Source organism: Mercenaria mercenaria, chromosome 3, assembly GCF_021730395.1.
Source record: "Mercenaria mercenaria strain notata chromosome 3, MADL_Memer_1, whole genome shotgun sequence".
In the NCBI taxonomy this organism is placed as follows: domain Eukaryota; kingdom Metazoa; phylum Mollusca; class Bivalvia; order Venerida; family Veneridae; genus Mercenaria; species Mercenaria mercenaria.
In genome coordinates this window covers 20,061,380-20,185,962 of record NC_069363.1, presented here as the reverse complement: position 1 = coordinate 20,185,962, position 124,583 = coordinate 20,061,380, and the positions used below count along the sequence as shown (strand labels likewise).

At 35.7% G+C, this 124,583-nt stretch overlaps 3 protein-coding genes across 6 annotated transcripts in view; 1 reads left to right on the top strand and 2 right to left on the bottom strand.

The window, feature by feature from the left end:
- Positions 1-23,571: 23,571 nt before the first annotated feature.
- LOC123525316 (transcription factor BTF3 homolog 4-like) lies at positions 23,572-40,453 on the bottom strand. Its single transcript, XM_053539617.1, has 7 exons — positions 40,339-40,453; positions 34,089-34,150; positions 31,387-31,500; positions 30,410-30,518; positions 29,831-29,885; positions 25,726-25,799; positions 23,572-23,621 (listed from the first exon to the last, which is right to left on the bottom strand). The coding sequence occupies exons 1-7, from the start codon at positions 40,436-40,438 to the stop codon at positions 23,572-23,574; spliced, it is 564 nt and encodes a 187-aa protein (XP_053395592.1). The 5' UTR covers positions 40,439-40,453.
- A 16,743-nt stretch (positions 40,454-57,196) lies between these two features.
- LOC123525319 (nuclear autoantigenic sperm protein-like) lies at positions 57,197-115,246 on the top strand. 3 transcript variants are annotated; one of them, XM_045304268.2, is made up of 15 exons: positions 57,197-57,320; positions 79,645-79,755; positions 80,511-80,629; positions 92,189-92,254; positions 92,864-93,286; positions 94,435-94,583; positions 95,111-95,184; positions 95,846-95,919; positions 100,098-100,188; positions 102,340-102,463; positions 102,760-102,930; positions 109,354-109,461; positions 110,061-110,153; positions 110,947-111,104; positions 114,874-115,246. In XM_045304268.2, exons 1-15 carry the CDS (start codon positions 57,280-57,282, stop codon positions 114,941-114,943), a joined length of 1,872 nt encoding a protein of 623 aa, XP_045160203.2. In that variant the 5' UTR covers positions 57,197-57,279; the 3' UTR covers positions 114,944-115,246. The 3 variants fall into 3 exon arrangements, with proteins under 3 accessions (XP_045160203.2, XP_045160206.2, XP_045160204.2); XM_045304271.2 differs by lacking the exon at positions 92,864-93,286; XM_045304269.2 differs by lacking the exon at positions 110,947-111,104.
- A 6,268-nt stretch (positions 115,247-121,514) lies between these two features.
- LOC123525320 (ATP-binding cassette sub-family D member 3-like) overlaps positions 121,515-124,583 on the bottom strand; it is a 59,740-nt gene continuing 56,671 nt past the window's right edge. For both annotated transcript variants that reach the window (XM_045304272.2, XM_045304273.2), the window contains exons 22-24: positions 124,172-124,216; positions 123,525-123,686; positions 121,515-122,556 (exon numbers count right to left, since the gene is read on the bottom strand). In XM_045304272.2, the coding sequence (XP_045160207.2) occupies positions 122,479-122,556; positions 123,525-123,686; positions 124,172-124,216 (285 nt within the window). In that variant the 3' untranslated portion in view covers positions 121,515-122,478. The remainder of the gene's footprint in view (positions 122,557-123,524; positions 123,687-124,171; positions 124,217-124,583) is intronic.

Sequence of the window (124,583 nt, the reverse complement as noted above, 5' to 3'; positions counted from 1 at the left end):
TTCCTTTGATTTGACCCGGTGACCTAGTTTTTGCCCCCACATGACCCAGATTCGAACTTGACCTAAAGATCATCAAGATTAACATTCTGATTAAGTTTCATGAAGATACAGTCATAAATCTGGCCTCTAGAGTCTTAACAAGCTTTTCCTTTGATTTGACCTAGTGACCTAGGTTTTTAACACACCTGACCCAGATTTAAACTTGACCTATAGATCATCAAGATTAACATTCTGACCAAGTTTCATTAAGATACGGTCATAAATGTGGCCTCTAAAGTGTTAACTAACTATTCCTTTTATTTGACCCCCGTGACCTAGTTTTTGACCCGACATGACCCAGATTCGAACTTGACCTAAAGACCATCAAGTTTAACATTCTGACTAAGTTTCATGAAGATATAGTCAAAAATGTGGCCTCTAGAGTGTTAACAAGCTTTTCCTTTGATATGACCTAGTGACCTAGTTTTGACTCCATCTGACCCAGATTTAAACTTGACCTAAAGATTATCAAGATTAACATTCTGACCAAGTTTCATTAAGATATGGTCATAAACGTGGCCTCTACAGTGTTAATTAGCTTTTCCTTTGATTTGACCCGGTGACCTAGTTTTTGACCGACATGACCCAGATTCAAAATTGCCCTAAAGATCATCAAGTTTAACATTCTGACTAAGTTTCATGAAGATATAGTCATAAATGTGGCCTCTAGAGTGTTAACAAGCTTTTCCTTTGATATGACCTAGTGACCTAGTTTTTGACCCCACCTAACCCAGATTTGAACTTGAGCTATAGATCATCAAGATTTGACCAAGTTTCATTAAGGTATGGTCATAAATGTGGCCTCTAGTGTAAACTAGCTTTTCATTTGATTTGGCTTGGTGACCTAGTTTTTTATCCTACATGACCCAGATTCAAACTGGACCTTAAGATCATCAATATTAACAATCTGACCAAGTTTCATGAAGATACAGTCATAAATGCGGCTTCAACAGTGTTAACAAGCTTTTCCTTTGATTTGACCTGGTGACCTAGTTTATGATCCCAGATAACCAAATATCGAACTCGTCCAAGATTTCATTAAGGGTAACATTCTGACCAAGTTTCATTAAGATTGGGCCAAAAATGTGATCTCTAGAGTGTTAACAAGCTTTTTCTTTGATTTGACCTGGTGACCTAGTTTTTGACCCAGATGACCCAATATCGAACTCGTCCAAGATTTTATTGAGGGTAACATCCTGACCAAGTTTCATTAAGATTGGGCCAAAATTGTGACCTCTAGAGTGTTAACAAGCTTTTCCTTTGATTTGACCTGATGACCTAGTTTTTGACCCCAGATGACTTAATATCGAACTCGTCCAAGATTTTATTGAGGGTAACATTCTGACCAAGTTTCATTAAGATTGGGCCAAAAATGTGACCTCTAGAGTGTTAACAAGCTTTTCCTTTGATTTGACCTGATGACCTAGTTTTTGACCCCAGATGACCCAATATCGAACTCGTCCAAGATTTTATTGAGGGTAACATTCTGACCAAGTTTCATTAAGATTGGGTCAAAAATGTGACCTCTAGAGTGTTAACAGTCAAATTGTTGACGACGGACGGACGGACGACGCCGGACGCCGGACACAGGGTGATCACTAAAGCTCACCTTTGAGCACTTCGTGCTCAGGTGAGCTAAAAAGCCGTAAATGGTTACAGGGTAATTCTAAGTTTTCATTACGTACAGATTTTCAGAAATGTTCATCACATTTTTGCTACTGTTTAAATTTTAAGGCTTTTCAAAAACATCTGTATGATCAGAATAAAAAGCCGCTTTGATATGTTTCATTAAACATCAAATGGTAATTCCAAGTTTTCATCATATACAGATTTTCTGATACATTCAAAAAAAATTTATTATTGCTTAAAATTTATGCAGCTCACCAAAGCATCTGTATGATCAGAATAAAAAGCCGCTATGATATGTTTCATTAAACATCAAATGGTAATTCCAAGTTTTCATCATATACAGATTTTCAGATATATTTAAAAACAAGAGGGCCATGAAGGCCCTGTATCGCTCACCTGACCTATTGACCTAAAGATCATCAAGATCAACATTCTGACCAAGTTTCATTAAGATATGGTCACAAATGTAGCCTCTAAAGTGTTAACAAGCTTTTCCTTTGATTTGACCCGGTGACCTAGTTTTTGCCCCTCACATGACCCAGATTTAAACTTGACCTAAAGAGCATCAAGATTAACATTCTGATTAAGTTTCATGAAGATACAGTCATAAATGTGGCCTCTAGAGTGTTAACAAGCTTTTCCTTTGATTTGATCTAGTGACCTAGTTTTTTAACACACCTGACCCAGATTTAAACTTGACCTATAGATCATCTAGATTAACATTCTGACCAAGTTTCATTAAGATATGATCATAAATGTGGCCTCTAAAGTGTTAACTAGCTATTCCTTTGATTTGACCCCCGTGACCTAGTTTTTGACCCGACATGACCCAGATTCGAACCTGACCTAAAGATCATCAAGTTTAACATTCTGACTAAGTTTCATGAAGATATAGTCATAAATGTGGCCTCTAGAGTGTTAACAAGCTTTTCCTTTGATATCACCTAGTGACCTAGTTTTTGACCCCAGCTGACCCAGATTTAAACCTGACCTAAAGATCATCAAGATTAACATTCTGACCAAGTTTCATTAAGATATGGTCATAAATGTGGCCTCTACACAGTGTTAATTAGCTTTTCCTTTGATTTGACCTGGTGACCTAGTTTTTGACCCGATATGACCCAGATTCAAAATTATCCTAAAGATCATCAAGTTTAACATTCTGACTAAGTTTCATGAAGATACAGTCATAAATGTGGCCTCTAGAGTGTTAACAAGCTTTTCCTTTGATATGACCTAGTGACCTAGTTTTTGACCCCACCTAACCCAGATTTGAACTTCATCTATAGATCATCAAGATTAACATTTTGACCAAGTTTCATTAAGATACGGTCATAAATGTGGCCTCTACAGTGTAAACTAGCTTTTCCTTTGATTTGGCTTGGTGACCTAGTTTTTTATCCTACATGACCCAGATTCAAACTGGACCTTAAGATCATCAATATTAACAATCTGACCAAGATTCATGAAGATACAGACATAAATGCGGCTTCTACAGTGTTAACAAGCTTTTTCTTTGATTTGACCTGGTGACCTAGTTTTTGACCCCAGATGACCCAATATCGAACTCGTCCAAGATTTTATTAAGGGTAACATCCTGACCAAGTTTCATTAAGATTGGGCCAAAATTGTGACCTCTAGAGTGTTAACAAGGTTTTCCTTTGATTTGACCTGGTGACCTGGTTTTTGACCCCAGATGACCCAATATCGAACTCGTCCAAGATTTTATTAAGGGTAACATCCTGACCAAGTTTCATTAAGATTGGGCCAAAATTGTGACCTCTAGAGTGTTAACAAGGTTTTCCTTTGATCTGACCTGGTGACCTGGTTTTTGACCCCAGATGACCCAATATCGAACTCGTCCAAGATTTTATTGAGGGTAACATTCTGACCAAGTTTCATAAAGATTGGGCCAAAATTGTGACCTCTAGAGTGTTAACAAGCTTTTCCTTTGATTTGACCTGGTGACCTGGTTTTTGACCCCAGGTGACCCAATATCGAACTCGTCCAAGATTTTATTGAGGGTAACATTCTGACCAAGTTTCATTAAGATTGGGCCAAAAATGTGACCTCTAGAGTGTTAACAGTCAAATTGTTGACGACGGACGGACGGACGGACGACGACGGACACAGGGCGATCACTAAAGCTCACCTTTGAGCACTTCGTGCTCAGGTGAGCTAAAAATTATCATTGCTTAAAATTTATGCAGTTCACAAAAGCATAGATCTGTATGATAAGAATAACAAGAGATCACAGAGTGATCTTGGCGCCCACCAATGTGCCATTTTTGAGTGTTCCAAATTTCAAGACTTATTGACTAGCTCAAGGTCAAATTTCATTTCCGTACACAACACAAATCTATGCATGTGGTCCAAATTTGAAGCCTGTACCTTCAAAAATGTGAAAGTAGGTCACTAGGTCAATGTCAAGGTCAAAGTTTGTTTCGGTATACAAAACTATGCATGTGGTCCTAAATTTGAAGCCTGTAGCTACAGAAATGTGAAAGTAGGTCACTAGGTCAATCTTAAGGTCAAAGTTCATTTCGGTACATAAAACTATGCAAGTGGTCCAAATTTGAAGGCTGTAGTGTGAGAAATGTTAAAGTAGGTCACTAGGTCAAAATCCAGGTCAAATTTTACTTCGGAATACAAAACTATGCATGTGGTCAAAATTTGAAGCCTGTACCTTCAAAAACGTGAAAGTAGGTCACTAGGTCAATGTAAAGGTCAAAGTTTGTTTCAGTACACAAAACTATGCATGTGGTCCAAATTTAAAGGCTGTAGCTTGAGAAATGTAAAAGTAGGTCACTAGGTCAAAATCAAGGTCAAATTTTATTTCGGAATACAAAACTGTACATGTGGTCCAAATTTGAAGCCTGTACCTTAAAAATGTGAAAGTAGGTCACTAGGTCGATGTAAAGGTCAAAGGTCATTTCAGTACACAAAACTATGCAAGTGGTCAAAATTTGAAGGCTGTAGCTTGAGAAATGTAAAAGTAGGTCACTAGGTCAAAATCAAGGTCAAATTTTATTTCAGAATACAAAACTATGCAAGTGGTCCAAATTTGAAGCCTGTACCTTCAAAAATGTGAAAGTAGGTCACTAGGTCAATGTCAAGCTCAAAGTTTTTTTCGGTACACAAAACTATGCATGTAGTCCAAATTTGAAGGCTGTAGCTTGAGAAATGTGAAAGTAGGTCACTAGGTCAAAATCAATGTCAAATTTCATTTTGAAACACGAAACTATGCATATGGTCCAAATTTGATGCCTGTACCTTCAAAAATGTGAAAGTAGGTCACTAGGTCAAAATAATGGTCAAAGTTTTTCCAGTGCACAAAATTATGCATGTGGTCCAAATTTGAAGGCTGTAGCTACAGAAATGTGAAAGTAGGTCACTAGGTCAAAATCAAGGTCAACTCATGTCAAGGTTCATCTTGCCACTCAAAACCATACATGTGGTCCAAGTTTGAATGTTGTAGTTACTGACAAGAACATTTTAAAAGCTTTTCCCTATATAAGTCTATATGAACCATGTGACCCCCGGGGCGGGGCCAAATTTAACCCTAGGAGGATAATTTGAACAAACTTGGTAGAGAACCACTAGATGATGCTACATTACAAGTATCAAAGCCCTAGGCTTTGTGGTTTGGACAAGAAGATTTTCAAAGTTTTTCCCTATATAAGTCTATGTAAACCATATGACCCCCAGGGCGGGGCCATATTTGAGCCTAGGGGTATAATTTGAACAATCTTAGTCGAAGACCACTAGATGATGTCACATACAAAATATCAAAGCCCTAGGCCCTGTGGTTTTGGACAAGAGGTTATTCAAAGTTTTTCCCTATATAAGTCTATATAAACCATGTGACCCCCAGGGCGGGGCCATACTTGACCCCAGAGAAATAATTTGAATCATCTTGGTAGAGGACCACTAGATGATGCTTCATACCAAATATCAAAGCCCTAGGCTCTGTGGTTTTGGACAAGAAGGTTTTCAAAGTTTTTCCCTATATAAATTATAAAAAAAAACAAAGGGCCATAACTCACTCATAAATTGTTGAACCAGTCTGATTTTCAGGGGGACACAACTAGGGTACCAATACATCATTCTGACAAAGTTTGGTCAAAATCCCCCCAGTAGTTTCTGAGGAGATGCGATAACGAGAAATTGTTAACGGACGGACGGACGGACGGAATGACGGACGGACGGACCACGGACGCAGAGTGATTTTAATAGCCCACCATCTGATGATGGTGGGCTAAAAAGCCGCTTTGATATGTTTCATTAAACATCAAATGGTAATTCACCAGTTTTCATCATATACGGATGTTTATTTCAGTTAACTTATCAAAAGTCATGTAGATGCAAAACATGTTTAACCCTTATCAGGCTGGACAAGATTGATTCTGCCTTTGCAACCACTGTAGATCATGATCAGCTTGCACATCCATGCAGTCTGACCATGATCTGCACTGTTTGCCATTCAGTCAGCATCTTTTTGGTAAGCGCCCCTTTGAACAGTTAATGGTACTGTCCAAATTAAAAGATTGGCAAGTTCATTATAGAAATTTAGCATGGTAAGGGTTAAAATGCTTCTTTAAAATGTCAGAAATGTATTCAATGACAAGTAACATATTATTATGGTAATAGTAGTATAAATGACACTGCCAGGTTTGACCTAATATTCTATACATATGATGTAGCAGGCACTCTGGTAAGTTTCATAATACATCAAACGGTAATGTCAAATTTTCATCATTATCAGATCTATGTTTATTTCAGACGACATACCTTTACTATGTGAAAACAAAACATGTGTAGAAACAACTTTAATATGTTTATATCAAAGCTAATTAATGGATTATCAAAGACAAAGAAAAAGAATTGTCTACATATCTGTATGATCAGAATAAAAAGCCGCTTTGATCTGTTTCATTAAAGATCAAATGGTAATTCCAAATTTTCATCATATACAGATATGAAGATATAAATTTATTTTTTCCAACAATCTTTCAGAGAAAGGAAAAGACAGATAGAACAGAAATATCTAGCAACAGTTTGACAGCCTTCAGTGATATTTTTTAGTTTTCTTTATAAAAAAGAATAGTCTTCAATATATAAAATAACATTCTGGGAAACATTCATACTGATCTTGTAAGACTTCTGGACATTTTCAGAAGCATTTTGATCAAATCATATAAAAGAATGGAAGTTGTGACCCTTTTATTTAGTTGTCTAAGCTCTACCAGATGGTAATTACATTATATTTATAAACACCTGTATGATCAGAATAAAAAGCCGCTTTGATATGTTTCATAATTTATCAAATGGTAATTCCAAGTTTTCATCATATACAGATTTTCAGATACAAAAAATTGTTTATTATGTTCAAACTTTTATCAAGTGGTTTCCAAAAACATCTGTATGATCAGAATAAAAAGCCGCTTTGATATGTTTCATTAAATATCAAATGGTAATTCCAAGTTTTCAGCAACACTCGACTATTCAACAGCCTTGTCAACTGAATGAATACAAAAGTCAAACAAGAGCACCGCCTTGCGGGTGCTGACGCTCATCTGATTTTTTTTGTGTAATAGAAATATTGTCCTACCCATGATTTTCTAAGTCCAAAAAGGGCCATCATTCTTGCAAAAAGCAGGATACAGTTATGTTTCTTGATGTACAGGGTCAACTTATGATGGTGAAAAACTGCTGCAAGTTTTAAAGCAATAGCTTTGATAGTTTATGAGAAAAGTTGACTTAAACATAATACTCAACCAAGAAAATGATTTTCTAAGTCCAAAAGGGGCAATAATTATTGCAAAAAGCAGGATGGAGTTATGTTGCTTGCTGTACAGGGTCAGCTCATGATGGTGAACAAGTGTTGCAAGTTTCAAAGCAATAGCTTTGATAGTTTAAGAGAAAAAGTTGACCTAAACATAAAACTTAACCAAGAAATCTGATATTTTCTAAGTCCAAAAGGGGCCATAAATCTTGCAAAAAGCAGGACGGAGTTATGTTTCTTACTGTACAGGGTCAACTTATGATGGTGAACAAGTATTGCAAGTTTCAAAGCAATAGCTTTGATAGTTTAGGATAAAAGCTGACCTAAACATAAAACTTAACCAAGAAAACTGATTTTCTAAGTCCAAAAGGGGCAATAAATCTTGCAAAAAGCAAGATGGAATTATGTTTCTTGATGTACAGGGTCTGCTTATGATGGTGAACAAGTATTCCAAGTTTCAAAGCAATAGCTTTGATAGTTTAGGAGAAAAGTTGACCTAAACATAAAACGTAACCAAGAAATCTGATATTTTCTAAGTACAAAAGGGGCCATAAATCTTGCAAAAAGCAAAATGGAGTTATGTTTCTTGCTATACAGGGTCAGCTTATGATGGTGAACAAGTATTCCAAGTTTCAAAGCAATAGCTTTGATAGTTTAGGAGAAAAGCTGACCTAAACATAAAACTTAACCAGGCAACGCCGACGCCGACAACCGCTCAAGTGATGACAATAACTCATCATTTTTTTTCAAAAAATCAGATGAGCTAAAAAGGGGCATAATTTTGTAACAAGAGCAACGCCTTGCGGGTGCTGACGCTCATCTGATTTTTTTTGTATAATAGAAATATTGTCCTACCCATGATTTTCTAAGTCTAAAAAGGGCCATCACTCTTGCAAAAAGCAGGATAGAGTTATGTTTCTTGATGTACAGTGTCCACTTATGATGGTGAAAAACTGTTGCAAGTTTTAAAGCAATAGCTTTGATAGTTTATGAGAAAAGTTGTTTTAAACATAATATTCAACCAAGAAAATGATTTTTCTAAGTCCAAAAGGGGCAATAATTATTGCAAAAAGCAGGATGGAGTTATGTTGCTTGCTGTACAGGGTCAGCTTATGATGGTGAACAAGAGTTGCAAGTTTTAAAGCAATAGCTTTGATAGTTTAAGAGAAAAAGTTGACCTAAACATAAAACTTAACCAAGAAATTTGATATTTTCTAAGTCCAAAAGGGGCCATAAATCTTGCAAAAAGCAGGATGGAGTTATGTTTCTTGCTGTACAGGGTCAGCTTATGATGGTGAACAAGTGTTGCAAGTTTTAAAGGAATAGCTTTGATAGTTTAGGATAAAAGCTGACCTAAACATAAAACTTAACCAAGAAAACTGATTTTCTAAGTCCAAAAGGGGCAATAATTCTTGCAAAAAGCAAGATGGAGTTATGTTTCTTGATGTACAGGGTCTGCTTATGATGGTGAACAAGTATTCCAAGTTTCAAAGCAAAAGCTTTGATAGTTTAGGAGAAAAGTTGACCTAAACATAAAACTTAACCAAGAAATCTGATATTTTCTAAGTACAAAAGGGGCCATAAATCTTGCAAAAAGCAAGATGGAGTTATGTTTCTTGCTATACAGGGTCAGCTTATGATGGTGAACAAGTATTCCAAGTTTCAAAGCAATAGCTTTGATAGTTTAGGAGAAAAGCTGACCTAAACATAAAACTTAACCAGGCAACGCCGACGCCGACGCCCGCTCAAGTGATGACAATAACTCATCATTTTTTTTCAAAAAATCAGATGAGCTAAAAATGGGAACAGGTTATGGAACCTTCACAGTGCTTATCAGCTCATGACAGTGAACAAGTGTGTGAAGTTTCAATCCATTCCAATTAGTGGATACTGAGATACCAGCTTACATACAAAACCTTAACCAAAAACTGCTAAGTCAGAAAAAGGGGCATAATTTTATAAAAAGCAAAATAGAGTTATGGAACCAGTGCAATGTAGTTCAGTTTATCGCAGTGAATAAGTGTGTGAAGTTTCAATCTATTCCCACAAGTGGTTACTGAGATACCAGCTTACATACAAAACCTTAACCAAGAATTTCTAAGTTGAAAAAGGGGCATAATTTTGTAAAAAAGCAATACAGAGTTATGGAACCTGTGCAATGTAGGTCAGTTTATCACAGTGAATAAGTGTGTGAAGTTTCAATCCATTCCCACAAGTGGTTACTGAGATACCAGCTTACATACAAAACCTTAACCAAATCGGGACGCGGATGCATGGGCGAGCCCAACAGCTCTACTATTCTTTGAATAGTCAAGCTAAACAAGAGGACCATGATGGTCCTGAATCGCTCACCTATCCCCACATGACCAAGTGTTGAACTGAGTATGACGTCGTTATTTCTATTATTTGAAATAGTGACCTAGTTTTTGAGCACATGTGACCTAGATATCATCAAGATAAAAAATTCTGACCAATTTTCATGAAGATCCATTGAAACATATGGCCTCTAGAGAGGTCACAAGCTTTTTCTATTATTTGACCTAATGACCTAGTTTTTGAAGGCACGTGACCCACTTTTAAACTTGACCTAGATATCATCAAGGTGAACATTCTCACCAATTTTCATGAAGATCTCGTGAAAAATATGGCCTCTAGAGAGGTCACAAGGTTTTTGTATTTTTCGACCTACTGACCTAGTTTTTGACCGCACATGACCCAGTTATAAATCTGACCTAGATATCATCAAGCTGAACATTCTCACCAGTTTTCATGAAGATCCATTGAGAAATATGGCCTCTAGAGAGGTCACAAGGTTTTTCTATTTTTAGACCTACTGACCTAGTTTTTGACCCCACGTGACCCAGTTTCGAACCTGACCTAGATATCATCAAGGTGAACATTCTGACCAATTTTCCTGAAGATCCATTGAAAAATATGGCCTCTAGAGAGGTCACAAGGTTTTTCTATTTTTAGACCTACTGACCTAGTTTTTGATCCAACATGACCCAGTTTCGAACTTGACCTAGATATCATCAAGGTGAACATTCTGACCAAAATTCATGAAGATCTCATATGGCCTCTAGAGAGGTCACAAGGTTTTTCTATTTTTAGATCTACTGACCTAGTTTTTACCCCCACGTGACCCAGTTTCGAACTTGATCTAGATATCATCAAGGTAAACATTCTGACCAATTTTCATGAAGATCCATTGAGAAATATGGCCTCTAGAGAGGTCACAAGGTTTTTCTATTTTAAGACCTACTGACCTAGTTTTTGACCGCACGTGACCCAGTTTCGAACTTGACCTAGATATCATCAAGGTGAACATTCTGACCAATTTTCATGAAGATCCATTGAGAAATATGGCCTCTAGAGAGTTCACAAGGTTCTTCTATTTTTAGACCTACTGACCTAGTTTTTGATCCAACATGACCCAGTTTCGAACTTGACCTAGATATCATCAAGGTGAACATTCTGACCAAAATTCATGAAGATCTCATGAAAAATATGGCCTCTAGAGAGGTCACAAGGTTTTTCTATTTTTAGATCTACTGACCTAGTTTTTACCCCCATGTGACCCAGTTTCGAACTTGACCTAGATATCATCAAGGTGAACATTCTGACCAATTTTCATGAAGATCCATTGAGAAATATGGCCTCTAGAGAGGTCAAAAGGTTTTTCTATTTATAGACCTAATGACCTAGTTTTTGACCCCACGTGACCCAGTTTCGAACTTGACCTAGATATCATCAAGGTGAACATTCTGACCAATATTCATGAAGATCTCATGAAAAATATGGCCTCTAGAGAGGTCACAAGGTTTTTCTATTTTTAGACCTACTGACCTAGTTTTTGACCCCACGTGACCCAGTTTCGAACTTGACCTAGATATCATCAAGGTGAACATTCTGACCAATTTTCATGAAGATCTTGTGAAATATATGGCCTCTAGAGAGGTCACAAGGTTTTTCTATTTTTAGACCTACTGACCTAGTTTTTGATGGCACGTGACCCAGTTTCGAACTTGACCTAGATATCATCAAGGTGAACATTCTGACCAACTTTCATAAAGATCCCATGAAAAATGTGACCTCTAGAGTGGTCACAAGCAAAAGTTTACGGACGGACGGACGGACGACGGACGCCGCGCGATCACAAAAGCTCACCTTGTCACTTTGTGACAGGTGAGCTAAAAAGGGGGAATAATTAATGAAAAATTGGTGCCAGAGTTATGCACCTTGTGTCATATGGTGTGGGTGATGATGTTGAACAACTATTTCAAGTTTGAATCAAATCCATTCAGTAATAACAGAGACAGAGTGAAAGTGCATCAAACTTACCTAAAATTCTAAGAAAAAAGGGGGAATAATTCATGAAAAATTGGTCCCAGAGTTATGCACCTTGTGTCATATGATAAGGGTAATGATGTTAAACAATTGTTTAAGTTTGAATCAGATCTATTCAGTAATAACAGAGACAGAGTGAAAGTGCATAAAACTTTAACCTGAAATTCTAAGTAAAAAGGGGAATAATTCATGAAAAATTGTGCCAGAGTTATGCATCTTGTGTCATATGATGTGGGTGATGATACTGCACAACTATTTTAAGTTTGAATCAAATCCATTCAGTAATAACAGAGGTAGAGTGAAAGTGCACCAAAACTTTAACCTGAAATTCTAAGTAAAAAGGGGGCATAATTCATGAAAAAATGGTGCCAGAGTTATGCACCTTGTGTCATATGATGTGGGTGATGATGTTGAACAACTATTTTAAGTTTGAATCAAATCCATTCAGTAATAACAGAGATAGAGTGAAAGTGCATCAAAACTTTAACCTGAAAATCTAAGTGAAAAGGGGGGATAATTCTTGAAATATTGGTGCCAGAGTTATGGCCCTTATGTCAGATGATGTGGATGATGATGAGGAATAAGTATTTCAAGTTTGAATCAAATCCATCAAGTAATTACAGAGATAAGTTGAAAAAAGAGAAAGTGCACCAAAACTTTAACCAAGGTGGGGACGCGGAAAGACGCCGACGCCGACGCCGGGGCGAGTAGGATAGCTCTCCTTATACTTCGTATAGTCGAGCTAAAAATAGGGTAGGTAGGTAGGCATTTTTTTTTTTTTTTTTTTTTTTAAACCTAACACCACCCTAGTTTCAAACAGGGAGATTATAAACCTTATAAACATGCATCCTATTGTTATGTTTGATTTACACCTGAATGTACAATGACTTTGATGATGTTTAGCAATATAAAATGCCATTTGATTGTGTATTTAAATATTATGAAATAAATATATGCTTTATGTTTGTGTTTTGTTGTTGTTGTTTTTTCATTTCCAGAGTAGCCCATCTGATTAGCTCAATAGGTAGAGCAGTCGATCTACGGATCAAGTGGTCATAGGATCGTTGTGTCCTATATCATTCATTCTCCGCCGCTAATTCATGTGGAGAAGTTGGCAATTACTTGCGGAGAACATGGTTTATATTTGATTAAACATGAGACTTGAATGAAATCTTGCTGTGGATTCTCTCTTTAAATAATAATTTTAATATTGAATATTATTCAACAACCAACATTTATATTTCAAACTAAAACCAAGTAAAAGTACACTGGCCAGGAATATGATTGCATCTTTGATCTGCATTGAGATTAATACCATCACCCCTACCCCAGTCTAAAATTCTGGATTAACTGGAAATGCTAGACAATGGAGTTTGACTGGTATGCCCAAATTGTGAATTAATAAAGCTGCAAGTGGTTGTTCAACGTCTTACTACTATAAATCCGGGTTTTCCTAGGAAATTTATTTTGAGGACATCATGTCCCCCCAATTTATTTTTCTGGAAAAAAGAGACTATTTTGGGGGACATGTTAGGATTTGCTTGAATACTCTGATACTCTTTGGGCTTCTAATAGTTTAAATTGATTGAAATTAACTTTTAATTAATTTGAAAAATTGTTTTTTTTGGGAAAACTCATGCCCCCCTTTGCTAAGAAAATGGGGACATGGACCTCGAAAAGTGGTAATGTACCACCTTTTTTGGGGCTAGGGAAAACCCTGTAAATCCCATCTAAAACCTGACTTTTCAAGACTCTGCAGGCCTCACCCTTAACTTTTTTCAGCAGGTCCACCAACTGCTGAAATCTAGGAGAGCTGCTCAGACTTTAGTGGACCTCCAATTCTATCACATAAATTGTGATGTTGTAGACGTCATAACTTCATATGACTCAAAGAAAAAGGACTTATTTCTAAAATAATTAAAAATGGAAGACTGTAGCAATCTGTTATCCCGAAAAATAATTGTTTTGAAAAGTGTCCCAAAATATGGACATAATAATCATCATCCACCCGATGTCGACCCGTGTTAAAAGTGAAAAAAAACCATTAATAATTATCGGTAATTATTCTGATGATAATCTAAGTAATTAGCCTTGTTTTCATCATTAATTAACACCCCCTCTAAGAGCTAAAAGAAGTGTGTCGGTTATTATTGCATCTGAAGTGGAGATCAAAGCGGTATTGTTGCCCGAGATTGTCATGGCATTACGTCACGTTTTCACGCCATGTGACACATCACTGTCTGATCGTACTTTCTCGATTCCTTAAATTGTTGAGAAGAAATCAATAAAAAAGTTTTTTCTTTATCTTTTTTTAAAAGCGAATGTGCAACATCCCGAATAAACTGACATGTAAATGTGTCGTGAACGATGATAGTGGATAGCCTACCTCTGTGACCTATTTGCCCTCAAGGAATTTACATTATTGTTTGTTTTTTTTTTGTTTTGGGTTTAATGCTGTTTTTCAACAGTATTTCAGTCATGTAACGGCGGGCAGTTAACCTAACCGTGTTCCTGGATTCTGTACCAGTACAAACCTGTTCTCCGCAAGTAACTGCCAACTTCCCCACATGAATCAGAGGTGGAGGACTAATGATTTCAGACACAATGTCGTTTATCAAATAGTCACGAAGAACATACGCCCCGCCCGAGGATAAACTCGCGACCCCACGATCTGTAGACCGACGCTCTACCTACTGAGCTAAGCGGGTGGGCCATTATTGTTTGAAAAGAATATCTAACAAAGTGTTGTGTCAAAAAATACATGTACTATGAATAATTTAAAACTTATTAAAATCCGCAACAACATCATACTGCTTTATTTTAAAACCACATTTCTATTCACGTTCACGAGGTCACGTAACCTATTCTGCCGTGCTAACAGAAATCTGTTTGCCAAAAATCGTTTTACTCCATGTATTTAAATTGCTGCCGCTTTTTCATTATTTAAGATTTTTTAATTGTGTTTTTTGTACATTCTGGTCAAGAGTCTGAATTTTATTACCATAGTATGTACCGTTTATTTACTTTAAGAAAGAAGTAAATAATCAAGATCGCGCTGTTTGAAATTTTACAAAGCATTATATGAAAATCTGATCGTTTTTAAAGAATTTTGCCTACATTCCTGTTGATATCTTATTAAAATTGTTATAGAACTCAAACTGTATTAGTTCTCAAGCGGTGTTGAAAATTTGAAGCGATTACATTGAAAAATGAATGCACCACGCGCGTTTATTGTGTCAAAAGTAACTGCGATGTAAATAAGATATTACGATAGGGCACACATGTTTGTGGAATGGAAAATTACCAGCATGATGTTTTGATATTTTTACGATTCGCGGGTAAATTCCAGTCAATCCAGGTAATTTTGCCCGATGTATTAATTTCTGGTAAAGTTACCACGTAAAAACCACTCGCCGATCAGTGGAGTAGTCCATTCGTGTAAAGAGCTATAAAAATAATAGTATACTTATTTGCAAAAATATGCGGCCCGATTATACCGCTAAAAAAGTTTAGGGTCGGCGGTAAAAAAAATAGGGTAGGTCGAGCCACCGGAAACAAACAATTATTTTTGTTACGCCTAATGAACTTGTCCATCTTTCAATTTGGACTGCACCATTAACTGTTTCAGTGTGCGACATTAACGGTAGCCCGATCGCCAATGGCTACGAAAATTCGGCTCGGGCGACAGAAAATCGGCAGACCGTAGCCCGTTGGGCTATGAAAAATTCTGAGGAATAAATTTACCAAAAAGATCTATGCAAACGTGGGAGCAAAATAGTTGCTTTGAAGCTTCAAACTTCGCTCAAATCCAATTTCAAAGCGAATTCAAGTCGCCCGAATTTTTTTTTGGATGCGCACCCGCTAATCTTTTGACAATCTGCACCACGTCATAATGTGCGTTGAATACACATACACACTCGCCGATAGCATAATTTAAGCTCCGCCTACTTCAGGTACTTGTGAGATTTTCGCGAGAAGTGTGAAAGCAAATCAAATTATCGGTTTCACCAGAGGCAATTGTAATAGGCCAATCAGCACCGCAGTTACGTCTTTGACACTTAGCATTTAATTGTCAACACGTGCGAGTCGTTTTCTAAAGAATTGTCAATTACATATGCGATTAATTGGAATTATAGACACAATTATTTGGTATCCATGGTAAAAGAACTACATGTAAAGTATTAACTTCGTAAAACTAACTTTGATGGATGAATTGATTTGAATACCGGTATGTATTTCTAGGTTTGACACAGTTTACTTTCAGTTTTATTCGCATGAGAAACTGTTCACAGAAGTGGTGACTCGGTATAAATGTGTATGGTAAAATGATGTAACTAAGAAAATGAGTGGTCATTGAATCAATTCACAGCGTCGAGGTAGAAATATAACAAGAGGACCATGATGGTCCTGAATCGCTCACCTATCCCCACATGACCCAGTGTTGAACTGAGTATGACGTCGTTATTTCTATTATTTGACAAAGTGACCTAGTTTTCAGCACATGTGACCTAGATATCATCAAGATAAAAAATTCTGACCAATTTTCATGAAGATCCATTGAAAAATATGGCCTCTAGAGAGGTCACAAGGTTTTTCTATTATTTGACCTAATGACCTAGTTTTTGAAGGCACGTGACCCACTTTTAAACTTGACCTAGATATCATCAAGGTGAACATTCTCACCAATTTTCATGAAGATCTCGTGAAAAATATGGCCTCTAGAAAGGTCACAAGGTTTTTCTATTTTTCTACCTACTGACCTAGTTTTTGACGGCACATGACCCAGTTACGAACCTGACCTAGATATCATCAAGCTGAACAGTCTCACCAATTTTCATGAGATCTCATGAAAAATATGGCCTCTAGAGAGGTCACAAGTTTTTCTATTTTTAGACCTACTGACCTAGTTTTGACCCCACGTGACCCAGTTTCGAACCTGACCTAGATATCATCAAGATGAACCTTCTGACCAATATTCATAAAGATCTCATGAAAAATATGGCCTCTAGAGAGGTCACAAGGTTTTTCTATTTTTAGATCTACTGACCTAGTTTTTAACCCCACGTGACCCAGTTTCGAAATTGATCTAGATATCATCAAGGTAAACATTCTGACCAATTTTCATGAAGATCCATTGAAAAATATGGCCTTTAGAGAGGTCACAAGGTTTTTCTATTTTAAGACCTACTGACCTAGTTTTTGACGGCACATGACCCAGTTTCAAACTTGACCTACATATCATCAAGGTGAACATTCTGACCAATTTTCATGAAGATCCATTGAGAAATATGGCCTCTAGAGAGGTCACAAGGTTTTTCTATTTTTAGACCTACTGACCTAGTTTTTTGATCCCACATGACCCAGTATCGAACTTGACCTAGATATCATCAAGGTGAACATTCTGACCAATATTCATGAAGATCTCATGAAAAATATGGCCTCTAGAGAGGTCACAAGGTTTTTCTATTTTTAGATCTACTGACCTAGTTTTTACCCCCACGTGACCCATTTCGAACTTGACCTAGATATCATCAAGCTGAACATTCTGACCATTTTCATGAAGATCCATTGAGAAATATGGCCTCTAGAGAGGTCACAAGGTTTCCTCTATTTTAGTCCTAATGACCTACTTTTTGACCCACGTGACCCAGTCTCGAACTTGACCATGATATTATCAAGGTGAACATTCTGACCAATATTCATGAAGATCTCATGAAAAATATGGCCTCTAGAGAGGTCACAAGGTTTTTCTATTTTTAGACCTACTGACCTAGTTTTTGACGGCACGTGACCCAGTTTCGAACTTGACCTAGATATCATCAAGGTGAACATTCTGACCAATATTCATGAAGATCTCATGAAAAATATGGCCTCTAGAGAGGTCACAATGTTTTTCTATTTTTAGACCTACTGACCTTGTTTTTGACCCCACGTGACCCAGTTTCGAACTTGACCTAGATATCATCAAGGTGAACATCCTGACCAATTTTCATGAAGATCTTGTGAAATATATGGCCTCTAGAGAGGTCACAAGGTTTTTCTATTTTTAGACCTACTGACCTAGTTTTTGACGGCACGTGACCCAGTTTCGAACTTGACCTAGATATCATCAAGGTGAACATTCTGACCAATTTTCATAAAGATCCCATGAAAAATGTGACCTCTAGAGTGGTCACAAGCAAAAGTTTACGGACGGACGGACGGACGCACGCACGGACGGACGACGGACGCCGCGCGATCACAAAAGCTCACCTTGTCACTTTGTGACAGGTGAGCTAAAAAACGCTACAGATTCATTGTCATTAAAAAAAAAACAAGAGGACCATGATGGTCCTGAATCGCTCACCTGTCCCCACATGACCCTTTTTAAACCCGGGTATGTTTCCCCGTTTTTTTCATTTTTTTGAAATTGTGACCTATTTTTGACTCAGTACCCAGTGTTGAACGATCTAATACATAAAAAAAATCTAATTTTTTCATGAAGATCCACTGAAAAAAGGCTTCAGAGGGGTCACAAGATTTTTATTATTTGACCTACGACCTAGTTTTTTGAAGGCACGTGACCCTTTCGAAAAAGCCTAAATCCCAAGGTGAACTTTCACCAAATTTTTCAAAAGATCCTTTCAAAAGTATGGCCTCTAGAGAGGTCACAAGGTTTTTTATTTTTGACCTACGACCATTTTGCCCGCAGTTGACCCATTTCAACCTACCTAGAATCACAAGTAAAATTTCCCCAAATTTTCATATAGTTCCCAGAAAAAATAGGGCCTTAGAGGGTCACAAGGCTTTTAGTTATTTGACCTACTGCCCTAGTTATTAAAAACCGTGACCAATTTTCGAAAAAGCCCTAAATCATAAAGGGGAACATTCTCCCTTATTTTCATGAAGACCTTGAAAAGTATGGCCTTAGAGGGGTACGGGTTTTTCTATTTTTTAGACCTACTGCCCAGTTTTTGCCCGCATTGAACAATTTTCGAACTTGACCAAATCCAAGAAAAAATTCGCCCAAATTTTTTCATACAGATCCCAAAAAAAAAAGGCCTTAAAGGTCACAAGGTTTTTTTGTTATTTGACCTACGCCCTGTTTTGAAGGCACGTGACCCATTTTTCGAACTACCCAGAATCATCAAGGTGAACTTTTCTGCCAATTTAATAAAGACCTTTCACAAGTATGGCCTCTAAAATCAAAAGGTTTTTCTTTTTTTGCCCACTGCCTATTTTTGACCGCAGTTGACCCTTTCGAATTTGACCTAGATATCACAAGAGAACCCCCTGACCAATTTTTCATCAGACCCCAAAAAATATGGCCTCTAAGAGGCACAAGGTTTTTTTTTTTTTGCCACTGACCTTCTTTTTGATCGCATTTACCCAGTTTCGAACTTACCTGAAACCCAAAAAGATAAAACATTCTGACCCTTTCATACAGACCCCATGAAAAATAGGGCCTTAAGAGGTCAAAAAGTTTTTTTATTTTACCTATGACCATTTTTTGAGGGGCACGTGCCCCAAAATTTCGAATTGCCCTAGATACATAAAGAGAACTTTTGAAAAACTTTCATGAAACCCATAAAAATTTGGCCCTGAGAGGCAAAAGGGTTTTTTTTTATTATTTGACCATGCTACTTTTTGTCCGCAGTTGACCAGTTTCGAACTTACAGAACATCAAGATAACTTTTTGCCCAAACTTTCTACAAACCCAAAAAAAAGGGCCTCTAAGAGTCAAAAGGGTTTTTTTTTTATTATTTGCCCACTGCCCTAGTTTTTGATCGCGTTGACCCAGTTTCGAACTTGACCTAGATATCATAAAGATAAACATTTACCAACTTTCATACAGACCCATGAAAAATAGGGCCCAAGAGGTCCAAGGTTTTTTTTTTTTTTTGCCCCTTGACCTAGTTTTTGACGCATTTACCCAGTTTCGAATTGACCTGATTCATCAGATAAAATTTTGAAAACTTTCAAAAAGACCCCCTAAAAAGGGGACCTCTAGAGTGGTCCAACAAAATTTTACGCCGCCGGACGCACGCACGGACCACGCACCGCCAGACGAGCTGCTGATAACAAAAAGTTTTTCCTTTTTGTCACTTTGTACATTACTAAAAAGGGATTGGGCGGTTTTTGTCTACCCATCTTCACATTTTTTTTTTCCGTTTTGGAAAACATAGTTAAGGTCTAAATTTAATACACAATCCTACTCGTAGTTTCTATTGTAACCTTTTTCTTTCCTTTAATATTTCATGATCAGTTGAAAAAGCCCCCAGTTTGGTTTAATAAAAAAGACTCTGAAAAAAACACCTCTCTTAAGACAATAATTAAAAAATAAAAAAAAAAAAAAATAAATTTCGATTCATATAAGAAACACTACTAAAGTTTGCCACGAACCTCAAACACGGGCCTTTCCCCCTTTCCGACCTCAAAATTTTTCAATTTTTTCCCGGAAAGATTCAAAAGTGCCACTAAAAATTTGTGCTTTAAAGTTTTCTTCAATCAAAATTAAAACTTTAATAAAAAGGGGCATACCCTAAAAAAATTTAAATTTAAGTAGTGAATGTTCATAAGCATCTGTAAAATCAAAAAAAAACCGCTTTGATTATTTCTTAATAATCAAAGGGAATTCCAATTTTCTTATTACAAAAATGAAATTTTTTTTGAATAAGAATCATAACCCTCACAAACAAAAGGGCCCACTTGCTTTATTATTAAAAAAAATAAAAAATTTTATTATTATTTTTTTAACTTTTTTTTTTTACTTTTTTGCAAAATAAGGACAAGTTTTAAAAACCCGAAAATGTAATTCTAAATTTTTGACGATAAAATGTCTTCACTGAAAATTCACTTGTCACAATAATGATCTATATGATCAGAATTAAGTTTTTGATCGGTTAAAAAAATAATTAAAGAGTAATTCCAAATTGTTATCATACAATAAACCCAGTAATATTTGTCAATATCAAAACAAAGAGAAGCACCTGTATTATCAGAATAAAAAGCCACTTTGATATTTTTCAAAGATTAAAATTTTCATCAATGTACAGTTGTACCTTTTTTCCAAAATCTTTTTGATCAGAATAAAAAGCCGCTTTGATATTTTCATTAAACATAAAATTAATTCCAAGTTTTTAAACAAATAAATTTTTCAAATTCAGACAAGCCACGTGAAAACAGTTTATTTTAATATTTAAGTCGGTTTTAATGTCAAACTGCCCAAAATTTATAGGTCATATGGCAATTTGCAGTTTTTCCCGGGGGAAAAAGCCCCTGGGGCCCTTTTAAAGGGCATTATTTTTCACGACGGGTGGGCACCTGGGATGAACCCGACCTGTAACCAACTGGATGCACCTCACAAGAAAAATTCTGCCCTGCCTGAGTTGGAACAAGAACAGGGATTAAAGGCCCAAAACCTTAACCACTTGGCTACGGGGGCCCGTGTGTAAAAAACACTACAAAATACAAAACTGAAAATCCAAGTTTTTTTCTTCAATAAAATGGTAATTCAAATGCTCTATAAACAATTTCAAATTTCAAAAACCTGCCTTTTTCCGGTGAAAACAACATATTTTAAAAACTTAATCATCAAAGGGAATTGAAAATTTCAGGATTTTTCTGAACATCGTAGATAAATAAAAACCGCTATATTTTTTCTTTAAAACATAAAATGGTAACCAATTTTTCATCAAAAAACGATGTTAAATTCGAAACCCATACTTGTGAAAACATTTAAATTTAATAAAAGTAATTTTTTAATGAAACGATATAAAAAGGGTAATAGGCAAATTTGAGTTTTTCCCGGTGGAGGAAGATCCCAGTCCTTTCAAGGCTTTTTTCATCACAGATGGGGGGGGCCCCTGGATAACAACCGACCTTAAGCCAACGGGATGGCACCCTCAAAAAGAAAAATTCACCCTTGCCTGAGGTTGGAACAGGACAATGATTTAAAGGGCAGAAACTTTAACCACTTGGCTAGGGGGCCCGGGTGAAAACACTATCAAATAAAAAACAAAAAATTTCATTTTTTCTTAACATCAAAGGTATTAAAGCTCACAAAAACAAGGTTCAAATTCAGAAACTGCCATTTCCGAGTGAAAACAACACTATGTTAAAACCACAAATGTAATTGAAAATTTAAAGGATTTTTCTGAACATCGTATGATCAGAATAAAACCGCTTTGATATTTTTCATTAAAACAAAGGGTAATTCCAATTTTCATCATATACAATTTAAAATTTAAACAGCCCGTGAAAACATTTATTTAATATTAAGAAAGGGTTTAAGTCAAACTGCCTTTTTAAAGTCTAGGGCGAATTTGCGCTTTTCCGGGTGGGGGAAACCCTGGGGCCTTTGGGGCTTTATTTCATCAAGCTGGGGGGCCCGGGGATAACCACTGACCTGTAAGCCAACTGGGGGCTCCTCAAAAGAAAAAATTCTATGCCCTGCCTGGGGTTGGAACAAGAAAAGTGATTTAAAGGCAGCAACCTTAACATTTGGCACTGGGGCCCGTGGGAAAACACTATCAAAATAAATAACTAAAAACTTCCAAGTTTTTTTTTAAAATAAATGGTTTTTCTAAAGCTCACAAAACAATTTCAAATTCAACAACCGCCATTTCCAGTGAAAACAAAAAAAAATGTTAACTTAATCACAAAGGGTAATTAAAAATTCAAGATTTTTCTGAACATTTTGATCAAAAAAAAACCCCGCAGAATTTTTCTTTAAAACATAAAAAGGTAGCCAAGTTTTCATCATATATCCCGTAGAACCCATGTATAATGCGCATTTTTTTGCCCCCCGGGGACCACCCCGAATGTGGGTGCCATAATTTTTTCGGTATAGACAATTTTCCTACTTCAAAAAAAGTTTGTTCCGAGTTCGCAATTTTGGAAAAGGGAAACTACTCCCCCGCTTTACTGTTCCGCTAAAACTAAATTGCCGTTACTTCGAAAAGATCGAATTGTTTTTTTTTTTTGAAACAAAATTAATTTCATAAAATTTTAAAAAAAGAAAATTTTGACAAAAAAAAATTTATAAACAAAAAATTAGATACTTATTAAAGTGGGAAAATTACTTTAACCGAGAAAAACGGGAACAACATAGACACATCACTTTAATTCCCGGAAATTTACGGCTTTATGACATAAACAAAAAAGACTACCCACCTTTTTTATCAGTTTAATTAAAGCTCATGATTTTAAAGATCCCTTTTCCGAAATATGAATCGCCTATTTATTTTTTTCAAAATAGTAAATTTAAAAAAAGGTAAACAAAAAAATATAACAAAATTTACTGGTTTTTTTTTTCGAGAAAACAAAAATCGTAATACCGGAGCTGATGCTGCCTCCCCGGGGAGATAAAATTTATTACCGGGGTCGATGAAAATTTTTTTCTACTTTCGTTTTCCATCCAACAAAAAATTTGGGCCAAATTTTTTTTTATTTTTTTTTTTTTTTTTCCCCCAGGATTTTGGATTAAATCGGGGGTGCGCTTTATAACGGGTTGGCTTTTTAAGGGTATCTACGGTAAGATTTAAAAATTCAGACAACCACACTGTGTAAAAACAGTTTTTAATTTAAGTAGGTTTAATGTCAAACTATAAAATTATGGAAATTTATGCAAATTTTGCATTTTTTCCGGTGGGGAAGACCCAGGTCCCTTTAAAGGGCATTATTTCATCACAGCGGGGGCCCCTGGATAAACCCACTGACCTGTAAGCCACCGGTGGCATCCCACAAAAAAAAATTCTAGCCCTCCCTGGGGGGGAACAAGACAAGTAAATTTAAAGGGCAAAACCCTTAAAACCATTTGGTACTGGGCCCGTGGGAAAACCTATCAAATAAAATAATGAAAATTTTTCAATTTTTTTTTTAAACAAAAAGGGTAATTCAATGCCCATCTAAACAGATTCAAATTCGACAACCTCCCATTTCCGAGTGAAAACAACCAAAGTTAAATTTAAAATCATCAAAGGGTAATTAAAAATTTTCAGAATTTTTGCACTGTATGACCCGAATAAAAAGCCGCTATGAAGTTTCTTAACATAAAAGGAAATTTTCCAATTTTCTCTTTATATACGATGTCAAATTCAACAAGCCACTACTGTGTGAAAACGTTTAAAATTTAATTTTAAGAAGGTTTAATTCAAACTGACCAATTTAGGTAATATGCGAACTGCACTTTTCCGGGTGGAGGAAGACCCTATGCCTTTCCAGGCTTATTTCATCACAGACGGGTGGCCCGGGGATGAACCATGCCCTTAAACCCCCCTGGATGGCATCCCACAAAAAAATTTCAATCCCTGCCGGGGTTTTGGGAACCCGGAAATGATTTGAAAGCAGCAACTTAAACCAATTGGTATGGGGCCCGGTGTAAAAACCCAAAAAAAATCAAAAACTGAAAATCTTCAAGTTTTTTCTCACATCAAATGGTAATTCTAAATGCTCATCATAAACAGATGTTCAAATTCAGACAACCTGCCATTTCCGAGTGAAAACAACACTACTGTTAAACTTAATCATCAAATGGTAATTGAAAATTTCAGAGATTTTTCTGAACATCTGTATGATCAGAATAAAAAGCCGCTAGTATGTTTCATTAAACATCAATGGAATTCCAAAATTTTCAATAATACAGATGTTCAAATTCAGCAAGCCACTACTGTGTGAAAACATTTTAAATTTTAATTTTAAAGTAATTAATGCCCAAACTGACAAAATTATAGGCAAGGGAAAAATTTTGCAGCTTTTTCCTGGTGGGGAAAGACCCCAGGGCCTTTTCCAGGATTTTTTCAAAAAGCGGGGGGGGGCAACGGGTAAAACCACTGACCGTAACCCTGCGGGGTGGCTCCTCACAAAAAATTCATGCCTCTTGCGGTTGGAACAGGGAGAAAAGTCATTTGAAAGCACAACCTTAATCACTTGGCCAGGGGGCCCGTTTGAAACACAACGTAATCAAAACTGAAAATTTTAAGTTTTTTTTCTTAACACAAAGGGAAATTTCCCAAAATTTTCATTAAACAGATTTCAATTCAGACAACCGCCTTTTTCCGAGTGAAAACAACCACTGTTAAACTTAACACAAAGGTAACTGAAAATTTCAAGATTTTTCTGAACAATTGTATATCAAAAAAAAAACCGCTATGATATTTTCATTAAACATCAAATGGTAATTCCAAATTTTCATCAAAACAGAGTTAAAATTTTAGATAACCTGCCGCTCTGATAAACAAACTACGTTAACTTAAAACTAAAATGGTAACTGAAGTTTTTCAGAGATTTTTCGAACACCACATCAGAAAAAAAACCCGCTTGAATTTTTCAAAAAAACATAAAATGGTAATTCCAATTTCATCAATACAATTCAATTTAAACCGAAGCTCAAGTTAAAGTTAAATATTCTTACAATGTTTGCAAAAACAAACAAAATTTAAAAAAGGGTGTTTTTTAATACGGGTGCCAATTAATAAAATTTTTTCTCTGTAGCAATTTTTGGGGGAAAGTTGTTAAAATATGGCTTTTGCATCATAAAGTTCACTAAATTTTTTATGTGGGGGCAATGAACACGTCTTTGATAGACAAGAAACAATGCAGAGAGGCTTGCCCCACCATGGGAAAGCAAAGTACATCAATTAAAAATAAATATCATTTTTTTTTTATTCGGTTTATGGCCACCCACAGTAAGGTTTTAGGCGCCAAACAGGGCAAAATTTTGGGTTTCAATCTCCTTTACATCAAAAAAAAACTGAGATAGAACCAAAATTCAACCCGCGGATCACAGATTTTCGGCAAAACCAATGTTAAAACCCCATTAGTCGCCCTTTTACGTCAGCAAAGGGGGAAGGGAGGGTTCCAATTCTTTCATAAAGATCGCCAAAAAAAATGGGGCAATAAATATCAATATATAATAAAGAAAATAAACAATATCTTACCAGGAACACCATCATCATCATCATCTATATCTTCTGTGTTTGGTTTACTGGAATCTCCACCCCCTGCAAACACATTAATACTAATTTTACAGACAAGAGTCTTTAACAATTTTTTGTTAACAAGTACAAAATTTTATCAATTTCTGCCCATGAAAAACCAAAATATGTATCGTGACAAGCAGGGTCCAGACCCCTCGCTCCGCACATCTGGTCAGGGTCCATGCTGTTCACTAATGGGGTTTTTCTTACGCAATAGCGGGTTTATACGACCTTCCCAAAAAAAAAAACAATATTTTCAAGGGGTTTCAAGTATTTTCCCCCCATTTTCAGGACTAAAATGGGGGCAAAGTCACTGTTTTCTGAGACATGAAAAACCAATTTAAATCCAATTTGGACAAAATTAAACAATGTAACACAAGTTACCTTCAACGCTCGCGGATAAATTACACATTGTAAAATTACTTAAAAAAGCATAAAACCCGTAAAGTACAGTACCGACCGGACCGTACTTGGGCCCCCCCGGGCAGGCCCTAAGGCGGGAAGGTTGTTTTTTTTTTGCGTTTTTTTTTGTTTTTTTTGGTCCGTTAAAGTTTGTCCTTTTTACTTCGCACCCCCACGAATTTGCCATCTTTTGTACTTTTTTTCCCTTTAAATTTAAGTTTTTGAAGTAGTTTCTGACTGTTACAAAATTTTAAGTAGTTTTTAAGGGTAGGACAAATCAAAGGGTTTTATGGCCTGTGGAACCATGAATAGGCTTTGAAAGGAAAGCTGGTCGTGACCAGAGTGCTGATGCCAGGCTGGTCTGGATCCAGGGTCGCAAATGACATGTTGGACAATTTTTTTTTGTTTACCCGAATGCATTCGAAAAGTCAAAAAACTGGCAAAAAAAATAATATGCCCAAAAACAACTACCAGCTTTTTTCCTATGTCTACATGCCTGCGCATTCCCCTAACTTTTTTCTGGTTTTTGATCTTTTGTATTTTTTTATCAACACTTTGTTGGGTAAAAACTTTTAACTTCATATTTAATGTTATAAATATACAATGTTAATTTCCGCGTAATTTCACTAGCCAAAACATTGCTTTTCACAACTTTTTTACAATCTTTCCCTTTTGGGAAATATTAAAGTGAAAATCATAGTTAAAACTTTAATTGTGCCATAAGACACTAATTCTCTAAAAACAAATTTTTTTTAAAAATGGCCATAATTCTGAAAAATACCCACAGAAAAAGTCTATTATTAAAGGCATCTTCACATGAAGTCCTCAATGGAAGCTTCAAGCTTCGGCCCCGGCCTTTTAAAAAATTTAAAGCCCCTTTTTTTTATGAAAAAATTAACAGACAAACTTGGTGTGCACGTTTTTTGGTCGCTTTGCATTTCAAAAAAACATAAAAAAGGGATTTAAACTATTTTTAAACTTTTGTTCAGGACCACTAAACCACTTTTTTTTTCAAATTTTCATTACATTTTTATCATGGCTTTGAATAATCAAAATTAATTTTAGCATCTTCTTTTTTTTCATAAAAAAATATTTTTTAAACAAATAGGGAAATTTTTGTTTTTTTTATTTGCATTAAAACAATTTTTTTTAGAGCAAATCGAAAACTTTCGATAAATGTCATTATACATTCTCATACATTAACATACCGTTGATATCTGTAAAATCGCAGATTTAGACCCCCCGGGGCCAACCCTGATGTGAATGCAATTTAACGGGTAAGACTATTTTCCAATTCAAAAAAAGTCATTTGCATTTTTTGCCCTTTTGGTAAAGGGGGAAAAATACTCTCAGCGCTACTGTCTATACAAATCTAATTTCCGATCATACTAAAAAACGAGTGTTTTTTTTTAAACAATTTTAATTTCCTAAAATTTAATATTATTTTTAGAAAAAAAATAAAAACACCCTACTGTGTTTCAATTAAAGATCGGTTTACTCCAACCGATTAAAAAATGTAACACAAAAATCACAAAGGGGTCATGTAATTGCCGAAAATTACGGGCCCAAAAATAAACCGCAACTGGTTTAATTAAAAGTATCACTTCCTTTTTTGAGATAATTTTGCTCTGGGGAAATATATTCTTTTTACCGACAGGCCTTTTTGTCGATAAAAAAATAATTCCCCTGTTTTTGGGCATTTTTTGCGATTTTTTGTAGCATTTTTTTTTACTTAATCGCCCTTTTTTATCGCAAAAATTTTGTTTTTAAATTGACTTTTTAATAAAAAAATTGCCATTTGGCGTAAGTCGATTGGCAGCACACACTGACAAAACCCCTTTCAAACAGTGTTTTCAGAGTTGTTTCACCAACTTCAAGGTTTTTTCTCCAATTTTATAAGCAAAAATTTCAAAGGGCCATAACTGGGTACAAATAACATCACTGGGTACAATTAATAACACAAAAAAAACCTTTTTTTAAGGTCCCCTTTTCACATCCAGCTTTTTCATTTTCAGATTTGTGAAAGTTCGAAGCAAATAGGGTAATAGTGTTGAGGAGTTGGACACACAAAGGTTTTTATCATATTCTTTATAGCAAAACAGAAACGGCGGTAACTTTTGGGAAAAATAGTTCAGAAAAAATTCCCTTTTTTTAAAGCTCTGACATCAAGGGTTTTTCATTGGGGGAAAATCTGAAACAAAACAACTCATAGTGTGGGAGGGGTTGAACACACAAGTTTTTTTTCTATATTCTATAAGCAAAACTATTAAAGGGGCCATATACGGTAAAAAGTCACAGAAAAAATTAAGGTCAACTGCCATCAAAATTGTTAACATAAAATTTTAAGCAAATCCACCATAGTGTGGGGGGTGTTTGACCCCACAAATTTCAGGGTACGGGCGTCGGACAGCAGGGGAAATAAACCCCCCCCATAAATTTTGGGGGGCTACTAATAAATTTTTCATAAATAGCAATCAATTTTTATAGACTAAACACTTCTGGAGATATGTTTGAAACACCTTTTTTAACTAAAAAAATAAATAATGGGAAAAGGATTTCTTTTTTGCCATCCCAAACGAAAGTGGAAAAATCAAAAGGTCAAAATTTTAAACGTGCCAGGTAAACATACAAAATTGCATACTAGAAAGCGTATTTTTAACCATCAAGTTTTACTTATTAAAGAGCTGTCTCCAAGGATACCATGCCCCCCCATGGGACCTGAATTAATATTATGGCCGATTTGGTTTAGGCCTTTACCTACAACGGGTCTTGCGCCGACACGAGGGCTTTCGGCCAACATTCATGGAAGTTTTTTTAAAATCCATGCATGAAAAGACAAAGAATGGACCGCACCGGGCACGCCCATCAATGCACTATCAGAAATATACCTTTAACTCTAAGTGTGACCCTTTACCTTTGAGCTACAGCCCGGGGCTTGCACGCCACGCCTTTCTGTGCCACCATTCATCCTTGGGGTGACAAAGATATGGGCCGGGCCCCAAACTATCATAAAAAAGACCTTTAACGTCTAATGGACCTTACCTTTGAGCTACGGACCTGGGGTTTTCGCGGACACTTCGTCTTACGTGGGACACATTCATGCAATTATTTGAAAATCCATCCATCGATGACAAAGATAGGCCGGGCACAAAATTGGGACGACGACAGACCCACATTCAAAAATAATCCCCCTTGGGGGCATAAAAATCTGTATTTTGCATAGAGGCAATGCTACTTGTTTTTTAATTGGCAAACAATCATTTAGTGATACAAGGGATTTTTTTAGATATTTTGCAATTAACGCAGATTTTCCCTTTAAAAATTTTGACTACCCCACAGGTAAAATATTAAAGGCCTAGTCCCCAGTATTAAGAAAAATCGCACAGAGAAATTTTTTTTTTTTTTAACAAGAACTCACATCCCCAATTCCTAAAGCCAAAATTTCCTAGCTGTGCAACAAGACAAGAAATTGTGACACTTGGGTAATTTCATTTTATTTTTGTATCTAAAAACTAAACGCATTACAAAATTCAAATGTTTCTTTCATGTACCGCGATAAAGTGAAAAATTTGTAAAAAGGATAATTATGCCAAAGATCACAATTTCTTTTATCACATTTTCCACTTACGCAAAAGTCCCCCCCCGCTACAGTGGAAGCAATTTCTTAAACATTTTTCTTTCGGCACCAAATTGGTTTAAGATTCCGGGGGAAAACTCTGATATTTTTTTTAAAAGCAAACAAAAAAAATTTAAAGAAAAATGTGTACTTTGAAATACGCCACTCGGCTGGTTGAATTATTAACATCCAATTTAAATTTTTAAAAGGGACTTGTCACTTTAAGCTGTCACCTTATGCCACAAACAAAATTTTTTTAAGTTGACACATCACAAAGTAGCAAAACACCAGAACTCCACCAAACATGAAAACAGGTAAAATTTAGCTTTTAAAAAAAAAAGAAAAAGAAAAAAGAACTGTGCTGTAATATTTAGGTATTTCCCCGTACACTGTGCCGGGGATTGAACTCTAAGTTCCCCCTTCCATAAATTTTTTTTTCCACCTCACATTAATATTCCTGTAAAAAGATAATTTTTAAAGACTGTCTTGATAAGTTCAACTAACTCATGTCGAGTCACAAAGCGAAAATTTGAATCACATAAAATGTGAATTTCTAAGATAAGTCAGTCATTCTTAAAACACCCCTATTCATATTCAGCCATTTAAAATAGTACTGAATGTTCCAACACTTACGTTTCATTTCTGCATGTCCACTGACAGCAAAAGTGTTAGCAGCTAGAGATGCTTGAACTTTTGGATTGTTAAAGTGTATCACCTGACCATCATCTTTTATCATGTTTACCTGCAGAAGATGAAATTAGAGTTAAATCAATGCATAAATATGTCCTCAACCATCAAATACAATTTCCCCCCAAATTAAATTTTAGTTTTTTTGGCGGCAGATCCCCTTACAGGGGGAAAGTGTTTTAAAAACAAAAAAAAAAGATGGAAAAAAGTTCCCTAATAAAAAAATTTTTTTTCCATACACTAAACAAGAGTCCCGGGACTATCAAAATAGCCCTCTAAATATCATTTAAAGGATTTAAAAAGGGAAAATGTTTATGTTGTATGCCTTTTCAACCCAAGGAATCAAGGTATTTTGGAGGGTTCCCCTGGGATAAATTTACAACGGGTCAAAATGTTTTAAGGAAAAAAGCTAACTTCACAGATTTTAAAATAAATTTAAGGGCCCTTTTCAAAAAGTTCTGGGGGGATTTGGTTGGTCATCGACCCTTGGGGGAGATATTTCGCCCAAAAAACGACCTTCAAGACAGGCTTAAAAGAATGAAAAAAGATTTTAAAAACTTAAGTTTGTGCTTTTAATACAAGTTTACATAATTATGTACTAACATAAGAGTTTTTTGGGAAAAATATAACCAAAAAAAATTTGGAGGGGGTTTTTTTTCAAGAATGGTGGAAAAAAATGTTTTGGAGGGAGGGAAAAGGAAAAACACGATGTACAATCTTGCTGACAGTTTTATAAACACATTTTTATTGGAAATATAAAATTTTTATTTCCGTTTTTAAAGCGCAGTTTTGGGAAAACCCTATTCAAAAACATCTTCCAGCCCCTTTCAACAATTTCCCTATTGATTGCTTTAAACTTGAAAACACCAAAAAAACCAATATAATTCCCAAATTTAAAAATATAATACTAGTTATTTACACACCTCTTCTATTCCTGGTATATTATTTACAGAAAGCTTCTTGAGTGAACTTTGTAACTTCTTATCATCAGTGGTTGCAGTTCTATGGACGACCTTTTTCTTTCTCCTTGCAGTACCCTGAAAAATTGAAATTCCTGATTTAAGCTCTGTCCACTACCATATGACAAAAGGTCAGATATATGACTTTTGTGAACACAAACTGGTCTAAGATGTAGGAAGTGGTGCATTTATAAATTCACAGAGTATAGAAAGAGATGAAATTATATCTGCCCCCAAAACTGCAGGCTGAATTTAATTATTTCACACATGGTTACCTATGGTATGCATAGTAAAGATCATTTAAGGATTTGTGAGTTCCAGTCGTTACTGTTCACTTTTTTATTTTACTGAAAAAATGGCAAAAAATCTAAGACAAAAGTAATGACTGAAACACAAAAGTTACCATTATATCATAGGCATGTCATAAATGAAACTAGAGCTATCACTAAAGGTGATGAATGTACCCCCCCCCACCCCCCGCATGCACTGACACAGTACATTGCAATTTGACGCACCCACATGATTGCATAATTATGTGGACTGTATGTATATAGACTGTATGTATACAGTATAGTAACAAAAAACAAAGTCCCATAACTATGCAGAATATTTATCTAAAAGAACGTCCTAACATGCCCCATGCACAACTACTGTTGTTACTGATCACTTGTGTGAAGTTTCATTAAATTGTGTCAAGGGGATGAGCAGAGATGGTGCGCACAAGACTGTGTCTACGGACAGACAAACAACCTGAAACCAGTATATCCCCTTAAACTTTGTTGTCAGGGGGTACAATAATTACAACCTGTGACTTTGAGGACAATAACAGAAATATTGCTTGTTACATAAAATACTAAAGGTAAAAATCTATAAATATATCACTCTTAGACCTGATTAACAATAGCTACACATTCTGAGAGAAAAATTCAAACACCAAATCATAGAAAGAAACATTTTTTTAAAGAAAAATTGAACAGCTTATAAAATATGTGTATTACTCTACAAAACAATATCAGTTTACTGATATACACATTGAATTCTGGAAAAGGACTACATACAGGGGGGCACACTTTTTGAAAGTTGATACCTTCAAGACTAATAATTTTCAAAGAGCTGTTACATGTGCTGAAATTTCACATTACTAGGTGGAATGTACTTTTCAGCAATTGTTTATTCTTTACAAATGGCATTCAATTTTAAAGGGGGGGGGGGCAACTTTTTGAAAATATTTCAAGTAATTCAGTCATACAGGAGAGTAATGAAAAACATGTAATGGACTGGTAGAGTGCTGGTAAAGAAGTTTGTTCCTTATCAAATATTTCTCTGTGTTTAGATGATATACAGTTATACTCCTAAACCTTAACCCTTTCCCACACGGATACGTTTATCACCGTATCTATCGATTACCGAACAGAAACGTATTGACCCGAGTCTATCGGTTCCCCAATAGAAACGTATTATACCGATTAACGGCCATTTGAACAGAATCGTTTTATCCCGTGTCTCATAATCAATCGCTTTATTTTCGTTCTTTTCCTAAAGAAACAAATTCCGGATGTTTACTAACTCAAAATATGGGATTTCGTCATCATTATTTACGTACAAGATCATGTGGTAACTATTTAAATTTATCGAGTACTTTGCAAAGAAAGACACCGGGGTTTTTTCCTACATGTGCACGACGCTACGTCATGGAAAATTACTGAGAAAACTGCTTGCAACTGGCCGGTTCGCGGGCTTTCCTCATTCTAAAAATAACAACCATTTAACATCAAAGTATTTTTAAATGTGTTAGGTCATGAAGGTCACGCGTGATACATGCGGATTTCCCCTAAACAACAATTTGTGTATACGATGGCTTGGAATTTATGGCCTTACATAACGGGAAGTGTTAATCAAAACAGAAGGACCGCGGCTTTCAAATATTTTATGACACCCCAAGAGTTAATTGCTGCGGAAGTCACCCGTGATGTACCGACGTAGTAATATTATCTTAAAATTTTTAATTTTTAGCACAAGAATACTGTAGTCGGTTACGAGTCTCGATCTCAGCGATCTTTTTGCACTTGCAGAAATTTTATGATCCGTTATTTTTGTAGTGTTATTCAGTTTGATGGTTGTTTTTTTTTATAAATACTTACCGATTCGGATTCGGAAGATAAGTCTATTAACTATAAATCAAACTTTCAAACATCAAAATGAAATTGTATATGAATTTCAATGTGAAAGTAATCCAAAACAGAATTTTATGCCTAAAAATATATATTCCCGTACTTTAACACTTTATATCTTCGAAACTCAAAGAGAAACTACAATAAATTTTGTATCATCGGAAAGAGAATTTAAATTGCTATAAACTTTATACTGACAAAAATAATGTCAAACTTACAGAAAATATTAAAATAATGACATTTTTAACATAAGTGTGTGTAATCACAAAATAATGCCAACACCTCTGTTCAGATAAGACAGTCACCTTTATCAGCCATATACCGATTATTGATTATTGATTATCACTTATCAGTGTTATGTAAAAGAGGTTACTTTGGCTTCTGTTCTGTGTGGTAAAGGGTTAATGGACATACTCTAATGATGTGTAATGAGGTGCACTGCATTCTATAATTTATAAAATGACAAGAAATTTTTAGTGCAGCGTTTGTACACACCTTTCCTCCTATTCGTACTTGCTCTTGGAGCTGTTTTAATTTTTCTGGATTCATGATCATACCTGAAACAAATAAAAAACATTTAAATGGGTATCACTATCACACTCACAGAATAATACATTTTTGAAAATGTTTGTACATAAGCATCCAAAGCCCTTGGGCCATTAGATAAGATAATTTCCCTCTTTTAAGAACACAGGGCTCCAGATAACAGTGTTCGAAATTCACGGTAGTCCGACAGCCCATGGCTACCAAATTTCAGCTCGGGCTACCGATTTTCCACAGGTACAAGCCCGACTGGGCTACCGAATTTTTCTCATTTGTTTAAAAAAAACATGCTAATTAAACGAGTACTGCATCGTGATTTTCCAGACTGAGAAACGCTTATGGAATTATTGGTTTTTGCACTCTTACTTGTTGACAATCAAACACAGTGCCAAAGACGTAACCGCAGCTCTAATTGGCTGAATACAATCACCTCTAGCGTAACGGATAATTTGATTAGCTTTCACACTTCTCGCGAAAATCTCACAAGTACCTGCAGTAGGCGGAGCTTAAATTATGCTATTGCGTGTGTGTAAATGTGTATTCAGCACTAGGTATTACATCTTACAAATTGTCAACAGTCCGAGTAGCAGTAATTGGCGAGTGCGGATCCTAAAAAATCGGGCATAACAGTTCAGATTTCGTTTTGGCAAGGAGTGTCATGTCCGATGCTTTTGGACTCTGACGATGCTGATCTGGACTGGAGTATTTAGAGTTAAAATTTTTCAAAAACATGGCAGACATGTATGTCTTTTTTATTACTTCAAACATGCATAGAGATGTCTGTAAAACAAAATGTTATATGGTGCAAAAATTATGTATTTTAAGGTGTTAAAGTTCGGGCTAGTGAAATTGATGTCGGGCTTGGAAAATTTTTAATCTGGTAGCCCGAACGGGCTATTGGATTCAAATCTGAATTTCGTACACTGAGATAAGATGCGTATTAGCGTAAATTACGCTTTCAAATAATGCATATACGCATGTGCGATCACTTTTAAGCGTATAAAAGCGTATAAGAAATTACAGAAACTCCCGCAATGACTTTTTACTAGCGTATTTAAACAAAATCTGAATCATCTAAAAGCTTTACGTAACAATGCACGGTCAGCATTAATTCGCCCACGCAGAACGTACACATGCATTGAATGGTACTTTATAAGTTAAACTGTATTATATACCCAATGCATTTGTAAATAAAATAGTTGGGAAACAATATTGATGGTACCTTAGTGTATTTTAAAGCAGTGTCGACTTAAAATATCAACCTCCAGTGTGGTGTAAACAACAAAATGTCTCTTTCTAAGAATAAGATTGTAAAAAGTGAACAAACACTCTACGCATCTTTAAACCAACAAGAACAATCATTGAAACACATTTAAAGCTATATTTCAGGAGTAAAATTACTCCCAGTAAATTTCAGATTTTACCATTTTACTCATTCACAAAAATTACAGGGCTTTTTTCCCCTATAAATCTACCTCCGGTAAAAGGAGGTAATCCCAATTCAAAAAAGTATGTTTTTTTCCCAAAGTTGAATTCAAAATTCCCAAATTATTATACCTTTTTGGGTTTTTGCTGTTTTAAGATAGTTTTGCTAATTTGTATGTATATTTAGGTAAATTATAATACTGTTGAACAATTACTGAAATGCAATCCATTAATATTTCACCCAAAAACACATTTATGTAGATTTTTGGTAATTTGCAAATTGTCCCAATTTCCGAGAGCATTTTCCCAATTCCACCGGTGTCGGTGGCATTCCCAAACTGATGAAAAAAAGGCCTGAATTATGAGGAGTTAATACTCATAGGCCAGGGGTTTTTCACCCTATCTCACGGGGCCGATATTCGGCCCCATTCCCAATGCCAAATATGCTCTATTTTTCCCAATCTGGAGCAAAAAATTCCCAATCTAATGAAAAAATTTCCAACTGAAATCAGTTACTTTCTGTTTTTCAATAATAATTCTTGCACAATCAGTTTTATTTGCCAAGTAATTAAACAAAATTTTGGAAAAACCAACTCGTTTCTATTTTTAGTAACATTATGTCTGCAACCTCGGCAAAAAATAATTACAAGATTTTGCTGAAGAAATGTATGATTTGCATGCAAAAACCTCTCAAAATGCATAAAAACACAAATATTAATCAGAGATCCAGATAAGATTTTAGGTTAAAGGGTATTCTACCCCCTAGTTTTTTTTTCAAATGGTATTTTACTCCTAGATGTTTTTCAAAAGGGTATTTTAGAATTCTAAATGGTTTTTTAGAATTCGAAATCATTTAAAAGGGTAATAATAATAACTGTTTGTTTGCATAATTTTCTGATATTCATGTGCTACGTTGAAGTGCCTTTGTCAACCAATGCTGTGTTTTCCTGAATATTTTTTGAGCCTTCATTCAAATAGTTTTAACATTTTGTTTACTGCATACATTACATCTTACACTACATCTTAATTTCAGTTACTGACCACTGCGATATATCAACAGCCAGTGATACTTTGACTGTCAATGTTTTTTTCAGAAACACCAACATGTAAATGATGTATGGTGCTTCGGCTTTTTCAACAGTTACCCATTATGTATCATAGATCACGTGCTTAGCAATAGGCATTGTCCTTGTCCGAGTCATCTCTTGTCACATACTAATATACTTGAAGAAGAAAATGGCATTATTTTACGATATCGTTTGCGTTTGCTTTTATGAGACACCATTTTTGTTTGTTGTACTCGATTACAAAAAGGATGTGCTTGATTTACGATAAAATTGGATTACGCACTTAAATCGAGTAAAATACGTATCCCGTTTTTTCAATGCGTATCAGTACGCGTAGGTTTGATTTTAAATGCGTTTTTTTGTAAATTTCAAAACGTATTTACGCAAATACGCATCTTATCTGGAGCTCTGATTAATTGAATAAGGTACCCAAAACATGTTGACAGGTAGTTCTTATACCATTAAAATCAATTGTCACATATTTTCGCGACCCAGTTTTTACCCTCGAAAATACAGGCACTTTGCTATTCTACTTTTTGGATAATTTCAGTTATAACTTTGGTGAAAACAAACTAAACAAAATTTATAGCATGACAAATAAAGAGTTACTGCATTTTTAGGCAATACTGGAACACAATCCTGAAAAAAAAATCTCAAAATTTCCCAAGGGGATACTGTCTACCAGTAAAATTTGAAACTGAAGATTTAAACTAATATACATTAATTAAAAACTCAAACTTAATTTGTAAGTATATTTTCCCAAATTTGACAATTCACCGCGTTAAAAATTCCCAATATGACCAGGGGCCTTTTTCCCAAAACCCCCTGAAAAAGCCCTGTAGGCCAAAAAAATTATCTGGAGCCTTGAGAACAGGTCAGCTCTAAGCCGATTTACCGACTTCAGTATACAAAGAACTGTACTGAATGCTTGACCAGCAGAGTGACCACCACGAGACTTGCTTAGATCAGGAGAAAGGAACAATAACATGACCAGTACATCACCATGGAATTTGTTTGTGATAGGAGTCACACTATATTTAACAAGAGGGCCATGATGGCCCTATATCGCTCACCTGTTATCACTGCACTTGAGGACAAGAAGGTCCTCAGTAAAAATATTTAAGTCCAAAGGACAGGAACAACAAAAGGAAGAAATTTAACCAAAAAGAAAAAACAATTCTTACAAGGTACAGATACCTAAAAATTGGAGGTACCATCCATGTTGTACCACAGAAAGGTGGTCTTGGTTTTTCCCTACGGCCAATAATAAACAAGAGCACCGCCTTGCGGGTGCTGACGCTCATCTGATTTTTTTTGTATAATAGAAATATTGTTCTACCCATGATTTTCTAAGTCTAAAAAGGGCCATCACTCTTGCAAAAAGCAGGATAGAGTTATGTTTCTTGATGTACAGTGTCCACTTATGATGGTGAAAAACTGTTGCAAGTTTTAAAGCAATAGCTTTGATAGTTTATGAGTAAAGTTGACTTAAACATAATATTCAACCAAGAAAATGATTTTTCTAAGTCCAAAAGGGGCAATTATTATTGCAAAAAGCAAGATGGAGTTATGTTGCTTGCTGTACAGGGTCAGCTTATGATGGTGAACAAGAGTTGCAAGTTTTAAAGCAATAGCTTTGATAGTTTAAGAGAAAAAGTTGACCTAAACATAAAACTTAACCAAGAAATCTGATATTTTCTAAGTCCAAAAGGGGCCATAAATCTTGTAAAAAGCAGGATGGAGTAATGTTTCTTGCTGTACAGGGTCAGCTTATGATGGTGAACAAGTGTTGCAAGTTTTAAAGGAATAGCTTTGATAGTTTAGGATAAAAGCTGACCTAAACATAAAACTTAACCAAGAAAACTGATTTTCTAAGTCCAAAAGGGGCAATAATTCTTGCAAAAAGCAAGATGGAGTTATGTTTCTTGATGTACAGGGTCTGCTTATGATGGTGAACAAGTATTCCAAGTTTCAAAGCAAAAGCTTTGATAGTTTAGGAGAAAAGTTGACCTAAACATAAAACGTAACCAAGAAATCTGATATTTTCTAAGTTCAAAAGGGGCCATAAATCTTGCAAAAAGCAGGATGGAGTTATGTTTCTTGCTATACAGGGTCAGCTTATGATGGTGAACAAATATTCCAAGTTTCAAAGCAATAGCTTTGATAGTTTAGGAGAAAAGCTGACCTAAACATAAAACTTAACCAGGCAACGCCAACGCCGACGCCGACAACCGCTCAAGTGATGACAATAACTCATCATTTTTTTTCAAAAAATCAGATGAGCTAAAAAGTTACTAAAAATAAGCTATTTATAGTAACGTAAAAGGGAAGTAATTGAAAAAAAAAATATTGTAAGTGAACAAAAGAAGGCTCTGCCAAATAAATCTGTTGACATAAATGAAATTTCAGATCAGTATCTTCATTAGTTACGGAGATATACCAATTTTAATTTGAAATAAAGGGAGGTAATTTGACATAAAATCAGTCCATAGTTATCTATCCTGATTGTCTCAGTCTGAATGTTTTTACTTACGCTAATTACAGTATGCAAGCACATTTATATGTTGTTTTTAGTTTGCCCGTATCGGCCATGTTTCTAAAAATAGAAACAGGACTGGGTTTTCTGATATTTTTTTAATTAATGTGCAAAACAAAAAACATTTATTATGCCAGAATTGTCTTGGTAAAAAAAATAGACTATTAAAAATATCTGGCCTGTAATATTTCAACAAATTCGCGTTCTTTACAAATTCTGAAAATTCGAAAAAAAATATTTTTTTCGCTTGGAACAATTTCATTTTTGATTAAAAGCACATAGATTCTATCTAACCTAGATCCTGATTAAAGACATTTTGAAACCGTCAACAGTTAGGTCAGTTTATAATATGTTTTTAAAGATAATTAAATTAACGGTAACTATAGATGGCAATTTAATTTTTCATCAGGAAACTGCCCGTACAAATTGGTTTAATTGTCGTCTGCCGAATATAGAGTTGAAGAAAATTTGCGCTGGCGTTTTAAAATGTTCCAAAAAAGTAGCCTGCCAGTTCAATCTGATTGATAGCTAGAGAAGTAAGATTAACTTCCGGTTATAATCGGTTAAATTGTCGTCTGCATCATACTGCCTTGGGCAATGTTATCGGCATAGTTGACACGTGTTTGGAATACACGAGGTAATAAACAGTCCGCTCTATTGATTTTCTACACTAGCAGACCGCGGGTTACTGTCTCACTTGGCATAATTCTTTATGTAGCTATTAAATAAAATAATCGCCAGTTCCTGTCGCCAAAATGAAAAAATATTCGCCATTTAAATAAAATAATCGCAAATGGCGATAATGGCGACTGACAGCGTGAGCCCTGCATTTATGTTTTATCTAGACCCAGTAACTCGCACCATAATTTCCCACAGCCTTCCTGCCTGTATTTTTTCAAAAGGAATTTATTTATCATTATTTGAGTTTTAGTCTGGTCGAACAAATATGCTGATGACAACCTATAACATAGTATACTGGTTGTAACGAATACAAATCAAAGTCAATTTCATGTTAAGATTAAGGATAAATATGGTTATGGAAGTTGGAACTTGTTCAGATCACAGTATCAAAACTATAGAATTTGTAGGCCCAGCGTTTTTTGGCCAACATTTGAAGATATCAAGTGAAACAAATACAGTTATACATGCGATACAATATGTTACTACACTATACACTTTTCTATATTTAGAATAAATGCTTTTTGTATTCCAGATACTAACTCGCGTAGCCCACGAGGTATGTTATGGCCGCCGTGAAAGGACAAAAACGTCATCGCTTTTTGTGTACCAAACATTCAAAGATCAGTAAAATGAATATTAATGTACTATAGTATAAATTTTTACTTAATTTGATATTTTGTTCTTTTTTGTGAGCTTTATTTCTCTTTTAAAACACCCAGTTTTTAAAAATTGTTACATAAAATTAGAGATTATTTTCTCCTTAAAATGCCCTTCCGTACTGTAGTGTGACAAATAACATCAGTTACTACGAATGTGTCACTTTATGTACCAGACACTTTATGTACCAGCACTTTATGTACCACTTTGGACACCTTATGTACCACATATATGATATATAGTATATGATCATTTTTGTTTTGATTTGATGAAAATGTTTTATTTTATGTTACTTGAAATGTTTTTTTACTAAATTAAATGTTAATTGTCATAATTTATATGCACATTCGAATGTTAACAACTTTCTATGGACTTAAGCTCATTAAATCAAAGTTGTTTTCACAGGTAATTATCACATATTGACAGTGCTAAACAATGAGATACAATTACTATATAATATATAGGTGGTACACTAAGTGTCAAAGTGGTACATAAAGTGTCTGGTACATAAAGTGCCTGGTACATAAGGTGTCGCACCCGTTACGAGCTATTTTATCAGAACTAGATTTACAGGTAACAATCGCGATCGACTATACTCTTTTAGGTCACAATAGCCTAAATAGTTTCCCCTATATATTCTATATAAAACTGACCTTTTTCAAAGAGCCACCAAACATAGCTAGACCCATTTCAGAGAACAAATCCTTACCTCATTTTAAAGAGTTATGATAAAACTGATATAAAATGAAGAGAAAAGTAGGGGTCATTCTTCTAAGAAAGATTTATCTGGTCACATTTACTTACTGTAAACTGACATCAAAATCACACTGCTGTGACCTTGAAGTACTACTCATACTAAAATTGAGCTTGGCTTCACCAAATACAACCTGCTCTCCCATTTTTCCTACCAAAATGTCAACAATACATCCACAATGAAATTTAAACAAAAACTAGCCTCAATTTAGATCTCTGTTGCCATGCCAAGTGAAAAATTAGTGTTCAAATACCTGGCAGCCATTACGCGACTAGACCAGATGGCTCCCACGCTGGTTCCTTTAGTTTAGTTAGGCCTTTAGAGTGAGGCGATTACTGAAGATGATGAAACAATCTATACTGGATAAGAAAAAGCATATAATTAAAGGCTATGTTACATAAATAATCAGGACAAGGTACGCAAAGAAACAAGTTAGACAAGATAGTGTAAATGAAATAACTCCCCGTGGAGAAAGGATCTAACGTTAATGGCTGATGTGTTTTAATCAAACTTGATAAGCCAAGAGGAGCCTAGTGTTAAGACAAAACTCATTATATGGCTGTGGCCGGTCAAACTAGATTATCAGCACAAAAGTCTGTGGAAGTACGGATTTTCAACTGTAGAAACTATGTTATATGATCCTACGACAAAGTCTAGGTGGAAATCCGATACCACAAAGAAGTTCAGTCTTTTTGGACACAGAAGATAAATTTCACATTAAGTTTGTAAAAGATTTTCTGTTTTCAGCGACAAAAGTTGTATATCCCTTCAGAGTACATCCATTTTTCGGTTTCCAGTTGAATATTCAGCTCGTAAAGTCTTCCAACAACAAACCCAACTGATGGGACCTAATGTCAGCAAAACTGTAAAACATTAAAAAAAAAGTACTGATGTTACTTGCCAGATTTGCTGGTCGGGGAACATTTTGTTTTGACATGCCTAATTCTTTATAGTATTCGAAGACTATTTTTAACTAATCTCCCCGATTTAAATGTGAATTATTGAAGTTAAGTAGTTACAAAATATAAGATTCTTTCACCGGTCGTAGGTGCAGATGGAAATATTCGACTCGAGGGTAATTGTTTATGTGTGTTTACATTAAACAATGTTTTCAGCATATATTTTTCACAATTTACACAATACAAAAGATACATGCATGGAAAAGGAGCAGAGCTTAAGGTGTAGCTTAATAATAAAATACTGCAACAGTTGTAGTTACGGAAAGATAATGATTGTGATTTTGTCTGAAAATACAATTTTTAATTTTGAAAAAAATATAGGTAAAGTGTAGAGTTAACGCATGTTGTTTTTTTTGTGATATAATATCTGCAGAATCCCGAGGGCAGCAACGTAACGGGATTCTACAGAAGTTATAAAACGGAACAAACACGCGCTAAGTGGACGCATTGGCCGAGAAGACTGAGACGCTTTCCTACGGAGGTGATGGCACCTGGTTCGATTCCTGGCTACTCATATTGCGGTGTGTTCTTGGACAAGGCACTTTATCACGATTGCTTCAGTCGACCTAGCAGTATATGGGTACTAGCAAATTACTGGGGGTAAGGTATAATTGTTTTTAACTGTTCTTAACAGGGTCGCTCAAAAGCTCTACATATCTTATGTTCATTGTTTCACAAAGCGACGGTAGATAAAATTTACTTTTACCTTTTACCCTAGCATAAAATGTGTAAAAAAAAAACCCTTAAAAATAAACACATTGACAATCAACATCATTAAATGACCATGAATGCACGGGAATGTCAGCTTTGTTTGATCACGTTGACGTCATTTCCTATTGAATTATCCGTTATGGGACCGTGATACGTTAACGCTCTGCCATTCAACTCGCAAATGTAAATCGGTGTGTTGACTCACGTTTACTCTCCTGTTAAAACACTCTCTGAAAATGATAAAATCAATAATTTTATGCTACAATAGACCATTAAGTATTAAACTTCAAATTAGAACATCGTCACATCAAATAAAAGAGGCTTCAATGGAATAGGCACATAGGTGTTAAACAAGTGGTTAAGTTGAAAATGGGATTATGTCAGAAAAAGAAACAGAACGGATTAAAGGACAGATAAGATATATGGATGTTTAGGTGGTTACGATTCTGACTCGATCCAGTTATCGCGATAACAGTTACCTGAGAGCCGGATATATACCGTCTGCACATCTGTCAGTGATGGAATCTACATGTCATATTCAAAAAATAATAGTAATTAAAATGAAAATCAAATGAAAGACTTTCTTTATTGCACTGTTTCCTTAAAAAGCGCGCGAAATTTACGTCCGTAAACAGGAAAGATAACATGACAGGAAAGCAAAAACGTGCCGTACTTACAAGAAAGTGAAGGGTTGATACGGATTAAAGTTATACGAACCTTGAATTGAACATAGTGACCAGAGTATGATAGCATTTTGTTTTATGAAACATTTACAACATGTAAAATTAGTTTTCTGTTATCATAAAATAGAAAAAGTGGAAAGTCCACATGCAGGTCGCCCAACACGACAAAATGAAAATGTTGCAGGCTCGGTTTGATTCAATCTGACTAAAGTACTTGATCTTCTAAACGAAGATCTGAGAACAACCCATTCACATTCGTCTTCTGTATATTTTGGATTTCCAGTATTGCTATTTTTATTTTATCAAATCAGACGACTTGTTCGAATGTCAAAGAGTAAGAAAAATGTGCAGACATTCTAGGGCTCGAACCCGAGACCCCTCGCTTACAAAGCAAGTGGCCTACCAACTGAGCTAGCCGGCTATCTGATACATTACGACATAAGAATTGTAAATATCAAAAGTCAAGGCTACAGGTAGATTTGCAAGATGTTGTAAGTTAGGCTCTGATTGGCTAGCGAAAGGGTCGTCAGAACGAGGCTATGAATAGGTCGTTCTCAGATCCTATGCGTAGCGTAATAGGAGATGTACTTCAGTCAGATTGGGTTTGGTTGAACCTATTTATGGAAGGCAGTGGAAATTCCTGCTACCCTAGATTGAGCAGATATCAACATCTGCACACACTACTAGTACCAAAATCATGTTAGAGTCATCCGCAGGTGTGTTCAAACGGCGGTGTAGATGGAACATTCAGTGACACACGGAGTGTAATTCTATTGTCTACAGTTAGAATAATGTGCTTGCCCTAAACGAGGAACTAAACAAACTGGAATTTGGACAAGTTATGGAACCTGCATATCACAGAAACTGCCAAAAGACAAAATTAAAAGGCAGGCTTTCATATCCAAGTAGTGATTAAACAATACTTAAAGCTATGAAAGCGGAAGAAATGGAACAAACAAAACCGAAATGTTTAATGTGAATAGCTTTGATTGAATGTATAGGGAGACTTTTTATAGCCTTGTTTGACCTATTCCTTGAGTATCGAAAATAGATAGAAATTGTAGAAATATTGGCACGTTTTTATCCGATGAATAAATGACACTTTAGAATTAAAAATCATAAAAAGATATCAATATAATATACATTTTGTATACTTTTTTTGTCACAAGACTAATTGTACCGAAACAGGTAATCAGCTGCTGTTTTGTTCAACGATATTTAGCAAAAAATGCCAGCCCGCTTTCTTATAATAAAGTTCTATGGAGAGAACTTTGGTGTAACCTGACCATCATCACCTGCAGCATATATGCATTTTTTTGAAAAATAACGTTTTCTTTAAATTGAGAAATATACAATAAGGAACAAAGAGCATTGTCTTATTAAGGTATTTGATTTCCATCCGGCTTAACGTAGAACATAAATAATACTGCATGAATTAATCTACTGCATAAATGAAGTTAGTTTCACGTCAGTGATGGCGTAAGAATGGCGAAAACACCTGAAACTCCCTTCAGGTGTGCAAGACTGTTGGTCAAAACTATGTCACGTTAATAATCAATTCTAACATAGTTTGGATTTTCTGTCAACTAAAAGGAAACGTTTTATATTCTGCGATAAACAATGGTTGACACATAGACTGGTGAGAGAACATAATAACTTTAACTACGATGTCAAAGAGCTGCATGAAGTCCGACTCATTACTACTACTGGATGAAAGAAGTTCAGGATGACTTTATTATCTTGTTTAAATCAGCAAGGCAGAATGAAAATGAACTGATGCTTCTTGTGGTTCATCGTCATCGTTCAGATGCTAGAATATTTAACCACTTGGACAAACACCCTAGTGTTTGTTGTTCATTGTTATCGTTCAGATGCTTGGATATTTAATCACTTGGGCAAACGCCCTAGTGTTTGAACCGTGGTAAATAAGATGATAACATCGCGAAGGCCTTGATTTTTTTCAAAAGACTCTTATATAGCATGAACGCTGTTAGTTTGCGAACGTTTTAGCACTCTTACTAAGTACTGTAATTAAGTTTGGGTATGATAGTTTAATTATTCGTCCTACCGAAATATACAAGATTCCAATGGCACATTCTCTATTTTATTAAGTGTTGTTTTTGTTTTAAAAATCTCAATTTTCTGTGTGCGTAAGTAAGTGGTGACTGCAGTCATTACCGCAATCTTTGATGGCTGATTTGAACCATTTCATTCAAACGTCGTTATGACACCCCGTCGAACGTCGCTCCGCGACTTTTGGCAGGGTGATGGTCGGCGGACTAGAAGACGACAGAACAAAAAGACACACATTTTTGGTAGTTGGTTTTTGTCCTTTTGTTATATCCTTCTGTCCCAACGGCAAACTTCACAACGGCGCCTGCACTCAATAATTACATTATACAAGATACGTAGATTTGGCTGGTTATATAGGTTAATTATAAGGTTTTATTTCTGGTCGTTTATTCATAACAGTACAGAACAGATGCTACTAATAGCTATTGACCGACTTAGTAATAACAAATAGCAAGCAAACAAATGAAAATAAACACAATATGACTGCATCCAGTCATTAATGTCAAACATTTTTGTTTTGTATATATACAAGTAATACACTATAAAACTTAGTTTGACTATAGTAAAATATATAAAAAATACTAGGGAAAGATCTTCTACATCTACAGTGTACAGCTCAACATCAATATACGTTATTACTAGTAGGATGGATGGCTTCTCTTGTACAGACAGTTAAAAGATGGAATAGCGCAAAAGGTGCAATGTTAAAACTAATAACTATGGCTAAGTCTAGGTAAGAAATATAGACAAAAAACAGGGACAAACGTCCAACAATAAAGGCACATTGAAACAATATTTATACAGCACTCCACATGAAAATATGGGTATGTGAAGCTGTATATACATGTACACAGTGGCTGAGCACATGGACACATAAAACGAATGAAGAAATAGAAGTATCAAACAGACAAAAACATACATGAAAAAGGAACAGTAAGGCTACAGTTACATTTGTCAGCCGTTCAGTGAATGAAACCAAGCTGGCACTGTACTGTATATACTGGCAGAGACCAATCAAAGAACGTATGGCTTTGGAAAGATGTTGCATAAGGGATTTTAAGATCAAATACTTCAGTTTCTTTGTAGATATCAGCGATATTACTGTACTTTTTAACATAATGACGGAGTTTTGGATACTGCATTGTCTTTCTTGTTTAACGTTGGTATCTATGAAAGTTCCTACCTGGAATGGATGGAACAGCATATTTCAAGTTGAGCCCATGGCAGATGTCATATTTACTGACATTTTTATTCAGTTAAAGACGATATGTACTGTTGTAAATCGTACCAATTTAAGTAATTACGAGGCACTGAAAATTATTCGGGATATCAGTCGCGAACACGGACCGCTAGCTTTTTACTTCAACCTGCTAACCACTGCGCCACTGACACGTCTACCAGCAAAGTTATGTAAGTAGTTAAATGACACTATTTGAACACAGTTGCTGCATACATCTCAAGCTGCTGTTCGTTTTACCCGTACAATTTTGTATGTGAGGGACTTTTAATTTCCATGGGTGCCAGGTGGTTGAACTGTATTCAATCTGTTGGCGAGCATAGCTTTATTTACTTTACTGTTGTTTATTTTGTCATTTCTTTTGATGAATCTACGTAAATTGTTTGTTTGATTCTTTTTTTTAATGTGTATAGAGATTTCTACTTAAGGAATCTGATATCTCAAGGAAAACCCTTTTTACTTACTTTTTAATTAACTCCGTATTCCAGTAGTTAAAGCTGTAGACTGAACATCATTTGTCCATATGGGGAGGGGGATTCTAACCTGCCAGTGCTTTTTTTAATTTAGCCAGCTTTAAAACATTATTTTAAATGGTTGTAGCAAATGTTCATTAAAAAAAATGCTTTTTATTTTTCCCAGGCTTTTTGGGTCATTGTTTTATAGACACTGGAACTAAAGTACAGGTTTCAAATAGGCACTGCTTGTGTTAGATATAATTATAATTAATTGCATTAATGTTCAAAATTAAAGTAAAAACTAATTAAAGTTCTAAAAATGAGTTAAATGAGCCTATATTGTCCTTGTTTGTTATTTTTGCCTTCTTTAGATAAATTTTGGCATCTTTTTATACAGTGAGGACACTTGTCAGGGCTAAGGTCATTTTTAGGTAAATGAATATTATTATTTTTACTGTAAACATGAAGTCATTGGGCCAACGACGGAAAGCCGTCAAAGGGTAATCGTTGTATGGCCACTGTTGGCCCAGCAATGATTAATAAGTGTTGTAAATACAGCTGTTGGGCCAACGTTGAACCGACGTTAAACTTCAGTCAGAGATATCTCTGCATTGGCCCAATATTGATTTTCAGGGAAAGACTTAAACAGAGAAAACATCGTTGGCCAAACGTTGGCCCATTAGAAGTAATAATATGATAATTATATATCTTACAGGTCACTGTTTTATCACAAGCCCGTACATGTAAACACGTTGTATAGGTGTAACATGCAGTATTTAATTACATATTTTCCTGTACCAATTTGGAATCATAGTTTGGACTACTTAGACTTAATATTTATCTGTAGCCGTAATGGTACTTTGAACTATTTCAGATCTACTACCTGAAGAATCTAATTTGTGAAAAAAAATATTGAAGGAAAAACTGCTATAACAAATATTTATTTTTGTTTGTTTGTTTGTTTGTTTGTTTCGGGTTTAACGCCGTTTTTCAACAGTATTTCAGTTATGTACGGCGGGCAGTTAACCTAACCAGTGTACCAGTACAAACCTGTTCTCCGCAAGTAACTGCCAACTTCCCCACATGAATTATCAGAGGTGGAGGACGAATGATTTCAGACACAATGTCTTTTATCAAATCGTCACGGAAAGCATCCGCCTCGCCCGAGGATCGATCCGTAGAGCAACGCTCTCCCTACTGAGCTAAGCGGTCGGGTACATTTAATTTTGTACAATCATAAAATGTTTACAATAATCCTATTGAATATTCCAGAACATGAACTCTCGTTAACCCGAGTTATGTAAGAAATCCTTGAAAATGTGGTTAATTTTAATCTCTAGGCGAGATTTCTAGCTGCATAGACAAACTATTATACATGTGATAGATCTAGATTTAACAAAAACTCGGTCTACTAGCTATAAACTGTAAGTAGAAGTTTTTGAATATTTTTTTAGAAAGTTGTGGAATCTTATAGAGAATTTCTGTTATAGCCTGTATGCATGTATAGTATCCATGTGACTTGAACATATGTTGAATACTTTTAGCTAAAACTGGCGGATGGCACTAGTGTTGAGTATTTAATTCTGTAAATAAAATAACTTATATTTTTTTAATTTAAACATATTTTTCTCGGTTAAATACAGACAAAAAATAAATTTCATACATTTTACGCAAGTTTATGTCCAGAAGTTTATGTGCACATATATAGTTATTGTTATCAATTTGACGTAGATGGTTTAATCAACAATATGATTTTCGATTTTTTTTTTACAGGGTCCTGTTCAAGAGAATAATAATGGAGCGCCTAGCACTGTAGTGCACAGGAAAAAAGAAAAGATAGAAAGCTGCAACTTCAGTGAGAAAAGAAAGCAAGCATACACAACTTGGATATATAATGAGTTAAAATACAGACAGTAATTCATTTTAGTAGAATTTAATCAGTGACTGAACAAAAAGAAAAAAAGTTAGATTTATGAAAGGCTGGAATCAATATTTGACATGTTGTAATGATGAAATATTCGGTTATATATTTCTTCAGGAAACTTGCAAACAAACTTTAAATAAATGTTAGATTTCTTCTTGTTAAACGTGAAACAAAATCACAATTATTTGAAAATAAAATGTGTACTAAATAATATTAGTTTTAGTTTAATTTTTTTTAATTCGTAATCGTTGGGATAGCGTTGGCATCCTTATTTTGGCCAACAAAGAAATAGAGTTGGCCCAAGGTTGGACCAACCGTGATAGATGAAAAATGATGTTGGCCCAATGGAGGGCCAACGATAAGTGTAGGATACCAGTTGTTGGCCCAATGATAAGTGTAGGATACCAGTCGTTGGGTCAACGGTGTACCAACCATTGGGTCAACGTTGCGCCAATTAGCCAAATGGCGTTGGTACAAAGTTGGTAATCTTTGTTGGGCCAACGAAGAGTCTGCAGTGGACCCAACATTGGGCCAACGCCTGTCTGCTATCTGGGAGGGATGCATTTGCATCAACAGCACTTATCTTGATGCAAATATAGGCAACATGGTAAATAAAAATGACATGACAATCACCATCTGTCATACAAAGAAAGATTTGCAAAGAAAAACTGGAGAAGCGTGCAGCAGCAACAAAAAAAGAATGCTACTAAAACATTGCTTGATAAGTATGTTAGCTAGTACTATAAATAAGCAACCAGTGGATGCTAGAAATTGAAACAAAAGTAGATCGAGTACAAAATGTAACTGGAATGTATTACAGGCACACGGAACATTCTCATTTGAAGCCACTCGATCCAGGCATGTATAAGTCATCTGAACTCACCGACAGTTATTCGGGAGACTATCCCATTCCTGGGTGGTTTCGAGCCGAAAATGTTTCTTTCCGTATGTTGCATTTCTAACCTTTGGAACTCCTACATTATTTACATTCCTGAAAGAGTAATTTAACGAGTTAACAGATATAATATTAGTTCCTATACATACCTGGGTGGTATTTTTGTAAATATGTGAATACTTCAATATATAGTTGCCTCAATCTGTTTATTTGCAGTATTGGCATGTTTTTACGTTATTTTACAGAGTTTTGTAAGATGAGTTACCATCTCCATAAACAATTTTAGTGCTCTAGCTGCATTGTATTTTTTCTAACTTTCCAGTATGCTATAATTACAGTCCTATGAAAAAAAAACAAAAAGACATGTGGGGTGGGTGGTGCATTGGCGTAGCCTGACCTAAAAATTAGTAAACACGGTAGGTTATTAATAAAACCCGGACCGGCCCGGCCCAAACCACGGAAATAGCCGATTCCGATTGTACGGAAACCACCGAAAACTTACGGACGGAAGGCTAATATAATTACGAATGGTGATACCGTCATCTTTATCAAGGCAATTATGTGTATTTTATTTCATTATTACAAAAGTAGAAGCAAAGTATTTAATATTGATGATACGTATGTTTGATGAAGTATTGCACTTGACATAAGCAAAGACCTAAAATAACAAGATACAAATGTATTTGAATCACACTCAATCAAAGAAGTAATACGTTCGGCAGTCGATGTGTCATTTTGTGTACCGGACAGACACGAGATAGTAGTTTGCAGGATACTTTCAACAGAACTGGACAGGCTAGTTAAATGTACGTCGTTATTTCACACCTAACGATGTGACACTAGGTTGTGTAGTAAGGCGAAGGGGTCTATACCGTGCACTTGAAGTATTCATAAAATTTGGTTGCCCGACCAAGATAGCGTTTTAGCATATTAAGTTTTAATCTAATGAAAATATCTTGTCTTAGGGAACATATGAATATAATCACTGTTATATTAAGGTTGTCAAACATTTGCATTGATAAGTACACATTTTGCGAAAATTAACTAGAAATGTAAGTTTATGAAATTATTATTATACTCCTTTTGCCTATCTCGGTTGCGCAACCAAGATAGATCGAAAATAGATGAACTACGAAGCTATGCGCTGTTTTCATACTCGCCATTTGTTTCAGGTTGTTGAAGTATTCAAATTTGAATAAAAAAACTAAATAAACTAATAAATTATATCAAAATCTAAAAACATAGTCACTTTTTACATTTTTTTTCATATTAAAGGAAGGCAATTACAAAATTTCATAAAAAATATCAAAGTAAACATTTCCAGAAGAGGTATAACTCTATGTAATAGGTCCTTGTTCCTGAAATACAAGAAAACTGAAAAAAATATATCATAAAATGTTGCTCAAATGATAAATCATATGATTTAGCTTTAAAAAAAACCAGGTGATTTTGTATAGAGATGATACCCGGAGTTACAGTAAGTTGTGAAAATGAATGAACTGGAGTATAAAATATGAAAGATCGGTCGCAAAGTTTCGAACTCGCCCCCCCCCCCCCCCCCCCCCCCCCCCCCCCCCCCCCCCCCCCCCCCCCCCCCCACACACACCCCGAAACATGCCCGCTCAGTCTGTTTAAAACAAAACAATAAAAAAACGGTAAATATCTAATACGGATAAATGGGAGGGTAGTGATAGCAATGAACTTGCATGTTTTAACAATTTGATGTAACGTTATTTTTGTTTTTAGATTACTTAATTTTTGATTTCTCTTTCTTTTATATTTGAAATAATTCTAGCATATCTTTTTAACACAGAATTAAAAAAAAACCGGTCCGGTCGGACTACGAACCATGCTTATGCTATATGCTTATACAACTATTCACACAATGTTAACTTTTTTTTGTTTTTAAAATGAACATTTTAAAGCATAGATTACAAATGTGTGCAATTCAGATGTTAAATTATTATACCCCACACAACGTCCAGTGCACTTTTCCCATTAGTTTAACTTGAATAATATATCATAAGCGTTTTTTATATCTCGTGCGCAAAATCGTTATTTTCAATTTCTGCGCATGTGATATTATACAATAATTGCCTTTTTGGTGAGGTCGATATGAGCCGCGCCATGAGAAAACCAACATCCGCCCAGTCTGGTCAGGATCCATGCTGTTTGCTAACGGTTTCTCTAATCGCAATAGGGAGCGGTGGTCTAGTGGATAAGAGTGGTTACAATAAGCTTGAAGCTTTCATCACAATCGAGCTAAAGCAAATTTGTATAAACTAAAAACTAATCGCAATAGACAATGTTGGTTTTCTCATGGCTTGGCTCATATGTGGATTTATCGGCCTGATGAAAGCAATATCAACCTCGGGCGAATTTATCGACTTGATATCGCTTTAACAGGTCGATAAATCCACATATCGACCACACATAAAAACGACAATTGTTTTATTATCAAATCCAGCCTACCCATAAGTATAAACATTAGATACAAATGTCTGCAGTCTTAGGTCATCTTTCGTGGTTAATTGTATACGACGTCGCATTGTTTTAACGTAATAACGTGTGGACGTCACAGCTGGAGGTCAATATGTGTGTTTCTTGCATACCAGACGGGGATTTCCGTTATTTTTACCGGTGCTGGAAAAATCCATCTTACACCCCGGGGTGTAAGATGACTCTCGTGCTTTAAATGACGTATTACGAACTACATATATGTAGAAGATTTATGTAGTTATTTATATTTTATTTCGAAAAACGGAATAAAAATCCAATACCTTGACCAGTTCCTCTTTGTTCCTGATAGTATATTTCTCGATTCAAAACACGTTATTTTATCAAAAATTCATAACGTTACGCTGAAACTGATAAAACAAAACCGGAACTAAACATTGTTATTTGTCTTTGAAACGCCATGACGTCTTTCCTGTTTACGGACGTTGATTTCCCGCGCTTTGTTTAAATACGCTGCTATTAGAAATAGTTCTAAAAAGAAAGCTGTTCAACTGATTTTATTTTTATTATTATATCTTTATATCGGTATGCAAGAAAAAGATTCTGTCACTGGTTATAGGTGCAGATGGGAATATCCGGCTCTCGGGTAACTGTTTAGGCGGTAATTCGGTAGGAACCTCGTTACCGCCTAAACAGTTACCCTCGAGGCCGGAAATCTCCATCTGCACCTACAACCAGTGAAAGAATCTTATATTGGCTCCGCCTTCGAGAAAATACGATTTTTTATCGTTGAACATGTGACTACATCTAGAACAATGGAAAGGACTATAAATATAGATTTAATGATAAAAACAATAATTTCATATTACATGCGCAACAACGCTAGGCCTATTTTGTTTTTCTGCGCATATGATATTACATTTTCATGTCTCCCTATGAGAGATCGATATTTTCGTACTGATTAAAAGACGATGCGCTTATTTATACATAGGATTAAATTACTTTATCTTGTGTTCATACATGTGTGAACCCGGCCTATTTTTCTTTTCTGCTTTTGAATGATTTGTTCTACATGCAACATTTTGAAAACAATTTTTTTATCAAATATCAAACTGAAACTATCACCATCAGATTGGAAATTAACTAACTACTAACTACTAAGAAAATGAGTGCTCTCATTATATGTTCCGTAGTTATCGCCGCTTTTCGAATGTTACTGCTGCTGATTTTGTTGAAGTATGCCCATAAATACAGCGTTATGTACCCTCAAGACTATAGATACCTATCAAAAAGTAATGATTTTTATACAGCAAAGTCGCGACAATTTCTAAGTGCTTACTAGTAAAGTCTCCTTAATTCTGTCTTCATTATTTGGTAAGTAATAACTTTTTAATGTTAAATAAATCATTTCATTATTTTTTCGGTATAATAAAATAAATAATGTATTCCTGAGAGAGTGATCCCTCAAATAACTCTATCCGTGACTAATATTTTTCAATGCGACAAATTTTAAGTTACTTTAGAGAAAGAATTTAGTATTTAAAATGTAAATGTATAATAAAATGTTAACGAAAATGGGCTTAAAATCCTAAAAGGCCACAACAGGAAATAATTCTTCCCGGCTAATTCTGACTTTTAAATTGGTCGGGAATTTGATATGCACAATCAAAATTTTTCCTAGCACCACAGCATAAAAATGGACCTGATAGTCATTTATAATTTATTTCATTCAAAAACATTTCAGGAACATTTCAGAAAATAAAAGGTACATACTAAGTGGCAAACGACCAGTAAAATGTTTGATAATAAGTACTATATTATGTTTTTCATTACGCCGCTTTTGTGTGTAACATGTATTCAGGGGTACACGCGTAACAATAAAGATCGGAAAGAAATCGAAAATGGCTAACAAAATAAGAATATAATTAAATGAAATTTATGCTGTTGTAAAACTTTTTGTGGTGATTAACTTATTTTTCCCTTAGATACAGGCATTTGTAATGTAAAAATTGAGTGTGCAATAGCTGCGCGTGAAAATAGGGTAGGAGAAAATTAAGACAATACCGCGAAAACGAAGAAGGAGATCCCTGTTTATTTTTCGCTCATATTACAATTCAATTTTTTTTTTATCATAATTGTATTTGTGAAAAAAGAACACACTACTTAGTCATTCCATTTGAAAACATATAGGTTTCAATGGGCCAGTTAGACCAAATGAAACATAATTACTTTTTGGATATAATGGAAACCCAAAAAATAAATTAATCTCCGTAAAACAGAAACGTCACAACTATATATATTTAGGGTTGAGCTAAAATGTGATTTCTCGACGCGATTTGCGTAAGGAGTTTCAATACAATGTAATATCGGGTGAAGATCAACTTTTACTATTATTTAAACAAGTTATGAAGAATGCAACTTGTTTTTGGAAAATCCCGCTCATAACACTTTCTTTACCGTAAAGTTGAAAAAAAAAATGTAAGATAAAACTTTTCTGAGATGCTTTATGAATTTGGCCACACATGGGCAGTTTAACAAACCAATTATAGCTGAAGAATTACACTCAGATCTTTCGTAAAAAACTGCAAACTATCGTACAATTACTCGGTATATACAAAAACAGAGCAGCAGTTTTATTTGCATAATTACAATAGGTTTAGTTCTACCAATGAAAAACTCACAAAACGTAAGGTCTCAGAATGCGACAGCATTAAAGTTGCTCACTATAGATCCAAGTACAGTTCACTTCCGGTGTGGTCACGTAACCATAGTAAAGTAAGCAGTGTTAGAGTAAATCGTCTGCAGTACATTGTGATATTGATAAATTTACAACAACAAAAATCTTAATGAAGAAATTTGTGAGATTTGAAGAAACAACATCCGTTCAAAGTTTTATTTTGCTTTTTCGAGACTTATTTGTAAATTATGATTAGCGGGCTCAAACGATTCTTCAGTTGTTATGTATCAAAAATGCCGAGCACTAGCAAACTGACTGAAAAGGCATTCTGTATACAATAATATATCAAATCAACCTAAATAAATTGCAAAGTTTTGCAAGATATGTCTAACCATTGAAGTTTAATTTTGAAGTATCTAAATTCATAATCTGAAAGTGTAGAGCATTGGTAAATATCCAAACGAACCTTAACAAGTTTTTACTTGGTCTTTTTTCACGAAACAGTGTGAATCGTTCTGTATATTGAGTGCAGTTAAATGGTAATTTTGTTCCCATTTAAAAGATTTCTTTTTCGCGTCGAGTTTTGGTTCACCAACTAATGTGAAATACACTCGATGACTGCTTCCTGGAAAGTAACCAGTACTCGCACCGAAAGAAGGGACTGTTGTAGTCACGGTCAAAATCCGCTGACAGGATTCGACCCCGCGACCTCCGGTTTACGAGACATCTGTACAAAAATGAAAAAAGGTAAAATTTGTATCTCGATTCTACTCTATATAGTTTTGAACTAATTTGAATATAACTTAAGTTAGTCAGTTTATTCAGAGATTACTTGCAAACTTAAAAAAAAAATATGTTAAAACATTATAGCAACCTGCCGAATATGAAATCGATTACCGAAAGTGCAAAGGCTATGCCACAAACTGCTATGTACCACAATATATTCAATTTGTGACTTTCATCGTACGTCAATTCAGTCGACTAAGTTCAAGAGATACTCAGAATACTGCGTGAACAAACCTATCTCAGTATTTGTTTCTATATATTTATACAGGAATATTTTTAAAATATGGGGTACCGTGTGTAAAACTTTTCAATATTCAACGCTGTATTCTTCGTGCGTAATCGGTATCCCGACCTATCCTGTTTTTTTTTACATGACCCTAAATGTTTTATGGTCTTTGAGATTTTTTAAAAACTTTTTAATAACAAGTTTTAAAAAACTGCTCATTCTATTCTTTAAAAATTGTCAGTGATATTAGAAATTATTCGTAATCATTTTTGACATAAAAATAATTTCCGTTTAAAGTCTCATTGAACAAAAAAGTATAAAAAAATCCTGCCTTTTTACTACCCATTTTTTAGGCATGTTACCGGACACAAAGAATTATTTAGGCTGTGGGAATGCACAGGTGAAAAAAAAAACTCTTTGAGGCCCGAGAGGAATTCCTTTCTTTGAAATATAACAACTTGTTGGACAAAACGTGATTATAAAAAAAGTATATAATGATAACGATACAAAATATCGGGAACTAATTAGAAGGCTCGTCAAAACAACGCTATGTATAACGACTTCCTGTGTACAAGTTTACAAATTATATTTAAAACGTTTTTGCAACCAGAAAAGAACACGCAGTTTTAACCCATTCATCAAAGAAGTTCCTCGCGGACATCATAAAGTTCAGTGTTTTTTTTTTTACTAAATTCTAAATATGTAAGTTGATATCGACACGATATCATTCGTAATTACATTGGCCTTCCGTCCGTAAGTTTCCGGTGGTTTCCGTACAATCAGAATCGGCTATTTCCGTGGTTTGGGCCGGGCCGGGCCGGTCCGGGTTTTATTAACAACCAACACGGTATGGTATAGTTTTATTGTCTGACGTCACCGGCTTTGTTGACAACTCTTCCGCGCGAAAATTATCACGAAATTTTCGAGAAAATTGCGAATTATGGCCTCAGAAGGCACCAGCACGTCGTCGGATAAAGAAAGGTAACATCCAAAGTGTATAATTTATATACCTATTCCGTTTTTATAGACCGTAAGTTGGGTGCTGTGTGTGGTATCTACATTTAGGTGATACTCCCAACAATCTGTTTCAAACCACGGGTACCCTGCGGCAGGACGAATGGCCGCCTTGTTGACTGCCCGCCGTGATTTGACCGATATTTATCTTACTGAAATTGTTTATACATGTTGACACCAAATAAACCAAAATTTTCAATTCAAGGTGCCACCATAATCACAATTCAATAGCCGTTCATATTTTCAGGCCCAGTATTTTTCTCTTGAAAATTGCACTAAAGTCTCAACAGTCGGTCAAATTATCATCAACATGGAAGCACATGATGATTTATGGAAGTGGCTATTCTTATGGTCCAGTAGGAATAGCCTCACGGGCTATTCTTTCGGCTCTCCCGTAAGAATAGTGAAAAGCCCGCTGGTGGCTATTCCTACGGCTGTTTTGTATTACAATACATTGTACTGAAGTCATTCAACTGATATATTTTCAGCCGATTTAGGAAATGACATGTAGCCTGTTCCCTGTATTCTCGCGGTACAGTCAACTCGCCAATAAATCACTGCCAATAGCGGGTCACTTGAAAATAAAATGTGAATCTCTCTTAAACATATCAGAGTATTCAATAAATAAGTATCCAGTTATATAAACTTATCATTTAACAATTATTAGACAAAAGAAGACGGATCTAATCTAATGAGTTTGAGTTCCATGAGTAGATAACTCTTGCAACCATGTTTCACGACTTGGATTTTAGCACTCTTGAATTCTTCAAAGTAGAATATTTTTGAGCATATCTCACAATTTCTTAGATAACAGGGCTTTTTCACCCTATCTCACGGGGCCGATCTTCGGCCCCATTCCCAATGCCAAATATGCTCTATTTTTCCCAATCTGGAGCAAAAAATTCCCAATCCAATGAAAAATTTCTCAACTGAAATCAGTTACTTTCTGTTTTTCAAAGATAATTTTTGCACAATTCGTTTTGTTTGCCAAGAAAATCAAACAAAATGTTGGAAAAACCAACTCGTTTTTATTTTTAGTATCATGACCGTCTGCAATCTCGGCAAAAAATAATTACATGATTTTGCTGAAGAAATGTATGATTTGTATGCAAAAACCTCTCAAAATGCATAAAAACACAAATATTAATTGAATAAAGTACCCAAAACATGTTGACAGGTAGTTCTTACACCATTAGAATTAAATTGTCACATATTTTCGTGACCCAGTTTTTACACTCGAAAATACACCCACTTTTGCCATTTTACTTTTTGGATAATTTCAGTTATAACTTTGGTGAAAACGAACTGTAAACAAAAATTTTAACATGACAAATGTAGAGTTACTGTATTTTTAGGCAATATTGGGAAACAATCCTGAAAATTTCACAAGGCGATACTCTCTACCAGCAAAATTTAAACTGAAGATTTAAACTAATATTAATTAAAAACTCACTTAATTTGTCAGTATATTTTCCCAAATTTGACAATTTACCGCATTAAAAATTCCCAATATGACCAGGGGCCTTTTTCCCAAAACCCCCTGAAAAAGCCCTGGATAAAACCACACAAACTTGGTACCATTTTGAAGAGTGAAACGCACACTTTCGTAGGAATAATATGATTATGAATTTTTGATTGACTTCGATGAAAAAAAGTGCCATCAAACAGAGGCGGTCATTCAGCTAGTAGAGAATCACCCATTCCAGGGATAATCAAAAGGTTGTTTATTTTGCTTAAAAATACAAATCAAAGGTTGACTTGATGTTGTACTGGTTTGAACTGGCAAATCTAGATAAATAAATAAGGTTTCATGAATCAATATTTTGATTTTAGTTTTAGATATAGGTGGTGCTAATTATGCATAGAAATACAACTGTGAAAACTAGTGCTATATTCTTTGACTTAATATCTCTGTTTGAAATGTAAACATACTGTCTCACATTATATTCTGTCTTGAAACGTTTATTTCTAATACCACAGTCATGTTTTGTCAGAAAAAGACAAATTTCAAATGGATAAAAAAAAGATAAACTAGGTGACCCCCTATTGGCAAAAGTGACCCCCTATTGGTAAATCAGACAGGTATAAATATTTCATCATAACTTCAGACATAAAAGAATGATTCAAATAAATCAAACATTGATATGAATGTGAGCAATAGTTTTAAATGTTAGTAAGTTTAGATATTATGAAAGTCTAAACATTCTTCACTATATGCTAAAAGTTTAGATAGTGACCCGCTATTGGCCAGTTTTCTGTACTAGTGACACTAAATACAGTAAGCAAGCAAATAAAAATATAACAGTTATTATGTTTAATAAATAATTCAAAATAATTCATTATCTATCAAACGTACAAGTTTTGACACTAAATACAATTAAAATACTCCCTACAATCACGTGTCAACATGTACTCTTTCTACCATTTTTATTTTGTATGTCCTTGGTATTTTCGCGTTACAGATGTTGTAGTAGTAGAATTATTGTTAGGATACATTTGTTTATTTCCGATACACTAAGGAATTCTGTGTCTGTTTGTAAAAATCAGTTTAATTATAACGATATTGGTAAAATTATACGAGATGTTCCACTCCCAGTACTTCAACAATTTACTCATTTTGACAGCGTGTACACCTGAAAGAGCTGTCCCTTCCCAGAACCCTGACCATTGAACCTTTGTATGCGACCACTAAATCCAGTTCATTTCGAAAATTACGGTACCAAGGCGGGAGTTAAAGGGAATCGGGGCATTGCGGGATCGTCGTTCATCCGAATTGGGCCTATTTCTAACAGACGACATAAATAAAGAATTGGCGAAAAAGATGTTAACAAGCGAAAAATACAGGATTTTGGTTTAATTGGATATTAATTGAAAAGTACTTCAACTATTTTGAAAGCTAAAGGTAACTCACCAAAATTCTATGCATTCTGGATGAAATGATCAAGATTTGAACTGAAAATGAAAGTAGGTTGTTTGTATTTACAATGTCAAGATGGCGCTGCAGTGCAAAACGGAAATAACGTGAAATTACCAATGACGCGAGAATACCGCGGATGACTATAATCGCATTTGGTCATTTAGAATGGTAAGAGATTAATACTGTTGTGAAAAATTTGCATATATATACATGAAACATAGATCAATCATTCTCTAACTGGTTTAGTTGAAAACACTTACTTATATTAATTATATTAATAACCTATGTATTTACATCTACGTCCGTACAACCAGCAATCATTTTCTAACAAATCTCGGTTAAGGATGTTGGATACATTTCAGGCCAATTTGTTCTACAATTAAGAATTTTTTCATACTTTGCATGTTTGAAGATCTTTAGTATCTATTTCATATAAAAGCAAAAAAACGGTAGGTCACCGAACTCCTTTTCATTATATCGGCTATTTTCTACACACACTGTCAAGACAAAAGTGAAATTTGAAAAACCTGGAAAAATTGGGGGTACATTTCAAAACACAAACTATCTTTATCAGTTGTAAAATAATTGTATTTCTAACAATTCAGTTTGAATATGCTATGAAGTCAGTATGAAATTTTAATGATTTTCACATAATACTGTTACTCATTTTCACAAGGCAATATAATTACCCCACCCACTTTTTTCCAATGGGACCAGTACTTGTATCAGTCTAAAGATAGCATAACATTATTTCTACAATTAAGATTTTTGAAATACTTTTTGTATATATTGTGTCTCAAAATTGCTTCAAAATAAGGGTAAAAAAAATGGGGGTCACCGGACATATAAGAGAGATATTCTGTATTTTCATTCTATACATAGAGCGTGACGTCACACATTCCGTCTAACCTCTATACTAGGAACTGATAACTAGCCGATTTTGGATAATTGTACATACACTAAAACATAGTCCCGCGGAGGACAGTAAATGTTCAGAATCTACTTATTTTTTGCATGTTATTACAAGAAATTTGAGTAATTATGATTACTTAAACTTTTTAAACCTTTATCGTTCTCTGACTCGTGTTATAGAATTATTTTTTTGACAAAAAGGAAAATCTACTTTCACTTTCCTATACTATATAACTATAGTATTGCAACGCAATTATGGTATATTCAATTTTGATCCGGAGACTTAGATACCATAAGATCAATGTCCTAAACGTCTAAATGATGCACAAAAAGAGTGCTTAAGTCATGTCATCAAGAAGGAATACTGTGTGGCCTGATATACCAGCTGGCACCCCATGTCAATGTACATGTATATCATAATTCATATTCTGTTCAAAGTGTTAATAACCAAACACTTACTCAAAGTTTACATATTGCAATTCTGATAGTCTAGTCCTTCCCTTGGTGCACCACTGACAGACAAAAGAGAGAATAATTTCTCTGCTATTACTAACTGGAAATGCTAAAAAGTACTTGTTGTTAACGTATGAATCATGGACAATGTAATACTGACAGAATTTCAGTTTTCAACATCACTATCATGAGTGAAAAACAACCACCTTTGTAAATTCCAGTTTTATTTGTACATATATTAAAGTTCATACACATTATTTTGCAGTCTATTTTTTTTATTAATTAACAGGCCTTTTAAACATGGGGAACATATCAAACAAATACACTTAAGGTAAACATATAAAATCCTAAGCACAGACAACTTCAATACAATATAATTATTAATGGAAGTATTTGCTGATCAATAGTAAAAAAGGGCTAAGTCATGAATACTGACTGGCAAGCCATTCAATAAGTGGGATATAACATGACTTTAGACATTAATATTAACTATTATTCTCAAATATTAGACATGTCATAAAACACAAACTATAGACCAGATATTTATGTAAGAAGTCATGCAATATTACTAATGATTATTAATATTATTACTGGTACACACATTAAAACATTTTATCAAATCAGTAAGAGGTAAAAGGGTAATACACTCATAACTTAAATGAAAATATTAACTAAAATGTTAACAATGTGTATATATATACAGTCAATAAAAGATGTTTAAAATGTTTCTAGATTCTGTTCAATGTTTTAATTTGATAGTATTTCACACAAAAATTCTATTTCCCAGGCTAGTTGTAAAATATTTGGTTCATTCTTCTCTCAGAAAGTAGGTTTAATTTCCAATATTTGACCAAAGATTCTCTCCATCTTTTTTACATCTTCCAACCAAAACTTTTAGTAAATATTATGTCAACCATACCATTTAAAACACAAAGCAATATGTTTAAATCAAGTCCCTTTCTTCTGAAATGGATTTTATTCATAATTTTATTCATAATTTATTCAGATACAAAAATAAGAATGTCACTTAGTTTCAAAAGATTCCATTATTTCTATCACTACACCTTTCTGACAGTTCATGCAGCAGATTATGAAATATGCAAGGATTTTTTATAGTGACCTTTACAAATATGTAATGTAATATACTGTTACTAGTATCTTGGTCAGTATTCATCTAGTCAATTTTTACTAAATAAAACAAAAATGTCCTAGTTTGTATTACCTATTGACCTGCAGTTATAAAACATGGGACATGCCTGTTTCTCAGTTGAAAAAATGTAAATGTTACATTAGTATATACCTACCATTTCATGTATCTAAACTGTAACATTATATCAAAGTTAATAGGATATTGTATTCAACAACAAAATTTACAACAATAAATTAAAGCATCAGTCTCATAAGTTTTCCATGGCAAAATGCTTGAAACACTTTCTAAATGTGCTGTGTTATGAAAAATATCATAAGACCAAATGTACATACATGAAGAATTGAAGATTTATGTGTTAAAATTTGGAAGTGTAAATTGACATAATTGGAGGTAATAAGGTGGACAAGTGCCAGGTCAGGATTCGAACCTGAGACCTCCCCATGACATTGTACTTCTATGTCTGGGGTGCTCTAACCAACTGAGCTACCTGTCACTGACTGTCCTCACCGGGAAATAAATTCTGAGATTTTTTAAAATTTTGAAGCAAGCTGAGAAATCTTTATTGAAAAAGATTTTTACTATTCCGATATCATATAAACTCGTACTAATTATCAACTGTTTATTCAAATTTGTATAGAAAAAATATCAATTAACAAAACAAGAATACAATACAAGAAAACAAAGTGTGCATCTGGTAATTAGCCTTTTAAGTCTGGACCATTTCTGACTAGACTGTACATTTAGCCTTACTGGACTACATCGAACTGATACTTTGGAAATTAGTCCTGCAAAAAAAAAAACAAGAGCTGTCTGATGACAGCGCGCTCGACTATTTGAAGAATTGATTGAAGAATGGGGTCAAAATATTTCCACGGATATTCAGACAAAAGAAATAAATAGATTAGACAAACAATGTTCCTGTATTACTTTGATTTCGATAAGTCTTGCACTAAATGGTAATATATGAGCCAATTTCAAAGTCCAAAAAGGGCCAAAATTCAGTCAAAATAGTTATGTACTCTTGCCTACAGATGGAAATCATAATGATAAACAAGTGTTCAAAGTTTAAAAGCCATATGTCAAATAGTTTTGACAAAACATGGACTTGTATGAAAACAGAACCAATTTCAAAGTCCAAAAAGGGCCATAATTCAGCCAAAATAGATGACAGAGTTATGTTCTCTTTCCTACAGATAGAGACTATTATATTAAACAAGTGATAAAAGTTTCAAAGCCATATGTCAAACACTTTACAAAATATATGAACTGGTACGAAAAACTTAACCAAGATTTCTAAGTCAAAAGGGGCCATAATTCAGCCAAAATCCTTGATGGAGTTATGTACTCTTGCCTATAACTGGACATGGTGATGGTAAACAGGTGTTGAAAGTTTCAAAGCTTTATCTCAAAAGACTTTGTCAAAATATGAACTGGTACAAAAAACTTAACCATGATTTCTAAGTCAAAAAGGGCCATAATTCAGCCAAAATCCTTGATAGAGTAATGTGCTCTTGCCTATAACTGGACATGGTGATGGTAAACAAGTGTTGAAAGTTTCAAAGCTTTATCTCAAAAGACTTTGTCAAAATATGAACTGGTACGAAAAACTTAACCATGATTTCTAAGTCAAAAGGGGCCATAATTCAGCCAAAATCCTTGATGGAGTTATGTGCTCTTGCCTATAACTGGACATGGTGATGGTAAACAAGTGTTTAAAGTTTCAAAGCTTTATCTCAAAAGACTTTGTCAAAATGTGGACTGGTACGAAATATTAACCCAGATTTCTAAGTCAAAAAGGGCCATAATTCAGCCAAAATCCTTGATGGAGTTATGTGCTCTTGCCTATAACTGGACATGGTGATGGTAAAAAAGTGTTGAAAGTTTCAAAGCTTTATCTCAAAAGACTTTGTCAAAATATGAACTGGTACGAAAAACTTAACCATGATTTCTAAGTCAAAAGGGGCCATAATTCAGCCAAAATCCTTGATGGAGTTATGTGCTCTTGCCTATAACTGGCCATGATGATGGTAAACAAGTGTTGAAAGTTTCAAAGCTTTATCTCAAAAGACTTTGTCAAAATGTGGACTGGTACGAAAAACTTAACCCAAGGTGTGACGCCGACGCCGTGGTGAGTAGGATAGCTCTACTTATTCTTCGAATAGTCGAGCTAAAAAAAATGTATGATTGACATTATTTCAATTTATAGTTATACTCAATTCGAAAATGGTACGTTCAATACTTTTGTACATTCGTCCAATGAATGATGTACATGTACAGCTCAGTAGGTAGCGCGTAGATCTACGGATCGTGAGTTCGATCCTCGGGCGGGGCTAATGTTCTTTGCGGCTATTTGATAAACAATATTTGTGTTAGCGATAACAAAGGATTTTTTAATTTTAAAAAAATATAAGCATATGATACATAAAAATGAAGGTTTTGTCAAAGGAAAAGCAATAGTGTAGTATAAATAGACTCTAATGGCAAAAAAAATTGTTTTTTCAAAAATTAAATGAAATTTTATCTTTTTAGCTCATCTGATTTTTTGAAAAAAAATGATGAGTTATTGTCATCACTTGAGCGGTTGTCGGCGTCGGCGTCGGCGTTGCCTGGTTAAGTTTTATGTTTAGGTCAGCTTTTCTCCTAAACTATCAAAGCTATTGCTTTGAAACTTGGAATACTTGTTCACCATCATAAGCTGACCCTGTATAACAAGAAACATAACTCCATCTTGCTTTTTGCAAGATTTATGGCCCCTTTTGTACTTAGAAAATATCAGATTTCTTGGTTAAGTTTTATGTTTAGGTCAACTTTTCTCCTAAACTATCAAAGCTATTGCTTTGAAACTTGAAATACTTGTTCACCATCATAAGCAGACCCTGTACATCAAGAAACATAACTCCATCTTGCTTTTTGCAAGATTTATTGCCTCTTTTGGACTTAGAAAATCAGTTTTCTTGGTTAAGTTTTATGTTTAGGTCAGCTTTTATCCTAAACTATCAAAGCTATTGCTTTAAAACTTGCAACACTCGTTCACCATCATAAGTTGACCCTGTATAGCAAGAAACATAACTCCGTCCTGCTTTTTGCAAGATTTATGGCCCCTTTTGGACTTTGAAAATATCAGATTTCTTGGTTAAGTTTTATGTTTAGGTCAACTTTTTCTCTTAAACTATCAAAGCTATTGCTTTGAAACTTGCAACACTTGTTCACCATCATAAGCTGACCCTGTACAGCAAGCAACATAACTCCATCCTGCTTTTTTGCAATAATTATTGCCCCTTTTGGACTTAGAAAATCATTTTCTTGGTTGAGTATTATGTTTAAGTCAACTTTTCTCATAAACTATCAAAGCTATTGCTTTAAAACTTGCAACAGTTTTTCACCATCATAAGTGGACACTGTACATCAAGAAACATAACTCTATCCTGCTTTTTGCAAGAATGATGGCCCTTTTTAGACTTAGAAAATCATGGGTAGGACAATATTTCTATTACACAAAAAAAATCAGATGAGCGTCAGCACCCGCAAGGCGGTGCTCTTGTTTATTCTGTCAACTCCTCAGTTTCGTTCATAGGTCATTTTGGGGGCTGGAGAACTTAGTTTTCGGTAGAATATATTATGGCAGTCAAGTGAAGAATCATTCAGTTATAATAAATGAATACACATTTAAGTTATTACATTAAAAACAACAGACAGAGTGTGATCACAATAAATAATGTCTCACTAAATGGGTTAAATAGACAAAATTATTCAAGGAATAGAAACAGTTGCCTGAATATGTATTTATTTAGATAAGAATCTATAACTCTCCATGTTATAATCATAAACACCAATAATAATTTGTGCTCAAAGATAAACAAGCTAAAAATGTGTGGGTGGGGTACACTAGAGTGTATAAAAAACGTTGGAACTATAAATAATGAGTGTCATGTGCTGATTGCTATACTCAATAATAGCATGCTGCCTTATAAATCAATTTATAACATTATTTTCAATAAAGAATAATTTTAAAACATTATATCCTCGCTTGAAATGCATTTTCATTTCTGTCAAAATATTGTCGGCCATTTTACAGGAGAGCTTCAAGGGGACGTAAATCTTATTGACGGAAATCACCGAAATTTTACGACATATGCCTCGTGAGCATTCGTTCATTTCCGGTTTAGCAGCGGAAAATGGCGGAAATTTGACGAGGAAATCTTTCACACCCCCGGTCACTTCAATCCTGCTGCGCCACATTGCGCTGCAATGAAATCAATATTTTATGACTTCATATTCAGGGTTCTCACTAGCAATTTCAAGTTGCAGTCCTGGGACTCCCAAAGCTGAAAAAGTTGCAGTCCCAACTACTGACTAGACTGACGTACAGACTTAAACGTTTCGTCAAAACACAGGCCTCTATTGTACTGTCAAATTAAGTGTAGGCCATGCCCCCTGGACAACCCCCCCCCCCCCCCTGCTTCTGATCTTCCTGGACAAAATCCCCCAGTGAAGTTATCAAGTTGGACAAAATCCCCTATCAAGTTGCCCAAAAATCGCTCCTGATAATTTTTTCTTTACTGGTACCTTTTTATTTCAGAATGGAAACGTATATAAACATACAGTGAAAAGAAAATATATAAACAATTACTACTTTTATTTTAATACTCATTAAGAGCACAACGTGTCTAAAATACAAGAATGCACAGTAATGTCTATGATCAACATAATAAATGCTTCCTGAAATAACATCAGCGATTTTGCAGAAAAATAATCACGTTACTAAGACCGCATCGACAGCATCTTATTCATAATTAAGCCTAATTATCACTTTCTTAAAAAAATTCTAAAAAGTTCTTTAAAATTGGTAATTAGTACGTGAGAAAACAATCGAGTTACTTCGAACACTACGTAATCCGTCGTTAGCAATTAGAAATTGTCACCTATGCAATCACACCGACAATCACATGTATTCCAGTTGATCTGTCTCGCGGTGAAGTGGAAACGGGCAACGCTGATTGGCTGTACGCGGCTATCGGTGACAAGCGAGTAACTCCGCCCACATATTTTGCTCTCGAGTCAAACCTTGTGTATTCGCAATTTATGTAATCAATTAATTTTCACTGCGTCTCACTGCAGAAACGTGCGTCCGGGGACTCCCAAGCTGTAATAAACACGCGTATACCGGGACCAATTATGCGTACAGGGACGCCGATTTCGGCGTTTCCGAGAACCCTGATATTGTTTGTAAAGGATTGTTGTATTGAGTATATTTTATCATAACTTTGCCTAACTATATATCTAAATTTAAGAATTTTTTGTTGAAAATTGGCAAACTACTCGCGCTTAGAAAATACTACTGTATCATTTTTCAGGAAATATTTTAGTGGACGTTAATCTGCTCACAAAAAGCTTTCATTTGATAGTAAAACCAGTCGTGTCATGCATATAGTTTTTGTGTAATGATGATTTACATGTTATGACCAAATGCCAGTTATGAAAGACAAGCGCGTCAGTGACGGTATAAAATGTTGAAAGGCGGAAGTTTATCGATCGAATTTGGAACTTACAAATGTATTCTTCCTGATGATTTATGGATATTGAGTGAGATTATTATACATTTTATCAATTTGTAAAGTTTTTATAACTTTTCAATTTATATGTAAGTTTATATTTTGGATTTTTGTGTATCAGTTATACATTGTGACAGATGTGTACTGCGCTGTCGGAAATTTCAGTGATATCGTTATTTGTGTTTGAAAAAATTTGTCCTCCACCTCCGATTCATGTGGAGAAGTTTGCAGTTACTTGTAGAGAACAGGTTTGTACTGGTACAGAAATCAGGAACACTGGTTAGGTTAACTCCCCGACGTAACATGACTGAAATACTGTTGAAAAACGGCTTTAAACCCAAAACAAACAATCAAAAAGCTGTACAGAAATAGACATGTACAATTTTGCAGGTAAACAAGCTAAACGATGCCGTTTTCATGTATGAATTGATTTGCACAACTGCAGATAACTTAAATTCATCATTTCATATGATACTAAAATGGATACACTAGAATTAATCATACTCTGGAAACAACAATGGTGAATATTCAACTAAAAATGCAAAGCACACTTTCACTTCCTTGTTTACGACTCCATGTTGAAAATAGTTCTTACCCATAATGCCCCGAGCGAAAGTACACAGGTCAGTGCGACAGTATGAAAGCGCTGCCGTAGTGTACACAATGCTGTATTTTATCATGAAAGTACCAAAATTTTAGAATATTGGGGTTTGCTGGCAAATAAGCTATAACAACAAATATTTTCATGAAAAAAAGACGTCTAAACAATATGAACATGTGTGCAAAACACAATTTTAAATAACAAAATAGTTCCAAACCATTTACATCGACATTTCATCATAAAAAAATAGATGTAATATTACCCCACCCACTTTTTTAAAGTTAAGTATGAATTATATAGCATTGTTAACACTCCAGCATGAATATTACTATAACAGTCTTCACCAAAGTAAAAAAACAATATGCATGGCTACATAATCTGGAATGTGTTGCATTATGGGGATGATCCGACCAGTATATCAAGAGTAATGTGCCCCTGATATAGTAAAAAATAGCAATATTTACCCATTTTTTACAATTGTATCATTTTGGTTTAAAGAAATCTTGAATAAACTTAGAAAATTGTCTAAAATAGACAATGTGTACGGCCACAGGGTCTTGCAAGACCTAGATTTCAGGCATTTTCAGGCTAGCAAGTCCAGAGTTATCTGTCCCTGTTATATAAAAAGTTGCAATATTTGACAATTTTAACGTTCTAGTTTGAACATTTTCGTAACAATTTTGATCAGATTTAATGGCAATGTATACGAGCACAAGCTCTTGGAATAACTTGATTTTGGGTATGATCAGACCAGCTTGTCCGGAATTATGTGCTCCTGATATATCACAAAAGCTGTATGTTAACAGCACACTTGAAGGGGTTTGGGAGATACAGAGCAGACACAAAATTGAAGGCTTTGAGTTGTGACCTTGACCTTGAACCGACATGGGAGACTCATGGGTTCTGCACATTGTCTTGATGAGGTGATTATTTGAACCAAGTTTCATGAAAATCCTTCAACATGTTCAAGGGGTTTAGGAGATACAGAGTGGACACAAAATGTTACGGAAGGACAGAAGATGGAAGGACGGAAGTAGGGAAGGATGGACAGAGACCATTCCTATAACCCCCACCACTTGTGGCGGGGGAGTTATAAACACCACAACAATAACCATGGAGGAAATGACCTTCAATTCAGCACCTATAAAATTTCATGTTGTGATAATTGCCTACAAAAACAAGTCCCAGTACTGTACCGTATTATCATTTTCTAACAGATGGTTAATCACCTTAAATATTTCTAACAGGTAGTGAACCACCCCAAGTAATCTAAAATATTTCTAATTGTCACTCAAAAATGTTCTGGTATGTAGGACTCAATGAAAATTATCTTATATTATATATGATAATAAATCACCTTAATGTCCAAAAGTTGTGTTGAGCTACCTTAAATAATTCTTCCTATAGTAAGTTACTGAATTAAATTTAAACCAACAGGCTACTTCTAATCAGGCCATAGAAATATATAAAGACTTAAAGTGTGTTGTAGACCAACAAGAGCTGTTAGTGGACAGCGCGCTCGACTATTCTCAGTGCTTGATAAGCAATGAGTAAAACTTTAACATTACTATAAGCATATTCTAAGTCGAAAAGGGGCCATAATTCAGTCAGAATGCTTGATAGAGTTGCCTCCTCCTTTTTACAGACTGGGTCATGATGGTAAACAAGTATGCAAAATATGAAAGCAATATCTCAATGGACATTGAAAATATTTGGGGTGGAACGCAAACTTTAACATTTATTCTAAGTCGAAAAGGGGCCATAACTCAGTCAAAATGCTTGATAGAGTTGCCTCCTCCTTTTTACAGACTTGGGTCATGATGGTAAACAAGTATGCAAAATATGATAGCAATATCTCAATGGACTTTGAAAATATTTGGGGTGGTACGCAAACTTTAACGTTTATTCTAAGTCGAAAAGGGGCCATAATTCAGTCAAAATGCTTGACAGAGTTGCCTCCTCCTTTTTACAGACTGGGGTCATGATGGTAAACAAGTATGCAAAATATGAAAGCAATACCTCAATGGACTTTGAAAATATTTGGGGTGTACGCAAACTTTAACATTTATTCTAAGTCGAAAAGGGGCCATAATTCAGTCAAAATGCTTGACAGAGTTGCCTCCTCTTCTTTACAGACTGGGGTCATGATGGTAAACAAGTATGCAAAATATGAAAGCAATATCTTAATGGACTTTGAAAATATTTGGGGTGGTACGCAAACTTTAACATTTGTGTGACGCTCACGCTCACGCCGGGGCGAGTAGGATAGCTCCCCTATTCTTCGAGTAGTCGAGCTAAAAACCTATCAAAGTATCTTTCAAGTTCAGAACTGACTAGTACTGAAATAAATAAATTTCTTTTTAATTCACTGCACAAGATGTTACATTTGAAAATTTCTATTAATTGACTATTTGAGAAAAGTTCCTTGGACCTTTCATCAACAAAATTTACCAAAATTCTCTTATATAAAGCAAAGAAAACCTGTAATTTGTTCAGGATAATATTAAACAGTAATGTTCAAATCAAATAAAAGTACATGAATTTGTATACTGGGTATAAATACTCAAACAGATTTTCTGAAAATCTATTAATAGAACAGTTTTACTTTATGCTAAAATTAGTTAACCACTGGACCAATGAAAAATCAATACTACCTTGTAATGAGGATGTGGAAAATTGCTGGAATCCCAAAATGTGTACAATAAGGCCATACCAAATTGATTAATAGTTCTTCGGAAAATTTTCAAAAAAAATTGGAGCGGGCGAGCGAAATTTTTTTTTTTTTTTTTTTTTTTTCTCAATTTTGATTTTTTCAGAGGCGGGTAGATTTTACATGGAGCGAGCGGGCTTTTTTTATTTTTTTTTCCCAGCTTGGACCCTTGAGGAGGCGGTTATGATTATACATGAAGTTAACATTTCTTTAGAAATAACACAGAAATCAAACATTTACAGTGTGGGTAACACAGTATATAGCTTTTCTATTATGTTTTAAAGACTACATGAATGATTTTGCAAATAAATTTTTGCCAAACCTCACTGAATCACTTTGTGTTTTTTTAGTTATAATTTCTAGGGGATGAGTGTCTTATTTTTAATTTTGATTTTTCTACATTAATCTGAAGGCCTGCCTATTTAACGGCACAGCATGAGGAATATTTAAGACAAAACAGGCACATGTGTGGAATAACATTTCTTCTGAAGCACAGTTAGATGGCTTCGGCACATGAACAACTTTGTGCCCCTAGTGGAACTCCAACCCATAGAGGTGAAGGGAAGTAACAAACCACTTGACCAGTGAGACCAAACAGAGTTGGTCATACTGATGCTTCGACATTGCTCGAATCCCTTTGGAATAATTTCTTAACAGATCAGGCTAGCTTATGTTTTTGTGGTGGAGATTCATTTCAGGCAAAAATGATAACAAGACTGACAAAGAATGCTCCCAATATGGCCATCCTTAAAGTGTTATATGGCCACCCTTAAAGTGTTGTTTGTTTTGCTTTGACTGAACTAGAAATTTAGAGTTGGGGAGGTCCGTTTTTTCCAGTTTTTTTTTTTTTTTTTCGTTCTATCAATTCACAGCCAAGTAATAGACAAACAGGCAAAATTGGGGTTACAAAAGGACAGATTTTATATCTACACTACTTATTTGAAAAGCTAAACAATTTTTAAATTGACTAAATGCGTTTCGATAGAATATCTGACTGCTGTACTAAAGAAGTTACGTTCAAAAAGATTTGGCCTAGACAATGTGATAGGTCGGTTAGGTCGGTCTGTGAACAAACATTTTTTTTAAGATAGTAGTCGGCCTCAGCTTTGGGCTCTAGATATAACATACTGAACTAAACAACTGATAACAAATGGTTTGAAAACTATATCTGAACAATATTTCCAAATATTTTTAACTGCATCCCCGTGCACGTCTTACACGTCGTGCTTCGTTCCTTTCACTGTATTGAACAAAAGTAGAACGTGCCTACTTCATTACCTACCGACACATCGAAGGCCATGTTTGGCACTAGCACAGACACTCCAGATTTAAAACAAATGATGAACAACACCATAATCCCTGACTTTTTGAGTTTTGGTCATCAGTAACATGTATTACGGATGCATGAAATCCGATCAATATCACTTTGACGCATTAAAACAGCGATAAAACCTGCTTTGCCGTTATTATTCCGGACCGCGTAATCGGGAAAAAAATTTTTTTTTCGGAGATTTTTATGTACGTGCGGGCGGGTGATTTTTATTTTTTTTTCTCGGGAACGAAATTATTGATGCGGTAGTTCCGACGAACGACATATCAATTTGGTATGGCCTAACTAATAAATGGGGATCCAGAAACTGAATAAAAAAAAATAGGACAAGTCTAAAAATAAATTCCACTGACTAAGATTAGTAACAAAGTACTGGCTTGTTGTTGAATATACCTTTTAATTGTAAAATATATTGTTTTTAAAAGAAATTTTTATTTTGATGGCAATTTCAATAGATTTAAGAGATAAAATTTAGTTTGTCGGTCAATAGCTATACATAGCTAATGTTGTCTGTATATTAACACCGACTTTAATAAATAAAATTTGTATCTTGTATCTTAGTTTGAAAAGAAATAGATAGAAGAACTACAAAATACATTATAGCTATTTGATACAACATGCAGAATCCTTCACCAATTATAGTTTAATTCTGTTAAAATCCCTTTTACCAAGTTAATGTGACTTGTGAATTTTCTTTCTATCTTTTACAATAGCACATCATCTTGGCTGATCGTGATTCTTTTTTTTTTCATTTGTACTTTATTGAAATCACTAAAAAATCCTAACTGATTACTGAAATACTAAACAGTTGTAAAGTTTCAACATCCAATTTTGAAAATTTTTGATTGATTTAAATACACATTAATTTTACATTCACTCTAAACCTGTATGATATAATGAACACAATTCTCTCAGATCACTAGCTGTTTACTGGAGGAATCACCGTGTAAAAGTCAAATCAAAATAAGTGTAGACCAGTCTGTAAATACTGTCTCTTCTGTCAATGGTAAACCTGCTTCCAAACGTTTCCATACACTAAAAGTTTTCATTTTACTAGTATAATCTTTTTATGTATGTTGTTTCGTCAGAATCACCGGATTTTTTCTGTATCCTAAACTCAGTGTTGTCGACCTCTGTACTTGACTTTGTACTTCTGTTCTGTCACCCACTAACATTATTCATAAAATTTCTTCACTTGACAAATTAATCACCACATATGTATAAACATCAACATATGTGTGAAGTCTGAAGTACATCTGACATTGTACTTATAATATAAAATTCTGGTTCACGTATTTTTTAAGAGTATCCTGCACAAAGCTCAGCAAAAATTTCTCTCAGAATTGATAATTTATAAATTAATGTTACTTCAAACACTTGTCAATCTGACTGCACATCATTTAACGACCACACATTTACAGTTGACACCTCATCACGAACTCTCACTGGGGCTGCATTATTGTACTCGCCCTTACTTGGAACTTTACCAGTTATAAGAAGGAGAAATGTGGTCTGTTCTGCTCTTTATTATTTCCTTAGTATCTGTTCTACCAAGACATTTCTCAAACTGTACTCTTCTCATATCTGGTTCTGAAAATAGACATACCCGTAATCATATCTGGTTCTGAAAATTGATAATCAATACAATTCGCATTGTTACAGAATACTAACTTGATTACTTATAATTAAATATTTTAAAATTATGTATACTAGGTCTTTATTAATTCATTCATAAATCATCATGATAAAACATATTTAAGCACAATGGTCCATTACTCCAGAAAAGATAAAGGAACCTTAAGGCCTCAACAGATATAAAGTTCTAGTTGTACAACACTAATTTAATTATCTCAAAGATGTACTATTTTAAAATAGGTACTGAAAAGAATGTCTGAATGTAACCACTCCTAATAAAAAATAATATTCCATGAATTTGATTATGCATGACACAAATGAGCCACGCCATGAGAAAACCAACATAATGGCTTTGCGACCAGCATGGATCAAGACCCCCATGTGCATCCACGCAGTCTGATCAGGATCAATGATGTTTGCTTTCAAAGTCTATTGCAATTAGAGAAACCGTTTCATAGCGAACAGCATGGACAAGACTGCACAGATGCTGGTCGGAAAGGCAATATGTTGGTTTTCTCATGACGCGGCTGAAATCTTACAAAATAGAATATGTCCTAATCTGTAGGTCAAGAAAGATTTACGAAATCAAGGAAATGATGCTATTCCTTGTGTACATCTTAAATTTAATTGGTGTTGTACAACTAAAACCTACCGTCTGTTGAGGGCTTTAGAATGAACTAAAATAATTAATAAACAATTACAGTACAGAATGATCTATCAAATGACAATACAATATATTTTACATGACTCACCAGACTTTGGAATCTGTAAACCATAAATGAACAGGAACAATGCCACACCACTCATGACAACTTCCGCATTCATTCTGGTGCTGTGCTATTTTGTGTTGATGTCGTATGTATTTCCATGTTTTTTTTCCAGTATTTATTTTGGAAATTTTATGGAAAATGTAGACAAGCTTTAATTTACTGTCACCCAGTGGCTGCTTTTAAAATTTCTGACTTTTGTAAGCTGCCATGTCAAGTGGTCCAATTCAATAAGTCCTTCCTTCCTGCCATTCTGGAAACTGGATAAAGTCCTCATGGTCACTAGTGTAGGAATTCCGAATTGCCAGACAAAATGTCCTTTTTTACGAACCATATTTAGATCTATAGAAATACTTCACAGTCTGTTCCGGTACTCTCGACAGCTAACAGTTACTGCCTAAAACTGATGGCAAACGTAAAACAAATGACAGACGTAGTGAGATGAAGAATTCGTCAACTTTTTCGCCAAAAAACTGCATCAAGACGACACTTCCGCATTGCGCCAAAACAAACGACCGCTTTACGAAACCGGTGAATGTCGTTAAAAATCCCGCGATAAACTTAGATTTAAAAGCCTCAACGAATAGTTTCCTTCTACCGTTTCCATTAAGACGCCGATTATTGAAGATTCTCTTGGAAAGCAAGCCAAAAATAAGTAAAATTCAACACACTTAAATTTTTCGACTTTACGTAAAACGAGATCATTCGCGCATGCGTACAAAATGTATCGAACTACCTTAAAAATAAGTATTTTACACTTATGATAAAGTACGGAGAGCTGTAGGAATAGCCACCAGCGGGCTTTTCACTATTTTTACGTGAGAGCCGTAAGAATAGCCTGCAAGGCTATTCCTACTAATAGCCACTTCCATGATTATAGTACATACGCCGCTTGGGAAATGTTTGAGCCTCGTTTAGATTGAAAGCTTACCCTAAAATATTGAAACCTTGCGGGCATTCAAACTCCATTAAACACATATTTACAAAAGACAGAATTTAGTTCTTTTTGAAGTACAATATGTACTGGTTCTGATGATAAAGTCGACCACCTTGGAAATATTCGATTGCAATCGGTTATTTGTAAAATTGAACACACCATCTAATAGTTTCCACTTAAACACCAACTGGTGTAAATAAAAACAAAATTGGTAAATATTCTGTATAAATAAATGACTTACATTTATCTGTATAAAAAATATTTATCCAAAATTACTGGGTAAGAGGGTGTTTTTTGCGCATGCTCAGTCGCCACATGAAGGCCTGACATTGGGTTACTTTTCATTACTTGATCAGGAATGACTGTTGCAGCTTTTTGGGGAATGTTTCAATATAATTCTAGGAAGAAAATTTTGTAAATGACAAAGTGGTAGAATTTATCATCAGTCAACCTTCATACAGTCCCCGTTTTACTAACCCCTTTCAGGGCCTCACTTCATGTGAGTTTGCTAACTAAATATAAATTTGAATTATGTAAAGTTTTCAGCAAATGTTTAAACCTTCATGTGGTCAACTTTATCATCAGAACCAGTACATATTGTACTTCAAAAAGAACTAGATTTTGTCTTTCATTAAAAACATAAGTTAAATATAAGAGCCTTGACAAACTATTAAATTTGTTATTTGATAAAAATAGCAGACAACTCTTTTAGTACATTTTGAAATGTGTTAAAGGGAGGTAATACATTTAACCAATTTTTTAAAAAAAATATGTCAAAATACATAGTTTTAAAAAATACTGCCCCTGATTTTTAAGTCTTTTATCTACTGATCAATATAAATAACACTTCATTGTAAGTTTGAGAGTTTTTTAAACTCTGTAGTTTGTCAAATGGAAGGAACTACATATAATTTTTTTTAACTCAAAATGCTCACATATGTGAAAAGGCGGCTCTAGGAAGAAAAAAATCCAAGAAATATTAAGTACTGGTTATATGAGGAAAGATTTGTTGTCAAGTTGTCAAACATTTTGCAGTAAAACAGTGCAAATATGTACTGTATTGTTGAAACATTGCACCATTTTTAGCTCACCTGTCACAAAGTGACAAGGTGAGCTTTTGTGATCGCGCGGTGTCCGTCCGTAAACTTTTGCTTGTGACCACTCTAGAGGTCACATTTTTCATGGGATCTTTATGAAAGTTGGTCAGAATGTTCATCTTGATGATATCTAGGTCAAGTTCAAAACTGTGTCACGTGCCATCAAAAACTAGGTCAGTAGGTCTAAAAATAGAAAAAAAAACCTTGTGACCTCTCTAGAGGCCATATATTTCACAAGATCTTCATGAAAATTGGTCAGAACGTTCACCTTGATGATATCTGGGTCAAGTTCGAAACTGGGTCATGTGCCATCAAAAACTAGGTCAGTAGGTCAAATAATAGAAAAACCTTGTGACCTCTCTAGAGGCCATATTTTTCTTGAGATCTTCATGAAAATTAGTCAGAATGTTCACCTTGATGATATCTAGATAAAGTTCAAAACAGGGTCACGTACCTTCGAAAACTAGGTCAATAGGTCAAATAATAGAAAAAACCTTGTGACCTCTCTAGAGACCATATTTTTCAATGGATCTTCATGAAAATTGGTCAGAATTTTTATCTTGATAATACCTAGGTCATGTTCAAAACTAGGTCACTATGTCAAATAATAGAAAAAACGATGTCATACTCAAAACTGGGTCATGTGGGAAGAGGTGAGCGATTCAGGACCATCATGGTCCTCTTGTTATTTATGTCATAAAAAGATAATACTACAAATGGAACTGAATAAACTATTATTGTTATTTAATGCATGTAAGCAATGTCCTGTCTCACGTTTGCCGAACTGCTCCCAAAATTTCAAAACTTCTCCCTATTTCCCCAGGAGGGAGAAGTGACTTCTCCCTAATTTTCCAGGCTAAGGTAGTCCCTGATTTGATGGTAAAACTTTTATTGGGGGGTCAGGGGGCTCTCCCCCTGGGAAATATTGAAATACAGGCATGAAATGGTGGCCTCTGGTGTATCTTTAGGTCCAAAATTTTGAGGTAAATGAGGGGTTAGTACCCTCTTTATGAGTGGGGGGTCAGGGGGTTACCCCCCTGGAAAATTATAAAAAACAGGTATGGAATGGTGGCCTCTGGTGTGTTTCTTGGTCTAAATTTTGAGAAAATTTAATCTCCGAATGACCAGAATTAATCGGAAATTGGGGTCGCCAAAATGTGTAACAAACGAAAAAAGGGCAATCGAGACTAGCATTATTTATAAAATGAAAATTTATAACGTATTTTCTATGACCAGAGTAAATTTTTACCATTGATTTCTGCTTGTTTATCGCAGTTTTCATTGGAATTTGCCAAAATCAATCTACGATCATGATTTAAAAATTATTGGAAATTATCACGGATGTCCCGCCAGTCGTTCATTCCGAAGTTTTGCTACAAACCAGGGCTCAAATTTAGCAACATTTTCTACTAGCTAAAAGTAGCTAGTGCCCTTTTTGTTCAAGTGCTAGCTAAAATGAAAAGATACTAGCTAATGTTAAACAGTAATATTTAATTACTTTATTTTATTTTACTGGCCAAAACCTACTGATTAATCTCTGTAAGTAGCCAGTCACAAAAAAAAAAATTCTGTTAGCTTAAAATAGCTAGTGCCATTTTTTATCCACTTACAAGCTAAAATCAGATCCTTCCATGTTAACTTAATGCAAGCTGCAATCATGCATTATTTCATTGTTCAACAAAACTCTGATATATATCATTTATAAACATAAATGATAACATTCCTTTCATGCAGAAAAATGTATACCTGCAGAACAAACTTTATTAAAGCTTGGAAGACATTTGCTTTGTATATTATTGACTAGCTGAAATTAGCTAAAGTTGCATCAGGAAATATGCACTCGTTTTTTAGTGGAAGAATATTGCGCTCCTAAAGTCGCGCAATATTTCCGCTGCAGAACTTGTGCATATTTCCCAATACAAAGCTAATAACCTGTAGTTATTGCATGTGACTATTCAAATTTGTAAGGCCAATGCCACTAGCACTGTAGACTGCTGGTGCCAATTGGTAAGTTCATAAATTATTTGTAAGAAAATGCAGAAAATTCGACTAATTTATATATAGCTGCAAGTAGCAACCTGTTTATGCAGCACTATGTATTGATTTTTTTCTATGAAATAAATTTTATGAAAAACTTTGTGTCCAGTCTAAGACTGTAGTACATGTAAGAGTATTATTGTGTTGAGATGGAAATTAAGAACCATCTGAATTCAAAATTGTTTTTTTGTAGAATGGAGGCTTGCGAGTCTGCTGTGAACATCCTTGCTCAAGGCAAGAGGAATATGGTGTGTGGAGAGATACCAACAGCAGTAAACCAGTTCCAGGAGGCTTGTCGCATTCTGTAAGTTTTTGTACCTTCATTTTGGGAGAATGAGGCCAGGGTCATCTGAACAGGTGATTTTTGCCACATTATCTAAGTTTAAAATAAATGGAATTGTTTCTCATTTTAAAAAATCAAATGGTGAAAAGATCATTGAAATTAGACCATACTGATGGAAATCTTTTTCAGAACTGATTTTAAATAGATTGTGTTGGAAAAGTAGGAAAAGATATTTTTGACAAAAAAAGCCATTTAACTGTTTTTTTTCAAAATTAACACAAAAGGTATATATCTGGAATGGTGCAAATTTTGCCAAAATTAAAAATGTTTGTTTGCTGTTTCCCTACCTACTGGCTTAAAATGCTGCACCCCAAAAGTTTTTATTGGACAATGCTGGTCAAATTTTTTTTTTTTAAGTTGCAATATGACAAGTGCTGCATATATTTCAAGTAAGCAAAATAGTAAGTAAGAAAGTTTTAATTGTATTATTTAATTTCATCCTTTTATACAGATTTGTCTTATTTTTACAGAAGAAATATTCTGTAAGAAACGATCATACCTCTACTGGTAAAAGTATAATCCCCTCACCAAAAAAAAAAAAAAAACTGCCTAACTGCCTACCTACCTACCCAACTTTAAAAAGTAGGGTCAGGAGACAGCAAACAAGAACTTTTTTAAATGTGGCCTTAGGGACGAACAAGTGTTGTAAGACTTCTTACAAAAGGTACTACAATGCACAATGAGTGTTATACTGCAATTATGTTTTTAACTTTCAGATCAAAAGCCTATGGTGAAACTGCAAAAGAATGTGCAGATGCATACTTCTGTTATGGACAAGCTTTGTTAGATTTGGCTCGAATGGAGAACGGAGTGCTGGGAAACGCCCTGCAAGGAGGTAATTTAGTTGACCCCTATATTTACACCGGAGATTGAAAATTTTTCCAAATAATAACACTAGTGACTCTTTAACAAAAGACTTATAAACTTCATATGATATATGCATGTGGCAAACAACTCCTGTTGCTTTGGGGTCAGTATGTCAAGTGTCAGTCGAACTAACAGGGTTTTATTGTGCCTCCAAATCTGAAGCGGAGTTGCCCTTTCCGATCCATCCGAAATGTCATGTGTATCTCAAAAATTATTTGACCCAGAGTCATCAAACGTCAACATGATTGTCATGTCATGTCATGCAGAATGTGAAGTTGTGCATATGGTTTTTTAGCTCGACTATACGAAATATGGAGAGTTGTCTTACTCGACCAGGTGTCGGCGTCCGCACGAGTTAGTTTTGATGCACTTTCACTTTATCTCTGTAATTACTTGATGGATTTGTTTCAAACTTTAAATAATTATTCCTCATCATGACCAACATCGTATGGCACAAGGGTCATAACTATCACACCAATATTACATGAATTATCCCTCCTTTTTACTTTGAATTTCAGGTTAAAGTTTTCGTGCACTTTCACTATCTCAATTATTACTAAATGGATTTGATTCAAACTTAAAATAGTTGTTCCACCTTATTACCCACATCATATGAGACAAGGTCCGTAACTCTGGTACCAGTATTTCATGAATTATGTCCCCCTTTTACTTAGAATTTCAGGTTAAAGTTTTCATGCACTTTCACTCTTCAGTTTTTAGCTCGACTATTCATAGAATAGTAGAGCTATTGGACTCGCCCATGCGTCGGCGTCCGCGTCCGCGTCCCGATTTGGTTAAGTTTTGTATGTAAGCTGGTATCTCAGCAACCACATGTGGGAATGGATTGAAACTTCACACACTTATTCACTGTGATAAACTGACTTACACTGCACAGGTCCCATAACTCTATTTTGCTTTTTATACGCCCGTTTGAAAAACGGGACGTATTATGGGAACGCCCCTGGCGGGCGGGCGGGTTGGCGGGCGGGCGGGCGGCGTCCACAGACCTTGTCCGGAGCATATCTTCTACATGCATGAAGGGATTTTGATGAAACTTGGCACAGTTGTTCACCATCATGAGACGGAGTGTCATGCGCAAGAACCAGGTCCCTAGGTCTAAGGTCAAGGTCACACTTGGAGGTCAAAGGTCAAATTCAAGAATGACTTTGTCCGGAGCATATCTTCTTCATGCATAGAGGGATTTTGATGAAAGTTGGCACAATTGTTCATCATCATGAGAAGGAGTGTCATGCGCAAGAACCAGGTCCCTAGGTCTAAGGTCAAGGTCACACTTAGAGGTCAAAGGATACAAGAATGAAAACTTTGTCCGGAGCATTTCTTCTTCATGCATAGAGGGATTTTGATATAACTTGGCACAAATGTTCACCACCATGAGGCGGAGTGTCATGCGCAAGAACCAGGTCTCTAGGTCTAAGGTCAAGGTCACACTTAGAGGTCAAAGGATACAAGAATGAAAACCTTGTCCGGAGCATTTCTTCTTCATGCATAGAGGGATTTTGATATAACTTGGCACAAATGTTCACCACCACAAGACGTAGTGTCATGCGCAAGAACCAGGTCCCTAGGTCTAAGGTCAAGGTCACACTTAGAGGCCAAAGGTCAGATACAAGAATGACTTTGTCCGAAGCATTTCTTCTTCATGCATGGAGGGATTTTGATGTAACTTGACACAATTATACACCATCATGAGACGAAGTGTCATGCGCAGTTCCCTTCTTTAGAATTACTTCCCTTTGTTGTTACTATAAATAGCTTATATTGTAACTTTTTCATTACTAGTCGTAGGGAAAAATCGAGACCACTTTTCTGTAGTACAACATGCATGCTACATCCAATTTTGAGGTGTATTTTGACCAGTCTCTACCTGGTAAAGATTTTTGTGTGGACTTACAATTTTTTTTTTTTTTTTTTTTTTTTTTTTTTTTTTTTTAAGATTAACTTCCCTTAGTTGTTACTATAAATAACTTATATTGTAACTTTTTTATAATTGACCGTAGGGAAAAACCAAGACCACTTTTCTGTGGTACAACATAGATGTTACTTTCCAATTTTAGGTGTATTTTAAGGTATCTCTACCTGGTAAGGAGTTTTTTTGTGGACTTAGAAAAACAAAACACTTAGTTATTACTAAACAACCACAAAATTAAAATTCCATTTGCAAATACAGGTGCTAGAGTAAAGAAATTTGCTGTGACGGGCGTATATTGTGACATTCTTGCACTCTTGTTTACAAAATTATGCCCCTTGTTTGACTTACAAATTCTTGGTTAAGGTTTTGTATGTAAGCTGGTATCTCAGTAACCACTTGTGGGAATGGATTGAAACTTCACACACTTATTCACTGTGATAAACTGACTTACACTGCACAGGTCCATAACTCTATTTTGCTTTTTTACAAAATTATGCCCCTTTTTCGACTTAGAATTTTTTGGTTAAGGTTTTGTATGTAAGCTGGTATCTCAGTATCCACTAATGGGAAAGGATTGAAACTTCACACACTTGTTCACACTTGTTCACTGTCATGATATGACATGCAGTGCAAAGGGTCAATAACTCAACTTTGCATTTTACAAAATTATGCACCTTTTTAAACTTAGGAGTTTTGGGTTAAATTCTTATATGTAAGCTGGTATCTCAGTACCCTCTAATGGGAATGGATTGAAACTTCACACACTTGTCCACTGTCATGAGCTGATAAGCACTATGCAGGTTCCATAACCCTATTTTGCTTTTTTTAAATTATGCCCCTTTTTCGACTTTCATATTCATTCAATCGACAAGGCTGTTGAATAGTCTAGCGTTGCTGTCCTCCGACAGCTCTTGTTACTAAATGGATTTGCTCTTCATCTTGTAGTTCGCGACTACACTGTCAGACCAGTAGCCTTGATGAAACTTGTGGTTTGCCGCAGATCCTCAATGCCTCCATACAGTTTCTGGTGGATTGAGGTATCTATCGGCCAAGTCGCAGCTCGCTCCTGGTCATGCCTTTTACATCTCTGAAGTATATGCTCTGCAGTCTGATCTTCTTCACCACATGGACAAGTTGGGGATAATGCCAGTCTGTATTTCTTGTACATGTGAGCATTGAGCTTGTGCCCTGAGCGGAGCCTTACCATTATCACTTGTTCAGACTGATCAAGGAGATGAAATGCATCTTCCTCCATCTCGGTCTCGTTAGTGTCTTGATGGTGACTTTCTATTTGTAACTCACAGGTTGTGTTGGTTGTTCTGACTGAGCTCCTAGCTAAGCCAGTTTGTCTGCCTCTTCATTGCCTGCAAGTCCACAATGGGATGAAATCCACTGAAGTGCTACTTTGCAGGTTCTACTCAGGCTCTGCATTCTCCTGGCTAGCTGCGGAGCTTTATTGTTGATCAGAGCTTCTATGACAGACAGTGCATTTGTGAGAAAGACGACTGAGAAGCTTTCTTCTGCCGAGTCTTCAATCATTGAGACGGCCTTCATGAGTGTTTCAGTCATGCCTTGTAATTGCTGCAGTGTTTTCCTGTGGCTGCATGTAGTGTTTCTGTCTTGCCAAATGGGTATTGAATGAAAACTCCTGCTCCTCCATCTTTGATGGCGCATGTGGCTGATCCGTCTGTATAGATATGAGTCCATGATTCCGGAGGATAGTCTTCATTGATAATAGCAAGTGTGAAGCTCTTCCGAATGCCTTCATCCTCTTGCTTCCTGCGGTCAAGACGAGGAACAGCAAGTCTCACAGTCACTGAGGACAGATCATTCGCTAGTGGGTTTATAATGTCTTCACTACCTAGGGGAGTCGTTGGTATGCTCAGCTCAGTTTTGAACTCTCGATTGAGTTTCTTTGCCTCATATATGAAGCTGCTACGTTTGAGCCGATTCTTTGTGTAGCCATCTAGCTTGGCTTTCATGGGGTGGTCTTGAAAATACCTGAACTTCTCTGCTTGAAGCAGAACCTTTGCATGTCTTCTGTCTTGTAATGGCTGTGTGCCTGTTAGCTTCTTGATGAAGGAGATTGGTGTAGACTTTGTACCCTATTTTGGTGTGTATAGGTCTCGGTAATGTATAGTCCGCATCTAATTTTTGCTCTGGAAATGGTCGGAAAATTTAACTTCTAGCGTATTAGTCGCAGTTAAATTTCGGATTTTTTCCCCAGCAATATTTAATATTTACCTGCAAAAAAGTTATGGCGGCGGCCATATTGATGCCGCGGACTGAATTATTATCAGAACCTGATTGGTGGAAATCGGACAGTGTTATTTTCGTTCCCAACCGTTTCGTACCAACAGTAGTATCGGTAACAGACTATACAAAGAAAGCGACTTTTTGACACTAATTGGCAGCAGACGGTTTGCGTTTACATTCTGTTGTCATGCAAGTTTAAGTGTGAATTGTTTGCACAGCAATTATAACACCTTTCCGTGTCATGTAATTAACGGCGTTCTTTTGATTCTGAGTAAAATTAACAAAATATCTCTTTCTGGATTTTTTTCTTTTATTTAAAAATTAAAGTAAAAAATTATCTTTCAAGTGTTTTAATACGCTAAGAATTAGTATAAACAATGTTTGGAATGGAGACGGATCTGTCCGGATTTATCCAACCCGGAGTATACATGTCATGGTGTCCAGTAAAACGAAAGTAGAAACAAACGTAATTCAGACTGCAAAAACATCTTTGAATTAAATCATTCGATAATTTAATAGTCTGTATGGGTTATTTACGATATATTTTATTGAAAGTAACCGCTATTGGTTGAAAAGCCGCCGATATTGATATTTTTTATCCATTTTGTTCGTTCGTAACAGATGCACGTAATTTTGCGAGAGCTACGGTCAGAAAAGTGGCCCGAAAAAAAAACTGCTGGCAATGTTCTGTCGTATAGGTCGCAGGAACTTTTTCAGGCAGCAAAATGGGCAGAAAAAGTGCAACCTATACGCACCAAAATACGGTAGTACCTGTCATGATCCGCAATGCTTGATTCTGAACCTTGTCTAAAGCCTGTTGGTTAGTTTTGGCAGTAGTGGACCAGGCAGTTGAGCTATACTCTAAATGGGGTCTCACTGTTCCCTGATATACTGTCTTGAGTATTTGCTCATTTGCTCCCCACGTTGTTCCAGCAAGTTTGCGCATCATGGCAAGCTTCCTACGGGCCTTCCCTTCTGCTTGAATAATGTTGGGCTTCCAGGTTAGCTGTTTGTCAAAGGTCACTACGAGGTATTCTGCCTTGTCTGCTTCAATCAGCAAAGTATTTCCCATCTTGATTTTACCTGCCCTCTGTTTTGACGACGGGGAGAATAGTGTGGTGGACGATTTCCCTGTATTGATCGATACACACCAATCTTCAATCTTCAGCCCAAGCTGAAAACTTGTTGATGGCTTCTTGCATCCTGTATGTGGCTGTAGTGGCATGTTCTTCCTTAATGGATTTGATTCAAACTTTAAATAGTTATTCAACTTCATCACTCACATTATATGACACAAGGGCCATAACTCTTGCACCAATATTTCATGAATTATCCCCCCTTTTTACTTAGAATTTCAGGTTTAAGTTTTGATGCACTTTCACTCTATCTCAGTTATTACTAAATGGATTTGATTAAAGTTAAAAATAGTTGCTCTACCTTATTACCCACATCATATGACAGTAGGTCCATAACTCTGGTACCAATATTTCATGAATTATGCCCCCCTTTTACTTAGACTTTCAGGTTAATTTTGATGCATTTTCACTATATCTCAGTTATTACTAAATGGATTTGATTCAAACTTGAACTTGTTATTCCACATTATAAGACACAAGGTGCAAAAATCACTCTTGCACCAATATTTCATGAATTACCCCACTTTTTGCTTAGAATTGTACTTATTTTGATGTTCTTTATCTCTCTTATTACTTAATACTTTTGACACAGACTCAAGCTATTGTCATAATCTTCATTCTTTTTGGAGTCATTAAACACTCTAGTGACAGCTCCAACTTCCTCAGATGTGCCCAGTTTCACTATCCAGCATCGAAATGTCGAGCGTGCTGTCTCCTGTGGCAGCTCTTGTTTTATTGGGATTTCACACAGCCATACCAGAATAATTGTATTTACTTGGTCAAAAAATCATAATAAGGGCCTAAAAGTTTGTGTTCGTGTGTGTCTAAAAAAAGTACAGTGTAACTTCCGAAAACCGGACCTTCTGAAAACCGGAAACCTTTGAAAACCGCATGAAACTCAAGGTCCCGTTTTATACTGTTCTTATTTCTATATATTTTTAACTTCTGAAAACCGGAACTTCCGAATTCTGAAAACCGGACGATTTTTGAAGGACCATTTTATATTTCAACACTAAAATTTACTTCCGAAAATCGAACAGTAAAATCTTTGCTGGATTAAAAGTGTCACCTATTAGTTCAAAAACACTGTCAACATATTCTTTTGTTTATCTATTAGTGGCGCGTGTTTATTTTGACACGCTAGATAATCACAATGAACATTTGATGCAAAAGTAAGGAAGTAATTAGCGATAACTTTCATTTGTATTCAATTTATGAAAACGTGATAAATTAAATATATTACGTGTGAAAAACTTTCTTAATGTTTGAACGAAAGAAAGATTAGTGTTTTAATTGATTTAGTTACATCGATTATACTATGCATGTCAACATTAATTAAGTGTTGACGAATTCGGGACCCCAAAGATGATAAAATGTTTGTGGAAAGTGTTTGCGTAAATTATTATTAAATATATGTTGTTTCTTTTTATATTTTATTTATGTATTTATTATCCTTAATGTTTGAAATTCATTAATTAATCAATTAGTTATTAACTTTCAATAAAACTTGTAAAATTATAAAGGATAATAATCTCCTTCATCCTACGTGTAAGAAAACATAACTCTTGTATACCACGTCCATTTTGCCTACAAACTTTCAAACTTCTGAATTTCGGAAACTTCCAAAAACCGAACTTTTAGGCTGGTCCCGAGGTCGTTCGGTTTTCGGAAGTTACACTGTATATGACCTAGGATTATAAAATGTAGAAATATAATTCAGCATGTGAAGTTGTGCAGCTGGGGTTTTGTTAGATTTCAATTATGCCCCCTTTTGGACTTGGAAAATCCTGGTTAAAGTTTTGCATGCAAGTTACTATCTCCAAAACTAATGCAGATACTGGATTGAAACTCATAGAGATTTTAACGTTTCCGGTAATATTCATGCTTCTGGGACAACAATTCTAATAGTCGAGCATTGGCTGTCTTACGGACAGCTCTTGTATTGTGTTAACTTTACTTTGGTTGTGTGTGCAACATAATATTTATTTATCTAGGTACTCCCCGTAATGAAGTATGACTTTTGTTTAAACATTTTCATCTTGACAGCTCAACTTTGACTTTCATTTTGCAATTTTTATACGCCTGTCTCTGAAAGAGTGGGGTGTATTATGTGAACACCTGTAGCGGGCGGTCGGCGTCCAAAGCATGTCTGCTCTCTAAGTCGAACAGTTTTCATCTGATCTTCACCAAACTTGCTGACAATGTTTGTGGGCATAGTATCTTGGCCAAGTTAGTTAACCACCCACTCTTGTTTGAAATGTACATGTTTTGCAACATTTTCAATAGATGTATATAAGGCATACAGTAATAATAGCCATAATGTGAAAATAATTATTAAAAAGGAGTTTGATATTTTTAGCTCGGCTATATAAAGAATAGGTAGTGCTATTGGATTGGACTCACACGTGCATCTTCATCCGCGTCTGCGTCACCATCTCTATCAGTTTTTGTATGTAAGTTTTGAAAGCGTATTAGTTCAAAAACTAAATCACGAAACTACTTTTTGCTTATACTATACTTTATCCAGTTTTTATGCCCCAAAAGGGAGGCATATAGTTTTTGAACTGTCTGTCAGTCTGTCCGCAATTTTCGTGTCCGGTCCATATCTTTGTCATCGATGGATGGATTTTTGAAATAACTTGGCATGAATGTGTACCACAGTAAGACGACGTGTTGCGCACAAGACCCAGGTCCGTAGCTCAAAGGTCAAGGTCACACTTAGACGTTAAAGGTAATTTTTCATGATAGTGCATTCGTGTCTGGTCCATATCTTTGTCATCCATGGATGGATTTTCAAATAACTTGGCATGAATGTGTACCACAGTAAGACGACGTGTCGTGCGTAAGACACAGGTCCGTAGCTCAAAGGTCAAGGTCACACTTAGACGTTAAAGGTCATATTTCATGATAGTGCATTGATGGGCGTGTCCGGTCCATGTCTTTGTCATTCATGCATGGATTTTAAAATTATTAAGGCATGAATGTGTACCACAGTAAGACAACGTGTCGCGCGAAAGACCCAGGTCCATCGGTCAAAGGTCCTAAACTCTAACATCGGCCATAACTATTCATTCAAAGTGCCATCGGGGGTCATGTGTCATCCTGTGGAGACAGCTCTTGTTGTATGTAAGTTGGTATCTCAGTAACCACTTGTGGGAATGGATTGAAACTTCACACACTTGTTCACTGTGCTAAACTGACTTGCACTGCACAGGTCCTATAACTCTATCTTTATTTTTAGCTCACCTGAGCACAAAGTGCTCATGGTGAGTTATTGTGATCATTGTCCGTCCGTCGTCAACAATTGTGGTTAAAAGACATCTCCAAAACCACTGAATGGATTTTGATGAAACTTGGCATGGATGGTCCTCTACCAAAGTTGTTCTAACACTTCCGCTTGGTTGCACATAGGGGCCGCCAGAGCTAAAAATAGAAAAATCTTCAAACGACATCACCTCCTAAACCAATGGTCCGATTTTGAAACAATTTCACACAAATGGTCCTTATGTCATCCTCAACCAAGATTTTTAGCTCACCTGTCACAAAGTGACAAGGTGAGCTTTTGTGATCGCGCAGCGTCCGTCGTCCGTCCGTAAACTTTGCTTGTGACCACTCTAGAGGTCACATTTTTCATGGGATCTTTATGAAAGTTGGTCAGAATGTTCATCTTGCTGATATCTAGGTCAAGTTTGAAACTGGATCACGTGCGGTCCAAAACTAGGTCAGTAGGTCTAAAAATAGAAAAACCTTGTGACCTCTCTAGAGACCATACTTTTCAATGGATCTTCATGAAAGTTAGTCAGAATGTTCACCTTGATGATATCTAGGATAAGTTTGAAAGTGGGTCACGTGCCATCAAAAACTAGGTCAGTAGGTCAAATAATGAAAAAACCTTGTGACCTCTCTACAGGTCAAATTTTTCATGGGAACTGTATGAAAGTTGGTCTGAATGTTCACCTTGATGATATCTAGGTCAAGTTTGAAACTGGGTCAGCTGCGGTCAAAAACTAGGTCAGTAGGTCTAAAATTAGAAAAACCTTGTGACCTCTCTAGAGGCCATACTTTTGAATGGATCTTCATGAAAATTGATCAGAATGTTCACCTTGATGATATCTAGGTCAAGTTTGAAACTGGGTCACATGCCCTCAAAAACTAGGTCGGTAGGTCAAATAATAAAAAAACCTTGTGACCTCTCTAGAGGCCATATTTTTCATGGGATCTATATGAAAGTTGGTCTGAATGTTCATCTTGATAGTATCTAGATCAGGTTCGAAACTGGGTCAGCTGTGGTCAATAACTAGGTCAGTAGGTCTAAAAATAGAAAAAAAATTGACCTCTCTAGAGGCCATATTTTTCAATGGATCTTCATGAAAATTGGCCTGAATGTTCATCTTGATGATATCTAGGTCAAGTTCAAAACTGGGTCAAGTGCCTTTAAAAACTAGGTCATTAGGTCAAATAATAGAAAAACCTTCTGACCTCTAGAGGCCATATTTTTCATTGGATCTTCTTGAAAATTGGTCAGAATTTTTATCTTGATGATATCTAGGTCAAATTCAAAACTGGGTCACATGAGCTCAAAAACTAGGTCACTATGGCAAATAATAGAAAAAACAACATCATACTCAGTTCAAAACTGGGTCATGTGGGGCCAGGTGAGCGATTCAGGACCATCATGGTCCTCTTGTTTAAATTATACCGATTTGTCAAAAAACATGGCCGCCAGGGGGCGTGGTCACTTTTCCTTATATGTATGTAGTGGAAATTTAAAAAATCTTCTTGTGTGAAACTGCTGGCACGATTTCAAAATACTATACACAAATGGTCCTTGTGTGACCCTCTACCAAGATTGTTCAGATAATACCGATTCATCAAAAAACATGGTCGCCAGGGGGCGTTGTCACTTTCCCTATATGTATATATTGGAAATTAAAAAAAATCTTGTGTGAAACTGCTAGCCCAATTTTAAAATAATTTTACACAAATAGTCCTTGTGTGACCCTCTACCAAGGTTGTTCAAATTATTTTGATTCGTGAAAAAACATGACCACCAGAGGGCATGGTCACTTTTCCCTATATGTATATAGTGGAAACTTTAAAAAATTTCTTGTGTGAAACTGCTAGTCCGATTTTAAAATAATTTTACGCAAATGCTTCTTGTTTGACCTTCTAAAAATATTGTTCAGATTTTTCTGATTCGTCAAAAAACATGGCCGCTAGATGGCATGGTCACTTTTCATCAACAATTTCTTTAAATGATATCTCCTCCAAAACCACGGAATGGATTTCGATGAAACTTTACACAAATGACCTCTTGGTAGCCCTCTTTCAAAGTTGTTCAAATGGTTCCGGTTCATTGAACATAATTATGGGTCTTTTTGGTTAAAAATAGGTTTTTAGCTCTCAGACTTTAAAAATCCTTTTCTCTAGAGCTTTAATATTTTGCATTTGATATAAGGGTTTGACTCTCTACCATACTTGTCCAAATTATTACCCTTAGGTAAAGCAAATGGCCACGCCCCTGTGTCTGACATGTACTTACTATAGGCTTATATATAAGAAATGTTGAAAATCTTCTCTTAATCAATAACGGCTAGGGCCTTGATATTTGGCATGTGATATCAGATTTGTAATTTCTACAGTAATTATTCAAATTATTGCCCTAGGTTCAAAAATGTGTATGAAATGTATATAATATAAGCTAACATAGAGAAATCTGCCTGTACTCAGGTGAGCGCTTTAGGGTCAATGACCCTCTTGTTTACAAAATAATGCCACCTTCAGCTTTCATGTTCATTCAGTTGACAAGGCTGTTGAATAGTTGAGCTTTGCTGGCCTACGACAGCTCTTATTTGTAGTTCCAAACAGAACAGGCACTCTTGAAAGCCTCTTCTGCTTGTTCTGAAAAATTTGATATACATTTCATGAAAAACGAAGAGTTATGAGGCTTAAAAATGTAAAACTAAAATTCACTTGAGGGGAGGTTTCAAGACACTTCAAGAACCTTAGTAATGACAAATTTAGAAGTGAGCGAAATATGAAGGTATAACAGCATTTTACCCCCTGTAGTATATCTTGCCTATATTGCATCATTTGGAGAGTTGACTTCAGATCTGTTTTAAATGGGCATGTAGTAAAACCTTATGAGTAACAGAACTATATATTTGAAAGAAGAACTAACTAAATATGTTATGTAATTTGGCAGTGCCTGAAACAGATGATGAGTCAACTGAACAGAAAGATGAACAGTTTGAGAAGGCGGAGATTGATGGTACTTTACATTTATTTTGGTATCTTCAGTAAGATACAAACATGTACTGAGGCATGAAAACAGAAACTTAGAAAGACATGTTTTACCTTCTGAATGGCTGTTTGACAATCTTAAATTCTGTAAAATTTGGTACATGTGCTTGGTAAATACATGTAGCAAGAAATTTTACGACTGTACTTTTTACTTTTTGTTGCACTCAATTAAAGAAGTTCCTGTTTTATGTAAACTTTGTATTGAGTTGTTGAATACAGTCTCCAGTAAATCTACTCATGGTCAAGTACAGTAGATGCATTGTCCTTTTATGATTGGTTTAGTTGAATTATGCCAGCAGTAATGTATTCAAAGCAGTGAAAACAATACACAGGAACATATGCATGTTAAATGAATTCCATATTTGACTTGTGTCAAACACATGATGGATTTAAGGCTTGGTTTATGTAACTATTTCTAAATTGATATTTTCATCAGTACATGTTACTTCCCTGCAAAATTTTCCTTTAAAAGTGGTAACCTTTAGTACTTTACTTCACTTTTGGCTACACATTCATCTGCATATACTAAACAAGGAGCTTGACATAAATTTCCCCATTGATTTTTTCTGCAAATAAGCCCCTGAAAGAGAGAAGCTCAGAAAGGAAGTTTATGATGCCATGGGCGAAAAGGAAGCAGAAAAGAAAGAACGAGAAGTGAAGGAAGCAGAAAAGAGGCAGGAGTCTGGAGAAACAATGGAGGTTGCCATGGATACAGAGTCACAAGACAAAGAAAAGTCCAAGGATGAAGAAAAAGCTGAAAAGGTTGAAGATAAGACTAAAGATAAAACAGAACCCGAGGAAAAAGATAAAAGTGAGAAAGATGAAGGCAAAAAGAAAGAAAAACCTGATGAAAAGAAATCTGATAAGAAAGATGACATTTCAGATAAAGCAGAAGATAAAACTGAGAATAAATCTGAAGAGAAGACAGAGGATAAACCAAAAACAGAAGAGAAAAAATCTGAAGATGTTGAAATGAAAGAGAAAAGTGATGAAAAGAAAGGTTGAAGTTTGTTATTGAAATGCACACTCACCATTCATGACATTCCCATTCTTCCTCCTGCAAATGTTTCCTTTTATGGGTTCACATTTTGGTATTTAGTCTATGTAAAGGTTCATGATGTGTGCATTGCTGGGTACAGAAGTTTAAGTAGACACAAGATCTATTTAAAATTTCTATAGAGTAAAGTTGGACATTTAAGCAGGATCAGAATATTTCCAACATGTAACTAAATCCTGTGTCAGTTATTTTACCATAAAAGTGGAGGAATGGAATGCACCAATTTTTGTTATACTTTCAGCTACTAATTTTGTTCTCTTTCCAGGAGTTGCTTTGTATTTAGCATTACAACTTAAAACTTTGCTTTATTGCAGGTTCATACTAATAGTTAGAAAAGTTATATTAATTTGTTTCTTTTTACAGTTTATAAACTTGCAGAAAATCATTGTTGAATAATGTTTCACTTCTAAAGTTCTAACACTAACTTTCCCATATGAAGCAATCACTTTTAAAAATTTGATATTGTAATCAAATGCTTTAGTGTAATGATTATTTATATTATATTAAGTGAAGAGACTTGAAAATCTGCATAGCCTTTATTTCATGGTAGCTGTTTATAAAGCTAAGCTATTAAATTAGTTTCACTTTGAAAGAAACTTTGCTCAATTTTGTCATAAAGAAAACTGATAAATATCTAATCTGAATAAGGCCTTAATGTTGTTTTACTTGTAATAATAAGCTATTTTATTAACACGATAGTAGCAATGAATTTGGTAAAAAGTCTGTTATTTATTGTATGTATGTCTAGGTTATTGATGTAAACACAGAAAGGAGTTTAAAGGATTCTTTATAACTTAAAGTCACATCCGACAGTTTCCTAAATGTATGTGGGCAAAAACTTTCCTATGGACAGAATTTCTTTAAACTTTGTGTACTGACTGACAATCAAGTTTATAACGGAAATATGTATTAAGAATCATAGGTACCATTATAAACTTGATTTTCAGTCAGTACACAAAGTTTAAAGAAATTCTGTCCATAGGAAAATTTTTGCCTATATACAAGTCATGTAGGAAACTGTCAGATGTGCCTTTAAATGCTATTAGATTCATTTAAGATGTGATCTTACTAACATTTTAAATTGTTTGTAGAGGAGGAAGAAGGTAGTGCAGAGGAAGAGGAGGGGGAGGGAGAAGATGGTGAGGGTACTGAAGAGGAGGGCGAGGGCACAGAAGAAGAGGGAGACGCTACAGCAGAGGAGGGAGAAGAAACAACGTCACAAGATGGCTCACAGGATGGGGTAATTAATGGAAACCAAAATTGATACATATTATACATCTTAAAAACACTGAAATAAGTGTGCTTTGCAGAGCAGCTTCAGGTGGTGACATACCTGCCTAATGAATATATTGTAAAAATGGAATTTAATGCATTTAAGTGTTTGAGATGTAAAATACCCTTAGAATATTTTGACATAATCTTGTTGAGTAATGAATTGACATGTTTTGCCAAGCCATTTTGAGAATGCTCTATTAATTTGTCTTTCAGGCATTCTGTAGTGTGGCTGATTTCCAGCTTGTAGACATACCTTTTGCTTCATTTAACTTGACTGGCTTTTGTATGTAAGCTAGTATTTCTGCAAACAAAGAAGGGACTTTCTTTTCAAGTTGTCCAGTATGCTTATTGCTTTCTGTAGACATCTCTTATTCAAATACCTAGTGTTCCACTGAGCTCTTTAACATCTAAATAAAGGTATACTACGCAATTGAATTTTTACCTTTGGGTTATACAGTTTGATGTAATACTATGGTAATCATAATTTTACAGGAGAATCCAGATGATGTATCAAACTTACAGCTTGCCTGGGAAATGTTGGAACTTGCAAAACTTATATATATCAAGTAAGAACCTTGAAAATAGTATCATTATTTCCTCTTACAAGAGAAATATAAACCCGTATGTGATAAACACATGTTGAAAACACAGAAATTTGGAATCCCAGGTTAAATAAAGATTTTGTAAGATTAAATAAAGGGTTGAGGTCACAGAGAGGTCAAACGTTAACATGGTCTGTTTCGTGTCTGATCCATAACTCTGCCATCCATGAAGGGATTTTGAAATAAAGTGGCATTAATATTTACCATAATGAGACAACTTGTCATGTGCAAGACCCAGACTCCTAGCTCCAAGGTCAAGACCCGCTTATGACCCGGTTCTCTGAGGTCAAGGTCACGAAATGTGCGATTTTTTGTGCAGACAACTGTAGCATTCTTGGGCACTCTTTGGGGGGCATTTCTCACCAATAGTGACAGCTCTTGGTTTTAAACTTTTCACTTTAAAAGTGTTGAAAGCAAGGCTCTGATTGGTGAATGTGAGTCTCAATAGCCTGTCCTAGGATCCAATGCATAGCATTAATGGATGATATTAACCAGATTGTGCTATCAAGGTTCCATCATTTTTACCACTTCACTGTAGTAATTAAAAGAAAAAAGTTAACCCAATTTTATTTCAACAAATGACCAGTGTAACAAATGGTTTCCAGGACTTGTATTTTTATTTCAGAGATGAATCAAAAGAAGCCAAACTAAGAGCAGCAGAATCTCATCTCAAACTTGGTGAAGTTAGCCTAGAAACAGGTAAATTCTCTTCTTGTATTTTACTTGTACTCCTGAAATTTTAAATGATATCAAAGCCTCTGCTATGTTGGCATATAAATGTCAGATAAGTCCTGCAAAAGCTTTTTGTACATCACAGATTTGTTTAAGATTTCACTCTACAAGACTCGAGTTATAGCCCTTGACTTGGTCATAAATATGCATAATGGGGCATTAAAGTGTCGGACTGCATTAGTTTTGCAACTAATTAAATTGAATCTTTTCTTTAAAAAAGGCAGGCTTGTGGATGTCAGGAGAAGCATTCTAGTGTGTTGAAAATGCCTAAAAGCCCTCTGTTTTCCAGGGACTTTGCCTCCAGGTCCCCCACCAAGGTTTTACCCTTGGACCTCGATGGGGCCTGCGCGGCCCCCAAAGCCGCGGGTAAAATTTTCACGGATTTTTACCTAAAGTCATTCTCATCCCTGCCCAATCAGAGTTACAGTCCTTGACTTAATAAAAAATACACATAATGAAGTGCTTGTATCTTGAAAAATATTTCCTCTAGTCATGAAACCATATACAGTGACACGAGGCTGGAGGTGGGTTCCAGTTTCCTATGAACACATAGCTAGTTCTCTTCCAGTCTACAACCTGTATTTTTATGCCCCCCTTCAAAGGAGTGGTATATTGTTTTGCAGATGTCGGTCTGTCGGTATGTAGACCAATCTGTTTCAAGATGATAGCTCAAGAACGCTTTGGCCTAGGATCACGGAAGTTGATAGGGGGGTTGGTCATGACCAGCAGATGACCCCTATTGATTTTGAGGTCAGTAGGCCAAAGGTCAAGGTCACAGTGACCAGGAACATTTACACAGTTTCCAGACGATAACTTTAGAATGCTTGGGCCTAGGACCACGAAACTTTATAGGGAGGTTGATCATGACCAGCAGACGATCCCTATTGAATTTGAGGTCAATAAGTCAAAGGCCATGTCACATTGACCCAGAACAGTAGAACTTTTGTGTACGGTGACCAAATAATTTCTGTTCCTTGTGCAATTACTGAATGCATCAAGGGGGGCATTTTGTGTTCTACTTTCTCTTGTTAAACCCCCGAAGGGACATATTATGTTATACCCCCAGTGTCTGTCTGTCCGTTAGCAATTTCGTGTCTGCTCTGTAACTCTTGAACCCCTTGAAGGATTTCAAAGAAACTTGACATAAATGTTCACCACACCGAGACGACGTGCAGAGCGCATGTTTCAGATGACTCGCTTCAAGGTCAAGGTCACACTTAGGGGTCAAAGGTCATATATGACTGCTTTGTGTATATTGCTCAGCATTGCAGTGCTCTTGTTTTTATTTGGCAGATCCCTTATTTGTTCAATAAAATTTTTTGAATTACTTCCCATTTATGTTACTATAAACAGCTTATTTTGAAACTTTTATTATTGGCCGTAGGGAAAAACGGAGACCACTTTACTGTGGTACAACATGGATGGTACCTCCAATTTTTAGGTGTGTTTTGACATACCTGTACCTGGTAAGGATTGTTTTGTGGACTTAGAATTTTTTTATTTTTTTTGGAATTTCTTCACTTTGTTGTTCCTGTCCTTTGAGCTTCAACAGTCAAGCTCTTTGAATTTTGCTCCCATCCTCTGATTTAACCCTTCAGGCATATATTGCCCTGCTTGGCGGAGCTCTTGGTGTTATTATAAATAGATATTCAAATAATCTGGCACAAAATATTCACCATTATAAAACTTGTTTAACACTTTGATCCCTAGCTCAGAGATAAGTTACAAGTGAAAGCTGTTGCATACTTTTTTGCTCAAGCAAAGAATAAGAAGGGCTGTTGCATCGCCCTGGCGCTGGCGTCTATGTTGGTTAAAGTTTTTTGATGAAGTCTTAATATTTATGCCCCCCTTCGAAGAAGGAGGGGTATATTGTTTTGCAGATGTCGGTCGGTCGGTCGGAATGTAGACCAATCCATTTCCGGATGATAACTCAAGAACGCTTGGGCCTAGGATCATGAAAGTTGATAGGGAGGTTGGTCATTTCCAGTAGATGACCCCTATTGATTTTGAGGTCTGTATATCAAAGGTCAAGGTCACAGTGACCCTGATTAGCGGTTTCCGGATGATAACTCAAGAACACTTAGGCCTAGGATCATGAAAGTTGATAGGGAGGTTGGTAATGACCAGCAGATGACCCCTATTGATTTTGAGGTCAGTATGTTAAAGGTCAAGGTCACAGTGACCCTGAACAGTAAAACGGTTTCCGGATGATAACTCAAGAACACTTAGGCCTAGGGTCACGGAAGTTGATAGGGAGGTTGGTCATGACCAGTAGATGACCCCTATTGATTTTGAGGTCAGTATGTCAAAGGTCAAGGTCAGTGACCAGGAACAGTAAAATGGTTTCCAGGCAATAACTCCAGAACGCTTGGGCCTAGTGTCAGGAAAATTGATAGTTAGGTTGGCCATGACCAGCAGATGACCCCTATTGATTTTGAGGTCATTAGGTCAAAGGTCAAGGTCACATTGGCCAGGAACAGTTAAAACGGTTTCTGATCTTCTTGTCCAAAACAATAGGGTCTAGGGCTTTGATATTTGGTATGTAGCAAAATCTAGTGGTCCTCTACCAAGATTGTTCACATTATTTCCCTGGGGTCGAATATGGCCCCACCCCGGGGGTCACATGGTTTATATAGACTTGAATAGGAAAAAATTTAAAAAACCTCTCATCCAAAACCACAGGGCCTAGGACTTTGATATTTTGTATATGACATCATCTAGTGGTCCTCTATTAAGATTGTTCAAATTATTCCCCTAGGGTCAAATATGGCTCCGCCCTGGGGGTCACATGGTTTACATAGACTTATATAGGGAAAAACTTTGAAAATCCTCTTGTCCAAATGACAAAGGCTATGGCTTTGATATTTTGTAATGTAGCATCATTTAGTGGTTCTCTACCAAGTTTGTTCAAATTATCCCTCTAGGGTCAAGTATGGCCCCACCCCAGGGGTCATATGGTTCATATAGACTTCTATAGGGAAAAACTTAGAACCTTCATGTCTATAACTTACATCATTCAAATTTGGACCACATGTATAGTTTTGAGTGGCAAGATGAACCTTGACATGAGTTGACCTTGATCTTGACCTAGTGACCTACCTTCACATTTCTGTAGCTACAGCCTTCAAATTTGGACCACATGCATAGGTTTGTGTACCGAAAAAAACTCTGACCTTGTTATTGACCTAGTGACCTACTTTCACATTTTTGAAGGTACAGGCTTCAAATTTGGACTACATGCATAGTTTTTTGTTCCAAAATAAAATTTGACATTGATTTTGACCTAGTGACCTACTTTCACATTTCTGTAGCTACAGCTTTCAAATTTGGACCACATGCATAGGTTTGTGTACTGAAAAAAACTTTGACCTTGTTATTGACCTAGTGACCTACTTCACATTTTTGAAGGTACAGGCTTCAAATTCGGACCACATGCATAGTTTTTTGTCCCAAAATAAAATTTGACATTGATTTTGACCTAGTGACCTACTTTCACATTTCTCAAGCTACAGCCTTCAAATTTGAACCACAAGCATAGTTTTGTGTACTGAAATGAACTTTGATCTTGAGATTGACCTAGTGACCTACTTTCACATTTCTGAAGATACAGGCTTCAAATTTGGACCACTTGCAAGTTTTGTGTTCCGAAATAAAATTTGACCTTGATTTTGACCTAGTGGAACTTTTGTTTACAGTGAGCATATAATTTCTGTTCCTTGTGCAATTACTGAATGCATCAAGGGGGGCATTTCGTGTTCGACGAGCTCTTGTTTCTTGATTACTTAGATTCTCAGTTGCAACTTGCTGTACATGCTCTTATTGCCAGCGCTTAGTAGTGTGACAAGATGTATAAGTCTGCCTGCAATATTTCCAGAATTATGCCTCCAGAAAATTTTCACCCTGACAAGGAAATATTTAATGACAAAATAACTATTTGCGATCATTTTCCTGTTTTCAGCCTGTAATTTCAGTATACATGTTCAATATTCAAAGTGCCATTACAGAATTCACACTTCGTATCCATCACAGTGAGGTCATGTTTGTCTTAGGCCTTATGGACACATTACTATTTTAGGGTCGAAAATGGAAAATATGATTATATATTCCCTGTTTTGAATGTTTGTAACGGATTTCTTTTGTTACAGAGCAATATGAAGAAGCAATTAAAGACCTAAACAAATGTTTGGAATTACAGAAAGAATTATTGGACCCGGATAACAGATTACTAGCAGAAACGTATCCTTCAGATTATTAGTTCGACTATTCAAAGAATAGTCTAGCTATTCTACTCACCCTGGCGTTGGCGTCACACCTTGGTTTTTAATGGAAATGTTTGTACAGACAGTTCCAAAAGCTTTTATTGAAGTCTTCCTTTACAGCAGAAGGTACTAAGCTCAAGTCTGCATAATGTTGTCATTTCTGCTGCAAGTAATCCATATAGTGAAAACTTATAAATGATTGTATTGTAATGGTATATTTTTAGCCCACCATCATCAGATGGTGGGCTATTAAAATCACTCTGCGTCCGTGGTCCGTCTGTCCGTCATTCCGTCCGTCCGTCCGTCCGTTAACAATTTCTCGTTATCGCATCTCCTCAGAAACTACTGGGGGGATTTTGACCAAACTTTGTCAGAATGATGTATTGGTACCCTAGTTGTGTCCCCCTGAAAATCAGACTGGTTCAACAATTTATGAGTGAGTTATGGCCCTTTGTTTATTTCTATAATTTATATAGATTTATATAGGGAAAAACTTTGAAAACCTTCTTGTCCAAAACCACAGAGCCTAGGGCTTTGATATTTGGTATGAAGCATCATCTAGTGGTCCTCTACCAAGATGATTCAGATTATTTCTCTGGGGTCAAATATGGCCCCACCCTGGGGGTCACATGGTTTATATAGACTTATATAGGGAAAAACTTTGAATAACCTCTTGTCCAAAACCACAGGGCCTAGGGCTTTGATATTTTGTATGTGACATCATCTAGTGGTCTTCAACTAAGATTATTCAAATCATACCCCTAGGGTCAAATATGGCCCCGCCCTGGGGGTCATATGGTTTACATAGACTTATATAGGGAAAAACTTTGAAAATCTTCTTGTCCAAACCACAAAGCCTAGGGCTTTGATACTTGTAATGTAGCATCATCTAGTGGTTCTCTACCAAGTTTGTTCAAATTATCCTCCTAGGGTTAAATATGGCCCCGCCCCGGGGGTCACATGGTTCATATAGACTTATATAGGGAAAAGCTTTTAAAATGTTCTTGCCAGTAACTACAACATTCAAACTTGGACCACATGTATATTTTTGAGTGGCAAGATGAACCTTGACATGAGTTGACCTTGATTTTGACCTAGTGACCTACTTTTACATTTCTGTAGCTACAGCCTTCAAATTTGGACCACATGCATAATTTTGTGCACTGGAAAAAACTTTGACCTTTATTTTGACCTAGTGACCTACTTTCACATTTTTGAAGGTACAGGCATCAAATTTGGACTACATGCATAGTTTTGTGTACTGAAAAAAACTTTGACCTTGACATTGACCTAGTGACCTACTTTCACATTTTTGAAGGTACAGGCTTCAAATTTGGACCACATGCATAGTTTTGTATTCTGAAATAAAATTTGACCTTGATTTTGACCTAGTGACCTACTTTTACATTTCCAAGCTACAGCCTTCAAATTTGGACCACTTGCATAGTTTTGTGTACTGAAATGACCTTTGACCTTTACATTAACCTAGTGACCTACTTTCACATTTTTAAGGTACAGGCTTCAAATTTGGACCACATGCATAGTTTTGTATACCGAAATAAAATTTGACCTTGATTTTGACCTAGTGACCTACTTTTACATTTCTCAAGCTACAGCCTTCAAATTTGGACCACATGCATAGTTTTGTGTACTGAAACAAACTTTGACCTTTACATTGACCTAGTGACCTACTTTCACATTTTTGAAGGTACAGGCTTCAAATTTGGACCACATGCATAGTTTTGTATTCCGAAGTAAAATTTGACCTGGATTTGACCTAGTGACCTACTTTTACATTTCTCAAGCTACAGCCTTCAAATTTGGACCACTTGCATAGTTTTGTGTACCGAAATGAACTTTGACCTTAAGATTGACCTGGTGACCTACTTTCACATTTTTGAAGGTACAGGCTTCAAATTTGGACCACATGCATAGATTTGTGTTGTGTACGGAAATGAAATTTGACTTTGAGCTAGTCAATAAGTCTTGAAATTTGGAACACTCAAAAATGGCACATTGGTGGGCGCCAAGATCACTCTGTGATCTCTTGTTTTCTCTGCGTGTTTGTTTCCCTTCAAATAGGAAGAGGGATAGTATGTTCGGAATACTTTCTTTAACTTTACCATAGACATTATCAACTTGGTTTAGCTTACTGTTTCAACAAACAGTTTAAAGAATCAACAGACAGTTACCAGGCAGCTATTAAAGTTATAGAAGAAAGAGTGGCAAATCTTGATAAAATCCTAGACAAGGTATGTTTAACATTTTCACAGGTACATTCATCTAATTACCTTGTGCTGATGAAAAGTGAGTGGAGTTTTCATATTGTATCCTTATCTTATAATTTTTTCATATATCTGTGCAATTGTTGTAGATGTTAGCTCATTGCTTATTCACATAGAAAACATGTTATTATTGTTTTTACTTTGTAATTCTGACCTGTGTTTTGGGAATAAAGTAGAAACAGTGCCTTTTGAGCTTGTAATCTTGAGGCTCTGAAGGTGGATAAAACCGGTGTATGCAATTTATATTCATTCCATGGTTACAGGCTACTGATGAAGAGAAGGAGACAAAAGATTTTGACAGTCCAATTTACAAAGCCAAAAAAGAAGTTACAGAACTGAAAGAAATATTGCCAGACATAAAAGCAAAGATTGAAGATGTTGAAGATGAGAAGAAAAACATGGAGGATCTCAAAAATCTAGCAAAGGAAGCATTGGTAAGCTGTTTAAATTCTCTCCAAACCTTGATCCCAGTTCTAACTACATGATATTGTCTTGCAACCTTTGAGCATCTGAATTGATTTCTTATTTGAGAACAATTTCTAGAAGAACTGATTTATAATGATATTATTAAAGACATTTTTACTGTCCCCAGACAATTTATTGATAATGATTAAAAACAAACATGTTAATCTTTAAGAGACTATTTTGCAAAATAACAGCTGTGTGTATTCTACTGTGAAATCATTTTTGTTTGCGCAGGACGAATTTTTGCATATTTCACGCTTCGAACGATGCGCGAATTTAAGACCGCGCTATTATTTAACCATTTAGTATATAGGTATCCAAATTGATTTCCTGTCCAAAATATAGGTATGTTATACGACCTGTATATATCAAATTTTCTCAAAATGTCAGTTTATCGGCAGTTAAAGCTTGTTTTGATAGGAATTTATTTGTTCCTACCAAAATTGATTATGAAATCTGATTAAATTATCTATATTGGTAAATTGGTTACTCTTTACGATCGCTTCAAATTACTTGCGCTAGTTTTTTTAGCTCATCTGTCACATAGTGACAAGGTGAGCTTTTGTGATCACCCTTCGTCCGTCCTCAGTCCGTGCGTGCGTCCGTCAACAATTTCTTGTCTGCACGATAGTGGTTTCATTTATGATTTTATTTTAACCAAACTTGCACACAACTTGTATCACCATAAGATCTCGGTTCCTTTCGTGAACTGGCCAGATCCCATTATGGGTTCCAGAGTTATGGCCCCTGAAAGGGCCAAAATTAGCTATTTTGACCTTGTCTGCACAATAGCAGCTTTATTTATAATTTGATTTTTACTAAACTGGCACACAACTTGTATCACCATAAGATCCCGGTTCCTTTCTTGAACTGGTCAGATTTCATTATGGGTTCCAGAGTTATGGCCCCTGAAAGGGCCAGAATTAGCTATTTTGACCTTGTCTGCACAATAGCAGCTTCATTTATGATTTTATTTTAACCAAACTTGCACACAACTTGTATCACCATATGATCTTGGTTCCTTTCTTGAACTGGCCAGATTCCATTATGGGTTCCAGAGTGATGGCCCCTGAAAGGGCCAGAATTAGCTATTTTGATCTTGTCTGCACAATAGCAGCTTCATTTATGATTTTATTAGTCCCCTACTGGTTGAAAACCAGTTTCGGGGACTATAGGAATGCGCTTTTCCGTCATTCCGTCCGTCCGTCTGTCCGTCCGAACGTCCGCAATTTCGTGTCCGGTCCATAACTCTGTCATCCATGAAGGGATTTTAATATTACTTGGCACAAATGTTCCCCATGATGAGACGACATGTCATGCGCAAAACCCGGACCCCTAGCTCAAAGGTCAAGGTCACAATTTGAGGTCAAAGGTCAACAGGGCTTTTTTCCTGTCCGGTCCATAACTCTCCCATCCATGAAGGGATTTTAATATTACTTGGCATAAATGTTCCCCATGATGAGACGACGTGTCATGCGCAAAACCCGGACCCCTAGCTCAAAGGTCAAGGTCACAGTTGGAGGTCAAAGGTCAACAAGGCTTTTTTCCTGTCCGGTCCATAACTCTCCCATCCATGAAGAGATTTTAATATTACTTGGCACAAATGTTCCCCATGAGAAGACGACGTGTCATGTGCAAAACCTAGACACCTAGCTTAAAGGTCAAGGTCACAATTTGAGGTCAAAGGTCAACAAGGCTTTTTTCCTGTCCGGTCCATAACTCTCCCATCTATGAAGGGATTTTAATATTACTTGGCACAAATGTACCTCATAATAAGACGATGTGTCATGCACAACTTTCAAACCCCTAGCTCAAAGGTCAAGGTCACACTTAGCAGTCAAATGTTAACATAGCATGAACAGGGTCTGTTTCGTGTCCGGTCCATAACTCTGACATTCATTAAGGAATTTTAATATCACTTAGCACAAGTGTTCCCCATGATGAGATGACGTGTCGTGCGCAAATCCCAGACCCCTAGCTCAAAGGTCAAGGTCACAATTGGGGGTCAAAGGTCAATAAGGTTTTTTCCCTGTCCGATCCAGAACTCTGTCATCCATCAAGGGATTACAATATTACTTGGCATAAATGTTTCCCATGATGAGACGACGTGTCATGCGCAACACCCAGTACACTAGCTTAAAGGTCAAGGTCACACTTTGAGATCAAAGGTCAAGAGGATTTTTTTCCTGTCCGGTCTATAACTTTGTCATGCAAAGCAGGATTTAGATATCAGTTGGCACAAATATTCCCCTGGATGAGACAACATGTCATGTGCAAGAACCAGGTCCCTAGGTCTAAGGTCAAGGTCATATTTAGAGGTCAAAGGTCAAATTCAAGAATGACTTTGTACGGAACATTTCTTCTTCATGCATGGAGGGATTTTGATGTAACTTGGACCAAATGTTCACCACCATGAGGCACCCTTGTTTTTAGAATTACGTCCCTTTGTTGTTACTATAAATAGATTTTATTGTAACTTTTTATTACTGGCGGTAGAGAAAAATCGAGACCACTTTTCTGTGGTACAGCATGCATGTTACATCCAATTTTTAGGTGTATTTTGACCTATCTCTACCTGGTAAAGAGTTTCTTGTGGACTTATATTATATAGATTTTTTTTTTTTTTTTTTTTTTTTTTAAAGATTAATTTCCCTTTGTTGTTACTATAAATAACTTACATGATAACATTTTTATAATCAGCCAAAAAAATTCAATATGAAAACAACTATAGGTTTTTATATATATAAATTTTAATCCAAGTGTTTTGTTATAGCATATTGTATATATAGTACAATATTGTTTATACAACATTGACAGATATCAGTTCATTATGTTATACTGCAGTAGAGAAAATTAGGTGCCTTCCAGTAGGGGACTTTGTATTGCATGGCAATACTTCATTCACTTGTTTTAACCAAACTTGCACACAACTTGTATCACCATATGATCTTGGTTCCTTTCTTGAACTGGCCAGATTCCATTATGGGTTCCAGAGTGATGGCCCCTGAAAGGGCCAGAATTAGCTATTTTGACCTTGTCTGCACAATAGCAGCTTCATTTATGATTTTTTTTTTAACCAAACTTGCACACAACTTGTATCACCATATGATCTTGGTTCCTTTCTTGAACTGGCCAGATTCCATTATGGGTTCCAGAGTGATGGCCCCTGAAAGGGCCAGAATTAGCTATTTTGACCTTGTCTGCACAATAGCAGCTTCATTTATGATTCGAATTTAATCAAACTTGCACAAAACTTGTGTCACTATAAGATCTCGGTTCCTTTCTTGAACCAGCCAGATCCCTTAATGGGTTCCAGAGTTATGGCCCCTGAAAGGGCCAAAATTAGCTATTTTGACCTTGTCTGCACAATAGCTGCTTCATTTATGTTTTGATTTTAACCAAACTTGCACACAACTTGTATTACCACAAGATCTTGGTTCCTTTCTTGAACTGGCCAGATTCCATCATTGGTTCCAGAGTTATGGCCCCTTAAAGGTCCAGAATTGGCTATTTTGGCTTTTGCAGCCATATAGATACTTCATTTATGGTTTTATTTGATACAAACTTCCAAAATATCTTCAACAACAATAAATCTTGGATTCCTTGACAAATCAGATTCAATCATAGGTTCCAGAGTTATTTTATATCTGATTACCTCCCCTGATTACCTCTATTAATCAAAATGGATTTATATCAGTAAGTACTTACAGGACTTATTTGAAATTTCATTATTGTCATTAGCTGGACTGAGCCAATCAGGGTAGATAACTATGGGCTGATTTTATGTCAAATTACCTCCCTTTATTTCAAATTAAAATGGGTATATCTCCGTAACTAATGAAGATACTGATCTGAAATTTCATTTATGTCAACAGATTTATTTGGCAGATTCTTCTTTTGTTCACTTACAATAATTGTTTTGTTTTTTTTAATTACTTCCCTTTTACGTTACTATAAATAGCTTATTTTTAGTAACTTTTTTAGCTCATCTGATTTTTTGAAAAAAAATAATGAGTTATTGTCATCACTTGAGCGGTTGTCGGCGTCTGCGTCGGCGTTGCCTGGTTAAGTTTTATGTTTAGGTCAGCTTTTCTCCTAAACTATCAAAGCTATTGCTTTGAAACTTGGAATACTTGTTCACCATCATAAGCTGACCCTGTATAGCAAGAAACATAACTCCATCTTGCTTTTTGCAAGATTTATGGCCCCTTTTGTACTTAGAAAATTTCAGATTTCTTGATTAAGTTTTATGTTTAGGTCAACTTTTCTCCTAAACTATCAAAGCTATTGCTTTGAAACTTGGAATACTTGTTCACCATCATAAGCAGACCCTGTACATCAAGAAACATAACTCCATCTTGCTTTTTGCAAGATTTATTGCCCCTTTTGGACTTAGAAAATCAGTTTTCTTGGTTAAGTTTTATGTTTAGGTCATATTTTATCCTAAACTATCAAAGCTATTGCTTTAAAAATTGCAACACTTGTTCACCATCATAAGTTGACACTGTATAGGAAGAAACATAACTCCGTCCTGCTTTTTGCAAGATTTATGGCCCCTTTTGGACTTAGAAAATATCAGATTTCTTGGTTAAGTTTTATGTTTAGGTCAACTTTTTCTCTTAAACTATCAAAGCTATTGCTTTGAAACTTGCAACACTTGTTCACCATCATAAGCTGACCCTGTACAGCAAGCAACATAACTCCATCCTGCTTTTTGCAATAATTATTGCCCCTTTTGGACTTAGAAAATCATTTTCTTGGTTGAGTATTATGTTTAAGTCAACTTTTCTCATAAACTATCAAAGCTATTGCTTTAAAACTTGCAACAGTTTTTCACCATCATAAGTGGACACTGTACATCAAGAAACATAACTCTATCCTGCTTTTTGCAAGAATGATGGCCCTTTTTAGACTTAGAAAATCATAGGTAGGACAATATTTCTATTACACAAAAAAAATCAGATGAGCGTCAGCACCCGCAAGGCGGTGCTCTTGTTTATTATTGGCTGTAGGGAAAAACCGAGACCACTTTTCTGTGGTACAACATGGATGGTACCTCCAATTTTTAGGTGTATTTTGACATATCTGTACCTTGTAAGAATTTTGTTGTTTTTTTTTTTGGTTAAATTTCTTCCCTTTGTTGTTCCTGTCCTTTGGACTTAGATATTTTTTCTGAGGACCTTCTTGTCCTCAAGTGCAATGATAACAGGATAGTGATATAGGGCCATCATGGCCCTCTTGTTTATCATTGTCATGTCTTACAAATGCTACGAAATATTTATTCTAGTTATCATCTAATCTTTGAGAGAAAACTATGTAAATATTTTAATTCATGTGTGTATAAATGCAGTCGTCATCCACAAATTTCAAGTTTGTCACACTGCATAGCTTTGTAATTATTCGCACTTGCCATTGTTGTTTTAGAGTAATTGGACAAGCGCCATTCATAAATAGACTTCATACTTCTTTAATTTTAATCGAGCCTTTGATAGTCTTTCACACTCTACCTAACCATAGTGTCAAACAACAGTTTGGACTGTCATTTTGTTTTCTTAACAAGGTCATAAATGGCCCACTTTTATTGACAGGCAGTACATGATAGTGACACGTGCGATGCTGGCGATTACTAAAAAAAACTTCTTTTCTTTAAATTTCTTTCTTAAATTGAAAATGTGCGAATTAAAGTCGCGCGAAACTGTCTTTTTTGCCGTTTGCACAAAATTTCATGCCAGCGAATTTAAATGATTCCACAGTATTGGACAGGACCATTTGGTACCCCTGTAATATAGAATGAACAACCTTAAATTAAATACCGTTTGTTAAGAGTAACCTCACCCTTCATAACTAAACCTTCTAGAATTATTTTCCTGTTTGCAAAACAGAAGTTTTAAAGGAGAATAAATGCAAATGGACACTTGACAATACGATCATTGTTTTCTCTATCTGCTTAGCATAACGCAAACAAGTGTGATTTTTTTACCTTTGTGACAAAGGCATTTCTCATTTACATAAAAAAAAAAACTAGAGACAAATTTTATGACAACCTAGTCCCGACAGTGATTCTTTAAAAGAGATAGTACACAGTCTGTTTTGGTGAAAATTGTCAGTTTAATTAGTATAGAGCTGTACTAGTGGGATATGAAGAAATGTTTATACACTTGAAGATAATACTAGTAATAGATATATAAAAGCATACTGTATGTCCCAAGGAACAGATAGATGCATGAAGAAAATTTTAATGTATTTGCTGGTTGTCGTGGGCATTTGTACTACTGTAAGATAAATGTTGGTAAATTTCGATTTATTCAGTTGCATTCTACTTCTGTTACATTTTAACAAATCTTTCATAGTAATGTCGCTAGAGAGTATTGTTATGTTAATATATATTACAGGGAGGATTGAGTTCCAGCTCCTCTGCTCCAGTCTCGGAGAGTGCGCCAGCAGCTGCTCCAAAAGATGATGTCAAAGCTTCTGATATTAGCCATCTTATCAAAAGAAAGGTTATCTATACTACTGATCAATTGCCTCAGTGATTCTTCATTTAAAATTCAGTTTGAACACAAAACTAAACGATACATTACTTAACACCTGATAAAGATAATGGACATTTGTCCATTGCAGATGAGTTTGGGACAATTTGTAGGGTTTTATTGAGAGTTTTAAGAGCTAGATTAGTTTCACCAAATGGTTGTATATTAAAGGCACGCCATGTTATATATCTTGTCCCTGTTTGTTTGAAGCTGCCTTAGTCAAATCACTGGTTTCAGAACAGCACAGCTTGTAGGGACACTTGGTCCCAGCATAAACATCAATGTTTAGTATATGTCAACTGACGATATAGCGGAGGAGAGAAAACACTGTTGTGATGTCAGAATGCTAAAAGGCATACACAGTTAAGTGTTGCAACTTATGAGAAACCTAAAGTGCATTTGATGTGTTAAAAAACTACAACAGGCTTTTTCATAAGGCTGCTGGAAACATTCAGAGGTCAAGTACTGTTACACGAGATTAATGGTATAATCCAGTTTGTTTTGTTAGAGCTTTGAGAATATTATTACTCTCACCGAGACTGATATACAAGTATAATGTTACATTACAGAGGAAATCTGAAGAGGCAGAAGACGAAAGTGTGAAGAAACCTAAACAAGAGGCAGGGGATGGCGATGCCAAAGTAAATGGAACATCTGAAAAGGTGAACTTGTGATACATCATGATATATCAGTGTGATTAAGGTTGTATAATTAAACAGTTTGGGCTAGTTTTTGAATTTGATCCTCGAGCAGTGCATATTTTCTCCGCGACGACTTGTGTCTGAAATCATTCGTCCTCCGACTCTGATTCATGTGGGGAAGTTGGCAGTTACTTGCGGAGAACAGGTTTGTACTGGTATAGAATCAAGGAACACTGGTTAAGTTAACTGCCTGCCGTTACGTAACTGAAATACTGCAGAAAAACCTTGTTAAACCCAAAACAAACAAAGCAAATCCATTACAAGTGTTTTTCCTTGATTTCTGTTTATTAAAGGGTAGTAATAGGAATTTTTTAGACCAGATATTTTTAAAAATCGGTTTTGAGTCTGTGTGAATGGAATGTTAGAAACGTTACTTTCAGCATAAAAGCTAAAATTTCAGAGAGAAAAAAATTGTGATTCTGCCATTTTACCATGCTCAGGGCTCTCTCTCCCCCCCACCACCACCACCACGACCACCAACAAGCAAAAAAAAATTTGACTACCACCCTCTTGACTTTTAGAACTGTTTATTTTTTATCTGGATCTTGCAAAAATTAAAGCCACAATTAATTTGGGAAGGGGTGACCTGTTACAGATAAGATCGATTGAACAATAGCTAGTTATTTCCCATGAGTTCATAGTATTTGCAAGTCACTACTGTGAGTGAAAAGTTTGGATTAGATGTGTCGTCCAAAATTGCTAGTGGTTGTCTTGTGTATTTCTCATTTATTTCTATTCTACATACATTATTTAGGCTGTCAAGATTAAGAAAACGTTGAGTAAGAAACAAAAAGTGGCTGCTATACTTCTATTGAGTGTATCACCTCCAGATAATGAGCTGTTAGATTTATCTTTACTTGCCCTTATGGTACCTCCACCACCAGATTTTGGTTTGATAAGTGCCCACACCAGGTATATCTGTTCTGAAATGAGCATGTTATTTCAACTGAAAAAGCCTTGTTTTACTACCAGTCTGACCTTAATTGCTTATATTTAAGCTGTTTAGCCATATCTCTTGGCATAGTTTGTTTTACTAACGGCTAATACTGAAGATTTATTGACTGCTTTTAATATCTTAGTGGCTAAGAGGTTTGTAAGGTCCTGAAGAGAGGGTGAGGGGGAATGGGATCGTGTTAAGTAATTGTCTTATTAGAAGGCATAAGCCAGGGCTCTTTGTCTTTCTATACAGCAATTTTGGAAAACTGTACATGTTTTATCATTTTACTGTTGGTTTAGCAGATGAAATTGTCCTCTCAGTTACTAGAGTATTTTTCTCAGAACTGTACTATGCTTAGACATAGTTTGTATTTCTAGAGTGTTTTCTATGATCTTTTGGCAATGTTTGATGACCAGTCAATCTGTACCAGTATCTCAACAGTTGAGGCCATTGAACTAGTCAAAATTGACAGTGTCCATTCTCTCACAAGAGTATTTATGTCTCCCCCAGGAGACATATTGTTTTTGCCCTGTCCGTCCGTCCGTCCGTACGTCACACTTCATTTCCGAGCAATAACTGGAGAACAATTTGACCTAGAACCTCCAAACTTCATAGGGTTGTAGGGCTTCTGGAGTAGACGACCCCTAATGTTATTGGGGTCACTCCGTCAAAGGTCAAGGTCACAGGGGCCTGAACATTGAAAACCATTTCCGATCAATAACTAGAGAACCACTTGACCCAGAATGTTGAAACTTCATAGGATGATTGGTCATGAAGAGTAGATGACCCCTATTGATTTTGGGGTCACTCCGTCAAAGGTCAAGGTCACAGGGGCCTGAACATTGAAAACCATTTCCGATCAATAACTAGAGAACCACTTGACCCAGAATGTTGAAACTTCATAGGATGATTGGTCATGAAGAGTAGATGGCCCCTATTGATTTTGGGGTCACTCCATCAAAGGTCAAGGTCACAGGGGCCTGAACATGGAAAACCATTTCCGATCAATAAATAGAGAACCACTTGACCCAGAATGTTGAAACTTCATAGGATGATTGTACATGCAAAGTAGATGACCCCTATCGATTTTGGGGTCACTCCATAAAAGGTCAAGGTCACAGGGGCCTGAACATTGAAAACCATTTCCAGTCAGTAACTTGAGAACCACTTAACCCAGAATGTTGAAACTTAATAGGGTGATTGGTCATGCAGAGTAGATGACCCCTAACGATTTTGGGGTCACTCTGTGGAAGGTCAAGGTCACAGGGGCCTGAACATTGAAAACCATTTCCGGTCAGTAACTTGAGAACCACTTGACCTGGAATGATGAAACTTCATAGGATGATTGGTCATGCAGAGTAAATGACCCCTAACGATTTTAGGGTCACTCTGTTAAAGGTCAAGGCCACAGGGGCCTGAACATGGAAAACCATTTCCAATCAATAACTTGAGAATCTCTCGACCCAGAATGTTGAAACTTCATAGGATGATTGTTCATGCAGAGTGAACGACCCCTATTATTTTTGGGGTCACTCCATTAAAGGTCAAGGTCACAGAGGCCTGAACATTGATAACCAGTTCCGATCAATAACTTGAGAACCACTTGACCCAGAATGTTGAAACTTCATAGGATGATTGAACATGCAGAGTAGATGACCCCTATTGATTTTGGGGTCAGTCTATTAAAGGTCAAGGTCACAGTGGCCTGTTCATGTAAAATCATTTTTTGGAAATAACTTGAGAACCACTTGACCTACAATGTTGAAACTTAATAGGATGATTGGACATGCAGAGTAGATGACCCCTATTTATTTTGAGGTCACTTGATCAAAGGTCAAGGTCACAGGAGCCTGAACAGTGACTTGAGAACCACTTGGCCAAGAGTGTTGAAATTTAGCGGGATGACTGGACATGCCAAGTAGATCAGGGTTCGCACAGACTTGAAAACTCCTTGAATTTCAAGCTGCTAGATGAAAAGTGCTTGAATTTGCAAAAACCTCCTTAAAACTCCTTGAATTCGTTTCTTGCCTTGAAAACTGCTTGAAAAGTGCTTGATTTTATGATAAAAGTCCTTGAATTTCCTTCTTCAGAAATTTTGGCCAGCTTAATAAAAAAAGATTGTAAAAGACACTTTGTTATATGTACGCATCGCCACGTTTTATGTCTACGTAACCTATGTGTACCGTACGATACGGGTTTTAAACAGACCGGGACTAGGAAAATTACGACGTGTAAAAATTACGGACACCATTTCCGTTACCGATATCGAAGAAAATGTCGTGTATTTTCAACAAAAAGTGGCTTGTATCCTATCCATGGCTGCTCGAGCTCGAAAACAAACGGAAAGCCATGTGCAAATATTGTAACAAAGTTATTGACATTAGTTCAATGGGTGAAATCGGCGCTGAAATCGCACGTCAAGTCTGAGAAGCACAAGAAAAATGTACCTGATCGAGAGTCACCCTCGGCCACTCTTGATGTGTTAACTATTCTACCTTCGCCCCCAGCAGCCACAGGCACATAAAACTTGATCTTATATGACATGATAAGTCGCTGTTGATGTAAGAAGTGTTGATCAATTGTTTGCCAGTTATTTTGTGTGTGATAAAGTGTTGATCAATTGCAAATTGGAACTTTATAGAAAAACTTATATCACGTGATAGTAATTTTGGATGTACGAAGTGTTCACCAATTGTAAGCCAGTCATTTCGTGTGTAATAAGTGCTTGTTCATTGTTTTGCTTATCCTTGAAAACGTAATAAAAGTCCTTGAAAACTCCTTGAAAACCCCTTGAATTTTTTGACAGTCTGGTTGTATGAACCCTGTAGATGATCCCTATTGCAGCCAACCATCAGTGTCTCTTTGACTTTTCGCTCCTGACCCCTATTGACTTCTTGCCTATAGGACTTTGCATTGGGGGAGACATGCGCTTTTTTACAAAAGCATTTTCTTGTTTTTCTTTGATGTCAACTATACTATTTAAAATCTAGAGCAGTTCAGTAAGCAGCCATTTCATACTAATTATGCCCCTTAAATTAGTTTAAATTGCCAAAACTATTGGTATCTGTTAACTACTGTATTCTTTCTCTGAACTAAACTTAAACTTAGACAATGTGCATTTCTATAAAATCTAGGTTAAAGCATGTCCAGAGTTATGTCTCTTAAATAAATCAATATTTTCAGTAATCCTAATCGAGACTTCATAAAAATTTGACTTTATTTAGTTTGCGCTGAAGTATTTAAACTTATTGTGAAATTAACCTTTGATATACCTGAAATGTAAGACGGTCTTAATTTGATGAATGAGAATTACTTCTCTTCAGTTTATTGATAGTTCCCAGTATTGAAATTAATTTACACCTGTGATTCTGTCAGCATGAAATAAGTATATTGTGGCAATTTGGCACTCTTGTTTAGGTACTGTTTACTGAAGTCCTTTTGCTGGTTCTTTACTTTGAATATTGTTTAAGAAGTTGTTTTTGGTAAGGGACAAACCTTTATGAGTAGTTGCAGACAAATCTTTTTAGTTGAATTTTAATGCAGAATGAAGTGTAGCGTATCAAATAACTTTACCATCGTTCTGTGTAGATTTTCATTTGACACATCTGTCCTGAAAATCATTTGTTGTTAGATAACCTTATGCTGGTAGACATTGTGACAATATTTGTAGTATTGTTCCAGACTGATGGAATTCTATACATAAATGTGTTGAATTGCATTTTATTTTTTCAACAACTGTTGCAGGAGGCAGAGGCAAAACCGGAAGCCATGGAAACTAAATCCTGAGATAAATCAACATGAGACAGCTTGGTAAAAGTGGACTTGATTTACATTCATGGGACTTGTGTTCATGACTCGAATGTGGTATGGGACCTCGGTGCTTCTATTCACATGAATATATTAAATCATGGAAGACAATTTTTCTGGAGCCAAGATCAGGAGTTCATGTAAAAAGTGTAATATGTGAATGTTGGTGTAATGTTTTCGTTCTGATGCCAAATTCATATTGTTAAAGAGTGTAAATAGAAATGGACTGTAGTACATGAAATATAGTTTGTTTCAGTCTTCTGAAAGTGTTCATCTTTTTGTAGTATGATAAATATATTTGTTCAGCAAATGGTGGCTGTTGTTTATTTACTTGCCTGAGCCTATCCTACAGCATCATTCAGAATATGCTGTTTACTGAGTATCTTTGATTGCTTGAAGGTTTCAGTGTTTACAAAAGGAGACAATGTCATGACTGCTGCTTTTAGTCCTAGTCTAATGTTTTTAGCTCAAGATGAGCTTTTGTGACTGCTTGATGTAAGTCTTGTCAGTCAACAATTTCTAAATAATTCTCAAAACTACTGGGCAAATTTACACCAAACTTATTAGGAATGATCCTTTGGTTCCATACACCCCCCCCCCCCCACCTTCAAAATTGCCCAAAGAAAGAATTAAAATCCATTCAGAACAGTGGTTGCCATGGCAACTGAAAGGAAAATCTTCTCAAACTGTTAGCTGGATTTCAAAAATATTTTGTAGAAATGATCTCTTGGTAACCCTCTCATCAAAATTGCTTTAGCCTTTCTGTTTCGGTAAAAAAAACATGGCTGCCAGAGAATGGGGCTTTTTTTTCCTCAACTGCTATATTGTAAATTTCAAAAATCTTCAAAACCACTGGGCAGATTTACACCAAAGTTAACAGAAATGATCCTTTGGGTGGCACTCTTTCAAAATTGCCCTAAAAATTAAAATCCATTCAGAACTGTGGTTGCTATAGCAACCGGAAGGAAAATCTCCCCAGAAACTGTTGTCCATCCGGCCTTCAAAAATATTTTGTAAAAATGATCTCAAGGTTATCTTATTATAGTAATGTGGCCCTCACTTTGAATTACTCCCCCAACCTTCCTTAAAACGTTTGTGACAAAGACGTGTTCTGCTAACATTTGCCCGACTCAGAATTTTACATTTCTCATTTTGTTTGTGAAGGAGTCTTATCGCGATCTACACAGTATTTTATAGATACTTCCTGTGCTGCGAACTACTCTGACGTAATGTTTTGACCCCCAAGTGTGACCTTGAACTTGAAGCAAGCCTTTCTAAATCATGCAGTTTTCCCCCCAAAATTGACTACGAGGTTTTAAGCTCACCTTTCAGGTAGTGTCAGGGTGAGCTTTTGTGATCGCATTTTGTCTGCCGTCTGTTCACAATATCTTGTGAACAAGATAGAGACCACATTTTGCTATCAATCTTAATTAAACTTGCACACAACTTGAATTGGCATGATGTCTCGGTTCCTTTCGAAAACTGGCCAGATACCATCGTGGGTTCCAGAGTTACGGCCCCTTAAAGGGCCAAAATCTGCTATTTTGGCTTATGAACACGATCACTTTTTAATCCCCCGCCACAAGTGGTGGGGGATTATAGGAATGGTCCCCATCCGTCTGTCTAACACTCGTGTCCGCTCCATATCTCCTAAACCCCTTGAAAGATTTTCATGAAACTTTGGTCAAATGATCACCTCATCAAGACGATGTGCAGAACTCATGTGTCGGCCCAAGGTCAAGGTCACAACTCCAGGTCAAAGGTTTAAGCCTTCCATTTCGTGTCCGCTCTGTATCTCCTCAACCCCTTGAAGGAATTTCATAAAACTTTGGTCAAATGATCACCTCATCAAGACAATGTGCAGAACTCATGAGTCCGCCATGCCGGATGAAGGTCACAACTTTGGGACAAGGGTTTGAGCCTTCCATTTTGTGACTGCTCTGTATCTCCTAAACCCCTTGAAGGAATTTCATAAAACTTGGGTCAAATGATCACCTCATCAAGACAATTGCAGAACCCAGGAGTCAGCTATGTTGGCTCAAGGTCACAACTCTGGTCAAAGGTTTGAGCCTTCCATTTTGTGTCCGCTCTGTATCTCCTTATCCCCTTGAAGGATTCATATGAAACCTGGGTCAAATGATCACCTATCCAAGACCATGTGCAGAACTCGTGAGTCAGCCATGCCGGCTCAAGGTCAAGGTCACAACTTGGGATCAAAGGTTTGAGCCTTCCATTTTGTGTCCACTCTGTATCTCCTAAACCCCTTGAAGGATTTTCATCAAACTTTGGTCAAATGATCATCTCATCAAGAACTCATGAGTCAGCCATGTCAACTCAAGGTCAAAGGTTTGAGCTCTGTGTCTCCTAAACCACTTAAAGGATTTTCATGAAACTTGGGTCAAATGATCACCTTGTCGAGACAATGTCCAAAATTCAGGAGTCGGTCATGTCAGTTCAAGGTCAAAGGTTTACCCTTTCACTATCCATAACAGTGGCGGGGGATTTAGCTGTCTTTCAGACTGCCTTAAAATGGATTTTAATCAAACTTGCTGACAACTTGTATTGGCATAACATGTTGGTGCCTTTCGAAAACTGGCCAGATCCCATCATGCGTTGCAGAGTTATGGCCACGTAAAAGGTCAAAATTTACTATTTTTGTCTTGTGAACACGATAGAAACCACGTTTTGCATAACCTAGGAATTGTCAAGATAGGGTCATAAATGCGGCCTAAAGAGTGTTAACAAGCTCTTTCTTTGATTTGACCTGATGACCTATTTTTTGACCCTACATGACCCAGTTTCGATTCATGCCTAGAAATCATCAAGATAATCATTCTGTACAAGTTTGTATCAAATCAAAGCATAAATGAAACCTCTATATGGATGAAAGGGCCAAACTAGAAAATTTTGCCCTTTCAGGGGCAGTTTCCAGAACCCATGACGGAATCTAGCCGGTTTTCGAAGATCTTATTGTGACTTCAGTTGTAAGTGTGGTTAAAATCAAATATAAAATGTCACTTCTATCGTGTTCACAAGGTAAAAATTAACAAATTTTGGCTCCTTCAGGGGTCAGTCAGGGGCTGTAACTCTGGAACCTATGATTGGATCTGACAGGCTCATCATGGAATCCAAGATTTGTTGTTGTTGAAGATATTTTGCAAGTTTGTATCAAATCTAATCATAAATGAAGTCTATATGGCTGCAAAAGCCAAAATAGCAAATTTTGGCCCTTTAAAGGGCCATAACTCTGGAACCCATGATGGGATCTGGCCTGTTTTCAAAAGGAACTGAGATATTATGCCAACAGAAGTTGTGTGCAAGTTTGATTGATTACAAAATGTGGTCTATCGTGTTCACAAGCCAAAAATAGCAAATTTTGGCCCTTTAAGGGCCCATAACTCTTAACCCATGATGGGATCTGGCCAGTTTTCAAAAGGAACCGAGATATTATGCCAATACAAGTTATGTGCAAGTTTGATTAAAGTTGATTGCAAAATGTGGTCTATCGTGTTCACAGGCCAAAAATAGCCAATTTTGGCCCTTTAAGGGGCCATAACTCTGGAACCCATGATGGGATCTGACCAGTTTTCGAAAGGAACCGAGATATGCCAATACAAGTTGTATGCAAGTTTGATTAAATCTTTTTGCAAAATGTGGTCTCTATCGTGTTCACAAGAAATTGTGAACAGACGGACGACAGACAAAATGTGATCACAAAAGCTCACCCTGTATGTGACAGGTGAGCTAAAAATTAACCAATTTTGGCTCTTTTAAGGGGGTTAATCAGGGGCCGTAACTCCAGAACCTATGATTGGACAGATTTATCATGGAATCCAAGATTTACTATTGAAGATATTTTGCAAGTTTGTATCAAATCAAACTATAAATGAAGTCTATATGGCTGCAAAAGCCAAAAGTTTTGGCCCTTTAAGGGGTCATAACTGGAACCCATGATGGGATCATTAATAGGGGTCATCTCATGGTCATGACCATCCTCCCTATCAACTTTCATGATCTAGGTCAAAGCCGTTTAACTGTTCTGGGTCATTGTGACCTTGATCTTTGACCTACTGACTAAAAATAAATAGAGGCTATCTGCTGATCATGATAACCTTCCTATCAAGTTTCGTGATCCTAGGCCTAAGCGTTCTCAATGTCGGGAAACGGTTTAACTGTTCCGGGTCACTGTGACCTTGACCTTTGACATACTGGTCATGATCGGCCTCCCTATCTACTTTCATGATCCTAGGCCCAAGTTATCCAGAAACCGTTCAACTGTTCCTGGTCACTGTGACCTTGACCTTTGACCTCAAAATCAATAAGGGTCATCTGCTGGTCCTGGCCAACCTCCCTTATCAACTTTCATGATCTTGGGCCCAAGTGTTCTTGAGATCATACAGAACCTTTTAACTGTTACTGATCATGGTGACCTTGATCTTTGACCTACTAACCTCAAAATCAATAGGGGTCACCTGCTGGTCATGACCAACCTCTCTTATTAACTTTCATGATCCTAGGCCCAAGCGTCCGTGAGTTATCATCCAGAAACCGATTAATTGTTTTGGGTCATTGTGACCTTGACCTACTGATCCCAAAATCAATAGGGGTCATCTGCTTGTTATGACCAACCACCCTTTCAACTTTCATGGTCCTAGGCCTAAGCGTTCTTGCGTTAATCATCTGGAAACGGATAGGTCTACATACTGACCAACCGACGTCTGCAAAACGATATACCCCACATTCTTTGAAGGGGGGCGTAATAAATGATTTACAAAATAAATATGCTTCATGACCCAGTTAAAAATGAGCAACAGGAGGACTTGAGGCAGAGTGTCGTTTGCAAAAGTAGGAGACAAATAAGCATTCTTCATGTCTCCGGAGTTTTTATATATATGTACAAGCTATTTCAGAGATTGTTCTTTCTTCCTCAATGTTTTGTGTATTTCTGCATAAAACAATGAAAGATAAAAAGTGTAATTTGCTTAAAGGCAGCCTTGAGTGCCCCAAAGCACTTGCAGCACTAATTGTAGTCTTCCTCAGTTTGGACTGAACACAGACTTGTCAATATTATTTTGGCAATCACTGTTTTTATTATAGGACCCTTTATTGCCAAAATTTTCAGTGCCATGAACATCAACTATTGAAGATATATGTGAGTTTATAGAAGTTATACATTTTGACTGACCCTAATGAAGGCCATGCTTAGGAATGACCCCTACCATTCCAGCATTTGTCCACTTTGAAATGCAGTAATGGTCTCCTTAGGCTAGCCAAGTACTAGCATTGCTACATTTCTAACTGGTAATTACCTCCACTTTAGACTGGCCCAGTCCAAGCATGGGTCTTGCACATTGTCTTGATACCAATATTCAAAATTTTATGGGGTTCAGAAGGTATGGACTGCACACTATCTGCACTCAAGTAGTGACAATGACCTTAAGCCCATGCAATTAGAAGACGTATTGCCATAGTTTGTTTGCTTTTCAAAATGTTAATTGTTAACCAAAATATCAAAAAGGCTGAATATATATTTTCTATGTTTATTTGCCATTTTCTGGAAAGCAGTTTTAACAATTCAACTTTAAAATAGTTCTTGCTATGTATGTGGTTTGATATCAAAACACAAATTATAAATGTAGATAACGTTTGTTAGGATCTAAAGTAATACCTTGAGAATAGTATATGCATGTAATGAGGAACATTAGCTTGTTACTTCCCTTGAAAAGTTGTATGATAAAGCGCAAGGATAACCAAATATTACATTGGTCCCTGTCAGCTGGATTCCTCTGACTTTTTCGTTATAACCTTTATCCAAGATGTTGCAGTTTGTCAAAATAAATATGCTTTTTATGTGTAGGTTTCTAAATAAAAATGATTAATCAAACCTAAATTTAGCAGAGGGCCACTAAAAGAAAACCTGTCCTTGATCATTTTCCAATCCAATGAAATTTAGTATAGATATTGCTTTTGAAAATTACAAAGAAGTCAACGATAAAAACAGAGGAAGGACCAATCTACTTCTTGGATATTATCAGGGGAAGTAACTGACTAATGTTCCCCATTGAAAATGAGTAACTTGTAATAAATTCCAAACAACTGGATTTCAAATTTGCATAAATTCTGAAGATAAGCCTGGGTGCCAGAAGTGGTTGACAATGCAAAACTAAAATTTTCATATTACCTTGGGTTGGTGCTGCAGTCATGATAATAAATGAAACTTTTTTTTCTTTCTGAGGGATGATTGGGGAACAATGTTTTGTGACTAGGTCCAATACTTTTTGAAATATGTAGGCCACAAATTTGGACAGATGGACAAACAGACATACTAACAGTAGGGTAGTTATGTGACAACTCGTTCGTTCTATTGTTTTTTTTTAGTCAAATATAAAGAACTTTAGCCTTTGAAACAGAATGAACAGAATTACTGTTGTCTATAAATTGTTCTCCAAGTAACAGAATTTGACCATGACGGAAATAAACTTTAAGCAGATATGAGAAGTACAGAGTTCAAAACCTCTGAATTGATCAATGTTGTCACTCCTCTAACAAATAATAATACATTGTATGATGTTCTTTAAAAAACAATATGTGCAAATGTATTCATATCATATACAAAATTAGTAAAACAATCAACAACAGTAACATCTGATCAATTAAAAATGATACACAATATAAAACACATTTTCAAAATAATTATGTACTTCTTAGGTGCAACATGATTGTGTAAAATACATATAAATAAACAGTATATACATATATAGTTTGTATTAAAATGAATTTCAACACAGGATGATACAAATGATCCAGTTCATAAAAGATAAAATTATCACTAAATACAAGATGTGGGGTATGTTTCACCGAGTTTCTTGTATCTAAACAATCAAAATGTTAAAATCATTCATAAATTAGTAAACCAGATTACTGATACAATAAATATTCAATGATGCAAAAGTGAAAATTTCAGTTCCAGAATCATTCAACATACATTTGGTGCCTTTTCTGGTGTACAATGCTTTGGTGCCAAATGTATTTTTTGTTGTTTCTTTTTCCCCCCAGAAAATAACCATAGTAAATGCAAGAAGAATTTGTCAATGAAATTTAGACAAACTTTAAAAGGCTAAATTTTTTCATTGCTCTGTCATTGTTAAATTAGCACTGTATATATCGAATATGTGCAAGGATGTGTTTTCAAAAGTTACAGAAAGCTATCCAAAACAAACTTTATACAAATCAAGTGTATTTCGAGCATGATATATTAAGTATTTTTTCATATAAGTTTCTTTTAGTAAATTCGTACCCCAGTATAACATTGGACAGATGTATTAAAGGAACTATTAATACTACCATCTTACACTATTCATACGAGTATCTTTTTTTTCGTGGACATCCTTTGTATACCCGTAAAAAAAATTTTTTTAGAATCATCACATACTTTGAAGGGTAAAAGCGAAAACACCTTTGTGCAAATAAATAAAGAAGATTAGACATTCTGCTCTGACCCCTCCAATTCAATCAAGAATTTCAGTGTCTAACAAAGTTTTATCATGAGCCGAATTCTGTTGTATCCTCAGTTATCTTCTTGAACTCGTAGTTTCCTCGTCCATCTAACATCAAGTAGTACTGTAACATATATCAACATTGTAAAGATATACTGTGAAATCATTTAATTTCGTGGGCATGAAATTTCGTGGTTTTGGTCAAAACGGTAATTTCATGGGGATATGAATTCGTTGATTTCAACTTTTGAACATAAAATGAATGGGAATTTTACTTGTTCATTGGGATTAAATTTCGTGGATTGACTCAACCATGAAATCCACGAAAATTAATCCCCCACGAATATTAATGATTTCACAGTAACAAGATAGCAAAATGTTTGAACTGTTCTGGTTTTGCTGCAATAAGACTTAAATGCAGGTTTGCAGAATTTTTTCAAGGTTTGCTACAATAAGACAGAAATGCAGGTTCTCAGGACAACTGACTGTGAATCATTTTACATTTCCATTTGTTCCCTCATTACAGACAACTCCTGTGAAGGACGAACTAAAGCTAAAAATCTATTTTCTTAACCCTTACCCTACTAAATTTCTATAATGAATTGTCCAGCTTTAAATCTGGACAGTACCATTAACTGTTAAAAGGGATGCTTACCAAAAATATACTGTCTAAATGGCAAACAGTGCAGATCATGATCAGACTGCACAGATCGCAAAGGCAGAATAAATTGTTTCCAGCCTGGTAAGGATTAAGGACAAGCCTCCACTATATAATAATGTCCATTAAATAAACTGTTATTTACTCATGTTAGTAATGTGTGTGTAAACAATATAATACATGTACATGAGGTAGGTTAGGAGTAACTACATGTACCAGTATGTCTAGTCTCGCGTTTTATCACTTTATCAAACTTGTTTAATAAAAATGAAAACAAACTCCTGTAGACTATATAATACGTCTAAACAGTTATTTAGTTTTAACACAGTTACATCAAAATCAACATGTTTCTACTTTAAGCTTGTTTCATTCAATTTTTCAGTCTGGTTTAACGTTAACTGGTAAAAAGTCTCAACAACGTTTAAACTACATACCTCATGATGTGTCCACAGAGATTTTCTATGAGACACTGTGAACAGTGTAATGCCCACTTCCCTACAGTGCTGGTATATATAGCCCTCAACATCCATGCTGACAGCACTAGTACACTCGTCTAATATAGCAAACTGTGGTTTATGGTAGAACAGGCGTGCCATCTGAATTATACAATGAAAAGGTTATCTAAAATGGTTATTATCGGTACTCACATTTCTACAGCTCAAAGTTGAAAGGGAAAAAGAAAAATGTCCGAGTTTTCCAAAACTGAAGTGATCCAAACATAAAACACATCAAGAAAAAGCAAGCTACCATGTAAACAGTTAAAGTGACCCAGAATGCTCCAGCTACTGATGTTTTACTGTAATGAGGTTTGGAAAGGTAACATTGTGTATCTTCATTAAGTCCTTAACCGTCTTAACTATTATTATTTCAGACAAGCTGTTCATATTGCAAACATTCTACTTCTGTGCAGCATAAAACTGATCTTTAGTGTTTTAGCAAAACTCTTGTGACTATAAGCGGAGTGTGTTTTGATTAACAATTTTGATGTGCCAAATTGTCACTAATGATGCAGATATTTCATTATATTTTGTCCAAAAGCTAAGAAATGTTTTGAATGAACAATTAAGAAGCAAAAACTTACAGCTACTCGTTGTTTCTCTCCTCCACTGAGAACATCCATCCAATCCTGAAAATAATCATTTCTTCAAAATTTCTCGTCAAAAATACCATATGAACCTTACAGTAGTATTACTCGTACAGCAAATGAGGTACTTGGCTGTAAAACAAGTGAACTGTATACGTTGTTTCTTAAACAAAAACAGAATCAAATTTATCTATGAAGAAAATATTTACATTTAAGAATGCCTCATTATTCACAGATTTAAAACAAATGCTCAGTCAAATTACTTAGTACCTAGAGCTTTTCCTTGGACTACATCATTACCACTGTACATAAACAAAATCTTCTACTTCAAAATTTTCGCAATAAAACATGAGGGCCCTTAATGCTTCACAGTTTCACAGCTCAAATTAGTAAAACAATCTTATTTTTA

What these genes read in the sequence shown, in the direction of transcription:
- LOC123525319 (XM_045304268.2), top strand. Translation starts at nt 57,280, where the DNA reads ATGGCCTCAGAAGGCACCAGCACGTCGTCGGATAAAGAAAG. An exon ending in GAAAAGTGATGAAAAGAAAG is followed by an intron (nt 93,287 to 94,434) that starts GTTGAAGTTTGT and finishes AATTGTTTGTAG; the next exon opens with AGGAGGAAGAAGGTAGTGCA. An exon ending in TGAAGTTAGCCTAGAAACAG is followed by an intron (nt 95,920 to 100,097) that starts GTAAATTCTCTT and finishes CTTTTGTTACAG; the next exon opens with AGCAATATGAAGAAGCAATT.
- LOC123525316 (XM_053539617.1), bottom strand. Translation starts at nt 40,438, where the DNA reads ATGACGTTTTTGTCCTTTCACGGCGGCCATAACATACCTCGTGGGCTA. An exon ending in TTTGGTGCCGAAAGAAAAAT is followed by an intron (nt 25,800 to 29,830) that starts GTTTAAGAAATT and finishes CTGTAAAATTAG; the next exon opens with TATTAATGTGTTTGCAGGGG. An exon ending in AGATGATGATGATGATGGTG is followed by an intron (nt 23,622 to 25,725) that starts TTCCTGGTAAGA and finishes TTTATTTGATAG; the next exon opens with GTTTTCCCACGGGCCCAGTA.